Source organism: Mchenga conophoros, linkage group LG18 (assembly GCF_057382185.1).
Source record: "Mchenga conophoros isolate Kocher_MC1m ecotype Shallow Benthic linkage group LG18, M_conophoros_male_GT1.1, whole genome shotgun sequence".
Classification (NCBI taxonomy): Eukaryota; Metazoa; Chordata; class Actinopteri; order Cichliformes; family Cichlidae; genus Mchenga; species Mchenga conophoros.
Window position 1 is genome coordinate 6,594,729 of NC_140543.1, and position 121,896 is coordinate 6,716,624.

The 121,896-nt window shown below is 39.5% G+C and overlaps 8 protein-coding genes, 1 long non-coding RNA gene and 2 pseudogenes across 20 annotated transcripts in view; 3 read left to right on the forward strand and 8 right to left on the reverse strand.

The window, feature by feature from the left end:
- The window catches only part of LOC146553098 (uncharacterized), a 9,589-nt gene extending 7,843 nt beyond the window's left edge, over nucleotides 1-1,746 (reverse strand). For all 3 annotated transcript variants that reach the window (XM_085255720.1, XM_085255718.1, XM_085255719.1), the window contains exon 1: nucleotides 1-1,746. This exon is cut by the window's left edge and continues 2,501 nt beyond it. In XM_085255720.1, the coding sequence (XP_085111846.1) occupies nucleotides 1-1,603 (1,603 nt within the window). In that variant the 5' untranslated portion in view covers nucleotides 1,604-1,746.
- A 3,252-nt stretch (nucleotides 1,747-4,998) lies between these two features.
- Nucleotides 4,999-9,663, reverse strand: LOC146553099 (uncharacterized). Its single transcript, XR_014889612.1, has 4 exons — nucleotides 9,602-9,663; nucleotides 7,580-7,611; nucleotides 6,731-6,756; nucleotides 4,999-5,473 (listed from the first exon to the last, which is right to left on the reverse strand). It is a non-coding gene; the product is annotated as an uncharacterized LOC146553099 (long non-coding RNA).
- Nucleotides 9,664-33,567: 23,904 nt separating this feature from the next.
- On the reverse strand, nucleotides 33,568-40,520 carry LOC146553100 (serine/threonine-protein kinase pim-1-like). 7 transcript variants are annotated; one of them, XM_085255738.1, is made up of 11 exons: nucleotides 40,314-40,520; nucleotides 39,484-39,504; nucleotides 37,999-38,072; nucleotides 36,886-37,011; nucleotides 35,605-35,841; nucleotides 35,354-35,479; nucleotides 35,136-35,230; nucleotides 34,647-34,997; nucleotides 34,377-34,557; nucleotides 34,120-34,290; nucleotides 33,569-34,030 (listed from the first exon to the last, which is right to left on the reverse strand). In XM_085255738.1, the coding sequence occupies exons 4-11, from the start codon at nucleotides 36,902-36,904 to the stop codon at nucleotides 33,939-33,941; spliced, it is 1,272 nt and encodes a 423-aa protein (XP_085111864.1). In that variant the 5' UTR covers nucleotides 36,905-37,011; nucleotides 37,999-38,072; nucleotides 39,484-39,504; nucleotides 40,314-40,520; the 3' UTR covers nucleotides 33,569-33,938. The 7 variants fall into 7 exon arrangements, with proteins under 7 accessions (XP_085111859.1, XP_085111864.1, XP_085111863.1 ...); XM_085255737.1 differs by lacking the exon at nucleotides 39,484-39,504; XM_085255739.1 differs by lacking the exon at nucleotides 39,484-39,504 and having other exon boundaries at nucleotides 36,886-37,065.
- Nucleotides 40,521-43,721: 3,201 nt separating this feature from the next.
- On the reverse strand, nucleotides 43,722-47,976 carry LOC146553101 (tripartite motif-containing protein 16-like). Of its 3 annotated transcripts, none has more exons than XM_085255729.1 (2): nucleotides 47,912-47,976; nucleotides 43,722-46,026 (listed from the first exon to the last, which is right to left on the reverse strand). In XM_085255729.1, the coding sequence occupies exon 2, from the start codon at nucleotides 45,841-45,843 to the stop codon at nucleotides 44,191-44,193; it is 1,653 nt and encodes a 550-aa protein (XP_085111855.1). In that variant the 5' UTR covers nucleotides 45,844-46,026; nucleotides 47,912-47,976; the 3' UTR covers nucleotides 43,722-44,190. The 3 variants fall into 3 exon arrangements, with proteins under 3 accessions (XP_085111855.1, XP_085111857.1, XP_085111856.1); XM_085255731.1 differs by lacking the exon at nucleotides 47,912-47,976 and adding an exon at nucleotides 47,007-47,812; XM_085255730.1 differs by lacking the exon at nucleotides 47,912-47,976 and adding an exon at nucleotides 46,954-47,812.
- A 1,915-nt stretch (nucleotides 47,977-49,891) lies between these two features.
- On the reverse strand, nucleotides 49,892-52,122 carry LOC146553102 (tripartite motif-containing protein 16-like). The gene has a single exon (XM_085255728.1). The coding sequence runs from the start codon at nucleotides 52,017-52,019 to the stop codon at nucleotides 50,361-50,363; it is 1,659 nt and encodes a 552-aa protein (XP_085111854.1). The 5' UTR covers nucleotides 52,020-52,122; the 3' UTR covers nucleotides 49,892-50,360.
- A 17,653-nt stretch (nucleotides 52,123-69,775) lies between these two features.
- LOC146553103 (uncharacterized) lies at nucleotides 69,776-71,476 on the forward strand. The gene has a single exon (XM_085255732.1). It carries the CDS (start codon nucleotides 69,849-69,851, stop codon nucleotides 71,451-71,453), a length of 1,605 nt encoding a protein of 534 aa, XP_085111858.1. The 5' UTR covers nucleotides 69,776-69,848; the 3' UTR covers nucleotides 71,454-71,476.
- Nucleotides 71,477-74,472: 2,996 nt separating this feature from the next.
- Nucleotides 74,473-76,808, reverse strand: LOC146553104 (tripartite motif-containing protein 16-like). Of its 2 annotated transcripts, XM_085255722.1 has the most exons (2): nucleotides 75,830-76,808; nucleotides 74,969-75,122 (listed from the first exon to the last, which is right to left on the reverse strand). In XM_085255722.1, exons 1-2 carry the CDS (start codon nucleotides 76,619-76,621, stop codon nucleotides 75,066-75,068), a joined length of 849 nt encoding a protein of 282 aa, XP_085111848.1. In that variant the 5' UTR covers nucleotides 76,622-76,808; the 3' UTR covers nucleotides 74,969-75,065. The 2 variants fall into 2 exon arrangements, with proteins under 2 accessions (XP_085111847.1, XP_085111848.1); XM_085255721.1 differs by having other exon boundaries at nucleotides 74,473-76,808.
- Nucleotides 76,809-93,499: 16,691 nt separating this feature from the next.
- LOC146553105 (uncharacterized) lies at nucleotides 93,500-94,416 on the forward strand (annotated as a pseudogene).
- A 613-nt stretch (nucleotides 94,417-95,029) lies between these two features.
- On the reverse strand, nucleotides 95,030-97,348 carry LOC146553106 (tripartite motif-containing protein 16-like). The gene has a single exon (XM_085255726.1). The coding sequence runs from the start codon at nucleotides 97,159-97,161 to the stop codon at nucleotides 95,500-95,502; it is 1,662 nt and encodes a 553-aa protein (XP_085111852.1). The 5' UTR covers nucleotides 97,162-97,348; the 3' UTR covers nucleotides 95,030-95,499.
- A 19,987-nt stretch (nucleotides 97,349-117,335) lies between these two features.
- On the forward strand, nucleotides 117,336-118,406 carry LOC146553107 (uncharacterized; annotated as a pseudogene).
- Nucleotides 118,407-119,297: 891 nt separating this feature from the next.
- LOC146553108 (tripartite motif-containing protein 16-like) lies at nucleotides 119,298-121,626 on the reverse strand. Its single transcript, XM_085254881.1, has one exon. It carries the CDS (start codon nucleotides 121,432-121,434, stop codon nucleotides 119,767-119,769), a length of 1,668 nt encoding a protein of 555 aa, XP_085111007.1. The 5' UTR covers nucleotides 121,435-121,626; the 3' UTR covers nucleotides 119,298-119,766.
- Nucleotides 121,627-121,896: the final 270 nt, after the last annotated feature.

Below are 121,896 nucleotides of genomic sequence, written 5' to 3' on the forward strand. Positions count from 1 at the left end.
TCAGAATCAGAGCTGTTTTCTTGTTTATGTTCTGGAGGCATTGTTCATACTCATTCATTGTCAAGTTGCATCGTGACAGAATCTGCTCTATGGTGAGGGAAGCAGCTTCAGGTTCCTTCAGCAGGTTCAACAAAGGTCTGAGTTTGGCTTTTGCAGCTTCAGTGTCTGAATCCTCATCCTGTCTCACAATCATTGTTCTTGTGGATGGTGGTTTTGGAAACCCAAATCTACAACCAGAGTTCACACTCTTAAAGCATGTCTTTGTGTGGTTCTTGCTGTGCTTTTGTAGTTCAGAGACTTTTTTGTGCAGTTCAGGTTGTTTTTCTGGATCAGGGAGTTGAGCTGAGATGTATCTGTCCACAAAGTCACAGACAGTTTGGTCATCATCCACATCTGCTTCTACCTTTTCTCGAATCCACAGCAACATGTGTATATGCGGACTACCTCTGTGCTGGAACTCAACTCTGTAAAAGTAATCAATGATCTCACCAAGGGGCTGTGCAGGAGAAAAAAGCAAATCTCTGAACAAAGCCTCAACACGCTTATCAAACATCCGCATGGTGGTTACTGGATTTGATCTTAGAATTTCACACTTTTCTGACCAGTCCAGGGCTTCAAAATCAACCTCTTCACCTTGCTGTCTCTTTATTGCTTGAATCACTTCAGGCCATCTCATCTCAGCAGCAGAGAAAGTGACAAAGAACTGAGGTGTTCCTATTTGACGAATCATACTGAATAAATCTTTGGTAGTTTTCTGCCAGTAAGCTGGAGTTCCTCTGAGTGGCTGCATAAATCTGATTGCATCTTTATTTCTTACCAGCTTCTCTACTTCTGTCTTACTTTGTAACATTCCCGATGTGATTTTGCGTCCATCTTTGGTCATAGTTTTACCTTTCCTTAGCTGTATTGTCATGCTGGAATTAGCCAAATGTATTTCAGTGACAAACTGTGAGAAAAACAGGTAATTTGTGTCTTTAGCAAATCTTGCATCAATGTTGAAAAGCCTTGACTTGAAGTAAGCACTTGGTGTGAGTTTAAGAAGTCTCTTTTCATCCAGTGTATTCTGACCGGTAGGAAACTGCACAGGAAATGCCATGGCTTCCAAATGAGGAGTTCTGAAGAAGCTAACAGGATTGTTTCTTTCTGCAGGAGCCACACAATATGTGTTATCAGTGAAACAGAGAATCTCTTCTGAAATGTCTACAGGCTGCAGACAACTTTCTAGAGCAAAACCTCCATTGTTCAAATCACTTTCTGGTTCATCTGGATTTTGTTCCTCTGGTTGTTCATCACAGGATTGCATATTAATAGCTTGGTCACTTTCAGACTCACTTTCGCACAAAAGGGCATCTTTTTCATAGTTGTCAATTTCCATTAAATCTGCTTCATCATAATCATCACTTCCCATGCTGGCTTCATCACTGCTGTCATCATCAGGTAACGTTGGATCACAAAGCAATGCATCATCTCTGATAATAATATCTGTGTACTGTGGATGAATTTGTTTGAGTTTACGCAGGGCTTGAATGAGTTTAGACCAGGTGACAGTCTGGAACAGCTGATGGCCTTTGTAGCACAGTCGTCTTTTCAGCTTTATCCTCATGATCTGTGATTGGCTTCTGATCCTCGGTAAACTGTCAACTGTTTGTTGGACTTCAGATGGTACACACACCACATTACCACGTATGAGTCTCTGTCTGCCCTTTGGAAGTGGAATAATCTTAGCAAATGGTATGCATTTGGCAATCAGATGTCTCTCCAGAATGTTGAGATCGCACAGTTCAGCTGGAATATCCTGCAGTTCTAAACCGTTGACAGCAGCAAGTCTTGGCATGCGTCCACTTTTGAGGGAACTGTGACACGTGTGACAGATATACTCCTTTTTTCTCTCAACAGGAAAGCTGCAGTGATCATGACATGCTTCGTCACACACATGAACAAATTTACCAGTTAGACACTGCTGAGCTACAATTTGGTGTTTTGAGTAATTTTCTCTTTTGCAGATTTTCACCTGATTAGGAAAAGAAGCTTTTAGACAAACAGTACAAACATAAGATGGTGCTGACTTAATGTTGGATCTGAAACGAGATATGGCCTCATTCATTAAAGTGTTCTCTGGATGACACTGTAAACTGTCAGCTGGTCGATGCATCTGACGATATTTTCTTTTTATTTTCATTGCACATCTGATATTATGCATCTGTCTAAAAGAAATACTGTTCCAATATTTTACTCTCATTCGTTCTCTCATATTGTCCTTGTGTTGCTGCTGAAATTGTCTCTCTTCTCCATAACGTTTAGTGATGTAACATTTTTTTTTCTGTCTAAATTCTACACTTTCTTTATATAGGTTAGAAACATATGACCTCATGTAAGCTTTATGTTTCTCTCTGAATCCAGCACAAGTTCTGTAATTTCTTCTTATACGTTCCTTCTGCTGTTCTTTGAATATAGGAGATTGTCTATAAGATTCTTTATATGTTTTTCTCATACGTTCCTTCTGCTTTTCTCGAAAAATGGGAGATTCTCTATATATTCTTGTTATACGTTCCTTCTGCTTTTCTCGAAAAATGGGAGATTCTCTATATGTTCTTGTTATACGTTCCTTCTGCTTTTCTCTGAATGAAGAATCTTCTTTATACATCCTTATGACACGTTCTCTTTTTCTCTCTCTAATTTTAGCACTATCTCTATAGATTTTTCTAAAATGTTCTCTCTGTTTCTCTCTATATGTAGCATTGAGTTTACACAGATTATTTTTGTACACACTCTTCTTCTGTCTGTGATCAGGATCATGAGACTTTCTGCTAGAATCTTTTTTCTTTGCCTTAAAGCTTTCATCAAAAGCGTACATCTGTCTTTCTTTCTTTTTCTGATTTTCCCTTCTCTGTGGTAGTTTTTCTTGGACCAACAGTCGTCTCCTAATCTTTCTCCTTTGCTGTTTATTATGCTTCAACAGTTTATGTGAGAGTTCATCTGTTGTCATAGTTAAACAGGAGGCAGTGTTTAAATCATTCAGAGGAACAGAATCTTTTGTTACCTGAGTGTCTCTTACAGAAGATGCAGAGGTTTCTATTTCTAAATAATCAGAATTGTTCAGCTCAGCAGCTGGCTCATTTGAATAATCCACTCTGGATGACATCACTTCAGTAGCTAAAGTGTCGGCCACAGTTTTCTGTGTTTTCTCAGTGGATTTGGGGGTTTCAAATTTAGGTTCATTTAAAGCTGGTGCTGGAACAGTTGTAGCTGTTTGTCTGTTTTCATCAGCATTTCTTTGGTCAGCAACGTTTTCACTGTGGAACTCAACAGGCTGTAGCTCATAGGTACAGGTTGGTGCGATGCTACACATTCGGTACAAACGTTTGATCCTGTCAATCATGTCGTTAAGACGTGTGAATTTTAACATAACTGCAGTTCCACCACTTACACTTAGCGACAATGGCATTCCTGTAGACTTACGTGGGTGAGGATCAAAATATGCGTATTCACCTGAAGTCAGCCTGGAAACTGCAATGGCGGTTCCTCCCATGACTAGCAAAGCATAGCAAATGTCTGAAGCCAAACACTGTAGTCCCTGTTCAAGGCTCGGAAGATGATCTGTACCGTCAAATGTGCCATAAAGAGCAAACTGAGACATGTCGACTTGATACTCGTGTCTGCGGCTGATGATCACAGTGGGAAGTTCATCACAGGCTAGAAACACGCTGTTCACAAACCTCTTTCTGGCATCTGAATACACGGCATGGCCTTTGTCCAACACACGGTTAAGATCTGCTCTGGTAATGAATTCATCCTCGTGTAAGAATGACAGGAAAACCAAACTGTTCGCCATGCATTGCTGATTCCGGTACTTTCCATACTTAGCATTGGCCTGGCTTCGGGATGCACAGATGCTACTCACTCGTGGACGACTTTCACTGTTTGTAACCTGTACATGAGACGGTCCTGGAGCTTCTCCATCATGCTGCGTTTGCACAGTTAGCTGGGGTTCAGTTTGGATTACCTGCTGTACTTTAGCATTTGGCACCAATGATGAGCAAACACCTCTCTTTACCACATCTGCATAAGACACTGCGGCTGTCTGAACGCTGAGCTGCACTTCTGGACTGGGAATACTTGTAACAGACACCTTTACCTGCTCACCGGTCTGAGAAAGATTTACCTGTTCCTTCTGCTTTTGCCATCTAAGCTTCTGGGACTGTGACCTTTGACCTTTCCTTGGCATTTTGTGCAAGTACAAACTGGACCTTATATGTATTTATACACAAATGTATACAAAAATCAACCTGTAAACACTGAAAAACTCCTCAAGTTTCTATTAAATGGATAAATGTAAAACTATACAAATGGTAAAGTGTTCTTATAACTGTTTAATTGATGTAAAAGGCTGACTTAAATACAAACTCAATATAAAAGTTATGGAAAGATCTTTAAAAAGTTTTATTGTAGCTTTTTCAAAAACTGTATATTATACTTTTTTTTTTTTAACCAGACTGGTTAATGAATAGGTCTATACTTCTGTGAAGTAATATGCAGAATAAATCTCAACAATCAATCAACAGGCTATAATAAAACTCTTAGTTTTAAAGTAGACTTTGTGTAAATCTTTCAGATATCTAAAATCTAAAGCAAATATAAGGAGCTGTGGTGGTGTAGTGATCAGATGACAGGCGATGAGGATTCTTCAGCTGGATGTTCTGCAGCAGTCAGGAAACAGGAAGTCTGGGTTCTCAGGGCAGCCTCTAGATGACAATTGTAACTGAATACTTACACTGAGTGACAAAAAAAGGGTTTGTCCTTAAATAATAATAGTTTAAACTTGTAGTCAAATGTTATAGCCAGTGAAACAGACTTGAAAAATGTATTTGAATCTAATTTAATATTTATCTAAATAGAGCAGTCTGAATGTATATATTACAAAATAACCAGATTGTCTTATTACAAATAAACCTTTAAGAGGTGTATATTTTATATAATTTCTCAAAGTAATTGCACCTGTAAGCCAAACAGCCAATCAATGTTTATTCCAAAGTGTAATGCAAAATTAAAATGACAAATTTAGGGCTGTGTAAATAGTTTCTACAGTGACTTCTACTGTACTGTATATTCAACTTCTTACTTGTAATTTCCAGTAAAATGAGTGGATATGAGAGAGTTTAACGACAGGAAAGAAGGAGCAGTGAGAGCAGAGATCTCTCAGATTTCTGAAAACAGATCGTCGAAGTTGCGGTAACTTCAATTTCCAAAAACTTGGTTTGTTGTCAACCTTGGTTTGTTGTCAAACTTGGTTTCTTGTCAAACTAGGGCTTATGCTTGTCAAAATTAGATAGAGTACATGGCGGAGAAATGATAGAAGATAGAATCCCTTGTCAAAAAAGATGGAGCAGGGAGAGGGAGAGTGATAGGACAGACTGAATTTGCTTGTTAATGGCTTGTTAATGATAGAGGGAGAGGGTTTTCTGCAGCAGGTCACCTGTAAGACAGAAAGAAAGTGGAATTAGACACACTTCCAATAAACCTGGCTTTACCCTATTTTTCAGACTATAAGGCACATTTAAAAGCCTTTAATTTTCTCAAAAATAGACAGTGCACCTTATGTATGGTTGTGCTTACTGATTTCAAACCAATTCTATGTGGTACACGGCACTCTGTCAAATGTTTTAGTATGACTTTGGTAAGCTACAAAGCAGCACCACTTGATGTATCGTCGGAGCATGGCTACCATAGTCAGCACCCTCGTAGAGTAATTCGTACTGTGCTTCAACATAATATGGTGTGTGTGTATAAGGGCCTGGCACCTGTTGAGAGCCATGCTTATGTAGCAGATTTCAAACTGATCAATCCACATTCATCAGTCCATAAATCCTGAAAAGTAAGTGTATTGTTCTGTATTTTATGTCTTACAACTGAACAATTTTGAGATTGTTGTTGTTGTTATTGTAAATGAGTTGAATAAAGTTTGACTTATCTGTTTTGTTTGGCTTAATGTGCCTTAGAATTTAGTGCGCCTTACAGTCCGAAAAATACAGAACATATATATCATTACACACTGAAGAGTTGTACAGTACATTATTAGATTCAACTGAATAAAAATGTTTATCATATGGTGGTGGAACATTTCTAAGGACATTTTCGCATTCTATTAACACAATAAAAACAAACAGAGTCTGTAAACCAAGATATGGTGCTATAGTAACTTACTATAAACATTATATGGTCAAGCTAAACCCACACAATGAAGTCAGAGCAGACAGTTTCAGACCACCTGCTTTAAACACTTCACATGCACTCAACTCACATGATCCTAAATGCCCAAAGGTCTCAAATTCCCGTTTCTGTGTGTACTTACCTGGTACAACAGTATATCATAATGTCTGGGGAGCAGTTAACATAAAAGTAAAAAATAATTTACTCAGTATGACTTTTGGCAAAATGAAAAATTTGGAGACAGATGACTCCTAAACAGCAGTTTCTACATTTTTCAGTCAAATTTGGGGCATGTTTAATACACACTCCACTAAATCTACAATAAACTTAGCATGGCCGATATTAGGGCCTAATTAAAAATGTACTATGATGATAAGAGAGATCTGTAAGTCTGGAAATGTTTACATAGACTTTTCTATGATCTGATTATTCCCAAGAGCTGTGCTGACTCACTGCACTAAACTGAATCTCCTATAATGAGAAACATTTCCCAGAACTGCACCTCAGACAAACCTTTACTTACCAGACTGAGACGATCAGATCAGCAGTCTAGAGAAAGGAAACAATTCATCAGATCACTGTTTGATGATTCAGACTGTTGAGCCTCTTCACACACAATCCAATTTACTGTGACATAAATTAACTAGTAAATTTATTTAAGGCTTTATGAGCTTACTGTAGTCTAAAGAGGAGATAAATGAACTGCAGCGTCTCACATGGCTATAGCAAGTGTAATAAAAGCATTCTTTACTACAGAAATACAAAGAATAGCCACCAATATTTGTTGGCACAAGTGCAGGATATACCAAATATTTCCTACACAGAAGCTTTGTGGCTCCAACATTTTCTACAACAGGTCAGTACTAGTAAAGTGTGAAAACCAAAACTTTTAAAAATGTTAGATACAAAGTAATTATATAAATCAGAAGCAACAGAAAACCTCATCATGTCTGATATGAATATGTAAATCTTAAAATAAATATTGACATGTTACAATAGCAGAGGTGCACCATGTTTTGTAATTAAAATTAAATGTCTTAAATTTTTACACTAAAAAGTCCTCTCATTGTACCCGTTGCTAGGAATATTTATGTATTTTGCAGTGTACCTTTTTGGCAACTTTTCTGTTTAATTTTAAAACACATTATATTCACCAAATAAGTGATAAACTAATTAGACACACTGGCTGTAATGTACCTAACAATGTCCACTCACACCTCTGGTTCTCTTAGTTTTTCATTATGACTTTGTGTTTTTGCCAATCAGTAAATGGAAACATATCACAAAAAGTCAGACTACTGTATGTAAGTTGCCAAATGTGCTACGCAATGCCAGGTTCATACTGCTTCAGTTACAATCACTGTTTACTTACCAGCAAAGGCAAAACCAAAGATCTCTTTCACTCTGTGTAACAAAAGACAAAGCACAAAAACACAGAATAAGACAACTCAAATCAGCATCACAGTCAATACTGCATCACTCTGTGTAGTCCAAAAGATTCAGTACATTCTTTGTTTACCACAGCAACAAACAACTCACCTCTTTTTTCTACACCTTATTAAAGATTACATCTTCATTAAGGTAAAATGTGCTTTCATCCATTTGTAATAAGCCACACACGTTTCTCAGTTATGTGATAGCTCTATTAGTTTGGTGCTATTAGATAACACAGTAGATTTAATAAGCAATGATTTACTACACCTAGCTCTGCACACTTTATCAAATTCTGACATCACAATTTCAAAGCATGAACAATCATAAATGAAAGCTTGGATGATATTTTTGTAGGCTTCAACATCTGAGTTCGTCTGCATTCAAATTCTGCTTCCTAAAAATATTATCACCTGCACACAGTATCATTTAATATGCTGTTGTTTTAAATATCTACATATCATATTTATAATATTAATGGTGCACTGCTGCATTTTATTTATTTGAAGGTGGACGTTTTTTATATTTCGTTAGTTTTTCACAAAGTGAGAAGTTAAACAGAACTGCAGGTGTAGGTTTCATTTAAAAAAAAAACAACCTGCACAAACAAGTGTTTGTTAAACAGTTCTTAAAATTTAACTAAAAAACTAAAATTACCTAATTAAAAAAAACTTCTTGTTAAGAGATGTTATTATTCTTATATTATGTGTTTCATCCTCACTCTCTCTCTCCCTTCTGTTAATTAACCCACAGCACAAAAACACACCGGTACAGGCACGTGACTCTTCTTCTCCCGGCTTTCAGTCAGAAGCTGTGTCCCAAAATGTCGGCTGCATCCTCCGGAGGCCGCATTTGAAGGCCGATTATGTCACAGCCAGTCGACGAAGGCTGTCTCAAATGCGGCCGACAAATGAGTCCTTCATTTCATAAACTTTTAACATATTTTTAGGCGAGAAAGTAGCGGTGTAAATTGCAAATATCTGCTTGGTTTATCAAGACATCGCATATTTGCAAAAGTGTGCCGACGTTTTCAGAGACGTCTGTCACCCACTGGCTCGATGGCAAGCCGGGAGGGGGGTTCAGACCCCCGCTCTTTCGCTACTCAGGTTAAACATGATATACAAGTCACTCTGATAACTTAAAAATGTAATTGTTTGCCTTTTTCTGTGTTTTATTTGTTCTGGAGTAAATCGGTTTGGCTGAGATCAAAGTTATTAGATTATTAGATTAAATAAAGCTTTATTAATCCATCTGGTGGGTTCCTCCGGGATTTTCACATAGCTCAATAAACGTTAAACGGTCGAGAATTTACGCCAGTGTCCTGTTATATTTTAAATAGCAAGGAGCAGACGGCCGAGTTTATTAAACTCCAGCGAGACAGCGGTGACGCAAATCTGAAGGCTAGACCGTCCAGTTTCACAGCCTTCTCGGTCCACGTAGACCGCGAAGGCCGGGTCCTCCGAAAGATGCAGCCGACGTTTTGGGACACAGCTAATGGCGGTAAAATGGCTCCTTTGAAGTTGCCGACCCTGCTGCTTCAGCAGCTAATCAGTGGTTCTAAAATGACGGCTCATTACCTTACAACCGAAAGAATGAGGCCGTTTTAACTGACTGATTTGTGAAGAGAACTAACTTCAGCTTCCCTAACAGACTCAGAAACACTAACACACCGAATGAACCAAATACAACACAATAACTGTAATAAACAATCAAATGAACCATATTAATTTCACACTGGGCCTATAGCAGCTAGGCTAGGCGTTAGCACTTAGGGCTAGCATACCAAACAGTCCTTTTAAATAGTAAAATTACAACGTTTCACTAAAAAAGCAGCCATTGTGTTACTTTAACATGACTTATACTTCGACTGGCTTCATAAGTCACTAACAACAACTGGGTAAATCCCTCATACAGCTTATAGACATTTCATTTCAGAAAAGAGAGACAGAGAAGCAGCGCTTACCGGTGGGGATCGAGCTGAGAGTGGACGGAGATTCAGGAGTCAGGCAGAGACGTTAAAAAAAGAGGCATTCAAGGGTAGTGGGAAACTCCGCAATTACACAAAATTGGCATGGAAAACGTGAAAAATATATGTAAATTTAAATATTATTATACTAGATTTTTTTGCAACAAAAAGCAACTAGCAGAAATTTAATTCTATAAGTTTAATAAATGTTTAAAACAGGATTCTTTGAATTTGAAATAATGGTTAAAAGACATAAATAAACACAAGGTCATTATGTTAAAATGTACTTTATTATGATAGATTTATTTAACTGACTGCAGTAATAAGAACAGTCTTCTGCTGAACACCAACACCAAGGAGCTGGTGTTGGTGATCGCCTAAGCATCCTCACAGTAGGAGCTGCAGAGGTTCATCTCACTCCACTGCAGGACTCAAGAGGTTCAGGAGGTCCCTTAACCCCACTGCTATGAGACTTTTTAACAGGGACTCCTGATATGTTCATTGCACATTTGTTTCTTTTATTCTACTACATATTGGTTGTAATCATGAATTCTGAATTGCTTTAAAGCTGAAGCTGTCTGCTAAAACTAGCTGAAAAAGCTGAAAAGTTGCAGAAATTGTAAAAACTTTGCAGAAGCAAAGGAACTTTGCTAAAATGTAATAACTTCGCAGAACTGCAATATCTTAGAGGAAACATAATACTTGGCAGAAATACAATAGCAGAACTTAGCAGAAATATTGTAACTTACCAGAAACATGATAACTTCTCAAAAATACAAGAATTTAGGAGAAATAGTATAAGATAACAGAAGCTGGTAAAATCATAAAAGTTTGCAGAATTGTAATAAATGATGAATATGAATTACTGGTCTGTGACAGTGTATTAATTTGTAGGGAAAAAAAAACATGTTGACCAAGGTGGAATCGAACCCACGACCTTTGGTTTGCAGACCCGTGTCATTACCAACTGCGCCACTTGGAAAGAGAGGAGCCACTTTGAAAAACAGGGTGATGAGGAGTCAGATTTAGATCGCGGTGAGAGGCGGAAAACCCCATTTTTTGCAGTTACAAAACGTTGTGTAACTCAAACACTAGGTGGACTAGAAGCATAATTCTTCTACTGGCTGAATCAGTGGACTTTGGTGTACTTTGACTGCGATTTTCATTGCTCTTTGTACAACCGTCACTGAGATATGACGAGAGAGGAAACGGAAGACCTCAGATATGATTGGCTGACTGGGAAGCCGTGCAGGCCCTGATATGTGATATGTGTCTGAGTCCGCACAGAGGATTGGCTGCCTGGCAGAAATATATAGAAATGAGGTCATCCCATTGAAAGCCTTTCTCTCTCTCTCTCTCTCTGTCACACACACACACACACACACACACACACACACACACACACACACACACACACACACACAGGGAGAGAGAAGTAAGTTTCTAGGTCAGCCTGGGAGCTGCTGAATTTGAATCCACCAATCAGAGAGCCTGTGCACTTTTTCCCGCCAAAACAGGTGCTTCTGTTTACACACGCAGCACAGAGACACACAGGATTTTTGCAGTCTATTTCTCATAGTGACGACTCCCCTCAAACAAATGACCATAATTTCCTAACCGTAGGGGCTAGAAGGGTCATTCTTACACCGTTTTGTTCAGAAGAGATGGGGGAATCTTCAAGTGTTGACAATTTATCATTAAAATATGATTTTTTAGAGATATATGACATGGATGACTTGTTGACTTAGAAGCCACGAATTCCCCAATATGCAAATTTGAATGCCTGGAGCCCACATACATGATTGGCTGGCTGGGAAGCTGTGCAGGCCCTGATTTGTGGATTTGAATTCCTCAGCCCTCAGATATGATTGGCTGGCTTAGAAGCCACGAAGGCCCCAATATGCAAATTTGAATGCCTCAGGACACATATATGATTGGCTGGGAAACCGTGCAGGCCCTGATTTGAAAATTTGAATGTCTAAGTCCTCACAGAGGATTGGCTCCCTGGGGACCTGGCAGAAATATATAGAAATACTATGATTAAGCATAAATACTACATTTAGTAGAAATACTATGTTTTAGCACAAATACTATAAAAAGCAGAAATACTATATTAGGCACAAATCCTATAATTTAGCAGAAATACTATATTAAGCACAAATTCTATAAAAAGCAGAAATACTATATTAAGCACAAATTCTATAAAAAGCAGAAATACTATATTAAGCACAAATCCTATTAAAAGCAGAAATACTATATTAAGCACAAATCTTATGAAATAGCAGAAACAGTATGATTTAGCACAATAGTAATAAGTTAAACAGAAAAATTGGAAAAGCAAAATGGACAGCTGAAAAAATGCTGAACATGCTGAGGGTCCCTCAAATATACTTGTTAAATGAAAAAATCAGCAAAAAAAATGCACAGGGAGAGAGAAGTAAGTTTCTAGGTCAGCCTGGGAGCTGCTGAATTTGAATCCACCAATCAGAGAGCCTGTGTACTTTTTCCCGCCAAAACAGGTGCATCTTTTTACACACGCAGCAGAGAGAGGCACAGGATTATTGCAGCCTATTTCTCATAGTGAGGACTCCCCTCAAACAAATGACCATAATTTCCAAACCGTAGGGGCTAGAGCGGTCATTCTTACACCGTTTTGTTCAGAAGAGATGGGGGAATCTTCCAGTGTTAACAATTTATCATTAAAATGTGAATTTTTAGAGATATATGACATGGATGACTTGTTGACTTAGAAGCCACGAATTCCCCCAATATGCAAATTTGAATGCCTGAGGCCACATATATGATTGGCTGCCTGGGAAGCCGTGCAGGCCCTGATTTGTGGATTTGAATTCCTCAGCCCTCAGATATGATTGGCTGGCTTAGAAGCCATGAAGGCCCCAATATGCAAATTTGAATGCCTCAGGACACATATATGATTGGCTGGGAAACCGTGCAGGCCCTGATTTGAAAATTTGAATGTCTAAGTCCTCACAGAGGATTGGCTGCCTGGGGACCTGGCAGAAATATATAGAAATACTATGATTAAGCATAAATACTACATTTAGTAGAAATACTATGTTTTAGCACAAATACTATAAAAAGCAGAAATACTATAATTTAGCAGAAATACTATATTAAGCACAAATCCTATAATAAGCAGAAATACTATATTAGGCACAAATCCTATAAAAAGCAGAAATAGTATGATTAAGCATAAATACTACATTTAGTAGAAATACTATGTTTTAGCACAAATAGTATAAAAAGCAGAAATATTATAATTTAGCACAAATAGTATAAAAAGCAGAAATATTATAATTTAGCACAAATAGTATAAAAAGCAGAAATACTACATTTAGTAGAAATACTATGTTTTAGCACAAATACTATAAAAAGCAGAAATACTATAATTTAGTAGAAATACTATATTAAGCACAAATCCTATAAAAAGCAGAAATACTATATTAGGCACAAATCCTATAAAAAGCAGAAATACTATATTAGGCACAAATCCTATAAAAAGCAGAAATACTATGTTAGGCACAAATCCTATAAAAAGCAGAAATACTATATTAGGCACAAATCCTATGAAAAGCAGAAATAGTATGATTTAGCAGAATAGTAATAACTTACAAAATTACAAATATGGAGGCATATTGGAACACAAATGCACAGAGGGACACACAAACACAGGCTCTAATCCAGTCAACCAGTCTAACTATATTCAATTTAAATCCTACAATGACATGCTGCCAAATAAGGGCAGGGTCCTCTCTCTCCCACTAAACACACACACACACACACACACACACACACACACACACACACACACACACACACACACACACACACACACAGAGGGAGAGAGCTGCCGAATTTAAATCCACCAATCAGAGTGGCTGTTTACGTTTTCCCGCCAAAACAGGTGCATCTTTTTACACACGCAGGACAGAGAGGCACAGGATTATTGCAGCCTATTTCTCATAGTGAGGACTCCCCTCAAACAAATGACCATAATTTCCTAACCGTAGGGGCTAGAGCGGTCATTCTTACACCGTTTTGTTCAGAAGAGATGGGGGAATCTTCCAGTGTTAACAATTTATCATTAAAATATGAATTATTAAAGATATTAGACTTCTAATGCACCATAACTGAGCAGAGCGAAGCAAAAACTGCCTTGACTTGCCCTCAAACAACGCTTTCTAACTCTAAATCTATTTGGAGTATCGATATCATTCTTTCACCGTAAGAGACAGCAGGCTTTGGTGAACAGTCATAGAAATTTTCAGGTCTCTGTGGAAATCCAACAAAAAGTTATGACGAGAGAAAAAAGTGGTTCATTTCCACAGTTTGAAATCTGAAGAAATCTGAGCGAAGGACAAATTTCCTACCCTCAAACAAGTCCAACTCATTTCAGAACGGTAATAGGTGAGAAAGAAATTCTTGAATTGTGAGCGTCAGGGGTGTCTGAAGATATTCGGGGACAAGCCTCATGTCTTAACTTTGCTTCGTTAAGGAGATATGACGATTCGAATATGCCTCTCATTACAGAAATCCAGCGGTGATTTTGAACAAGCTCTCCATTGACTTTATATGGAGAGTTTTCTGACATTGTGTTGGTCTGAGGAGATTTGCGAAAATTCTATAAATCCCACAACAATGATAGTGACATTTCCTGAAAGCCAGCAAAAATACCTACGTTTTGATGTATAATTTGTGGAAGTTGAGTGAAAATTGAGCAAGTAGCAAACAGTTGTTCGGACATGAAGAGAAGACTGCAAAACCTTCAGTGACACACTGGAAGCCAAGAGCATAGCAACCATAACAACGCATGTATTTTGTGAAAAATCACAATTTTGCAACTCAAAACTTTAAGAGGCATAAAAGTAAAACAGTAAAAGATTTAAAAAAGCTGAATCATACCTGAATAGCCCAATAATTTATGAACATTTTAAAGTTTGAATGGTTGTTCTAGGTGAAAATATGAGGAAGTAGTTAAGTTTCAAAAACAAGCAAATTTTAGCAGAATTGCAGAAGTTTCCCATTCATTTCAATGGGACAAATTAAAGGAAAAAAGTGGAATATTTTAAAAAGTATAATAGTTAAAAATAGCAAAAATCATAGCAAGAAAGAGCAAAAATAGCAGAATAGTTTAAAATTTGAACGGTGAAAATCGGCTGAAAATTGTGGAAGTAGTTAAGTGCCAAAAAGTGTACGGAAGCAACTGGAATAATAATAAAGTATAAAGAATAAAGAGAAACAGGAACTCAATAGTGTGGATGCTTAAAGCATCCACACAACTAGAAAAATTTGCATTTCCTGCGAAAATGCAGTGTGGATGCTTAAAGCTGAAGCTGTATGCAAAAAGTAGCTGAAAAAGCTGAAAAGTTGCAGAAATTGTAAAAACTTTGCAGAAGCAAAAGAAGTTTGCTAAAATGGAATAACTTAGCAGAACTGCAATATCTTAGAGGAAACATAATACTTGGCAGAAATACAATAGCATAGCAGAATTTAGCAGAAATATTGTAACTTACCAGAAACATGATAACTTCTCAAAAATACAAGAATTTAGGAGAAATAGTATAAGATAACAGAAAGAATATATTTAGCCAAAAATACTTAAACATTACAGAAACACTATGATTTAGAAAAATAGTACAACAGAGCAGAAATATTGTGATTTACCAGAGACACTGTGATGAACTATGAATATTGTAATTTTAAATTGAGACTATGTTTTAGCACAAATATTATAATTTGGCAGAAATACTATAATTTAGCAGAAATACTATATTAAGCACAAATCCTATAAAAAGCAGAAATGGTATGATTAAGCACAAATACTACATTTAGTAGAAATACTTTGTTTTAGCACAAATCCCATAAAAAGCAGAAATACTGTACTATGATTTAGTAGAAAAACTATAATTAATCAGAAATACTAAATTTAGCAGAAATACTATATTAAGCACAAATACTATGAAAAGCAGAAATAGTATGATTAAGCATAAATACTACATTTAGCAGAAATACTATATTAAGCACAAATCCTATAAAAGCAGAAATAGTATATTAAGCACAAATCTTATAAAATAGCAGAAACAGTATGATTTAGCACAATAGTAATAAGTTAAACAGAAAAATTGGAAAAGCAAAATGGACAGCTGAAAAAATGCTGAACATGCTGAGGGTCCCTCAAATATACTTGTTAAATGACAAAAATCTGCAAAAAAATTTATTACAGCCACACAATCACAAATATGTACACATGAGGAAACACACATGCACAGAGAGACCCACACACAAGATCCAATTCAGTCAACCAGTCTAAATATATTGAATTTAAATCTTAGAATGAGATCATCCCATTAAAAGCCTTTCTCTCTCTCTCTCTCTCTCTCTCTCTCTGTCACACACACACACACACACACACACACACACACACACACACACACACACACACACACACAGGGAGAGAGAAGTAAGTTTCTAGGTCAGCCTGGGAGCTGCTGAATTTGAATCCACCAATCAGAGAGCCTGTGTACTTTTTCCCGCCAAAACAGGTGCATCTTTTTACACACGCAGCAGAGAGAGGCACAGGATTATTGCAGCCTATTTCTCATAGTTAGGACTCCCCTCAAACAAATGACCGTAATTTCCTAACCGTAGGGGCTAGAACGGTCATTCTTACACCGTTTTGTTCAGAAGAGATGGGGGAATCTTCAAGTGTTGACAATTTAATATTAAAATATGAATTTTTAGAGATATATGACATGGATGACTTGTTGACTTAGAAGCCACGAATTCCCAAATATGCAAATTTGAATGCCTCAGGACACTTATTTGATTGGCTGGGAAACTGTGCAGGCCCTGATTTGAAAATTTGAATGTCTCAGTCCTCACAGAGGATTGGCTGCCTGGGGACCTGGCAGAAATATATAGAAATACTATGATTAAGCATAAATACTACATTTAGTAGAAATACTATGTTTTAGCACAAATACTATAAAAAGCAGAAATACTATAATTTAGCAGAAATACTATATTAAGCACAAATCTTATAAAAAGCAGAAATAGGATGATTAAGCATAAACACTACATTTAGCAGAAATACTATGTTTGAGCAAAAATCCTATAAAAAGCAGAAATACTATATTAGGCACAAATCCCATAAAAAGCAGAAATAGTATGATTAAGCATAAATACTACATTTAGTAGAAATACTATGTTTTAGCACAAATAGTATAAAAAGCAGAAATATTGTAATTTAGCAGAAATACTATATTAGGCACAAATCTTATAAAATAGCAGAAATAGTATTATTTAGCACAATAGTAATAAGTTAAACAGAAAAATTGGAAAAGCAAAATGGACAGCTGAAAAAATGCTGAACATGCTGAGGGTCCCTCAAATATACTTGTTAAATGAAAAAATCAGCAAAAAAATGCACAGGGAGAGAGAAGTAAGTTTCTAGGTCAGCCTGGGAGCTGCTGAATTTGAATCCACCAATCAGAGAGCCTGTGTACTTTTTCCCGCCAAAACATGTGCCTCTTTTTACACACGCAGCACAGAGAGGCACAGGATTATTGCAGCCTATTTCTCATAGTGAGGACTCCCCTCAAACAAATGACCATAATTTCCAAACCGTAGGGGCTAGAGCGGTCATTCTTACACCGTTTTGTTCAGAAGAGATGGGGGAATCTTCCAGTGTTTACAATTTATCATTAAAATATGAATTATTAAAGATATTTGACTTGTAATGCACCATAACTGAGTAGAGCGAAGCAAAAACTGCCTTGACTTGCCCTCAAACAACGCATTCTAACTCAAAATCTATTTGGAGTATCGATATCATTCTTTCACCGTAAGAGACAGCAGGCTTTGGTGAACAATCATGGAAATTTTCAGGTCTCTGTGGAAATCCAACAAAAAGTTATGACGAGAGAAAAAAGTGGTTCATTTCCAGAGTTTTAAATCTGAAGAAATCTGAGCGAAGGACGAATTTCCTACCCTCAAACAAGTCCAACTCATTTCAGAACGGTAATAGGTGAGAAAGAAATTCTTGAATTGTGAGCGTCAGGGGTGTCTGAAGATATTCGGGGACAAGCCTCATGTCTTAACTTTGCTTCGTTAAGGAGATATGACGATTCGAATATGCCTCTCATTACAGAAATCCAGCGGTGATTTTGAACAGGCTCTCCATTCACTTTATATGGAGAGTTTTCTGACATTGTGTTGGTCTGAGGAGATTTGCGAAAATTCTATAAATCCCACAACAATGATAGTGACATTTCCTGAAAGCCAGCAAAAATACCTACGTTTTGATGTATAATTTGTGGAAGTTGAGTGAAAATTGAGCAAGTAGCAAACAGTTGTTCGGACATGAAGAGAAGACTGCAAAACCTTCAGTGACACACTGGAAGCCAAGAGCATAGCAACCATAACAACGCATGTATTTTGTGAAAAATCACAATTTTGCAACTCAAAACTTTAAGAGGCATAAAAGTAAAACAGTAGAAGATTTGAAAAAGCTGAATCATACCTGAATAGCCCAATAATTTGTGAACATTTTAAAATTTGAATGGTTGTTCTAGGTGAAAATATGAGGAAGTAGTTAAGTTTCAAAAACAAGCAAATTTTAGCAGAATTGCAGAAGTTTCCCATTCATTTCAATGGGACAAATTAAAGGAAAAAAGTGGAATATTTTAAAAAGTATAATAGCAAAAAATACCAAAAGTCATAGCGCACATTAGCAGAAATAGCAGAATAGTTTAAAATTTGAACGGTGAAAATAGCACAAAAATTGTGGAAGTAGTTAGCGGACGAAAAACGAGCAACTTGAAGAATAATAATAAAGAACTAGAAAAATTTGCATTTCCTGCGAAAATGCAGTGTGGATGCTTAAAGCTGAAGCTGTATGCAAAAAGTAGCTGAAAAAGCTGAAAAGTTGCAGAAATTGTAAAAACTTTGCAGAAGCAAAAGAAGTTTGCTAAAATGGAATAACTTAGCAGAACTGCAATATCTTAGAGGAAACATAATACTTGGCAGAAATACAATAGCATAGCAGAATTTAGCAGAAATATTGTAACTTACCAGAAACATGATAACTTCTCAAACATACAAGAATTTAGGAGAAATAGTATAAGATAACAGAAAGAATATATTTAGCCAAAAATACTTAAACATTACAGAAACACTATGATTTAGAAAAATAGTACAACAGAGCAGAAATACTGTGATTTACCAGAGACACTGTGATGAACTATGAATATTGTAATTTTAAATTAAGACTATGTTTTAGCACAAATATTATAATTTGGCAGAAATACTATAATTTAGCAGAAATACTATATTAAGCACAAATCCTATGAAAAGCAGAAATAATATGATTAAGCATAAATACTACATTTAGTAGAAATACTTTGTTTTAGCACAAATCCCATAAAAAGCAGAAATACTGTACTATGATTTAGTAGAAAAACTATAATTAATCAGAAATACTAAATTTAGCAGAAATACTATATTAAGCACAAATACTATGAAAAGCAGAAATAGTATATTAAGCACAAATCTTATAAAATAGCAGAAATAGTATGATTTAGCACAATAGTAATAAGTTAAACAGAAAAATTGGAAAAGCAAAATGGACAGCTGAAAAAATGCTGAACATGCTGAGGGTCCCTCAAATATACTTGTTAAATGACAAAAATCTGCAAAAAAATTTATTACAGCCACACAATCACAAATATGTACACATGAGGAAACACACATGCACAGAGAGACCCACACACAAGATCCAATTCAGTCAACCAGTCTAAATATATTGAATTTAAATCTTAGAATGAGATCATCCCATTAAAAGCCTTTCTCTCTCTCTCTCTCTCTCTCTCTCTCTGTCACACACACACACACACACACACACACACACACACACACACACACACACACACACACACACAGGGAGAGAGAAGTAAGTTTCTAGGTCAGCCTGGGAGCTGGTGAATTTGAATCCACCAATCAGAGAGGCTGTGCACTTTTCCCCACCAAAACAGGTGCATCTATTTACACACGCAGCAGCACAGAGAGACACAGGATTTTTGCAGTCTATTTCTCATAGTGACGACTCCCCTCAAACAAATGACCGTAATTTCCTAACCGTAGGGGCTAGAACGGTCATTCTTACACCGTTTTGTTCAGAAGAGATGGGGGAATCTTCAAGTGTTGACAATTTAATATTAAAATATGAATTTTTAGAGATATATGACGTGGATGACTTGTTGACTTAGAAGCCACGAATTCCCCAATATACAAATTTGAATGCCTGAGACCACATATGTGATTGGCTGGCTGGGAAGCCGTGCAGGCCCTGATTTGTGGATTTGAATTCCTCAGCCCTCAGATATGATTGGCTGGCTTAGAAGCCACGAAGGCCCCAATATGCAAATTTGAATGCCTCAGGACACTTATTTGATTGGCTGGGAAACTGTGCAGGCCCTGATTTGAAAATTTGAATGTCTCAGTCCTCACAGAGGATTGGCTGCCTGGGGACCTGGCAGAAATATATAGAAATACTATTATTAAGCATAAATACTACATTTAGTAGAAATACTATGTTTTAGCACAAATACTATAAAAAGAAGAAAAACTATAATTTAGCAGAAATACTATATTAAGCACAAATCCTATAAAAAGCAGAAATACTATAATTTAGAACAAATAGTATAAAAAGCAGAAATACTATAATTTAGCAGAAATACTATGTTAGGCACAAATCCTATAAAATAGCAGAAATACTATAATTTAGCAGAAATACTATATTAGGCATAAATCCTATGAAAAGCAGAAATAGTATGATTTAGCAGAAATACTGTATTTAGCACAAGTACCGAAAAGTACCAGAAATACTATGATTTAGCAGAATAGTAATAACTTATTGAAACACAAATGCACAGAGGGACACACAAACACAGGCTCTAATCCAGTCAACCAGTCTAACTATGTTCAATTTAAATCCTACAATGACATGCTGTCAAATAAGGGCAGGGTCCTCTCTCTCCCACTAAACACACACACACGCACACACACACACACACACACACACACAGGGAGAGAGGACTAAGTTTCTAGGTCAGCCTGGGAGCTGCTGAATTTGAATCCACCAATCAGAGAGGCTGTTTACGTTTTCCCGCCAAAACAGGTGCCTCTTTTTACACACGCAGCACAGAGACATAGACCTGCTTCTTTCAGTTTATTTCACATAGTGAGGATTCCCCTCAAACAAATGACCATAATTTCCTAACCATAGGGGCTAGAGCGGTCATTCTTACACCGTTTTGTTCAGAAGAGATGGGGGAATCTTCAAGTGTTGACAATTTATCATTAAAATATGAATTTTTAGAGATATATGACATGGATGACTTGTTGACTTAGAAGCCACGAATTCCCCAATATGCAAATTTGAATACCTGGAGCCCACATACATGATTGGCTGGCTGGGAAGCTGTGCAGGCCCTGATTTGTGGATTTGAATTCCTCAGCCCTCAGATATGATTGGCTGGCTTAGAAGCCATGAAGGCCCCAATATGCAAATTTGAATGCCTCAGGACACATATATGATTGGCTGGGAAGCCGTGCAGGCCCTGATTTGAAAATTTGAATGTCTCAGTCCTCACAGAGGATTGGCTGCCTGGGGACCTGGCAGAAATATATAGAAATACTATGATTAAGCATAAATACTACATTTAGTAGAAATACTATGTTTTAGCACAAATACTATAAAAAGCAGAAATACTATAATTTAGCAGAAATACTATATTAAGCACAAATCTTATAAAAAGCAGAAATAGGATGATTAAGCATAAACACTACATTTAGCAGAAATACTATGTTTGAGCAAAAATCCTATAAAAAGCAGAAATACTATATTAGGCACAAATCCCATAAAAAGCAGAAATAGTATGATTAAGCATAAATACTACATTTAGTAGAAATACTATGTTTTAGCACAAATAGTATAAAAAGCAGAAATATTGTAATTTAGCAGAAATACTATATTAGGCACAAATCTTATAAAATAGCAGAAATAGTATTATTTAGCACAATAGTAATAAGTTAAACAGAAAAATTGGAAAAGCAAAATGGACAGCTGAAAAAATGCTGAACATGCTGAGGGTCCCTCAAATATACTTGTTAAATGAAAAAATCAGCAAAAAAATGCACAGGGAGAGAGAAGTAAGTTTCTAGGTCAGCCTGGGAGCTGCTGAATTTGAATCCACCAATCAGAGAGCCTGTGTACTTTTTCCCGCCAAAACATGTGCCTCTTTTTACACACGCAGCACAGAGAGGCACAGGATTATTGCAGCCTATTTCTCATAGTGAGGACTCCCCTCAAACAAATGACCATAATTTCCAAACCGTAGGGGCTAGAGCGGTCATTCTTACACCGTTTTGTTCAGAAGAGATGGGGGAATCTTCCAGTGTTCACAATTTATCATTAAAATATGAATTATTAAAGATATTTGACTTGTAATGCACCATAACTGAGTAGAGCGAAGCAAAAACTGCCTTGACTTGCCCTCAAACAACGCTTTCTAACTCGAAATCTATTTGGAGTATCGATATCATTCTTTCACCATAAGAGACAGCAGGCTTTGGTGAACAATCATGGAAATTTTCAGGTCTCTGTGGAAATCCAACAAAAAGTTATGACGAGAGAAAAAAGTGGTTCATTTCCACAGTTTGAAATCTGAAGAAATCTGAGCGAAGGACGAATTTCCTACCCTCAAACAAGTCCAACTCATTTCAGAACGGTAATAGGTGAGAAAGAAATTCTTGAATTGTGAGCGTCAGGGGTGTCTGAAGATATTCGGGGACAAGCCTCATGTCTTAACTTTGCTTCGTTAAGGAGATATGACGATTCGAATATGCCTCTCATTACAGAAATCCAGCGGTGATTTTGAACAAGCTCTCCATTCACTTTATATGGAGAGTTTTCTGACCTTGTGTTAGTCTGAGGAGATTTGCAAAAATTCTATAAATCCCACAACAATGATGGTGACATTTTCTGAAAGCCAGCAAAAATACCTACGTTTTGATGTATAATTTGTGGAAGTTGAGTGAAAATTGAGCAAGTAGCAGGAAGTTGTTCGGACATGAAGTGAAAATTGCAAAACCTTCAGTGGCACACTGGAAGCCAAGAGCATAGCAACCATAACAACACATGTATTTTGTGAAAAATCACAATTTTGCAACTCAAAACTTTAAGAGGCATAAAAGTAAAACAGTAAAAGATTTGAAAAAGCTGAATCATACCTGAATAGCCCAATAATTTGTGAACATTTTAAAGTTTGAATGGTTGTTCTAGGTGAAAATATGAGGAAGTAGTTAAGTTTCAAAAACAAGCAAATTTTAGCAGAATTGCTGAAGTTTCCCATTCATTTCAATGGGACAAATTAAAGGAAAAAAGCTTAATATTTTAAAAAGTATAATAGTTAAAAATAGCAAAAGTCATAGCGCACATTAGCAGAAATAGCAGAATAGTTTAAAATTTGAACGGTGAAAATCGGCTGAAAATTGTGGAAGTAGTTAAGTGCCAAAAAGTGTACGGAAGCAACTAGAATAATAATAAAGAACTAGAAAAATTTGCATTTCCTGCGAAAATGCAGTGTGGATGCTTAAAGCTGAAGCTGTATGCAAAAAGTAGCTGAAAAAGCTGAAAAGTTGCAGAAATTGTAAAAACTTTGCAGAAGCAAAAGAAGTTTGCTAAAATGGAATAACTTAGCAGAACTGCAATATCTTAGAGGAAACATAATACTTGGCAGAAATACAATAGCATAGCAGAATTTAGCAGAAATATTGTAACTTACCAGAAACATGATAACTTCTCAAAAATACAAGAATTTAGGAGAAATAGTATAAGATAACAGAAAGAATATATTTAGCCAAAAATACTTAAACATTACAGAAACACTATGATTTAGAAAAATAGTACAACAGAGCAGAAATATTGTGATTTACCAGAGACACTGTGATGAACTATGAATATTGTAATTTTAAATTGAGACTATGTTTTAGCACAAATATTATAATTTGGCAGAAATACTATAATTTAGCAGAAATACTATATTAAGCACAAATCCTATAAAAAGCAGAAATGGTATGATTAAGCACAAATACTACATTTAGTAGAAATACTTTGTTTTAGCACAAATCCCATAAAAAGCAGAAATACTGTACTATGATTTAGTAGAAAAACTATAATTAATCAGAAATACTAAATTTAGCAGAAATACTATATTAAGCACAAATACTATGAAAAGCAGAAATAGTATGATTAAGCATAAATACTACATTTAGCAGAAATACTATATTAAGCACAAATCCTATAAAAGCAGAAATAGTATATTAAGCACAAATCTTATAAAATAGCAGAAATGCTATGATTTAGCACAATAGTAATAAGTTAAACAGAAAAATTGGAAAAGCAAAATGGACAGCTGAAAAAATGCTGAACATGCTGAGGGTCCCTCAAATATACTTGTTAAATGACAAAAATCTGCAAAAAAATTTATTACAGCCACACAATCACAAATATGTACACATGAGGAAACACACATGCACAGAGAGACCCACACACAAGATCCAATTCAGTCAACCAGTCTAAATATATTGAATTTAAATCTTAGAATGAGATCATCCCATTAAAAGCCTTTCTCTCTCTCTCTCTCTCTCTCTCTCTCTCTCTCTGTCACACACACACACACACACACACACACACACACACACACACACACACACACACAGGGAGAGAGAAGTAAGTTTCTAGGTCAGCCTGGGAGCTGGTGAATTTGAATCCACCAATCAGAGAGGCTGTGCACTTTTCCCCACCAAAACAGGTGCATCTGTTTACACACGCAGCAGCACAGAGAGACACAGGATTTTTGCAGTCTATTTCTCATAGTGACGACTCCCCTCAAACAAATGACCGTAATTTCCTAACCGTAGGGGCTAGAACGGTCATTCTTACACCGTTTTGTTCAGAAGAGATGGGGGAATCTTCAAGTGTTGACAATTTAATATTAAAATATGAATTTTTAGAGATATATGACATGGATGACTTGTTGACTTAGAAGCCACGAATTCCCCAATATGCAAATTTGAATGCCTGAGACCACATATGTGATTGGCTGGCTGGGAAGCCGTGCAGGCCCTGATTTGTGGATTTGAATTCCTCAGCCCTCAGATATGATTGGCTGGCTTAGAAGCCACGAAGGCCCCAATATGCAAATTTGAATGCCTCAGGACACTTATTTGATTGGCTGGGAAACTGTGCAGGCCCTGATTTGAAAATTTGAATGTCTCAGTCCTCACAGAGGATTGGCTGCCTGGGGACCTGGCAGAAATATATAGAAATACTATTATTAAGCATAAATACTACATTTAGTAGAAATACTATGTTTTAGCACAAATACTATAAAAAGAAGAAAAACTATAATTTAGCAGAAATACTATATTAAGCACAAATCCTATAAAAAGCAGAAATACAATAATTTAGAACAAATAGTATAAAAAGCAGAAATACTATAATTTAGCAGAAATACTATGTTAGGCACAAATCCTATAAAAAGCAGAAATACTATAATTTAGCAGAAATACTATATTAGGCATAAATCCTATGAAAAGCAGAAATACTGTATTTAGCACAAGTACCGAAAAGTACCAGAAATACTATGATTTAGCAGAAATACTGTATTTAGCACAAGTACCGAAAAGTACCAGAAACACTATGATTTAGCAGAATAGTAATAACTTATTGAAACACAAATGCACAGAGGGACACACAAACACAGGCTCTAATCCAGTCAACCAGTCTAACTATGTTCAATTTAAATCCTACAATGACATGCTGTCAAATAAGGGCAGGGTCCTCTCTCTCCCACTAAACACACACACACACACACACACACACACACACACACACACACACACACACAGGGAGAGAGGACTAAGTTTCTAGGTCAGCCTGGGAGCTGCTGAATTTGAATCCACCAATCAGAGAGGCTGTTTACGTTTTCCCGCCAAAACAGGTGCATCTGTTTTACACACGCAGCACAGAGACATAGACCTGCTTCTTTCAGTTTATTTCACTTAGTGAGGATTCCCCTCAAACAAATGACCATAATTTCCTAACCATAGGGGCTAGAGCGGTCATTCTTACACCGTTTTGTTCAGAAGAGATGGGGGAATCTTCAAGTGTTGACAATTTATCATTAAAATATGAATTTTTAGAGATATATGACATGGATGACTTGTTGACTTAGAAGCCACGAATTCCCCAATATGCAAATTTGAATACCTGGAGCCCACATACATGATTGGCTGGCTGGGAAGCTGTGCAGGCCCTGATTTGTGGATTTGAATTCCTCAGCCCTCAGATATGATTGGCTGGCTTAGAAGCCATGAAGGCCCCAATATGCAAATTTGAATGCCTCAGGACACATATATGATTGGCTGGGAAGCCGTGCAGGCCCTGATTTGAAAATTTGAATTTCTCAGTCCTCACAGAGGATTGGCTGCCTGGGGACCTGGCAGAAATATATAGAAATACTATGATTAAGCATAAATACTACATTTAGTAGAAATACTATGTTTTAGCACAAATACTATAAAAAGCAGAAATACTATAATTTAGCAGAAATACTATATTAAGCACAAATCCTATAAAAAGCAGAAATAGGATGATTAAGCATAAACACTACATTTAGTAGAAATACTATGTTTGAGCAAAAATCCTATAAAAAGCAGAAATACTATATTAGGCACAAATCCCATAAAAAGCAGAAATAGTATGATTAAGCATAAATACTACATTTAGTAGAAATACTATGTTTTAGCACAAATAGTATAAAAAGCAGAAATATTGTAATATAGCAGAAATACTATATTAGGCACAAATCTTATAAAATAGCAGAAATAGTATTATTTAGCACAATAGTAATAAGTTAAACAGAAAAATTGGAAAAGCAAAATGGACAGCTGAAAAAATGCTGAACATGCTGAGGGTCCCTCAAATATACTTGTTAAATGAAAAAATCAGCAAAAAAATGCACAGGGAGAGAGAAGTAAGTTTCTAGGTCAGCCTGGGAGCTGCTGAATTTGAATCCACCAATCAGAGAGCCTGTGTACTTTTTCCCGCCAAAACAGGTGCCTCTTTTTACACACGCAGCACAGAGAGGCACAGGATTATTGCAGCCTATTTCTCATAGTGAGGACTCCCCTCAAACAAATGACCATAATTTCCAAACCGTAGGGGCTAGAGCGGTCATTCTTACACCGTTTTGTTCAGAAGAGATGGGGGAATCTTCCAGTGTTTACAATTTATCATTAAAATATGAATTATTAAAGATATTTGACTTGTAATGCACCATAACTGAGTAGAGCGAAGCAAAAACTGCCTTGACTTGCCCTCAAACAACGCTTTCTAACTCGAAATCTATTTGGAGTATCGATATCATTCTTTCACCGTAAGAGACAGCAGGCTTTGGTGAACAATCATGGAAATTTTCAGGTCTCTGTGGAAATCCAACAAAAAGTTATGACGAGAGAAAAAAGTGGTTCATTTCCACAGTTTGAAATCTGAAGAAATCTGAGCGAAGGACGAATTTCCTACCCTCAAACAAGTCCAACTCATTTCAGAACGGTAATAGGTGAGAAAGAAATTCTTGAATTGTGAGCGTCAGGGGTGTCTGAAGATATTCGGGGACAAGCCTCATGTCTTAACTTTGCTTCGTTAAGGAGATATGACGATTCGAATATGCCTCTCATTACAGAAATCCAGCGGTGATTTTGAACAAGCTCTCCATTCACTTTATATGGAGAGTTTTCTGACATTGTGTTGGTCTGAGGAGATTTGCGAAAATTCTATAAATCCCACAACAATGATAGTGACATTTCCTGAAAGCCAGCAAAAATACCTACGTTTTGATGTATAATTTGTGGAAGTTGAGTGAAAATTGAGCAAGTAGCAAACAGTTGTTCGGACATGAAGAGAAGACTGCAAAACCTTCAGTGACACACTGGAAGCCAAGAGCATAGCAACCATAACAGCGCATGTATTTTGTGAAAAATCACAATTTTGCAACTCAAAACTTTAAGAGGCATAAAAGTAAAACAGTAGAAGATTTGAAAAAGCTGAATCATACCTGAATAGCCCAATAATTTGTGAACATTTTAAAATTTGAATGGTTGTTCTAGGTGAAAATATGAGGAAGTAGTTAAGTTTCAAAAACAAGCAAATTTTAGCAGAATTGCAGAAGTTTCCCATTCATTTCAATGGGACAAATTAAAGGAAAAAAGCTTAATATTTTAAAAAGTATAATAGCAAAAAATACCAAAAGTCATAGCGCACATTAGCAGAAATAGCAGAATAGTTTAAAATTTGAACGGTGAAAATCGGCTGAAAATTGTGGAAGTAGTTAAGTGCCAAAAAGTGTACGGAAGCAACTAGAATAATAAAGAATAAAGAGAAACAGGAACTCAATAGTGTGGATGCTTAAAGCATCCACACAATAAAGAGAAACAGGAACTCAATAGTGTGGATGCTTAAGCATCCACACAATAAAGAGAAACAGGAACTCAATAGTGTGGATGCTTAAAGCATCCACACAATAATAATAAAGAATAAAGAGAAACAGGAACTCAATAGTGTGGATGCTTAAAGCATCCACACAATAAAGAATAAAGAGAAACAGGAACTCAATAGTGTGGATGCTTAAAGCATCCACACAATAAAGAGAAACAGGAACTCAATAGTGTGGATGCTTAAAGCATCCACACAATAATAAAGATTACAACAACAATACTGTGAATGCTTTTCAAGCATTCACACTAATAAACTAATATGGCTTTTCAATCCTCTCTTCAATCACTTGGTACCACCAGGAACCTTTAAATGGGCACTCAAGCTGCCTGGAGACTGTTTTGTCGTGCACATCAGAGAAACCACAGGTAAGACAATCTTATCCAAAAGGTCAGTGTAACAGTATTGTTTTCCACCAGCTTAACCAAACTTCCCACACTAACTGAAATTTCTTTTCCCAGGCAAACATTAAACAGCAGCAGCTGGAAAACTGGAAAACCTAAAGCCAAATAATCAATAAAACATAACAAACTTTTGTATGAGTGAGTATTGATAAACTGAGCAGAATTAAACCTCAGTGAAACCACATATAAGTTCTGGTAACTGGCACATATTTATGTTTAATATGTTGTTTTATATTTTGATCAGTTTCAGGTGTTTGTGCGACTGTGTTAACCATCAGTAAAACCACATATAAATCACACTTCTGTGTTTAACAATTACAACACTTGATGCTGTTTTTCTGATTCAGGATTATGTGTGTGATGAGTTGGCCACACAGTTCTTATCTTTCTGCTTCAGACACACACAAAACTGCCGAGGTTGAAGCTTCAGTCTCTTTCTACCCCAGGTCTCACCACATTTCCAAAATGTAAACTCTGAGTCTCATAAGAAATGTGGTTCAAAAAGATGTGCTGATCTATGAATGCATCCTTACTGAAAGCTAAAGATGTCCAGCAGACAAAAACAGCAGCTGAATGAACAGTTATCATGAGCGAGTGTACAAACACTATCACAGGAAATAACAGAAATAAACTGTAGTTTCCATTTATACCTGTAGTATTTTTTCAGCTCCATGTCATCTTCCAATATGTCAAAATATGATTTCATTGTATCTTAAACAAATACAAACTTCTTTCTTTTCCCAGAATTTAGACAAATGAACAAAAAATAAATGATTATTTATTTAGGTATTAAAATAGGAAAAATCAGTTTAAATTAGAGCACCATTAAAACAAGAAATTAGCACAGAAATGCCAAAAGACAAAAACAGAACAATAAAGTGTCTTTAAAACTGATTCAAAAACAGTTGTAGGAGCAGTTTTATGAACCATGTTCTGTTAATACAGGGAGTGCAGAATTATTAGGCAAATGAGTATTTTGTCCACATCATCCTCTTCATGCATGTTGTCTTACTCCAAGCTGTATAGGCTCGAAAGCCTACTACCAATTAAGCATATTAGGTGATGTGCATCTCTGTAATGAGAAGGGGTGTGGTCTAATGACATCAACACCCTATATCAGGTGTGCATAATTATTAGGCAACGTCCTTTCCTTTGGCAAAATGGGTCAAAAGAAGGACTTGACAGGCTCAGAAAAGTCAAAAATAGTGAGATATCTTGCAGAGGGATGCAGCAGTCTCAAAATTGCAAAGCTTCTGAAGCGTGATCATCGAACAATCAAGCGTTTCATTCAAAATAGTCAACAGGGTCGCAAGAAGCGTGTGGAAAAACCAAGGCGCAAAATAACTGCCCAAGAAGAAGATTCAAAATTCAAGAAGCTTCTTCAGTTCTCTGAAGAAATTCTGAACTGAAGAAGCTTCTCAGATGAGAGGTGAAACATCTTCAAGAAACTTAAAGAAGTCCAGATGCTTTTCTTTCCAAGCTCCTTAGACTGTAGTTAAACTTCACACACTGGACTTGTCAGTCACACATCCTTCGCCAGTAGGCATTCCCAGAATGATCTTTCCCCTTCTGACGCTTAGAATGACCAAATATGTGCAAAATGGACAATTCAACATGCCACCATGTCAGTCTTTTATTAAATATGACATGAAACAAATGACTGAGCCATTAAATTTGTCACAAAGGTGTTCACCTAATTCCAGGCAAATGGAATAGACTTCTATGGGACCATAAGTCTTTTTGCACTTTGACATTTGTTTTACTTTTCAGATCTGTAACCTATAACTTTTATACTGTATGTGTTTTGATCATAGGAGTCTACAGGGACTTACTTACTTTTAGCACGTTTAGCAGTTGATGTTGGCTTCTTTTTCAGTACTGGAGCTTCCTGCTCATTGAAGACTTTTCTAAAAGGAAATGCTTAATCCAAAATGGCATTTTAAGGGCTTGGATTAATGTCAATTTCAGCAAATATTCTTTCTTATGTTAAAAGAACATGGATCTCTGTCAGTGATAACTTCTGACTTTATAACTCAAATTTTAAGAGAGAGCTTCACTGCTAAGCTCTCATCTGTGTGGGTGTCACGGTTCGCTTGAGGACTCACACGCAGGACTCAGAGGCACAGTCAGTATTTATTACAGTTCCACCAGGTGTATATACAAACAGTGCAGGGGATAGTGCTATATACAAAGCGGTGACAGGGAAAAGGCTCCGGGGAAATCCAGGTAGGGAAAAGACACTTGCTCCTCTCCAAACACTCACACAAAAAGGGAATCCGCTCGGGGAATGCAGAGTCGGGTCCAGGGGATCTATGTACAGAAGGAAACACACGTTAGAGGTTTTGCACAGGGAAGCAAAAGAGAACTTGCTCAGAGCCGGGCTGCACTGACGCGAGTCACACACAACGATCCAGCGATGAGTAGAAGCCACTCCCTGGCTTAAATGCTGGCTGCACTGATGAGGCCCAGGTGTTTCCTCTTCAGAGGGGCGTGGGCCGAGGGCGTGAACCCACCATGAGTTCCGCCCTGGCGAGAGAGCGAGAGAGAGAGCACTACTAGTCAGCGGCCTGCTGATCCCCTGGCCGTGACAGTGGGGTTCAAATCCCTTATTCAGATTAAGATTTTATGTGACATTACATTGGCAAAAATTAAATTTACTTGAATAATGTGAGTATTGGAGTAAGTACTTGAGTAATTTTTGAATAACTTTAATTTTGTAATGTGCATATTTTATGAATAATGATGTTTCAATACTTTAATCTACTGAATAAGTAAGAATTAGACTTAATAATCTTTTTACTTTAAAAAGGGAAATTGTGTAAAATCTTTTATTCTCCAGAATGCACATAATAAAAATGTTTTGGGGAATGTATATGCTTTTTAAAAACCAATTGCTTCTTACCTGATGCATGCTATAACTTTCAGCAAAACTGAACTAAAATGTGTTAACAAGCTTACCAAATAAGAAATGTTTTGTGAATTTTCTTTGCAGAGCGACTGGAAAGCCGGCTGTTATCAAAGCCCACATGCCCTAAAAAGGAGGGCGCGCTGGCCAGTAATGAGTTCATCACTCAGTTTAAGATAAGAGTTGATCAGAATAGAGGCGATGATGAAAGTCTGGAGCATCAGTTGGAGGCTGCCAACCTGTCTGATGAATCGTTCGAGGCCCAGACAGAAGTCAACGGACAAATATGATCACAGACATTTTAAACACGCGAGTTGAGAGTTAAGGGGGAAAAATATTGTAATAATTGCACACTAAGATATAAAGTGATGGCAGCGAGCACAGTGTTGCAGGATTTAATTAAAAACACATCTGACTAAGACCAACTGAAATTTAGAGTTGTGTATAATAAAGTTTATTCATGATTAATAAAACAAATCTGTAATATTTTTCTTTCTCTTTTGTCCATTTGAATCTCGCTACAGCTTAAATAAAAGAAAAGAATGTGTTTGGAATAAATTAAACTCTATTCTCTCTTTTTCTTTCTTTTTTTCTTGGTGGGTTTTCATTTGCAATCAAACGCAACATTATACAATTATATAGTATAGTAAGAAATATCCTTTAACTTCATTTAGTATTTTAATTTTTGTTTTTATTGTTTCCCCTTCAGTTTGTGCTTATAACATGTTCTAATCTGACATATTATGCAGTAAATTATTTTTGCAATAACTTAACAGGCCATTGTGGGAGCCAACATTCACTTATCAAAGACATATTTGTATATTCTGTGGGCTGCTTTATGGTTGTGTCATTTAGAAACATAAGCCACAACAGACTTCCACCGGAGAGTACTTAAAAATGTATTTTTATGTAAAGATATTTTAATTAACTACTATATTAAGAGAGAACCTATTGTTACATGGATTAATTGTACAAACTGTAGAGAAATAAGTTTAAGCGTGCAACTTTTTATTCATTTTTAACTGTGTTAATGTTTTTATGTTGATACAGCCGCCTCATATCTGTTTCCTCAGTGTTTTTTAAACCATGTACTCCATCTATGAGTAAGAACATGAATAAATTCCTTTCCAAATTTGTAGTTCTTTTTTCCAACTGTTTTGAGTATATATGTAACATTTCTTTACACACAAATGCAGGTATTCTTTTGCACCAAGACGTTAAAGAAATGCTAAGAAAAAATGAAAATACTACGTTGCAACCTGTGTCTATCTATCTATCTATCTATCTATCTATCTATCTATCTATCTATCTATCTATCTATCTATCTATCTATCTATCTATCTATCTATCTATATGTGTATTCGTACCCTTTTTTCATCATCTAGTTTCCTGTGCCAGATCTTCTACTGATCCACTGAGGCAGACATGTAAAAAAACATGAACTAAAGCATATTTCTGTATATAAACAGGACTTTAAATCTTTATCAACAGCTACTTTAGAGGAAATTCTTCAATAAACAGCAACCAAAGGCTCAACTCAGAGGACAAAATCCAACCTGTTATAAATAGTGTGACAGCAAACTTTCTCTTGTGTAAAGTTACAAATAGGAGTAATTATCCACAGGAGCTTTTATACATAACGAAGTTATAATTCGTCCTGTAAAAATTGTACACTTAAGCTATATAGTTCCCGCTGTGATAACTCTGCTATGAATGCCTCTTATTAACTTTTATGCTTTTACAACCCACTATGAGCAAACACTCAGCAACAGTGGGAAGGAAGAACTCCCTTGTTGAAGGAAAAAACCTCTGGTAGAACCAGGAAATCTGTCTAAACTAGTTGGGGGTTAGAGCAACAGATGCAAGTCTTCAGATCATTTGCAGTGTGACTGTCTTTGTGCACACTTTAACCTCATTCAGTTTTCTTATTTGTCAAAATGCACCATGGGTAAAAACAAAACAAAACAAAAAAACAAAACAAAATAGTAATGAAGGAGAATCCTCAGCAAAGATGAATTAAACAAGTTTTATTTTGATCAAATTTTACTTTAAGTAAAACACATCTTTATTTGATGACTTTAATGTCATCAAATAAAGACAGTTTTGATGGAGCTCCTGACCCAGCCCAAGCTCTCTATGAAGACGAGGAAAAACTCCCCAGGGGGCCAGATCGATGGGAAGAAACCTCGGGAAAGCCCATTCAAAGAGAGATCCCCTTTCCTGGGATGGCTGGGGGGGTTACAGGAACTCCAAAAAAGCTAAACTTTTATTTATTTATTTTTTAAGATTGACCCATTCTATCTACTCCTGTCCAACAGAAAAAAGGAAGGAAGTTACTACAGCGTATCACACTTATATGATAAGGTGTGAATTGTGTGTTTGTGTGTGTTATCTTAGCCAGGGGTGAAGCTGGAGCTCCTCCAGTGTTGGGCGCTTCTCCGGGACTAAAGCTAAACATGCGTCCAAGAAATCCCGGCATTCTTGAAAGAAAGAAAAGATCAAAAAGATGAAGATGATAGTTCTAGTGATCCAAGGCATCAGTGAATCTGGAAGTGTGAAGTTTTCTTACCTGTGGACAGACGCTTTTTGATGCTCAGTTGCTTTGTGAGGAACCTCGCGGTACTAAAGTATTGTGCATGAAGCGCTTCATACAACACCACTCCCATTTGCCACACCGTGGTGGGTCCACACCTGTAGCAGCTCCTAATGTACCACTCGGGAGGGATGTGAAGAGGAGTGCCTAACAAACAGACACAATTGCAATTTCTTCTAAAACAAAAGACACAAATTGTTACATCTGTGAAAAGCAGGAGCAGAATATGTTACCATAGAAGATGCGATACAGAGATCGCTGCTTAACAAAGCAGCTCAGTCCAAAGTCAATGATGCGAACTCGAGGCACATCTGAGCCGGTCTCAATCAGAATGTTTGGTCCCTTGATGTCCCGATGAAAGATGTGTTTATCCTCAAGTTCCTTTACAGCATCAACTAGTTGCTTCAGAATGACCTGGAAAAGATGAAAAACACAATAATGAGTTAATGCTTTTCTGCCTTGATTGAATGCTGTACAGTCTAAGGCTCTCCCAGTCAACCTACCTTGGCCTTGTCCTCTGTTAAAGTTCTTCCATGTTCTGCTTTGTATTTTTGCAGGTCCACAGCGGGGACAGGTCTCTCCAGCACCAGGATCAGCTCTTTGCCAAGGTCGAACCACTCCAGCAAGGACACAGGTGCAGATATTCCCACTGACCCTTCTGCTTCACCTGCAAGTTTAACCATAATGGCCACTTCCACTGAGAGCTTCTTCCCGCTTTCATCCTGAAATGTTACAACAAAGTGGATGATGAGGAACGCCGCATTCAATCCAGTAATGTAAAACTGATTCAAGTGTTGGACGCTTACCGCCACTTTGCAGTAGACTTTATTTTTGGGAATGTGTTTGATGGCAACCTAGAAGACACAGAGCATTGGTGAGCATTTCCTCAGTATGACATAATGAAAGGTGGAAACACAGCAGACGTCTCAGTTTACGATATTATCCATTATCTGCGTTACTGCCTGTCTTACTACCATCATCTGAACACTTACTGGAAAACGATCTTCTATCCGGTAGCCAGCAAACACTGCTCCGCAGCCTCCTTCTCCGAGCTGGTGCTCCTCCACATATCTGGCTTGGAATTCACCTGAACAGACAAAACAACAAATCTTGTTTTATTACAGCTGTGACACAAATTACTCTCCTCTGTAGCATAAATGTTCCTTTTGCCCTTCCCCTGAATATAAAACCCAAGCTGCTTGCTACTTACGTTTTTGGTCTGCCACTGATTTTTTGTCCTGGTCCACATTCCTTTTTTTTTTCTTGGGTGGCTCTCTGTTGTCTCCCGTGGCCTTTCTTTTGCCATGTTTTGCGCACACCTGTTTGTTGTTCAAGTCTGGAGATGTGGAAAACACCAAAAGCACATCAGCTCACTGGATGATAGACACAAACACTAAACACTAATATCTTAAACCTAGCAACCACACTTAATCTACCCCCTTATTCAACTAATTAGCCTACCTTTACCAGAGTCCAACAAGGAGGATGCTTGCTCCTTGTCACCGCTCATATGGTGGAGAAGTTTAGCCTTCTTTGCTTTCTTTGTTGTGCCCTCTTCATCTTGCACAACCTTGCGCTTCACTCCTTTGACCACATCTGAGCTGGTGGAAGGACCAGCCTGCTCAGCGACCCTCCTCCTTTTTATTGGGGTCTTCTTTTCAGGACTGGCCTTTCTTTTAGCAGTCCTGCTCTTACAATCTATAAACGACAACAACACAGTGGTGAAAAAGAGTCCCCGACATCAGGACTGGAAGCAGTTTGATGGCAAAGAATTTGAAATTGCTTTTGCTTAAATTATCACAAGTTTATTCTTGGGATAAAAAAACTGACCAGTGCGAATTGATACTAGGTTTACTAAGTCTTACATCTTGATGACACTTGTTGCTCTGTTTTTACTGTTGAGTCCAAGAATAAACCTGTCACATTATTTTACCAAAAGACAAAGTGCCCCAGTAACCTTTCTTTGATTAGACATCTTGTATTAAAGCTATTTTCAATCAAACATATGATTCAATTGCTCTAAAAACGATTCACACAGTGTCAACGTTTCTAGGATTTGGATTTTACCAGGATTTTATTTTATTTTTTTACTTACTTTGATCTCCTGGATCTTTCTTATCTGCCTCAGTCGTAACTTTTCTTGTTTCCTTTTTCATTTTAATTTTTTGAGAACTTTTAAAATAGAAAATGTCACCTTAATGAGTGAATAGTCCTTCAAATGTCTGGATGCTTGACTTTTCTAACTAAGCTGTATAAGTCAGTTCTGTAAGTGAGCTTTAAAAGTAAACTCCGGAGACTATGGCAACACAACATAAGAAGCTTGCCTTTTAGTGACATCACTGACTGCCAGTAAAAGTGTTCCAAGTAGTTTAAAGAAAAACACTCTGGCAGACAAAGCCATAATATTTCATATAATTCAGTAATTTCACATTAAACTTTCTTTCATTATCCTTTCATTATTTGTTTAAAGACTTGATGTGTGGATGCTACTATGAAGACTTCTAGTTGAGCAAACACTAATAAACACTGACTAGTTTATCTGAGATAAAATATAACTGACTGCAGCCTTTATTCCATGTGTTTTGTCTGTGAATGCCCCCATGTACACATGTAACCTCCACCCACTGCAACACCAATAATGTCCCGGGGCAAAGCGGGGTTTGGTGAACCAGGAGCTGTGCGCAGCCCGTGTCCACCAAAGCCTGGTGTATACCCCCTTGACACCTTATTAGGATGCTGTACCTCCATGACTGCCTGGCATGCTCTGCTCCTTCTGCCCTGGCAATCAGATGATCCTCAGCCAGGGTGGCTTGCTGGTCAATGGCAGGGAACCCCTCGGGTGGGCCACTTTGTCCAGCAAACCAATGACTGTAGAAAACATGGATGATCTAACAGTTCTCCAAAAGTACATAAAGTACTTACCTAAAAAGCAGTTAATGTCATGTTGCATTTATTTATTGTTATTACATTGTTTTACAGCAGCTAATTAAAAACCATCATCTTAATTACATGTTTTGTTTTTTTGTTCTTTGTTGTTGTTGTTTTGCAGTTGTCCTGTAGGTGATGGTGTAGCACAGAGACTGAACTAGTGGCTAGCTAACATAAGAAGGATGTACTTGAAATGTACTGTACTTGAAACTTGCATCTCATCTTTGCAGCGTTCACTTTGAAGAGAATGTCTTTACCAAGGACTCACAGGTTAAGTAACTTTACAATTGTCATATTACAATATATAATTTTAGAGCATGATTACAGCTCTGCCATCTTGATTGAAAATTAAATACATCTGGAATACGAACAGCTGATCGGATCGGCAAAGCGTGTTTCTGGAATATTATGTTTTTGTTACTGCAAGCGCTTTTTATGCAATTTTTGCAAAGCTATATGTGGAAGGAAACCGTGACCTAGGACAAGCTGATGGCATAAGATGTAAGTACAACTCCTCTGGTTTCATATGCAAAAAAATTATTGCGCTAGCTTACGCGGTTCCCGGTTCTACAGGGATTTAAAAATAGTTACGCAAAACAGAGCGTGCCCGCTCCGACCGGCTTTAAAGAGTTAAACATGTAACAATCGAATTGCATCTTTCCATTGCCAGCCATCTCATTTTGTACAAATCCAGTCAACTCTTCCAAGTTTGTGTATTTTTTAAACCCTTACAAGAATTGAAATGTGTCCCAAATATCTGGATCCCATCAGAGGCAAGTTTCTTAAAGAAGAGGTAGTAGCTGCTCCACCATAGGACCAGTAGGACCTCCAGCACACAATGAACACTTAATTAACATTAACACATTTATTAAAACACAATTTTAAACAATAACCCTTTTCTTTTAGTGTGTTTCAATTTGTTCCTACCGCTCCATTGGAACAGTGTACTATCCAGTAACAGCATCCAGCTGGCAGAAGCATACACCTGCAGCAAGGAGAATCTACCAGGCAGGATAGCGCAGCGGAGTCATCAGATGAGGATGATCATGAAGTGGTTCATCCAGCAGGAACAGGATACCAAAAGGGGAGGGAAAAAACACAGAAAGCATAGTCATGACTAACTCAGTGTCACTAACAGCTCATCTAGCAGTCTTAACATCATAAAGGTACAGGCTGCTCCATATAAAAAATATTAACAGAAAAAATAAATGCTGTTAACCAAATTTTCTTAGGCAAAAGCACATAATCTTGATATTTGACCTTGTATCAGCCGCCATATTGGAAAGGTAGCCAGGTTTCCTTAGCTGCTAGCTTGCTAACAGTCTGCTATCCAGCCCGGTAATAACTTCAGTCACATATTTTAGAACATTTAGCTTTCTTCCTTAACAAAAACATCGCAGTTGTGGATTTGAATCTCGCTGCAGCATAATAAGACCCAGAACATTCAATTTGAACATGTGCTGCAAGCTAACTCCCCAGAGGAGTTCATGCAATGGCCAATGCCTGTCGGATTCGGCTCATGACTTCTCTGTCTAACAACACATTAAAACATCAGTTTCAAGTACAAATGTTTCATAAACTTATCTACAGCGGCTCATATTAAATGTACCCAAGTTTCCAGCTGGCAGTGGGCACAAGAACAACACTCCTCATCAGATCAAGGGAGGAAAAGAAAATTCTAGAGCTGGGCTGGGTGGCTGCTATGTAGGGTTGCCAACTCCCTGAAAAATAAATAAGAGACACCTCGTGGCCAGGGCCGGGCAACCCAGTTCACCCTTCCCAGTGTGGTGAATTTTGTAGCTCTTTTTTTGTGTGTGAAATTATTTTTTAACCATTTGACTTGAATTTGATTTAAGCAGATGCATATTCTTTGTGATATGACCATATGGGAAACAAATGATCATTTAGCCATTTATTTTTAGCTCAAAATGACAACATTAACACAGTAAAACAGGTCTCTTTCTTAAACAGAAGCCTGTCATGCTTAACTTTTGAGAATATAAGTAAATCTTTCTTTAAAAGAACTCTGTCCTGCTTAACTTAAAATTATATAAATTAATAGAAAACAATAGAACGAAAAATATTCTTGTAACAGTGCACATATAGTGCATTTAGTACAATTGGCTTCAGTTGAGGTATTATTTCAGCTTTTCTAATGCTAATCAGCTGCTCCTGTTTGTAAACCCACTTGTTCCCATGATTACGCATCATAACTCATCATCATCATTAATCTATGTATTACTTTTATGTATTAGTCATCTATTTGTTGTAATCATCTATCCTTGCAGTTGTTTATTACACAAAATAAATTATATTATCACACTTCTGGCCACATAGCGCTGATATTCACTGCACATGCCCATATTAACCTTAACCAGAGGGTTTGAAAAAAACAAACCAGTGTTTACATACCATATCTGCTTCTGCCGTGGCCTGGTGGACAAAAAATTGGTTAAGGGTTCTCCGAGCTTTCACGCCCCTAATGTTCTTCATGTGCCCACCACTAGAAGCATGCCTATGGAAAAAGTGCGCCGGCACACAGTGCAGTGCGCTTTATAGGTGTTATCGTGCATTTTCCCAGCCAGGTGTTTTCCTTTTCCCATTCCTCCCAGTACTTTTGCAGCCTTTTTTTTCTTTGTCTGAACAAACAAACATTGCTGCTCTAATGCTGGGCTTACACTGTGCGATTTTTGGCCCATTTTGAGCCGATTTTTGAGTCGTGCGACCGATTTGGTGATCGGCCCGATTTGGGCCTTCATCGTGCATCGTGTAGTATACGTGGGGTAACGAGAAGCGATTAACACCTCACGACCAGCTCCCGATATCAATCGCTCGGCTAACACTGCTCACGCGCAAACACGTAAACGTCGGTGAAAAAGATGGAGCAGCACGGCTGTGCAGCGTGTGAACTGGACACAAGCGATGGAGGCACAACTTGTAGAACTTTGGAAAGCTCATCCGAGCCTTTTCGATGTGGCATCACAAAATTATCACGACCACAACAACCGTGAATATAGTTGGATTTACATTGCTGCTCAATCACAGCTGCCTGATCATGTTTTTCATTAGCAATTTAGCAAAGTTGATGTTGGTGGTGGTGTGCGTGTCTGTGTGAGTGAAAGACAGAGAGAGAGAGCGACAGATTTTCTGTTATAACCTTCATTTTATGGACGCACAGTGTGAGCGCTCAGGTCGCATCAGAGCATCGGGCGGTATAGTGTGAGACCTGCATCGTGACCTACCAACTTCTAACCCCTGCGCGTCAATCGTGCAGTTTGAGCAGGAGCTGAATAACGTGACTGAAAAAATCGCACAGTGTCTGCCCAGCTTTACTGCCCAGGTGTACTGTCGTCCGAGACTTGCACCGCAGTGTCGGCGTTTGTTTCCCTGTTGGCCATGCTTGTTGTTGTGGTCATCTGTTGTCTTCCGGTATTTTCTCCGTAAGCGACCTTTCCTCGACCAATGAGATGAGCGGTAATCTGAATTGTCATACTCGAATTGTCATAAGTTTGCTGTCAGCTCATTGGTCACAAAGCAGGAGAGGGGCTGGGAATTATGTTTTCAAACAAAGCGTTAATTCCATTAACATTTATAGACTACTTTTGATTCTCACTGTATTGCGGGACAAAGTGCGTCCCTTATTAGCTCAATACGGGACGTGTACTTTTGTTTCTAAATACGGGACCATTCCGTTTTTTAAGGGACGGTTGGCAACCCTACCTGCATCACAGGTGACTCCACTCATCCGTCCAACACCTTCTTCAGTTTGCTGCCATCAGGAAGGAGACTGAACAGCCTTCGGGCCAGAACCAGCAGACTGAGCGACAGCTTCATCCATCAGGCTGTCAGGATGCTGAATTCACTCCCTGCTCTCACACACGAACTCCAGACCTGCATTAACCTCTTTCCTCTGAACCCCCCACCCCCCAAACATATGAACTCTGACCCAACACTATTACTTTTTCACTGACCGCCCCACCCCCACTTGCACACAAACTTGTCCACAATCACTATGATTGTGTTGCACACTGCTGTTTAAATAATTGTATAGTATTGTATTGTGTTGTGCATAAAACTTTTATTTTATTTTTATCCTTTTATCTTTATATTGTTTTAGTGTACACTGGGGGCCATGGGAGGATTGCAATTTCAAATTCTTGTGTATGACTGTATGTATATGGTCCTTGACAATAAAGCTGACTTTGACTTTGATATAAATCACACTTCTGTGTTTAACAATTACAACACTTGATGCTGTTTTTCTGATTCAGGATTATGTGTGTGATGAGTTGGCCACACAGTTCTTATCTTTCTGCTTCAGACACACACAAAACTGCCGAGGTTGAAGCTGGCTTCAGTCTCTTTCTACCCCAGGTCTCACCACATTTCCAAAATGTAAACTCTGAGTCTCATAAGAAATGTGGTTCAAAAAGATGTGCTGATCTATGAATGCATCCTTACTGAAAGCTAAAGATGTCCAGCAGACAAAAACAGCAGCTGAATGAACAGTTATCATGAGCGAGTGTACAAACACTATCACAGGAAATAACAGAAATAAACTGTAGTTTCCATTTATACCTGTAGTATTTTTTCAGCTCCATGTCATCTTCCAATATGTCAAAATATGATTTCATTGTATCTTAAACAAATACAAACTTCTTTCTTCCCCCCAGAGAGCCAACGGTTTACTATCAGAACTGAGGCTGATCATTAACAGGGAGCAGCAGGTAACAAGGTCATCAGCAGTGGAGGAAAGTATGGAAGTAATACTCAGCTTCATATTTGAAGATACTCGAGTATCTTAGCTGCAGGTCTGGAACAATGGTTTTATTTCCTTTCCCATTAAACGTCTCACACAGCCCCTCATCTGTGACCCTTAGCAAACCCACTGGATATCTACCTGCACATAAAGGAGATCAGATCAGTTCCATCTAGACCAGCTGTAACAGGAAAATGCTGCTTACACTTTGATGCATCACTTTCAGTTTGTCATATAAGACAATATATCAGATTGAGGCATTATTTTCCTGCAGTGAGTAAATCTACTTTGTACTTTACTCTTTTCTTTTAGGTAAAGGCTCTAAACAGTACTTGTACACTGTGGAAATCCCATAAGAACGTCTCCTGAACTCTGAAAAATAACAAAACAAAGACTAAAAGGAGGTCATGGGTGCTGATGATGATGATGATGAGGAGGAGTAGCATGCATTTAAAAAGTGACTGATGTCCTAGAATACAACAGAACAGTGTCTCTACAAACTTATGAAAACATGACAGTCTTGCATTAGTTTGTATTCTTATGATTTCAAAAAACGAGGGAAAAATCTCCTTGAAATACACAATTCCTTTTTGTTATTTCTTAGTGTGTGACGTATTTTATTGGCTTTATGATTGGTGCAAACAGTTTCCTGATTCATAATGGAAATAGATTTTAGACACAGGAGGAACACGCAGTGATCAGCAGGAGCAGCTTGGAGTCCAGTCTTCTTCACACTGAGGAGGGACATATATGCAGGAACAGTTGTCATAACTGTTACAACCACCAGATGGCGAAAGAGTCCCACTGCAACTTTAAGCCATGAAAGATGTGTCTTGATGTTTGCTTGTGATAAATCTGCTTTATGTGAGTCTTTTTCAGAGAGTAACAGTAACATGTCTGATTATATGTCTTTAATCAGTAAAGTCTCGCTTTGCTAGAAATAAATAAATAAATAAATAATAAAATTGTAAACATGCAGCTGTATGTTAGAAGTCAAAGGGTCCTTAAGTCTTCTGTAAATTGACGGGGATCAAATGAAGGACACAAGTATCTGTTCTTACTCTAATAAATGCTGCTTTAATATCCAACAGACTATTTTCCTTCCTCATCAGCAGTAAACAGCTCGACTGCGTCTGTGCATTTGTGTCCTCCATACTTGTTTCCACAGACATCTCAGGCTTGATGCCACGATGCAGTGTAGAAACCTGACAACCCTCTGACTCATGTTCAAATGTTCAAGGACATTTCTCAGGATCATGTATGACCCCTTTTTGACATTTGGACTTTCATTAATAATATTTGTGTTTCTGAGTCATTTTTGTGGAGACTTCTGTCCAACGTAGTGTCCAAATGAAGCCTGAAGCTTTTCTTCACCCTCTTGTCAGATGGTCAGCAACAAAACTCTGTTCCAACCAATGTCTGATAAGAGATGAGACACAGCAGCTGAGCAAATGATCATTTCATGCTGAAGACATCCTCAGACAGAATTAAATACATACATAAACACAGCCTGGTGCCAATAACACAGCTAATGACACTGCTGTATCACTGGCTTTACTGATTAAAGACCATATCTGAAGGAAATCTTTGAACACAACAGAAAGTGACCTTTTAAACCTGCAACACTGATGCTGCATTCAAGGACCATTAAAAACATTTGAAAGGACTTAAGAACATGAAGAAAATGTGACTTGTTTCTCTGTAATGAAGCTGTTTTAGTGAAGAAAGTTGAAAGGTCACAGAGCGACTGCTGAATCTTCTGCTCTAAACATGAACTCTGAACTTTGTGATGCTTCAGGAGGAAAACTGCTTCAGTTATTCTCTCAGATTAGTTTCATATTTTCTGCATCAGATTTGAGTGAGATCCTGGAATGAAGACAGAAGAAAAGACTTTGTTCAAAGTTTGATTTATAGTCAAACCTTCCAGTTTATTCACACAATAAAACATCAACACAATATATGAATTCATTCATTAGAATCACAGTTTTTCCTCATTTGTTTGATGATTTTGACAAAAACAAACACAAACACACACACATGGTCTGCCATACTCATAAAGAGAAATGTCGACATTTTTCAATACAAATATTCCAGAAACATTTAGAGGATAGAGAAGTTTACATTTTCATGTGGAGAAATATTTTAGTAAATCAAAATGATGATGAGCAGTGATAGCCTCCATAAACAGTCACAGGAAAGATCTCCTTTAAAAACTCAGAAACATCAAGAGAACAACTAGAAGATGTGGAGGTACCACCCATAATGTTTGACTGACAGCTGATCTCTGTGCAGAAATGATGGAGAGAAAATAAAATGAAACTAAAACACAGACTTAAACCCACAATATGAAAGACTTCAGTCTATTTCACTTTAATCAACTCAGCTGTGGCTCCATAGTAAAACGTCAGTCCAGCATAGAGCGGCTGAGTGAATGTGGTCTGGACTCTGTGGAGGAGAGTCATGGTTTCAGAGACGCTGTAGAAGGACAAAATACCTGCTCTGTGATCCAGGTACACTCCTACTCTGGAGGAACAAGGACCTGAGACAGGAGTTTGGATGTTGTTGTACCGAAATGTAAAACTGTTGTTGTAACAATCTAATGACCAAGATTTGTCATTACGTCCAAAAACACATTCACCTCCTTTTCTGCTGATATTCTTGTATGCGACTGCTACATAACCTCCTTCCCCTCTCCACTCCACCTCCCAGTAACAACGTCCAGTCAGACTCTCTCTACTCAGGACCTGACGCCTGTTAGTGAATCTGTCTGGATGATCAGAATAAGACTGTTGTTGATTCATTAATGTTACTTTTCTGTTCCCCTCTGACAATAACAGACATTTGTTTGCTGTGTTTGGATCCAGTGTGATTTCACATGAATATTTTAAGAATCCAGCTCTGGTCTTTGGCTCTGGTTGTGACAGTAAAACATCCACTTCAGTGACTGTCAGTGAGATGTTTGTCCATTCCTCTCTCAGAATGTCCTGTAGTTTATCTCTGACCTCTGACACAGCTGCTGTCACATCCTCAAAGTAGCTCAGAGGACGGATATTGATGCTGGATGAGTCTGTAGACTCACTGAGTGCTGACAGTGAGGGGTAGTTGTGTAGAAACTGGATGTGATCCTCTGTGTGTGAGAGCTGCTTCAGCTCAGCATCTTTCCTCTTCAGCTCAGTGATCTCCTGCTCCAGCTTCTCCTGAAGCTCTTTGACTCGACTCACTTCAGTTTCCTGCTGGGATCTGATCTGCTGCTTCACATCAGAGCTTCTTTTCTGGATGAGATGGATCAGCTCAGTGAAGATCTTCTCACTGTGCTCCACTGTTTGATCAGCAGACTGATTGATGGCCTCCACATCATGTTGAAGCAGCTTCACATCTTTCTCTCTGTCCTGGATTCTCTGCTGGATGTTTTGTCGACTCACCTCCAGCTCTCCCTGCCTCTCAGTCCTTTCTGCTGCAGCTGAGACTGTGTCGTGGCCTTTATGTTCATCCACAGAGCAGAGATAACAGATACTCTGCTGATCAGTACGGCAGAACATCTTCATCACCTCATCATGACGAGAGCAGATGTTCTCTTGGAGCTTCTTGGAGGGCTCCACCAGCTTGTGTTTCTTTAATGGAGCTACTTCATAATGTGGCTGAAGGTGTTTCTCACAGTAAGATGCCAGACAGAATAAACAGGACCTGAAGGCTTTCATTTTTCTTCCAGTGCAGACATCACAGGCCACATCTTCAGGTTCAGCATAGCAGTGATCAGCAGGAGCAGCTTGGAGTCCAGTCTTCTTCAGCTCCTCCACTAAATCTGCTAACATGGTGTTTTTCATCAGGACAGGCCTCGGTGTGAAAGTCCTCCGGCACTGAGGGCAGCTGTAGATTTTCCTGTTTTCCTCTCCATCCCAGAAGCTTTTAATACAGTTCATGCAGTAGCTGTGTCCACAGGGAATAGTCACCGGATCCTTCAGTAGATCCAAACAGACTGAACAGCAGAATTTTGTTTGATCCATTTGATTCATGTGCTGTGCCGTTTCACCGTCTCTCAGTGACTGTCCGACAGTTTGACTTTCTCTGAACAGAAACAACCTCTGTGCTCTGAAGGGAAACAGATCTCTGCTCTTGTTCACCTCCTACAGGAAATGAGGCTCACCAGCAACTGCATTTACACCATGTTGTTTAGACCCATCCTGATACAGACACATCTGTGAAGGGAGGCAACAACAAGTCATAAATGCTTATTTCATCAGTGCCAGGGTTTGTTATGTTTGATTTACAATATGCAGTTAAAACTGTGACCTAGCTAACCTTGTTAACTAGTAACTTAGCCTATACGAAATGCCTTGTGGCGATGATTTAAGTAAGGTAAAACTTTATTGGTATAGTACCTTTTGAGATAATAATAAAGCGCTCCATGATAACGCTGGTTACACCCTTGTGCACAGGTGTCAAAACTCCAGTCCTTGAGGTCCTGAAACTTTTACATGTGTCGCTGCTCCAACACACCTCAATAAAATTAGATTAATTAGCAAGAGCCCTGACTGCATACTGAGGTGACAATTCAGCCATTAGATTCATGTTATAGCAGCTCATGAATGAACGTGGCACAATATAAGCATTTTTATTGTTGAAGTACATTTTTTCCCAACACTTTCATTTATTTCAAACTAGAAAATGCATTTTCTGAAGAAACTGCAGTGTGAATGCTGATAACTGAACGTTTTGAGTTGAAATAATTGCTGAATGTTAAGTTAAAAATGTTGAGGTTTAGGGGTTCCCACCTCAGCATGTAGTCAAGACTCTTGCTAATGACCTACTCATTTTATTCAGGTGTGTTGCAGCAGGGACACATGTAAAAGTTTCAGGACTTTGACACCCCTGCCCTTGTGGATTAAACAGGATGAATTTGTTACACTCTTAACTCATCTAAACAAGGCATTTTGTAGAGGGTACAGCAGCCATGGCAGTTTTTCTTGAAACAACTAATCTCACGTGTTGACTTTTTCTCAAAATAAGCATGGGAACAACTGTCTACAATAAATCAAACATATGTTTTACTCATTATGTAAGAATTATTATACAAATGACCAGTGCCAAGTAGGGCTTGATCATTTTGATCGTCGACTAGTCACCGATTATTTTTGCGATTAGTTGACTGATCAGACCATGCATCCATTGGACGCACAGCTTACTGCACTAGCATGACCCATCCTCCAAATCCAGGGAAAAGGACGACGCATTTGTCGGAGCCTTCGTCGCGTCGCTGTAACGCAATCGGCCTACAAATGCGGCCTCCGAAGGATGCCGCTCCTGAATTTGGACAGAGCTACGATGCCGGAGACTGCTTCTTCTTCTTTTGCCTTTAACGGCAGCTGGCATGCTTGAACATGCATTGCTGCCATCTTCTGTTTCAGTCCGTTATTACACTCTTAAATCCTACTGCTTATTCCTGTCTTTCAGGATCTTACAAAGCTTCAAACGACGCGTCGACTATTAAATTAGTGGTTTACGATTTTGATAAACGACGTAATAATGACTAGTCGACTAATCTTGGCAGCCCTAATGCCAAGTGTACTGTGGTGTAAAAAAGTCATTAACTGCATGCTTGCTTCACCTACTTAGCTTTAGTATTTTAATTTCTTAACTGGACATCCAAAGCTTTGCTCACTGCAGCTGTATTGCGCAGTTATGTTACACCCCTGAAAGCAGAGGGGAAATTACGAGTGATTTTCAAGTGATTCTCTCATGCAGTAGTTTAATGCAATGAAAAATGAACATAAGTAATTCACATTGCGTACTGCTCAATGTCACACAGTGGAAGAAAGAGCTAATTAATAACCAAAAAATAACAATTGAGTGCTTACTATTTGTATCTGAACATGTTTCTGTACAAAATAGATAACAATAGAAACGTTTGTAGCTTCTGCCGTTAGCTTAATGGCCATTGTGCAACTGAGGCTCAAAACCGCGGTCTACCCACTAAAAATCTATAATAAAATGTTTCTGAAGCTCACAAAATAACGAAAGACTACCTATAAAATATCTCAACAACGTACAGAGTATAAAATATCCTGTTTTGACCACCATTACCTTAAAACACGGAGGAAAGAATGACGAGGGTGATTTTGAGATGCTTCTCTTCTGCATTAGTTTTGTAATGAGGAGAGAGAGCACGAAAGCCCCCTGGTAGAGAAAGAAGCCATTACCAATCGATCCCAGAAAAGACTTACTAGCCGATTACTGATGTACAGATCGCAGTTCTCTTGAATCAAATGACAACCATTAATGCAACATGAAAAATAACCAATTTAAAACAATTTCGCAGTGTATTTACATTGTTTTCTGGGTAGCTCCCCAACTGGGTCTAGACTGGGTCTAGAGAGTATTTTAAATTCAGGGAATTTAAAATAGAAAGTAGCTCGTCCACAGAAGGACTGGTAGCTCCCCTTACGATAAGGGTTCGGATCGCGCGAACAGGTGTGAAATGTGTGTGTTTAGTTAGTTTGTTTGTTTGCTTGTTTTAATCAATTTTAAATCATGCTTTTTATTTGTTTTTGTTTCTAATGTCTCTGTAAAGCACTTTGAATCACCTTGTTGTTGAATTGTGCTATACAAATAAATTTGCCTTGCCTTGCCTTTTCATGCTTATGAATTTGTATTAATATCCAACAGACTATTTTCCTTCCTCATCAGCAGTAAACAGCTCGACTCCGTCTGTGCATTTGTGTCCAAATGATCATTTCATGCTGAAGACATCCTCAGACAGAATTAAACACATACATAAACACAACATGGTGCCAATAACACAGCTAATGACACTGCTGTATCACTGGCTTTACTGATTAAAGACCATATCTGAAGGAAATCTTTGAACACAACAGAAAGTGACCTTTTAAACACTGAGTGTCATCCTCACCTCAGTTAAGTCTTCAGCTGTTCTGTGGTCACATGACTGTTTCACTGTACACATCAACTAGTTGTTAAACTGTAATAGACTTCATTTGAAATGATTTGTTGTTAACAAGTGTAAGGAGATGATTGTCGACTTCAGGAAGACTCCACTCACACATCACTCAGCATCCGTGGTTCCACAGTAGAGACTGTTACCAGCATCACGTTCCTGGGAGTTCACATCTCAGACAACCTCACCTGGACCACCAACACCACCCCCATCACCAAAAAAAGGCCCAGCAGCGCTTCCACTTCCTGAGACGCCTGAAGCGGGCCAACCTCACTCCTCCCATCCTCACCACGTTCTACAGAGCACCATTGAGAGTGTTCTGACCAGCTGCATCTCCGTGTGGTTTGGCAACTGCAATACTGGTGATCTTAGCAAACTACAATGCATTGTTAAAGCAGCTGCCAAGATCATCGGAACATCTCTCCCTCTGCTACAAAACCGCTGCATCAGTAAAGCCTCCAGCATCGTGCTTGACCCCTCTCACCCCTCACATATACTCTTTTCTCTCCTTCCATCCTGCAGACACTACTGCAGCATCGGGGCCCGATCCCCCAGACTGCAGAATAGCTTTTTCCCACAAGCCCTCAGACTCGTGAACTCCCTCTCTCCCCCACACAAACTGCTAACCGACTCTTTTGCACTTTACACACCACTGCCTCTGTAAGACATGCTGCTCTATGGACATTTATTTACTCCAGGTTTACAAGCTGCTACACTGGTCACTTTAAACTCCAAACTGTAAATTCTAATTGAGAAGTTTCTTGATCACCTTAGACTTAAGCTTTTATTTATTTTCTTCTCCTTTCTTTATCTATTTATTGCCTTTTTTGCACTGATCTAACCAGAGCCCCATAGTCTTGTCTCCCTGTATGCTGCACCAGATATAGTAGAGATTACAATAAAGTTTCTTTTGACTTGACATTGACTAATACTGTAGTGAAGATAGTTGAAAGGTCACAGAGCGACTGCTGAATCTTCTGCTCTAAACATGAACTCTGAACTTTGTGATGCTTCAGGAGGAAAACTGCTTCAGTTATTCTCTCAGATTAGTTTCATATTTTCTGCATCAGATTTGAGTGAGATCCTGGAATGAAGACAGAAGAAAAGACTTTGTTCAAAGTTTGATTTATAGTCAAACCTTCCAGTTTATTCACACAATAAAACATCAACACAATATATGAATTCATTCATTAAAATCACAGTTTTTCCTCATTTCTTTGATGATTTTGACAAAAACAAACACAAACACACACACATGGTCTGCCATACTCATAAAGAGAAATGTCGACATTTTTCAAGACAAATATTCCAGAAACATTTAGAGGATAGAGAAGTTTACATTTTCATGTGGAGAAATATTTTAGTAAATCAAAATGATGATGAGCAGTGATAGCCTCCATAAACAGTCACAGGAAAGATCTCCTTTAAAAACTCAGAAACATCAAGAGAACAACTAGAAGATGTGGAGGTACCACCCATAATGTTTGACTGACAGCTGATCTCTGTGCAGAAATGATGGAGAGAAAATAAAATGAAACTAAAATACAGATTTAAACACACAATATGAAAGACTTCAGTCTATTTGAGCTTAATCAACTCAGCAGTGGCTCCATAATCATAAAACAACAGTCCAGCATAGAGCGGCTGAGTGAATGTGGTCTGGACTCTGTGGAGGAGAGTCATGGTTTCAGAGACGCTGTAGAAGGACAAAAAACCTGCTCTGTGATCCAGGTACACTCCTACTCTGGAGGAACGAGGACCTGAGACAGGAGTTTGGATGTTGTTGTACAAAAATGTATAACTGTAGTTGCTACAATCTAATGCCCAAGATTTGTCATTACGTCCAAGTACACATTCATTACCCCCTCCTTTTCTGTTGATATTCTTGTATGCGACTGCTACTCGAACTCCTCCCCCTCTCCACTCCACCTCCCAGTAACAACGTCCAGTCAGACTCTCTCTGCTCAGGACCTGCTGCCAAGTAAATCTGTCTGGATGATCAGAATAAGACTGTTGTTCTTCCATTACTGTTGTTTTTCTGTTCTCCTCTGATAATAACAGCTGTTTGTGTGCTGTGTTTGGATCCAGTGTGATTTCACATGAATATTTTAAGAATCCAGCTCTGGTCTTTGGCTCTGGTTGTGACAGTAAAACATCCACTTCAGTGACTGTCAGTGAGATGTTTGTCCATTGTTCTCTCAGAACGTCCTGTAGTTTATCTCTGACCTCTGACACAGCTGCTGTCACATCCTCAAAGTAGCTCAGAGGACGGATATTGATGCTGGATGAGTCTGTAGACTCACTGAGTGCTGACAGTAAGGGGTAGTTGTGTAGAAACTGGATGTGATCCTCTGTGTGTGAGAGCTGCTTCAGCTCAGCATCTTTCCTCTTCAGCTCAGTGATCTCCTGCTCCAGCTTCTCCTCAAGCTCTTTGACTCGACTCACTTCAGTTTCCTGCTGGGATCTGATCTGCTGCTTCACATCAGAGCTTCTTTTCTGGATGAGATGGATCAGCTCAGTGAAGATCTTCTCACTGTGCTCCACTGTTTGATCAGCAGACTGATTGATGGCCTCCACCTCCTGTTGAAGCAGCTTCACATCTTTCTCTCTGTCCTGGATTCTCTGCTGGATGTTTTGTCGACTCACCTCCAGCTCTCTCTGCCTCTCAGTCCTTTCTGCTGCAGCTGAGACTGTGTCGTGGCCTTTATGTTCATCCACAGAGCAGAGATAACAGATACTCTGCTGATCAGTACGGCAGAACATCTTCATCACCTCATCATGACGAGAGCAGATGTCCTCCTGGAGTTTCTTGGAGGGCTCCACCAGCTTGTGTTTGTCAAATGCAGGACATTCATAATGAAGCTTAACATGTTTCTCACAGTAAGAGACCAAACACATCAGACAGGACTTGAAGGCTTTCATTTTTCTTCCAGTGCAGACATCACAGGCCACATCTTCAGGTCCAGCATAGCAGTGATCAGCAGGAGCAGCTTGGAGTCCAGTCTTCTTCAGCTCCTCCACTAAATCTTCCACTAATATGTTTTTCACCAGGACAGGCCTTGCTGTGAAAGTCTGTCTGCACTGAGGGCAGCTGTAGATTTTCTTCTTTTCCTCTTCATCCCAGAAGCTTTTAATACAGTTCATGCAGTAGCTGTGTCCACAGGGAATAGTCACCGGATCCTTCAGTAGATCCAAACAGACTGAACAGCAGAATTTTGTTTGGTCCATTTGATTCATGTGCTGTGCCGTTTCACCGTCTCTCAGTGACTGTCAGACAGTTTCACTTCCTCTGAACAGAAACAACCTCTGTGCTCTGAAGGGAAACAGATCTCTGCTCTTGTTCACCTTTAGACCCATCCTGATACAGACACATCTGTGAAGGGAGATATATTCTTACAGAGCAACCAAGAGCCAATCACATGATGCAGTGTGTGTTATGTGTGATTACATCATGCAGTAACAAGTCTGACCCAGTTAAAGTTTAATAGTTTATCTTTACTTGGATGTTTGAAATGTGACAGTCAACACTCAGCGAGTTTATTTTATATTTCAAAAAGTTCAGCAAAGTTTAGGATGCTGTGATGAATAAAAATAAATCAAACTTTATATTTTGACATTTTCTAATCTTAGTTCATTCTCACACTTACAGAATGATGCATGGGAACAACTGACTCCACTAAATCAAACCTATGTTCAAATGAGATTATGATCATTAAATAGTAACAAATATTTAAATTTAGCAACAACAAATGCAGATCGGTCCACAGTGTTTACAAAAACAAACAAACAAACAAACATTATTTTGTAGTCTTTCCTGTGTACACAGTCACAGTGGATTTAAAAAACCTGAACTGTTTAGTAATTTTTCACAAAGTATCCATGTCAGTAATTCATTCAAATGTATTTTGGTCTTAAACTGATCCAGTAAATGTAACTTTTTCTCACCTACTTAATCGAGTATTTTAGTTGTTTAACTGTCATTATAACTAAACTGAACATCCAAAGCTTTTCTCACTGCAGTTTTGTTGTGCAGTTATAGCAGCACTTTGAATCATCCACAGGTTTATAGAACTGTCTGTTGAATTGTTGTTTTGTTTGGTGCAATGCTTGCTTTTATTTAAATATTGATGATAATTTGATATATTTGATTATTTATTACTGGTGCAAACAATTCATTTCTTCATGGTGCAAATATATAGTAGACTCAGGAGTTTAACTCAGTTTTCTTGGCCTTTGTTTATCGTTTCATTTAAAATCTTAATGGGTAAATCAGAATCAGAATACTTCATTAATCCCAAAGGAAATTAGGGTTACAGCAGGCAGCACGCTAATGGCGCATGCACACTTACAAAGAAACCTTCTGACCAACTTTACACAAACATCACATTGGGGAGACATGTCAGAAAGGTAGGCTGATAGGAAAAAAACAACAAAAATACATAACATGAGGTAAGAGGAGGAGAAAAAAAACTCCACTCAGACTGAGCTCCTAGTGGGAGAACAGTTTGATAACAGAAAAAACACCTCAGCACAAAAAACACATGACTACCAATACACCATAGAAACACAAGACAAGCAACAGGGGCGGGTAAAGGGTAAGAGAGAGCCGGTGTAGACAGCGCATCCGGTCCTGCAGCATGTCTGCGCTGGTCCAGTCGACTGCCATCTGCCCCGGTAGGGCACAAGCATCGAAGGCGTTTGGAAACGGAGGGGGGATCAGTGTGTGCATATCAGTGTAAGTGTGTGTGTGTGTGTGTGTGTCCAGAGTTCAGCTGAGACAGTGTCCTTCGCCCTTCTAGGCTAAGTAAACAGTCTTCCAGCCAACCCAGGTGGCCTTGCATGGAATGGGGGGAAAAGTCTTTTTTTGTTTCACACAGCAGTAATGCATTCCCATACACAACCTTCCTTTCAATTAAAGAAACACTGTTTCCATGCATGAAAAGGAGCAGGAAGAAGAATCAATTCTTATTGATACCTGCCCCCTATCTGTGGTAATACAAGTAGGCAACCAAAATTACACTATGACAATTTTCTGCACAAAACAAAACAAAGCAAACAGAACAATATACTCAACAATGAGCAATACCACTAAATATCAAACTAAAAGATCATTTTTCTGCAATTAAATTCTATTCTTTTCAACTTCTTCATATTGGTTTATCATTTTATTCTTATAGCAGATTTTAAATTGAGAAACATTTATACAACACTTAAGATGATCACTGAGAGAATTCCAGTTTCTTATGCCGATGACTGTTTTACACATTTGCCTTTGTGTGGTTCGAGCAAACCGGTGCTTAGGACAGAACCACCACTCACAACCACTAGCACTTTATATAGCCTCTGTAGAAACTATCTACACCCTCACTTATCTTAACTGCACTACTGTATAGCTCTGTGTAAATAATCATTCTGTACATTCAATAATCTTTAATCCTACAACTGTTTACAACTTGCATAGTTCCCATTTCTGTATAGCTGTATATCTCAGATTTCTGTAAAGCTATTTATTTCATATTCTGTATAGTTTTTCATATTTATATCCTGTTCATAGCCTGTACATAGCTTGTACTCACTACAGCCTGTACATACTTAGTTATAGAATATTCACAACATACTTCATACGTGTACATTATAACATACCATAATAGACCCATTTCTGTAATATACTTACATATCTATACTATTGCTAATATATATTGTAATATATCTATATCACTAAAGCACTTCTGGATGGATGCAAACTGCATTTCGTTGCCCTGTACCTGTGCATGTGCAATGACAATAAAGTTGAATTCTATTCTATTCTATTCTAAAATAAAACTTCCTTTTGCCGTCCCCATTTTCTGAACACAATACAAATAAACTTTGTAACTTAAGAGGTAGTGTTTTATTTTTTGCCCTAAACATAATAGTTAAAGTCTGTAATTTCACTATGTCTTCTAGTTTTAACAATTTCGATTTTATAAACAAATTATTAGTGTGTTCTCTATATTTAACATTATGCATAATTCGAAGCGCTCTCTTTTGTAATAAATATAATGGTTTCATATTAGTCACGTATGTATTCCCCCATACTTCAACACAATAGCTCAGATAGGGTAGAAACAATGAAAAATATAATATTCTCATTACCACCAGCCGGCCAGGCTTCTACCTTTCTACCCTAGGTTTTAAAGGTAGAAAAGCCAACTGGCTGCTCTCGGGGGCTCTAAGTGGTAATCTAATATATATCTAACATTACCCAGGATATAAATACTTTTAGCCAACTTTTTTTTAACATGTTCAATATGTGATTTCCATGTTAACTTGTCATCCACTATTACACCCAGAAAACGGAATTATGTCACTCTTTCAATTAATACCCCTTCTATAGATAATACTATCTCTTCCTCCTTTACACGGTTTCCGAATATCATAAACTTCGTTTGTTCCAAATTCAGTGATAACTCATTTACATCAAACCATTTTTTCATTTTTTTCATTTCAATAACCATAATTTTAGCCAATTCTTTCAAGTTCTCTCCGGAACAATAAAAATTTGTATCGTCTGCAAACAAAACAAAATTCAACATTTTTGACACATCACAAATGTCATTTATATATAAATTAAAAAGTTTTGGTCCTAAAACAGAACCTTGAGGGACCCCACATTCTATTTTCATTCTATCAGATGAATTGCCTAAACACTGCACATACTGAAACCTATTATGTAAATAGCTGCTTAACCAGTTCAATACTATTCCTCTCACACCATAAGTTCTTAACTTAGAAATCAAGATGGAGTGTTGCAGAGTGTCAAAAGCTTTTCTTAAATCAATGAATAGTATATTTATTATGATGTGTTGCTGATGAAATGTCTTCAATAGTATTCATTAATGCTATTGCTGTTGATCTGTTCCGTTGAAATCCGTACTGACTTTCGCTTAACAGTTGATGTTTTTCAATGAAACTATCAAATCTTTGTGCAAAGAGATTTTTCAAGCACTTTAGAAAACTGTGATAGCAATGATACTGGTCTATAATTATTAAAACTATGTCTGTCTCCCGATTTATAAAGAGGGATAACTTTTGCCACTTTCATTCGGTCAGGAAATACACCCGAATCTCTTGTCTCTTGTGTTCTGGGGGCCTCTGGATGTCTGGAGTTTTGATCTCCTCCATACCTGCTTCATACCATAGAGGACAGGGCTGTGGCTCCCCACACTCCCTAGCAGATCATTACATGGAGAAACCTTTGGAATGCAAGCATGCTGATCTACACAGGTATGCACACAGGTGTACACACGGGTATTCACAGACGCGGACTACAGCTTTCTTGGCTGCTGCCTCAAAGCACATTGTGCGCTGTCTATCTTGCGTGCTGCACAATATCGTTTATTATTTAGTAACTATTGATATCTACTGCTAGCTAGTTTATTGTGATGGAGCTTTTTTTTTTTCTTATTATGTTGCTCTTTGTTGTTTGCTTTCTCTTCTGTTTGTTTGTTTATTCTCCATACAGGTGACCCAGGTGTTTTGTTTTTTTTGTTTGTTTGTTTTTCTTTCTCTCTCTCCCCCCCTGCCCTTCTCACCGTCTCTTCTCCCCTTTGGTTTTCTTTCTCTCCCTCTCTTTCTTTCATTCTTTCCCCCTGTCCTATCCCACAGTCATGTCTGTCCCGTTTGTAACAACTGAAAATAAAATAAATTCAATAAAGGTCAATCAAATGGACCAATATGGCAAGGCCATGATGATCCACTTGGTAAAATAAATCCGGTTGGCATCTTTCTTGGCCTTAAGACAACAATTCTGAGGGCTATAGATCCAAAGGGGAAAAAAAAAAAAAAAAAAAAAAAAAAAAGGAAATACACCCGAATAAAATGAGAGATTAAAAATATAACAGAGAGGTTTGATTATACAATCCAAGGTCTTTTTTACGATGACCATGTCTAACCCATCAGTCAGTGGATGTCTTGTTTTTAGATTCTGCTACAATGATTTCTTTTTCAGTGATTTCCCCTAAAAACATAGACTTTACCACTCCATCTCAAAATCATCTCAAATCATCTCAAACTGGTTTCTTGAACATGAAGATGAGTTCACTGTACTCCAATAGAGCATCTTTGGGATGAGGTGGAACGGCAGATTCAAGTCAACAATTAATGAACATGACTTCATGACGCAGTTCTGTCAGCAACAAGGTGTACCTAACAAAGTGACCAGTAATTGCATATATGCTGTTATGATGGATGTTTATAATAAATATTAACTGAGAGAGAAAAGATACACCAAAGCTACTCTAGGGTAATAACAAAACGAGGGAAATTAACAAACTACATCTAACTGTTTTGGATTCAGAACAAATATTTTCAGCCTTTTATGAGGATTAAAATTTAATTCTGGATTAATTTTGGCAGCTTGAACTAGTTAAAGAAGATGCTGCCTATCCTGACATTTATATGAAAAGTCAAAACTACTATTTAAGCACAATGACGACAGACTCCAGGCAGACAATCCTGTAAAACATGCAAATATGAAGCATCTCTGATGGCTCAACACAGTAAGAAGAAGGGATGGAAATGATGTATAACTAGTTGAATACTGGAATCAGTGTTTTAAGCTGTGATGTAATAAACTAGTGCTGGGAAAATGAAAAAGAAAGAAGACAAATGTTTCCCTTTTGTGTTTTCCTGGTGATGGAGGTTAAAGGTTAATTATCAACCTTCTGTGGAGGAAATAAGGTGCTTGTTGTGCACTACGTTCAACATTTTCCTAATGTACCTTCAAACAGCTAATACCGCTTGAGCATTCCTGTCTGTGCCTAATGTCAAGTCATAGTCATGTAGTTTCTCTTTTCAAGTTCTTCTTGATGAAAATCACACTTTAACCTTTGACTTTCATAAATGATGTGACAGACTTAACACCATGTTAAGTCTATTTGGCAAATTCTGATCAATTATGAAGGATTATCCAGAATATTCTGACCGGCTACCTTTGATAACGCAGAAACAGAACTCTTGAGTTGTGGTATCAGGGTGCTCAGCCCACAGATATTGAACTTCACATACCCCATCTGCCTCCATTTGGGACTGCAATGGCCTTAAAAACCCTACACATATCTTCCCTACTTAAGTGCAGCCTTTTTTCTAATGGAATTACAATATCGGCATCTGGTCTCTGACTTCTCATCAATTGTGTGGGCGTCCTTTAGAGGACATTTCATCGGAATAAAGGCAAATACGGTGGTGCCTTTATCTGCAGAAATATGTGGCCTGTAGCCAGTGGGTGGGGCACCACATGCTCGCTCTCACTGTTAGATTGGATAGAAAAGTCTGCAGCAGGACAAGCGAATATTAATGACGTTTCTGAGTGTTTCGATTCCATCAAGAACAAAAACAAATCTTAGCTAACCAACACTCACTGGGTTTTAGTGGATTACTATATTTCACAGAAATATTACAGAAACAGTTTCTTTGGTACAATAATCCAGCTGTGCAGAAATCAGGGAGTCGGGAAGAAGCAGCTCATTAAATTCTGTGCTTGTTTAAGACTGAAGCACATATTATATCATCATAATACCAGAGCTGAACTGGATGACTCATTCCTCATTAAATTACTTCAGATGTTATTTAAAAAATATATATATTTTATGGAAGTAAAGCTGCTTGTGCTGCCACCTAAACCAATCATAACGTGGCCTCAAATGTTAAAGTAACCTTATGAGCAGAAACTGATATAAGAGACTATCAGTTATGGAGACAAAGATAAAGACAAAAAAAACAAAAAAACAACTGTATTAAATTAAATAAGCAAACTGATATGAATGAACCTTACATTTAGATAATACAAATCATCAGCAAGAATAATAAAAAACAAGCAAAAACAAATAATAAAACAAACCTCAGCTAACGTGGAAGCTACACTGCAAGGTGGTCTGTTTAATAAATAAAATGTGACAGGTCACATACAGGACCATTAACATCTCTGTAAACAGAACTCAGCTCCCACAAAGCTCCAAATGAAGAAAAACTGCATCTGCATGCAGAGAACTGTTTGTGGAGACATCCAGCATATCGACGCACAGTGAGTGAATGATGAAGAACAAACCATAGCGAGGGGCAGGGCTACTACACTGCATTGTGTCCATCAGGTAAAAAAAGAAAAGAAATCTGTTGGCTAATCTACACCATATCAATAACAGCTTCCTTAAGGTTTTAAAATGCACTGCAGCTGCATTTTAAAACATATCTACAAGCAATGCCAAAGAAACACACAGGTATGAGTACAGAGGTACTATGAAGGTAGCTCACTTCTTACTGGAGTATATCACCATAGTGACTTAAACTGTAGAGCAAACCTGCTTCAGAGCAGGTTGTGTTTGAGATTACGGATCAACAAGTATGAAATCACCACTTAGCTACCAATCAGTTCTCTGGAAAACTGCTTTACAACAAGTACCTGAAAGATCCCTTTGGACTGCTGTGCCATGGATAGTGGGAGGATCTTTCCATTGATGAGCATCAGTAGTCTAATCAGTTTAGATTCTTAAATTCGACTTCATTCTTTGACTTTTCCCATTTGTCTGCAGAACAATTTCACAACATTTTCAATTCCTCTATAAACATTAATCTCGTTTTTTCTTTTGTCTGCAACGCTTGTCCCTAGCATGTCCTCGTCCATGACAGCATTTAATCTTATCTGAGCAATTCCTCTTGGTCTCCTGTATCACTGCTCATCATTCGACATGCTTTTCCCAGTATATCCACGGCCATTTTTGTATTTATGCTTGTATTTTCTCCCAGACTGGTAAACATCAACAGAGCTCAGCAAAAGAACTTTTAGTTCCTATTTGAACTTTATTAATACAAGTGTTTAACCTTTTCATGTTTATAGTTTTATCTTTCTTTGTAAAGTCAGCTGTTCTGCTGCTCTGTATGTGATTGGTCAGATGCCCCCAACGCCACCCCTTTCATGTAAACAGGCTAGTAGCTAAAATGGGAAACCCTGGTTTACCTCATAGATTGATAACTAGCGTCATGTGATCACTTAGTCTGATTGACAATGTTGGGATAAGTTAATCAAGATAACAGAAAGATATCTTGAGTATGATGAACAATGAATTTAACTCCTAAATGTGACTTCCTAACACAGAATGTGATGACGTCATTGAAGGAAAAAATGTCCATCCCGGTTTTCCCTCCAAGGCACGAGCGATAAGCAGAGTTCTGTCCTTTCCTTCTAAGATTCCTAATTATTTAAAGTAACACTCAGGTATGCCATTCAGCGTGTTAGTACGAGCTCGGGAGCAGCTTGGGAGAACAAGAAAACAGAGACTGCTTTAGGTTGCCTTCCCAATCGACTCAAAGGTTTATTTAGTACATAACAGCTTATATAGAGGAAAAAAAGGTTCGTGTGTCAGCAAGTTCTCAGTTCAAACCGGTACAGACCAAATAAGGAAACGTCTTCCTGCCTTCTGAGCAAAGTATCCCTTGTGTAGTTTATCAGTTCAGCTATAATTTATGATCATCCCAGCAAAATACACTGCTAGACATAGAATACAGAGTTCTTTCATTAGTGAATTCTGAAACAAACCACCTGGCCTTTAACGAGCCTTTTTCTAAGAGATAAAGAAAAAGGGAGGATGGGAGTAAGGAAGTGGTCTCGTCTCTGTGGTGTTTTCGACCTTGGGGTACCAGCCTGTGAGTCTTACACATCAATTCTTGGGTCAGAGAGAAAGAGGAAAACAACTATTAAATGGGCCTTATTGAGTAACTCTTTTCTGTCCTGTAAATGCTAACCGTGGTATCAAAATATCACAACAGTTCTCTCCTTTTATCATGAAATGATAACATAGTATAAAGACAGAATGTAATAACATAATATAAAGACAAATCATAACTGTAACTGGTCCTTCGAGCAAGCTTAATATCAAAAATTCCGAGAGCGTATACATGGTATCACACAACAGACAATAATCATCGAAAACATGCTGCAACGGTTACAAAGGCTACAATTAGTTCCCTCCATTTTCCAAACGTGTCCTGTAGCCACTTATGTAGCCACTGACCGTGACCTGCATTGGCAATTAGTTCTATCTTCAATGCTTCAAGTCTATTCATAGCTTGTGTGAATGAACCGTTAGGAGCGGTATTATTGGGAATGAAAGTACAGCATACATCAACGGTTACTAGACCACAGGTACCGGTCCAATTAACAGGTAAAGCTAATCTAAGGGTATTATTGCACAACCAATAAGCATGTGGGATTGCTCTAGTTAGGCGCGTGACCATGTGTGATTTAACTAACTCCCCCCAGTCAGTATCATTTAATACACCCTCTGGGGGAACAATGATCGAGTCTCTGCTCGAACTTGAACTGTGTGTGTGTTCCTCCAGATAGGATAAAACTTCAGCCATAGAGACAGCTAGCCATGTCTCATTACAGCGTGCACCTGGGGAGTCAGAGAAAAATGTGTAGTTATCCTTTGTATAATCTATGTGTGTGTCTGGGCCAGTTAACTTTAGTCTGCGCAGACATATCATACTAGTATTAAAATGGAGAGGGATCTGTCCTAAGGGCAGTGAGGGCTTTAACCTATTCTTAGGGCGTTTCATTGGGGCGCAGGTCCCTGCGGTGTCAGTAGATAACTTCAATAATTCGCCTAATGGAGTCTCAGGGTTAGTTGGTGTGTGTGTGTGTCTAAGTAGGCAGTCGAGAGGGCTCAGAGTCAACTGTAAAGTGTCTTTAAGGAGAGCATTATCTCCGCCGATTTTCTCTAGTCCCTCAGTGAGGGGGAAACCGGATATGGGGTATCCTACTATTACCTGTTCTGGATTAGCCTTTGAACAGACATAACAGTTACTGTTTCCTAAATCACGAGCGGCTGTTCTGGCATTTTCATACCAGGCGTTAGCTCCTGCTCTAGAGGGTGCATAAAATCGTTTATTAGTGGCGTCTATGTTGTCATTTACTGATTTTAGGGAGCGTGAGGAGTGCATTAAGTAGGTGTCTTGCAAAATAGAGCATGAGGTATAGTCAGCAAAATATGACCTGCAGAAATATGAACATGGTTGCAGTTTACAATACAAAATAGCAAAGAAAAATCCTAAGGTTAATGCGATAGATATGATAAATAACCTAAATATATAAGAAAAACAGTTCTTCAGTCGTCTCCTGGCCTGGTCCCAGGTTCGAGAGACACAGAATAAGCGTCGTGTGATGACAATGGGCATTTCATTTTCTCCATTATCAGGATGAAATGAGTCTGGCTTTATCAGGTTAGACATCATGTGGTACTTTTGGCTTTCTGTTCCTGCTGGATGTTTGAGTACCTTGTTGTTGTTCTTTCAGGCGTTGTGTGTTAATCAGTGATTGCGTGTGTGTATGTACATTGGATCCGGGCGCTGGCTCGCCTGAGATGTCATCTACCCGTGTGTTTATTTGCTCTGGTTCCGGGCGTTGGCCCGCCGGAGATGTCATCTGCTTGATCCGACGCCTGAGATGGTCCGATTGGGCTGGTCTTAACCCTGCTGGCATGAATCCACTGAGGTTGTCCGTCTGTGAGGATGCTGGTTCTTCGTCACTGCCAGTACAGTCTGGGGCTGGAACACGCGCGGCCTCCCAGAGTGTCCTTGGTTTTAGTGGCTTCTCCAACACGCATCTCCTTGTCTCCACTGGTGGAACTGTGGAGGGGAGAGGCTGAGAGAGACAAACTTTCTGATAGTTATTATTCAGTGTTTCTACCAGGTTGTGAACATCAGTGGACAATGCAATATACATCACCTTCTACTAGCGGTGCCCCTCTGGAAGCTGACCATGGTGTTGGAAATGGTCTTATTTCAAATGGAGATAATTTGGTTACTGCAGATTGAGTCCTTCTAATCTCACACAGGACTTAAGTAAGTAATTTGACCCAGGTCATTAAAGTTTTAGCACACTTTTGAATTACTTCTAATGTGAATGAAGATCCTCTATCACTGTTAATCTGGTGAGGTATTCCGAATCTGGGTATTATTTCATTGCTCAACTTTTGACAGACTACTTCTGCAGTTTCTTTTGAGGTTGGATAAGCTTCTACCCATTTACTAAATTGATCCACTATTACCAGTAAGTACTTGATGCTTCCTTGTGCTGGCATATGTGTGAAATCAATTTGTAATGTATTAAATGGAAAATCTGGTTGTGGTAAATGCTGATGTTTTGCTTTTAATTTTCCTACATTAGTTCGTGCACATGTTAGACAGGTTGCTAATATGCTTTTTACTGCATGTGATGTTTTCTCAATTACAAATCTTGATTTTATTGCCCCTATTACCCCTCTTTGTCCGACATGACTCACACAGTGAAAATGTCGGGCAAGGACTGGCATCAGGGAATATGGGAGGGCAATCAAACCCTTAAGATTTTGTATAAGCCATCTCTGTCATCTAAGGTACAGTCATTATTCTCCCAATAGGTGTAATCACATGCAGAGGCTTGCTCTTGTATAAATTTTAAATCAACATTTGTTTCTAAATAGTCTGGGAGTGTAACAAGTGGCAGCTGTAGGGGCACAGATAATACTTCCTGTGGAGGTGGGAGCTGTGATGCAGCTGCAGCCTTGGCTGTCACGTCTGCTAAGGCATTACCTGTTGCTTCGTCTGTGTCAGCTGTACTGTGTCCTTTCGTTTTTACAACTGCAACGGCCGATGGTAGCTGTATAGCCTGAAAAAGTCTTTGAACAAAATCAGAATTTAGCAATTTATTTTCCATCAGCAGATCTAAATCCTCTCTGTCTCCACAATGTGCCAAAGTCATGCACAACGCCAAATGCATAGCGGCTGTCTGCGCAAATCGTCACATGCTTATCCAAATGTAGCTCACAGGCGCGTATTAAAGCCATGAGCTCTGCTTTTTGTGCTGAGTGAAATGGTAATGAGTGAGCCTCTAGTATGATGTCAGGCACTGTTACCACTGAATAGCCACAAAGAAATGAGTTGTCTCTCGGCCTTGAACAGGACCCGTCCACATAAACCGTGGCTGAGTCTGGGATAGGTGTTTGCTCTAAATCTGGACGTGGTGCTGTGGATTCCTGTATACGTGTCATGCAGTCATGATCATCAAGCCTGTCTGAGCCATCCTGTCGGTCAGAAGAACACAGCATAGGATCAATAAATGTGCTGGCGAATCAGGTGTGCTGCTCGCTTTTATAGTGAGATTTGCATATGTTGTGTAGTTATGTTTGCTAGAATGGTCGTGACCTGGTGATTGGTGTGTAGAATAGTGTCATGTGAGAGTGTGAGCTTCTCGCAGTCCCTTATCATGATAGAGCAAGCTGCTACTGCCCTCAGGCAGGCCGGCATTCCTGAACAACCACGGACAGCACCTTTGAGTGGCGGAGATCAGCACTCCCTTTAATGCATTGAAAGAGGCAGTCATTTCTGTGGACCACAGTATTCGAGGAGGCTTCTCTTTTTTACAACAGTCACGCAGAATGTGGTCATGAAAAGAACAGTCTGGTATCCACTGTCTGCAATAGTTCACCATGCCCAGGAAGGACAACATTTCCTACTGTGTAGTGGGACGAGGGACGGAGGTCACAGCTTTGACCCTGTCTGTAGTCATGGAACGTTTTCCGTGAGACAGTGTGAATCCCAAATATTGAACAGAAGTCTGACAGTACTGCATTTTCTTTGCTGATGCTTTGTGGCCAGTCTTTTGGAGGTGCTGGAGAAGCATGTGTGTAGCAGTTTGACATAGTTTTTCACTTTCAGCACAGAGGAGGAGGTCATCCACATGTGGATCAGGGTGCAGCCCTGGAGGAGTGAAGCACCATTGAGAAAGCAGCAGAGCTGTCCATCATGCCTTGGGGCAAACGAGTCCAAGTGTACTGCTTATTTCTATGTGTGAATGCAAATAACGGCTGTGTGTCTTCATGCACAGGTACTGAGAAAAAGGAGCGGAGCATAAATCCACCACGGTAAAATGTGTATGCAATGCATGTCAATATGCTGTGAACATCTGAAACGAGAGGTGGCAGAGGAATGTTGACTGCATTAATTTGCTTTAAGTCTTGTATGAAACGCCATACGCCAGGTTTGTTAGGCTCTGGCACAGGATTGACAGGAGTGTGGGCTTTATTACTCCTGTAGTCAATAAATCTCCTATCATGACATCTAGGGCTGCGGCTTTTTCGGCAGAAATGGGATGTTGCTTGACATATACTGGCTTGTTGTGTTTTAATAGGTGTACGTGATAAAGTGTACAGTCAATAAATCCTATATCATTCTCACTTTTTGACCATAATGTCATATTCTGGTATTCAGCTGGCAACGTAACTGCAGAAATAGTGCAGTGGATAGGGTAGGTTAGATCTATGTGACGACATGGTGTAGTTATGTCATAAACTATGTCTGAGTTATGTGACAAAATCACTGTTTGACCTTAGAGAAACAAAAGTGTGGCTCCCAGTCATGGGATTACCTGGTAGTGGCGTCTGTACACGTTTTTTTGGCACAGTGTGTGACATAGAGTACCGGACAAAAAGGATGTTGAGTTCATTCTCTGCTGAGGGTCCAGCTGACACAGAGGATGTTCCTTCTCCATCATGTCGGTACATAGGGCAGAGAAAACATAAGCTGTTATCAGTGTCAGCAAACATTTCACCCTTTATGTTAAATGAAATACACAAATTCATTTTTGCTCTGGGTGTCTGCGGCTGCTGGAAAACTGAGCTAAATTTGCACCTCTAGCTTGTCCAACAGTGCATAAAGCGTTTTATGAATACTAGGATAGATTCATCAGGCTTCTGTTTACACATAGTTACTGCATTTAAGTCAATTTTGTCTCTGGACATTGTTAGCAGGAATTTCTTTAGATTCTTAAAGAAATCGGCGACTTTGTCATTATTTACCCACAAAAACTCTGCAGTTGTGGATGTTTTATCATGCTTTGGGTCTAATTCACCTCTCTCTCTTATGAGTTGTGACTCGGTTACTCCAGGAATGCATTGACACAATATGTACCTGTAATCCGGACCACCCAAATGGTGATATCTGGTACTTCTCTGTAGTGCAGAGACAAAGGCTGTAGGATTTTTAAGAGGATCGGGAAGCTCTTTAATAGTTGTCACTAATTCTGAGATTTTAGGGGGCTGAATACGACACTGATCTCCTATTATCATAAAGGGGTAAGTGTCATTGACGTCACTAGATTTTGGTTCTGTTTGTTTACTACCGCGAGTGTTGGCGTGAGGACCTTTGTCATTCCGGCTTTGTTTTTCCTTTTTTCCTTTTAGATAAGTCTTTATTAAAGTTCGGGTAACAGGTATTTCTTTAGCTACCTCTAAACCTCTAGCTACGATATCGTGGCGTTTCATGTGGGTGTCTATTGTGGACACTGCCTGATGCAAAAGTTTTTCTTCATAGTCGTCTAAATTGTTTCTCATAAGTTCCTCACATTCTTCTTTCAAAAGTTTTTCTCTTTTTTTATGTTCTGCTAATTCTTCCTTGCGGCATATATATTGTTTTTCCTGATCCTGTTTAAAGAGATGGCTAAGATCCGTTGCATGTGATTCAGATTTTTCGTCGCTTTCTTTTGAGCTGGTTGGATCAGAATGCTGACATTGTTTGCGTGCAGCTGCTACAGCGACTATTAATTCGGTCTCATCGTAAGGGTGTGGGGCTGTAGGCTGAACGGCTGAACGGCTGAACATGCAAGACTAGCTTTTCCTGCGGTAGGTTTATGTTCTTTGCTAGAGCCTGCACTAGTTTTATTTGATGTTAAAGCATCTACACCTGGTTCCGGTCCCTTTTTCCATAGTGGTAACATTTGATGTATCACGTCGCGGCATTCTATCATGTATTTTCTACAGGACTTTTTAAGCAGACTACTTTTCTTATCACAAATGATATTCAACATTTCTACTGACCTGTTTTCTGGCGATAATCGTTCGGGATAGGGCTCCGAAAAGAAATTAGAATGCATTGTACTTACAGTCCGTAAGTTGTAAACAAAGTCAGTCACATAAGCACTTCCACACGTTCTGGATACGTGATCATGGACGTCTTCACCGATTCGCGGACGTAGGTTACACGTAACCGGAAATGGGAGTTATACTGAGCCGTTATTTGAGACTTTATTTTGTATTTTATTAATTTTTGGTTTTACAGGTACTTTAGATTTTTTATCGGACCTGTCTGTGGTCTTTGAATAATTCTGACCCATGTTCAGTGATTTCCAGAGGGGTTTACACGCTAGGAGGATTTAGGTTAGTATTTTCGCTGCGGCACAGCTGAGGTCACTTTAAATTTATTGCTAGCAATTTTTGTTTGGGTGAGCAACTCTCACTTAGCGAGCAACTTCTCGCTTAACGAGCAACTTCTCGTAAAACAACAGGCAACTTCCTGTGTCTTTCTGCTTTTAATTTACTGCTTTTAACCCTTGAGACCCGTTTTTTTTTTTTTTTTTTTTTTTTTTTTTTCAAAAGAAAAATTAAACAATTATTATTATTATTATTTTTTTAACAAAATTTAAATATTCAAGACAACAGGCAACTTCCTGTGTCACTTTTTGGTGAGCAACTTCTCACTTAACTCTGAGTGAGCAACTTCTCACTTTTTAACGTACGTTTCAAGACAACAGGCAACTTCCTGTGTCCACCAACACCACACAAGGGTTAATTTACTTTATTCGGGGACTGAGGAAGTCGTCAGTGTATCTCTCTGGATCACTAAGTGAAACTTCGTCAGCATATCCCGTTTTTTTTTATGGATCGATCACTGAGAGAGGTATAATACGGTCTTTATATAAATATGAAAGACGCATATTTACCTTCTGTCAGTCCATCCCACTTCTGACGCCAAATTGAAGGAAAAAATGTCCATCCCGGTTTTCCCTCCAAGGCACGAGCGATAAGCAGAGTTCTGTCCTTTCCTTCTAAGATTCCTAATTATTTAAAGTAACACTCAGGTATGCCATTCAGCGTGTTAGTACGAGCTCGGGAGCAGCTTGGGAGAACAAGAAAACAGAGACTGCTTTAGGTTGCCTTCCCAATCGACTCAAAGGTTTATTTAGTACATAACAGCTTATATAGAGGAAAAAAAGGTTCGTGTGTCAGCAAGTTCTCAGTTCAAACCGGTACAGACCAAATAAGGAAACGTCTTCCTGCCTTCTGAGCAAAGTATCCCTTGTGTAGTTTATCAGTTCAGCTATAATTTATGATCATCCCAGCAAAATACACTCCTAGACATAGAATACAGAGTTCTTTCATTAGTGAATTCTGAAACAAACCACCTGGCCTTTAACGAGCCTTTTTCTAAGAGATAAAGAAAAAGGGAGGATGAGAGTAAGGAAGTGGTCTCGTCTCTGTGGTGTTTTCGACCTTGGGGTACCAGCCTGTGAGTCTTACACATCAATTCTTGGGTCAGAGAGAAAGAGGAAAACAACTATTAAATGGGCCTTATTGAGTAACTCTTTTCTGTCCTGTAAATGCTAACCGTGGTATCAAAATATCACAACAGTCATACGCTTTGTACTTTGATGTGTGGTGATTGGAAGTGTCTGTGTGGTGCAGCCTGGACAGACCAGACCAGCTGCACCACACAGACACTTCAAACCTCACCCGAGGACAAAAAGCACAAGAACAACAAGAAAAAAAGAAAGAAAACAAACCTTAGAAACATGCAGGGTTACAGGAGAAGCCAGCCGTGCAGAGTCTGAATTTAACTCCTATTTATGACTTCCTACCAAAGAATGATGATGGGAGAATTTCGATTTATTTATTACGCATTAGTTTTATGGGTCTGTTCCACTTAAGGTCAGATTGGTGTCTATGAACCAAAATGAGTTTCACACCAAGACTAAACTCGTGTCATGGTTTGCATTATGCAGTGGTTACAGTGGTGACACTTATTAGACTCTGAAGTCTGTGCACCAGTTTTTCAGGGTCCTATAGGTGCAATTGTTGCGACCACTGTAAATGTGACACCATCACAGAAAAATGGTATAAAATCAGAAGAAGAAAGAGAACTCTAATATGATGGCTGCACACCAGCTGGATCATTATAACAACATCACATCACATGAGTAACTTCAACATGACGAGACTTCAAGGACTCCAACAATGTTCATACAGTGAGGATAAATAATTTTTTTTTTATTATTTATTATAAAAAGGACACAATATAGATATATAAAATGCAGCCAGAACTCCAATAACTAACATGTCCATTAATTTGACACGTTGATTTATATATAATTTCTTTTTCTCTCTTAGCTTTTCAGCTCCACATTTTTGCCATTTCTTCCACACTCAACTCTTTTCTACAAGCTGAGCACACAGTGAAGGTAGGGGAGGGCTGGTGGCATTAAGAGATTTGATTGGGCAATCTAGGGGCCAGTTAGTTCTTTCCTTTGGTGAAAGTTGGGCTCTTCAATTCAGCATGGTACAACTCCAAAGATTCTGCAACATCAAACCCTCTGTCTGCTAATATTACATCCAGTTACAAGATGAGCTTCCCGACCCCCTGAACTACAGATGCCCTACATGACTGTTAGGACAACTTATGTATTGCAAGTATGCAGTACTAAGAATAACTTGATGTTTCTGACTTTGCATTATGAATTGTTTACCCACTGACAAACATTTCAAGTTCTACTAAATTAAAAGACAATTTGTGGTAACCTGATTAGGATTCAAAAAGAATAATTAACAACACTTCTTGTAATGGTGTTAAAATCAGCCCAGCTTTTATTTTCATATGCAAAAAGTAAAAGCAAATCAGCCAACATACTGGACACATAATTGTCAATTATACTGTCACCATTGTTACTGGTATTGAAAGCTTATTGATAATTTGTCCAAGTAAGGAATGCCCTCTCACAAATGTCATGTGACAACCTCATTGGCTTACAGAACTGTGATGTCACACACATTTAGAATCTTACCACCACTGTGATCCTTCGATCCTAAAACCTATAAATAGGGGTGAGACGCAAGAACTTTTAGTCCGTTATTCGCAGCATTTATGTTTGCAGCATTCAAATGAACGTTCGCCAGAGAAGCCCTTTTTGGATCCTTTTCAGAGTCACTGTTAACAGATTCCAACATGTCTCCAAGAAAGCAGAAAAAAAGAGAAAACGTAAAGCCCAGCGCTCCTCTTTGCAATCGAGAAGACGATACGCAACTGCAGAAGATGTGCTTGGAAGAAATGCATGAGGAAAATCTCATGAACAATCACAATACGCGACACCCGCCCCAGCCAGAGTACACCAATTACATCTGGGAAAGTTTTTTTAAACAACGAACGGAGATTATCTTACTGAGAGAGCACTGTGAGAGAAGGACCGCTGAAGCAGATAAACTGTTCAGACAGCTTCTCGATAAGGAAGATATTATAAAGGAGAAAGAAATGGAACTCCTAGACATGCGGGGAAGGATCTTTGAGCTCCAAGCAAAGCTTAATAAAGTACAAGAAAAACCAACAGAAGAAATCCTCCAACAGAAGAAAAACGAGAAAGAGAGGGAAAAAAAGATTCAGGAGCTGCAAGTAAAGCTGGATGAAGCTCTGCAAAAAAATCAAGAACTCCTCCAAGAGAAGAAACAACTGGTCATAAAACTCCAAGGCACTGAGATAAATGAAAAAGTGCTGAAAGGAAGGGTTGAGTTTCTTCGAAAGAAAGCGCAACAGTCCATGAAAAAGGAAGATATGGATTGCAAGCTTCAGGACAGCGAGAAACACAAGGAAGCCTTGCAAATAAAGCTTGATGAAGCTCTGCAAAAAAATCAAGAACTCCTCCAAGAAAAAGAACAAATGGACATAAAGCAGCGCAAACTGCAAGGCATGGAGGGAAAGTACAAAGCACTGCAGGCGAAGCTTGATAAAACACTGAACAAAAATAAAGAGTTGCTTCAAGAAAAAAAGCAACTAGAAATTAAACAGAAAGAAACGGACTCCAAGCTTGAAGGCGTGGAGGAAAAATTCACCGCGCTGAAAATAAAGCTTGATAAAACAGTGCAAAGAAATAAGGATTTCCTACAAGACAAAGAACAATGGGAAATAAAGCAGAAAGAAGATAAACAAATTCTCCAGGACTTTGAGAGGAAAAACCAACAACTGCAAGACCGTTATAACCAACTGAACTCCAAAACAACTGAGCTGGGGGGGGAAAAGAAAAAAGTGCAAAAACAATGCTCAGAGATGCAGAGTAAGCTCAGTGACATGCTGAGAAAAAACACAGAACTGGAGAAACTTTCCAACAATTTGAAGTGCAAAAACACTGAGGTGCAGATGTTAAAGCAGCAAGTAGAGAAAACAAACAAAGACCTGCAGTGTACACTTCAAGAACTCGAGAGAAGTCAGCAGCTACAAGACGCACACAACAAATTACAACACAGTTATACAGAGATGCACGAGGCAAAGCTTATGCAGGAGGCCAAATGTAAAGAACTGAAAGAAAGGCTGGAAGAAAAACAAGCCAAATTAGAAGAAGTGGAGACAACATGCAGGAAACTTGAGAAGGAAAACACACAAACAATTGATGAGTTACGAACCCTCATCCTAGAGAAAAGAGTGCTCGTGGAAAAGATCACGGAAAAGAAGAAAAAACGCTTCCGCTTCTTCTGGAGAAAGAGCACTCCTGCTTTTTCTACTTTTTCTACTTTTCCTTCTGCTGATGTCACCCCGTCTTCCTCCTCCACCGTTGCATCGTAATTTTCACCTTAACTCCTAACACCTGCCCCCCCCATCTTCCCCCCCCCCTCTCTCTTTCACCCTCACCCCCCAACCAGTCCCGACAGTTGACTGGCCCCTCTAGAGCCTGGTTCTGTCATAGGTTTCTTCCTTTAAAGGGAGTTGTTCCTATCCACTGTCGCACCCAGTGCTTGCTCAGAGGGCATAGTTGGGGTTCTCTCTCCTCTCTTTCCTCCTTTCTATCCCTTTCCTTTACCCTCTTCTTTAACCCCCACCCCTCCCCCTTTTCTATCCCCCCGCTTTTCTATTTCCTTAATAATTAAATAATAAACACAATTGGCTACATTTTAAATGTGTCTGATCAACGTCTTCATTCAAGAATGAATTGTCTTTCTCACGGAGTCATGTGTATTTTGTGTTTTCCTCGGGCTGGTGATCCCCGCGGTCGTTCAGCCCCGGAGTCCAGAGTTTTAGTGTTTTAATCACATTTAGTGTTACATTTTAGATCACCACAATAGGATATCCATAATTTAGGATTCAGGCATTTGTTTTATTTCAATATCGTAATCATTCTATGACTGAGTAGTTTACAGAAGCTTCAGTCTGCACCAATAACTTCTGTTGGAGCTATTTGTTCTTATTTTTTATTATTTTGAAATTAGTTAAAGTTTGTTGTTAGTTTACTTATATTTTGGGGTTTATTTACAAGTTTATTTGTAGGTTAATATTTGTTTCAATGTTTTGTTTCTTTGATGTTACCTTGTTAAATTAGTCAGTAAAAGCTGTAGGGCCATTTTGTTTCTATAAATAAAGAGACTGGTATAGGACCAGCATGCACTGGGGTGAGCCTATGGTTTTTTACTAGAGCAGGAGAAGCAGCAGGACGTAACTAAAAATGGATCTTGTTATTGCTTGCCAAACTGGATAAAATAAACCATAAGAACGCAACTTTAAAGTTTGGACAGTGGACTTCTTTTGCCTGCGTACGAAATATTATCTCAGTGCAGCAGTGGCTTGTGGACTTTTAATTGTGGGATGTTTGGTTTGTCAAACAAAAGGAATTGCCACTACAAAAAGTAAAAAACCTGCCCGTGGACAAAGGAATAATCCTTCATTAATGGATATGTTGGATATATGGATTTCAAGGATCACCGTCGAACTCGAATAAAAGTTACTGGATCGTCTGTAAGTACTCCAGACGGATTTGATGTTGAAGCCTGGATCAACATGTCACTCGTTCATCAAAGCTGGTGAGTGACAATATTGTTTAAGCCGTAAAGGAAAACGGTGAAGCTATTGGAGTTTAAAGACATTATTTCACTACAAAGACTGATGAACTGAGTTTTGATGTACTAAATTTGTGCATAATAGCATCACTAATTGAAACATGCCAACGCCCTCCGTGGAAATGTTTGTTCGGTGCAATCATGTTTGCGCTTTATGCTATGGATTCTCAGTGTGCTGTGCATCTTTATAATGTTTGAAATAATCCAAGAGGACAATAAAAATGTCGGATATTAAGAGTAAACAAGAGAGTAAACAAGAGGATGACACTCAGATGCAAGCAGAGAAAAGAAGCATCAAATTTACGCCAAAAGGTTTGGATTTGTATATAAAGACATGCCAAGAAAAGCGGAGTTCAATGTGTAAGCAAGCATCTAAGTACATGGGGAAAATTTCTGCTTTAATGACCTCACATGAGAGCGTTAAGGAAGTGTCTTCTGAATTTGGGAAGTTTATTAAATGCTATCAAGATGCAAACGCTTTGCAAGAATCCTTTTTAAGTTTGCCACTGCCAGAAGATGAAGTGAAAAGGCAAAGCGCACATTTTCAGTCTAAGGTGACAGCATTCTCTGTTTTTATGGACAAAGTAAAGGTTTGTTTGCAGGAAGCAGGCGAGCCGTATACTGAACAAAGCAATACTGCTCTTAATGATCAAGCTGTTGAAAGTTTGGATGAAATAAATCCTGAAGACAGTGTCTCTAATATCTCAAGTGTAAAGCCACCTTCGAAAACATTGTCACAGCAAAGTCGAATTTCATCAACATCTTCCGCACGCATTAAAGCTGCGGCTGACAAGGCAGCGCTCATGGAGCGACTCGCTGCATTAAAGAAAAACATTCTATTGAAGCGCAAGAGGAAAAACTGAGAAAAGAAAAGGAGAAATTATCCTTGGAAACAGAGTTGGCAGCAACTAAGGCAAAGCTTCGTGTCTTAAAAATAAACTCAGTTTGTAGCTCTGAGCGTTCTGATGGAATGAACTCTTATTTTGAAAGAGGGCACGTACAAGAAGCGCCTTGTGCTGATACATTTGTTCCGGCAGAAAGAGATTACTCTGGTACAAATTCTACATCTGAATCACAAGTAATCGTACCTCAAAACTCAATCAACTGGAAGCAGAACAAATTCCACTGTTCTGCATAGTTGTTTGTTTTGTTCACACAGCAATCATTTACTAGAGAATTGTAAGCAGTTTAAAGCTAAAATTCATCGGGATAAGCTGACTTTTATCAAGGAAAGGGGAATTTATTTTGGTTGTTTAAAAGTTGGTCACATAAGCAAAGACTGTAGGAGTCATTTGAGACACAGCAGCTGAGCAAATGATCATTTCATGCTGAAGACATCCTCAGACAGAATTAAACACATACATAAACACAGCCTGGTGCCAATAACACAGCTAATGACACTGCTGTATCACTGGCTTTACTGATTAAAGACCATATCTGAAGGAAATCTTTGAACACAACAGAAAGTGACCTTTTAAACCTGCGACACTGATGCTGCATTCAAGGACCATTACAAACATTTTAAAGGACTTAAGAACATGAAGAAAATGTGACTTGTTTCTCTGTAATGAAGCTGTTTTAGTGAAGAAAGTTGAAAGGTCACAGAGCGACTGCTGAATCTTCTGCTCTAAACATGAACTCTGAACTTTGTGATGCTTCAGGAGGAAAACTGCTTCAGTTATTCTCTCAGATTAGTTTCATATTTTCTGCATCAGATTTGAGTGAGATCCTGCAATGAAGACAGAAGAAAAGACTTTGTTCAAAGTTTGATTTATAGTCAAACCTTCCAGTTTATTCACACAATAAAACATCAACACAATATGTGAATTCATTCATTAAAATCACAGTGTTTCCTCATTTGTTTGATGATTTTGACAAAAACAAACACAAACACACACACATGGTCTGCCATACTCATAAAGAGAAATGTCGACATTGTTCAATACAAATATTCCAGAAACATTTAGAGGATAGAGAAGTTTACATTTTCATGTGGAGAAATATTTTAGTAAATCAAAATGATGATGAGCAGTGATAGCCTCCATAAACAGTCACAGGAAAGATCTCCTTTAAAAACTGAGAAACATCAAGAGAACAACTAGAAGATCTGGAGGTACCACCCATAATGTTTGACTGACAGCTGATCTCTGTGCAGAAATGATGGAGAGAAAATAAAATGAAACTAAAACACAGATTTAAACACACAATATGAAAGACTTCAGTCTATTTCACTTTAATCAACTCAGCTGTGGCTCCACAATCATCATCATAATCGTAGTAAAACGTCAGTCCAGCATAGAGCGGCTGAGTGAATGTGGTCTGGACTCTGTGGAGGAGAGTCATGGTTTCAGAGACGCTGTAGAAGGACAAAATACCTGCTCTGTGATCCAGGTACACTCCTACTCTGGAGGAACGAGGACCTGAGACAGGAGTTTGGATGTAGTTGTACCAAAATGTATAACTGTTGTTGTCACAATCTAATGACCAAGATTTGTCATTATGTCCAAATCTACATTCATTACTATTCCCTGCTCTGCTGATATTCTTGTATGCGACTGCTACATAACCTCCTGCCCCTCTCCACTCCACCTCCCAGTAACAACGTCCAGTCAGACTCTCTCTACTCAGGACCTGTTTATACAAAGTGAATCTGTCTGGATGATCAGAATAAGACTGTTGTTGATTCATAAATGTTACTTTTCTGTTCCCCTCTGATAATAACAGCTGTTTGTTTGCTGTGTTTGGATCCAGTGTGATTTCACATGAATATTTTAAGAATCCAGCTCTGGTCTTTGGCTCTGGTGGATCTGACAGTAAAACATCCACTTCAGTGACTGTCAGTGAGATGTTTGTCCATTCCTCTCTCAGAATGTCCTGTAGTTTATCTCTGACCTCTGACACAGCTGCTGTCACATCCTCAAAGTAGCTCAGAGGACGGATATTGATGCTGGATGAGTCTGTAGACTCACTGAGTGCTGACAGTGAGGGGTAGTTGTGTAGAAACTGGATGTGATCCTCTGTGTGTGAGAGCTGCTTCAGCTCAGCATCTTTCCTCTTCAGCTCAGTGATCTCCTGCTCCAGCTTCTCCTGAAGCTCTTTGACTCGACTCACTTCAGTTTCCTGCTGGGATCTGATCTGCTGCTTCACATCAGAGCTTCTTTTCTGGATGAGATGGATCAGCTCAGTGAAGATCTTCTCACTGTGCTCCACTGTTTGATCAGCAGACTGATTGATGGCCTCCACCTCCTGTTGAAGCAGCTTCACATCTTTCTCTCTGTCCTGGATTCTCTGCTGGATGTTTTGTCGACTCACCTCCAGCTCTCTCTGCCTCTCAGTCCTTTCTGCTGCAGCTGAGACTGTGTCGTGGCCTTTATGTTCATCCACAGGGCAGAGATAACAGATACTCTGCTGATCAGTACGGCAGAACATCTTCATCACCTCATCATGACGAGAGCAGATGTTCTCCTGGAGCTTCTTGGAGGGCTCCACCAGCTTGTGTTTCTTTAATGGAGCTACTTCATAATGTGGCTGAAGGTGTTTCTCACAGTAAGAGACCAAACACACCAGACAGGATTTCACAGCCTTTAGCTTCATGCCAGAGCACAGATCACAGGCCACATCTTCAGGTCCAGCATAGCAGTGATCAGCAGGAGCAGCTTGGAGTCCAGTCTTCTTCAGCTCCTCCACTAAATCTGCTAACATGGTGTTTTTCACCAGGACAGGCCTCGCTGTGAAAGTCTGTCTGCACTGAGGGCAGCTGTAGATTTTCTTCTTTTCCTCTTCATCCCAGAAGCTTTTAATACAGTTCATGCAGTAGCTGTGTCCACAGGGAATAGCCACCGGATCCTTTAGTAGATCCAAACAGACTGAACAGCAGAATTTTGTTTGATCCATTTGATTCATGTGCTGTGCCGTTTCACCGTCTCTCAGTGACTGTCAGACAGTTTCACTTCCTCTGAACAGAAACAACCTCTGTGCTCTGAAGGGAAACAGATCTCTGCTCTTGTTCACCTCCTACAGGAAATGAGGCTCACCAGCAACTGCATTTACACCATGTTGTTTAGACCCATCCTGATACAGACACATCTGTGAAGGGAGGCACTAAAGAAATATTCTTACAGAGCGACCAAGAGCCAATCACATGATGCAGGGTGTGGTATGTTTGGTTACAGCATGCAGTAACAAGTCTGACCCAGTTAAAGTTTAATAGTTTATCTTTACTTGGTGCTTTGAAATGTGACAGTCAACACTCAGTGAGTTCATTTTATATTTCAAAAAGTTCAGCAAAGTTTAGGATGCTGTGATGAATAAAAATAAATCAAACTTTATATTTTGACATTTTCTAATCTTAGTTCATTCTCACACTTACAGAATGATGCATGGGAACAACTGACTCCACTAAATCAAACCTATGTTCAAATTAAATTACTGTACAAGACAGTCAGCAAGCTTGATTATTATTATTATTATTATTATTTATTTATTTTTAAATAGTAAAATATATGTAAAACTATTTAAAAAACAAATACAGATAGTGTTCTAATTCTACATTCTTTAGTAATGTTTCCTGTGTACCACCATGGATTTCGAAACAATACATTAGTATGTGCTTTAAATGCAAACACTCAAATTTAACTCAACATTCACACTGAAGATACACAGTAGACATAAGAATCAGTTTTCATGCCCTTTATTTTTTCTTTCATTTAAAATCTTTTTGGTAAAGATCATCATAATTACCTATTAACTTTCATGTGCAGCTTGAATGTTTCACTATACTGTTGGCAGCAAACGACTCTTCAGTCCAAGGGCGTAGATTTGGCATTAACGGAAGAGACATGTCCCCACCAATATCCAGCGATTATTGAATTGTCCCCACCAATAATTTGAAAGAAAAACAAACCCGATAGAAAGAAAAAAACGATCTGTCAACGTCTCATTCGCCCAGCGGTGCAGAAAGAGTTAAATTACGTTCTCTACTGGAGTCCTACGTCATGTGACAAATATGGCCAATGTGATTGGAGCTCTGTTTAGTTTTAGCAGCGGCAAGCCTGCGCTGCGAACCACTGGATGAGAGACTCACTGAAAAGGCAGCTGGTTTTATTACTCAATGATTTGTTGTTACAAAGATAAAAATTGTGAACAGGAAGAAGTAATGGTATTACTTCTTCCTTGTCACAAGAAGTCACCACAGCAGGTAGATGCCTTTCCTGAACCAAACCCAATGGGATAAGCGTCTCCTTCTGGGATCTTTCACCTGGTAGGCGAACCACTGTAAACCACGATACCAACTAAACCACTTGATAGTTTAGTTAAGAAAAAGTCTGTACAGATAAGGAACATGCATTCTTCACCAGCTTTAAACCTTTGTTCACATGTAATGCTATATTCCACACTTTGCTATCAGTTGTGTACAAATCGGTGGCTACTCATGAGTTCCTCTGAACTTTCATACAACTGAGCTCAACAAACAATAACTGTCAGTCAGCAGAGGAAACTCATTTTTCCTCCAAAGTGATTTAGTGCATCAGAAATCTACGGTGTGTTTATTTTTGTTATTCAGTTCAGTTGTGCGTCAAGCTGACTGCTGTTAATCGTACCGATCAGGCACAAAAGTAAAAGCAGATAGGAATGATACTGTCAATCCGAAAGTCCACCACAAGCTGAAAGAAACAACTCTAAATGCTGTAAAAGAACAATAAATGTTTTTCCACAAAAAAGCAAAACCAAAGGCTCTGAGCCTGGCCTTTTAACGGCTTCACCTACTTTGGAGTTTTTTAAAAACTTCAATACTAGCGTTTTATCTTTCCTGACTTTGTTTAACTTTACTTTTAAATAACCCTTTAATCTCTGGGAAATAATAAAATCATCTTCACTTTTAGTTTTTTCTTGAGCAAAATACATAGAAGACAGCAGATGCATCCAATAAATTTCTCCCGAGTAGGCTGACCCAGTCAAAAAGGCTCACTGTCTGGTGATACATCTTAATCTCGTGTGGTTTTACATTGCTGTAAAAACTTTATTACTACAGATATCTAATAAAAAAACAAAACTGCTGTCACAGCCACTACAAACACAGACTTACATTGAGTTCTATGATCCAGAGCATGGTGACGAACAAGAGGTCAAAGGTGACAAAGAGGCAGAAAGTCCTCCTCACATCCGAGATGCATTTCTTCTCTCCGTTGTCGTACGCCTCCAATCTCACAGAAACGGCCGGGGAGTTGACAGACCCCATGCCTGTTCTGACAGGGATCTGTGAGTAGCTACCTCTGCTGCTGCCTCCACCACGTCGGCCTTCCATCGCTGGCCACCCCACCTGGGCAGGGCTGGCCCCACCTACTGGTCAATTTTAGGAAAGAGTCAGAGGTGGAAGATCATTGGAGCTGGAAGCGAGGCTGGTGTTGGTGATGTGGAGTCACTGTGTGGAGGTTAAAGGCATCACTGCATCTGTAGAAAAGAAGATGAAGAAGGTAAAGAAATGGCAATCTCCTCTCAGGGAGTAAACCTCAGCGATTTTCTAAAGCATCTAAGTCTTTGTAGACATAATAAAAATTCTGACAATCTTCTGCTTTTTTTTTTTTGAACAACATAGTAAAGCAGAATAAGCTCCATCAGGCTGTGGATTTACATTGTTGAGTTAGATTTTATAACGATTTGTTCATAATACAAAGCTTTTAGAGATCTTTGGACTTTGCAGTGCTAAGAGTGTTTATGTTTCTGGCGGACTACAGCTTTCTTGGCTGCTGCCTCAAAGCACACTGTGCGCTGTCTATCTTGCGTGCTGCACAATATCGTTTATTATTTAGTAACTATTGATATCTATGGCTAGCTAGTTTATTGTGATGGTGCTTTTTTTTTTTCTATTATTATGTTGCTCTTTGTTGTTTGCTGTCTCCTCTGTTTTTTTTTTCTCCATACAGGTGACCCAGGAGTTTTTTCTGTTGTTTGTTTTTTTTTCTCTCTTCCCCCCCTTCTCACCGTCTCTTCTCCCCTTTGGTTTTCTTTCTTTCTCTCCCCCTCTTTCTTTCATTCTTTCCCCCTGTCCTATCCCACAGTTATGTCTGTCCCGTTTGCAACTGAAAATAAAATAAATTCATAATTATAATAAAGGTCAACCAAATGGACCAATATGGCAAGGCCATGATGATCCACTTGGTAAAATAAATCCGCTTGGCATCTTTCTTGGCCTCAAGACAACAATTCTGATGGCTAAAGATCCAAACGGGACAAAAAAAAAAAAAAAAAGAATGTTTATGTTTCTGGTTTCTGAGAGCAGAGCTAAAAACAAAACAAAACAAAACACAAAACAAATAAAATAAACAAGCACAACACAACCCCCCCCAAAATCTAATTCAAACCACTAGTCATGCACAAAACCAACCATATATATGCAAAGTTGTTGATGCTCTCTGTATGGTTGCCACTCAAACTCTTCACTGTATCTCAAAGACTGAACCCTTCAGGAGAAACTCATTTCTGCTGCTTGCGTCTGTGATTTCTTCACTACTCAACGTTTCTGAGATCTGGAACGCAGATCGACTAGTACCGTATTTTCACGACCATAAGGCGCACTTAAAAGTCTTAGATTTTCTTCAAAAAGTGCGGCGCGCCCTATAGCGCAGTGCGCCCTATGTGTTGTAAGGAGGACGTAGTAGAGAACACCATGAGAACGTTAAAGGGTGAAGTGTGGGCGTTGATTGTATATACCAGGACAATCGCACATACCTGTATAAAAGAACAGGTATGTGCATTATGCAGGACATCGTTGTTTTAACAACCCTGAAAATGGCAAAGAGACACGCTTACAAAGCACAGTTTAAACTGAAGGCCATCAGCTACGCGGAGGAACATGGAAATCGAGCAGCGGCGAGAGAATTTAAGGTTAATGAATCGATGGTTCGCAAGTAGAGGAAGCTGGAAAACAAGCTCCGACAGGTCAAGAATACGCAGCTGAGTTTCCGCGGACATAAGGCGATCATCGAGCAAAGAACGAGCGGGAGAAGCGTTTCGACGGTCACCATTCGGCTAAAAGCAGTTTCACTTTCACTTTTTATGAAACTGTGCCATTTTTCCATCCGGACCAGGACTACGGTAGCGCAGCAACTTCCAGCGGATTATAAGGAAAAGCTGGCCATCTTCCGCTCCTACTGCAGCAAACACATCGGCGACAAACACATCCAGCGATGGATGACCGATGGAGACCACAGTTTCACCAAGAGTGGAAGGCAGCGCCGGGCGAGTTACGCCACAATTTGCCAATGGATTGTAGATGCTTGGGCTAACATGTCTGCTGGCACTGTTGTTCGAGCTTTCGCAAAAGCCGGCATCATTTCTGAGGAGCCGCACGGCACGGAAAGTGACTCTGACAGTGAAGAAAGTGAACCTGGCATGTTTGATGGAGATTTAGCGCAGCTGTTCAATTCAGACACAGAGGATGAGGACTTCGATGGGTTTGATTGATGATAAAAATGTGAGTACCAAACTTTGTTTTGCTCCTGCTTTATTTTTAAATACGCACACTTGTATGCTTGTGTGTTGTTGATGATGACGATTACCGGCAATAGAAATGTGAGTAAGGTACCGAATTCAGGTTTGCTCCCGCTTTATTTTTAAATAGGCATATGGTACTTGTATGCGCCCTATGGTCCAGTGCGCCTTATGTGTGTGTTAAATACAGTAAGGGCACACATAACTGAGACTGCGCCTTTTAGCACAGTGCGCCTTATGGTCGTGAAAATACGGTAAATCAAAACGTTCACCTTCTGGCTCAGTTCTCCCGTCACCACCACAGTCTAGTGCAACACCTGAGGTGTCGGATGTCATCCCAGCCTGTTCACATCCAGCAGTAAACTCTACTACATGGTGATTGTTCGGATGAAGTCAACAGAAACACAATGTCTGAAAAAAACATTGTATTACATCTTTTTCTTCATGTTGTCACCACCCAGCTCATAGGAAGTGACAAATAAATGGGAGACCACACACAGGCTTTTAAAGACTGTAAGACATATTTAATGAAAATAAGGTAAAACAACTTAAAGACAATGTAAATGATATAACAGCCATAACTGAAACTTCCAAAAGAACATGATGAGTGGCAGACAGAGAGAGCCAGAGCCAGCCTCTCTAGCTGGTTCAGTCAAGGTGCCTTTGGATACACTGGGACTGGCCTCTCAGGTGTGCTGCATCAATAATTGCGTCAGCTCCACCTGTGTGGTGAAACCCATGCCTTGAACAAGCACACACTCACCAGTATCAGTAACCTGTGAAAATGGCAACACGGAGGCTAAGATAAAAGAATCCTTCGCTCCTGTGTCACGCAAAATCTTTACAGGAACTTTATGAACATCACCCGGGAGTGATACAAACCCATCGGACACAAAATCCTCAAACCCCGCATAGCTCTCTGAGTCAGACTTAGTCGAAACTGGCGTTTCCCGAGAGACTACTGAAATTTCCCGTGCAGGAATGGTAAGAGCCACAGGCTTAACCTGTTTGCCTGTACGCGCCAACTTGCTTTTCAACAAGGGACATTCTGCTTTCCAGTGTCCATCGCCATGGCAGTAGTTGCATGCTTGACCAAACTTACTGGGCTTCACACCACCAATGGCCTTCGCAGGGTCCGATGACATAACCTTAGTTTGACCAAAAGCTGTAGCGGGAGCACCAACTGAAAAACAGTTTCTACCAACCTGCCCCTTATGTGCCAAGACATATTCATCTGCCAATTTAGCAGCGTCAGAAACGGTTGTCACTTCCCGTTCGGCAATATAAGTGGCAAGCACAGGAGGAACACACTCTTTAAACTGCTCCAATACCATCAACTCACATAAATCCTGAAAAGTTGTCACTCCCAGTGCCGAACACCATCTGTTGAAGTGTTTAGTTAACTCCCTCGCAAACTCTATATGCGACTGCTTATCAGACTTCCTCCATGATCTGAAACGTTGATGGTAAGCTTCTGGTACCAACTCATACGCCTTCAGAACTGCATCTTTCACAGTAGCAAAACTCCAACAATCAACTGCACTGAGTGCTGAATAATCTTCCTGAGCCTTTCCAGTCAAAACAGACTGTAACATAATCACACAGTCAGCTTCTGGCCATCCTCTCAATTCGGCAATGCGTTCAAAAAGGGAGAAAAAGGCATCTGGCTCTCTTTCATCAAATTTCGGCACCAAGCGCAAATTACGCAGGACATCAAAAGTTTCAACTCCTTGTGGAGAAGACTCTTTAGCCTCAACACCACCTGATAACTTGCCCGCCTTGATTAGGTCTAGCCGATACTGCTCTAGCTCCAACTTTTCCTTTTCTAAAGAATGCCTTACACGTTCTTTCTCCATGCTCAGCTTGTCTCTTTCCATTTGTAAGAGTAACAACTCCTTTTGCTGCTCAAAAGACAAAGCAACGGCAGTTGAGACCACAGACTGATCAACCTCAGCCACTAAGGTCTGCATTTTACGTGGCAACACGCCTTTCTTTACTAATGCAGCCTTCAACACTCCTTTAATCTCATCTTTCAACCGTTTATCTCCAATGTCGACATCGTAATGTTCAGCAAGTTTCAAGAGTTGTTTTTTAGTACAACTATTCAAGAGTTCCTCCGATGGAGACTGAACAAAAGCATCAACAGTAGCCATAACAGCAAAGTATTGATTCTCGACATGCAATTGAAAACAGCACTTTCCCACTAACTGCCTAACCAAAATCTACTTAACTAAAGCCTAGTCTTCATGCAGTTACTTACGGTGGGTACTTATGCACTAAAAACCACCAGGAAGAGAAAGGGGACGTGCTCCCGAGACAACTGCTCTAACCGTGTTCACCGCAACAGAAATTTCAGTGAATGATTCTCGAGAGAAACACTCCTTCAACCTAACAGGGAAAGCACTGATTTTAACTTTGCGTATTCAATAATCAACACAGCTCATACGCGCCAAAGTTGACACAAGACAGCACATCAACACTAGCTCAAGTCTACAGCAAACAACAGTATTAACATGACTGCCTCCACTCAATCTGCCTAACCCAAATGGCCTCCCAAACACAATACACAGCAGACCCAGAATATCAAAGCACCACAAATAACCAAAGTGATCAGCAATCAACTCAACAATTGCCTACCAGGCAAGTCCTAGCCAAGACACAACTAGACAAGCAGCTGCAAACAAACCAGCTCTCAATCAAATGTTAGAAAGCTTACCAAACCAGGATAATTGCAGACGAGCCCCCATTTGTCACAACCCGGCTCATAGGAAGTGACAAACAAATGGGAGACCACACTTCAGCTTCCCTTGGAAGTCTAATGCGTCAGACCGGAGCTTAATTACTCAGGAACAACAACAACAAAAAAAGATAAATCCACATATATATTAGCGTCTGAGTTGCAAGGGCCAGCAGTCAAAGCAACTTTAAATTACATTTTATTTAAACATATGGGATCCCAGCACCACCCTCTCCCCAGCCACCTACTCCACCTCTTCCAAAGTGAAGGTGTGGTATCAGGGTGCTCAGCCCCGCCGTGAGAGGTAATGTCTCCAGCACATCCTGGGTCTGCACCAGCTTACAAAACAAAGAAACAGATTAGAGCTGGGGACCTGTCGCTGTTCTAAATGTCTTTGAGTGGTTACAATTTCCACTGCTTCAAATCTGTTAACTAACAAGTTTTCATTTAAAAATGTGTATGAGACTCCAACGTATTTACAAGTAGTAACCTCCAGGTCTGAAAAATTAATCCAGAATGGAAGTGCAAACAACTAACAGGAGCAGTTCCTCTGAAAGACACCAAGGCTGGTGCCAATTCCCGCAGTTAGAGCAACAAATACTGAGGCAGCAGTTTGAACAGGCTTGCCAAAGCTGGACACAGTGGAAGATTGAAAAGATGTTGCTGGTCTGATGACTGCTGTGACATTCAAATGGTAGGGTTAGAATTTGGTGTAAACGACATAAAAGAATGAACATCTTGCCTTGTATTAACATTTCAAGTTGCTGATAGCGGTGTGAGAGTGTGGAGAATATTTTCTAGGCATACTTTGAGCCAATTAGTACCAGCTTAGCATTGTTTAACCACCACAGCCCAGCTAATGCCGACCATGTCTATCACTTTATAACCACACTGTACCCATCTTTTGATGGCTGCTTCCAGCTCAAATCATCTCAAACTGGTTTCTTGAACATGAAGATGAGTTCACTGTACTCCAATAGAGCATCTTTGGGATGAGGTGGAACGGCAGATTCAAGTCAACAATTAATGAACATGACTTCATGACGCAGTTCTGTCAGCAACAGGGGTCATACCTGCTATAAACAAGGTGTACCTAACAAAGTGACCAGTAATTGCATATATGCTGTTATGATGGATGTTTATAATAAATATTAACAGAGAGAAAAGATACACCAAAGCTACTCTAGGGTAATAACAAAACGAGGGAAATTAACAAACTACATCTAACTGTTTTGGATTCAGAACAAATATTTTCAGCCTTTTATGAGGATTAAAATTTAATTATGGATTTATTTTGGCAGCTTGTGAGGAGAAAACTATTAGGAGGTAAAGAAACACAGACTCAAAGATTTTACATGTACATGGGCACTGTGTGTGTGTCACAGAGGAATTGCTCCGGGGCTCCCAGTACATTCTTTGTTTATACTCAAACAAGCTTTCACAGCAATAGGTGTGGCATGTATGGAACTGATAACAACTCCTTAAAAGGAGGGACCGTTAGCTTATCTGTTGAAACAGAAAAAAGGCGTTTAACGGTCATAGCACATATTTTCTGCACACAATGTCTCACTTCCCTTTCCTGCAGTTGTACAACTCATAAGCTCTTCTTCCTTTAAATGAAGCTACAAAATAAACATAACACAAAACTCAAAATCTCCCAACACAGCTTGAACTAGTTAAAGAAGATGCTGCCTATCCTGACATTTACATGAAAAGTCAAAACTACTATTTAAGCACAATGACGACAGACTCTAGGAAGACAATCCTGTAAAACATGGAAATATGAAGCATCTCTGATGGCTCAACACAGTAAGAAGAAGGGATGGAAATGATGTATAACTAGTTGAATACTGGAATCAGTGTTTTAGGCTGTGATGTAATAAACTAGTGCTGGGAAAATGAAAAAGAAAGAAGACAAATGTTTCCCTTTTGTGTTTTCCTGATTATGTGTCAGATATTTAAAAAAAACAACAACTATCTATCATGTACAAACTCTTAACAGGAATAAACCTGAAACCAATTGTTCTGCTGGGGAAGTTTTGTAAGTGGTACGAAGTTTAAAAAAACAACATTCACCTGAGGGAGGCTCCCAGGAGCTCAGGTCTGACTGGTTTCAGTGACCAGAAACTGGAATGTACGGTGAGCAAACTGTGTTAAAATGCAGTGACTGATAAAAGACGGATGAGCACCATCACCATCACAATTAGTTGATCAGTATTCTCAATAATATAACAAAAGGCTTTCTTACAGACTGTATTATAATACAAATACAAACCACACATGGATTATTGCATGGTCCTGAAGCCAGCAGCGCCCTTGGTCATGAGATTGGTTTTAAATGTTTGCTGTATTATTGTTTTTAAATCATTGGAGTATACAGATTTTAAAAGTGTTTTATGATTACAATAGTTCGTAAAGTAGCAGAAGTATTCACACATCACAGTGACGGAGGTTAAAGGTTAATTATCAACCTTCTGTGGAGGAAATAAGGTGCTTGTTGTGCATTACGTTCAACATTTTCCTAATGTACCTTCAAACAGCTAATACCGCTTGAGCATTCCTGTCTGTGCCTAATGTCGAGTCATAGTCATGTAGTTTCTCTTTTCAAGTTCTTCATGATGAAAATCACACTTTAACCTTTGACTTTCATAAATGATGTGACAGACTTAACACCATGTTAAGTCTATTTGGCAAATTCTGATCAATTATGAAGGATTATCCAGAATATTCTGACCGGCTACCTTTGATAACGCAGAAACAGAACTCTTGAGTTGTGGTATCAGGGTGCTCAGCCCACAGATATTGAACTTCACATACCCCATCTGCCTCCATTTGGGACTGCAATGGCCTTAAAAGCCCTACACATATCTTCCCTACTTAAGTGCAGCCTTTTTTCTAATGGAATTACAATATCGGCATCTGGTCTCTGACTTCTCATCAATTGTGTGGGCGTCCTTTAGAGGACATTTCATCGGAATAAAGGCAAATACGGTGGTGCCTTTATCTGCAGAAATATGTGGCCTGTAGCCAGTGGGTGGGGCACCACATGCTCGCTCTCACTGTTAGATTGGATAGAAAAGTCTGCAGCAGGACAAGCGAATATTAATGACGTTTCTGAGTGTTTCGATTCCATCAAGAACAAAAACAAATCTTAGCTAACCAACACTCACTGGGTTTTAGTGGATTACTATATTTCACAGAAATATTACAGAAACAGTTTCTTTGGTACAATAATCCAGCTGTGCAGAAATCAGGGAGTCGGGAAGAAGCAGCTCATTAAATTCTGTGCTTGTTTAAGACTGAAGCACATATTATATTATCATAATACCAGAGCTGAACTGGATGACTCATTCCTCATTAAATTACTTCAGATGTTATTTAAAAAATATATATATTTTATGGAAGTAAAGCTGCTTGTGCTGCCACCTAAACCAATCATAACGTGGCCTCAAATGTTAAAGTAACCTTATGAGCAGGAACTGATATAAGAGACTATCAGTTATGGAGACAAAGATAAAGACAAAAAAAACCTGTATTAAATTAAATAAGCAAACTGATATGAATGAACCTTACATTTAGATAATACAAATAAAACAAACATCAGCTAACGTGGAAGCTACACTGCAAGGTGGTCTGTTTAATAAATAAAATGTGACAGGTCACATACAGGACCATTAACATCTCTGTAAACAGAACTCAGCTCCCACAAAGCTCCAAATGAAGAAAAACTGCATCTGCATGCAGAGAACTGTTTGTGGAGACATCCAGCATATCGACGCACAGTGAGTGAATGATGAAGAACAAACCATAACGAGGGGCAGGGCTACTACACTGCATTGTGTCCATCAGGTAAAAAAAGAAAAGAAATCTGTTGGCTAATCTACACCATATCAATAACAGCTTCCTTAAGGTTTTAAAATGCACTGCAGCTGCATTTTAAAACATATCTACAAGCAATGCCAAAGAAACACACAGGTATGAGTACAGAGGTACTATGAAGGTAGCTCACTTCTTACTGGAGTATATCACCATAGTGACTTAAACTGTAGAGCAAACCTGCTTCAGAGCAGGTTGTGTTTGAGATTACGGATCAACAAGTATGAAATCACCACTTAGCTACCAATCAGTTCTCTGGAAAACTGCTTTACAACAAGTACCTGAAAGATCCCTTTGGACTGCTGTGCCATGGATAGTGGGAGGATCTTTCCATTGATGAGCATCAGTAGTCTAATCAGTTTAGATTCTTAAATTCGACTTCATTCTTTGACTTTTCCCATTTGTCTGCAGAACAATTTCACAACATTTTGAATTCCTCTATAAACATTAATCTCGTTTTTTCTTTTGTCTGCAACGCTTGTCCCTAGCATGTCCTCGTCCATGACAGCATTTAATCTTATCTGAGCAATTCCTCTTGGTCTCCTGTATCACTGCTCATCATTCGACATGCTTTTCCCAGTATATCCACGGCCATTTTTGTATTTATGCTTGTATTTTCTCCCAGACTGGTAAACATCAACAGAGCTCAGCAAAAGAACTTTTAGTTCCTATTTGAACTTTATTAATACAAGTGTTTAACCTTTTCATGTTTATAGTTTTATCTTTCTTTGTAAAGTCAGCTGTTCTGCTGCTCTGTATGTGATTGGTCAGATGCCCCCAACGCCACCCCTTTCATGTAAACAGGCTAGTAGCTAAAATGGGAAACCCTGGTTTACCTTATAGAGTTGATAACTAGCGTCATGTGATCACTTAGTCTGATTGACAATGTTGGGATAAGTTAATCAAGATAACAGAAAGATTTCTTGAGTATGATGAACAATGAATTTAACTCCTAAATGTGACTTCCTAACACAGAATGTGATGACGTCATACGCTTTGTACTTTGATGTGTGGTGATTGGAAGTGTCTGTGTGGTGCAGCCTGGACAGACCAGACCAGCTGCACCACACAGACACTTCAAACCTCACCCGAGGACAAAAAGCACAAGAACAACAACAAAAAAAGAAAGAAAACAAACCTTAGAAACATGCAGGGTTACAGGAGAAGCCAGCCGTGCAGAGTCTGAATTTAACTCCTATTTATGACTTCCTACCAAAGAATGATGATGGGAGAATTTCGATTTATTTATTACGCATTAGTTTTATGGGTCTGTTCCACTTAAGGTCAGATTGGTGTCTATGAACCAAAATGAGTTTCACACCAAGACTAAACTCGTGTCATGGTTTGCATTATGCAGTGGGTACAGTGGTGACACTTATTAGACTCTGAAGTCTGTGCACCAGTTTTTCAGGGTCCTATAGGTGCAATTGTTGCGACCACTGTAAATGTGACACCATCACAGAAAAATTGTATAAAATCAGAAGAAGAAAGAGAACTCTAATATGATGGCTGCACACCAGCTGGATCATTATAACAACATCACATCACATGAGTAACTTCAACATGACGAGACTTCAAGGACTCCAACAATGTTCATACAGTGAGGATAAATAATGTTTTTTTTATTATTTATTATAAAAAGGACACAATATAGATATATAAAATGCAGCCAGAACTCCAATAACTAACATGTCCATTAATTTGACACGTTGATTTATATATAATTTCTTTTTCTCTCTTAGCTTTTCAGCTCCACATTTTTGCCATTTCTTCCACACTCAACTCTTTTCTACAAGCTGAGCACACAGTGAAGGTAGGGGAGGGCTGGTGGCATTAAGAGATTTGATTGGGCAATCTAGGGGCCAGTTAGTTCTTTCCTTTGGTGAAAGTTGGGCTCTTCAATTCAGCATGGTACAACTCCAAAGATTCTGCAACATCAAACCCTCTGTCTGCTAATATTACATCCAGTTACAAGATGAGCTTCCCGACCCCCTGAACTACAGATGCCCTACATGACTGTTAGGACAACTTATGTATTGCAAGTATGCAGTACTAAGAATAACTTGATGTTTCTGACTTTGCATTATGAATTGTTTATCCACTGACAAACATTTCAAGTTCTACTAAATTAAAAGACAATTTGTGGTAACCTGATTAGGATTCAAAAAGAATAATTAACAACACTTCTTGTAATGGTGTTAAAATCAGCCCAGCTTTTATTTTCATATGCAAAAAGTAAAAGCAAATCAGCCAACATACTGGACACATAATTGTCAATTATACTGTCACCATTGTTACTGGTATTGAAAGCTTATTGATAATTTGTCCAAGTAAGGAATGCCCTCTCACAAATGTCATGTGACAACCTCATTGGCTTACGGAACTGTGATGTCACACACATTTAGAATCTTACCACCACTGTGATCCTTCGATCCTTTGATCCTAAAACCTATAAATAGGGGTGAGACGCAAGAACTTTTAGTCCGTTATTCGCAGCATTTATGTTTGCAGCATTCAAACGAACGTTCGCCAGAGAAGCCCTTTTTGGATCCTTTTCAGAGTCACTGTTAACAGATTCCAACATGTCTCCAAGAAAGCAGAAAAAAAGAGAAAACGTAAAGCCCAGCGCTCCTCCTTGCAATCGAGAAGACGATACGCAACTGCAGAAGATGTGCTTGGAAGAAATGCATGAGGAAAATCTCATGAACAATCACAATACGCGACACCCGCCCCAGCCAGAGTACACCAATTACATCTGGGAAAGTTTTTTTAAACAACGAACGGAGATTATCTTACTGAGAGAGCACTGTGAGAGAAGGACCGCTGAAGCAGATAAACTGTTCAGACAGCTTCTCGATAAGGAAGATATTATAAAGGAGAAAGAAATGGAACTCCTAGACATGCGGGGAAGGATCTTTGAGCTCCAAGCAAAGCTTAATAAAGTACAAGAAAAACCAACAGAAGAAATCCTCCAACAGAAGAAAAACGAGAAAGAGAGGGAAAAAAAGATTCAGGAGCTGCAAGTAAAGCTGGATGAAGCTCTGCAAAAAAATCAAGAACTCCTCCAAGAGAAGAAACAACTGGTCATAAAACTCCAAGGCACTGAGATAAATGAAAAAGTGCTGAAAGGAAGGGTTGAGTTTCTTCGAAAGAAAGCGCAACAGACCATGAAAAAGGAAGATATGGATTGCAAGCTTCAGGACAGCGAGAAACACAAGGAAGCCTTGCAAATAAAGCTTGAAGAAGCTCTGCAAAAAAATCAAGAACTCCTCCAAGAAAAAGAACAAATGGACATAAAGCAGCGCAAACTGCAAGGCATGGAGGGAAAGTACAAAGCACTGCAGGCGAAGCTTGATAAAACACTGAACAAAAATAAAGAGTTGCTTCAAGAAAAAAAGCAACTAGAAATTAAACAGAAAGAAACGGACTCCAAGCTTGAAGGCGTGGAGGAAAAATACACCGCGCTGAAAATAAAGCTTGATAAAACAGTGCAAAGAAATAAGGATTTCCTACAAGACAAAGAACAATGGGAAATAAAGCAGAAAGAAGATAAACAAATTCTCCAGGACTTTGAGAGGAAAAACCAACAACTGCAAGACCGTTATAACCAACTGAACTCCAAAACAACTGAGCTGGAGGGGGAAAAGAAAAAAGTGCAAAAACAATGCTCAGAGATGCAGAGTAAGCTCAGTGACATGCTGAGAAAAAACACAGAACTGGAGAAACTTTCCAACAATTTGAAGTGCAAAAACACTGAGGTGCAGATGTTAAAGCAGCAAGTAGAGAAAACAAACAAAGACCTGCAGTGTACACTTCAAGAACTCGAGAGAAGTCAGCAGCTACAAGACGCACACAACAAATTACAACACAGTTATACAGAGATGCACGAGGCAAAGCTTATGCAGGAGGCCAAATGTAAAGAACTGAAAGAAAGGCTCGAAGAAAAACAAGCCAAATTAGAAGAAGTGGAGACAACATGCAGGAAACTTGAGAAGGAAAACACACAAACAATTGATGAGTTACGAACCCTCATCCTAGAGAAAAGAGTGCTCGTGGAAAAGATCACGGAAAAGAAGAAAAAACGCTTCCGCTTCTTCTGGAGAAAGAGCACTCCTGCTTTTTCTACTTTTTCTACTTTTCCTTCTGCTGATGTCACCCCGTCTTCCTCCTCCACCGTTGCATCGTAATTTTCACCTTAACTCCTAACACCTGCCCCATCTCCCCCCCCCCCCCCCCCCCTCTCTCTTTCACCCTCACCCCCCAACCAGTCCCGACAGTTGACTGGCCCCTCTAGAGCCTGGTTCTGTCATAGGTTTCTTCCTTTAAAGGGAGTTGTTCCTATCCACTGTCGCACCCAGTGCTTGCTCAGAGGGCATAGTTGGGGTTCTCTCTCCTCTCTTTCCTCCTTTCTATCCCTTTCCTTTACCCTCTTCTTTAACCCCCACCCCTCCCCCTTTTCTATTCCCCCGCTTTTCTATTTCCTTAATAATTAAATAATAAACACAATTGGCTACATTTTAAATGTGTCTGATCAACGTCTTCATTCAAGAATGAATTGTCTTTCTCACGGAGTCATGTGTATTTTGTGTTTTCCTCGGGCTGGTGATCCCCGCGGTCGTTCAGCCCCGGAGTCCAGAGTTTTAGTGTTTTAATCACATTTAGTGTTACATTTTAGATCACCACAATAGGATATCCATAATTTAGGATTCAGGCATTTGTTTTAGTTCAATATCGTAATCATTCTATGACTGAGTAGTTTACAGAACCTTCAGTCTGCACCAATAACTTCTGTTGGAGCTATTTGTTCTTATTTTTTTATTATTTTGAAATTAGTTAAAGTTTGTTGTTAGTTTACTTATATTTTGGGGTTTATTTACAAGTTTATTTGTAGGTTAATATTTGTTTCAATGTTTTGTTTGTTTGATGTTACCTTGTTAAATTAGTCAGTAAAAGCTGTAGGGCCATTTTGTTTCTATAAATAAAGAGACTGGTATAGGACCAGCATGCACTAGGGTGAGCCTATGGTTTTTTACTAGAGCAGGAGAAGCAGCAGGACGTAACTAAAAATGGATCTTGTTATTGCTTGCCAAACTGGATAAAATAAACCATAAGAAAGCAACTTTAAAGTTTGGACAGTGGACTTCTTTTGCCTGCGTACGAAATATTATCTCAGTGCAGCAGTGGCTTGTGGACTTTTAATTGTGGGATGTTTGGTTTGTCAAACAAAAGGAATTGCCACTACAAAAAGTAAAAAACCTGCCCGTGGACAAAGGAATAATCCTTCATTAATGGATATGTTGGATATATGGATTTCAAGGATCACCGTCGAACTCGAATAAAAGTTACTGGATCGTCTGTAAGTACTCCAGACGGATTTGATGTTGAAGCCTGGATCAACATGTCACTCGTTCATCAAAGCTGGTGAGTGACAATATTGTTTAAGCCGTAAAGGAAAACGGTGAAGCTATTGGAGTTTAAAGACATTATTTCACTACAAAGACTGATGAACTGAGTTTTGATGTACTAAATTTGTGCATAATAGGATCACTAATTGAAACATGCCAACGCCCTCCGTGGAAATGTTTGTTCGGTGCAATCATGTTTGCGCTTTATGCTATGGATTCTCAGTGTGCTGTGCATCTTTATAATGTTTGAAATAATCCAAGAGGACAATAAAAATGTCGGATATTAAGAGTAAACAAGAGAGTAAACAAGAGGATGACACTCAGATGCAAGCAGAGAAAAGAAGCATCAAATTTACGCCAAAAGGTTTGGATTTGTATATAAAGACATGCCAAGAAAAGCGGAGTTCAATGTGTAAGCAAGCATCTAAGTACATGGGGAAAATTTCTGCTTTAATGACCTCACATGAGAGCGTTAAGGAAGTGTCTTCTGAATTTGGGAAGTTTATTAAATGCTATCAAGATGCAAACGCTTTGCAAGAATCCTTTTTAAGTTTGCCACTGCCAGAAGATGAAGTGAAAAGGCAAAGCGCACATTTTCAGTCTAAGGTGACAGCATTCTCTGTTTTTATGGACAAAGTAAAGGTTTGGTTGCAGGAAGCAGGCGAGCCGTATACTGAACAAAGCAATACTGCTCTTAATGATCAAGCTGTTGAAAGTTTGGATGAAATAAATCCTGAAGACAGTGTCTCTAATATCTCAAGTGTAAAGCCACCTTCGAAAACATTGTCACAGCAAAGTCGAATTTCATCAACATCTTCCGCACGCATTAAAGCTGCGGCTGACAAGGCAGCGCTCATGGAGCGACTCGCTGCATTAAAGAAAAACATTCTATTGAAGCGCAAGAGGAAAAACTGAGAAAAGAAAAGGAGAAATTATCCTTGGAAACAGAGTTGGCAGCAACTAAGGCAAAGCTTCGTGTCTTAAAAATAAACTCAGTTTGTAGCTCTGAGCGTTCTGATGGAATGAACTCTTATTTTGAAAGAGGGCACGTACAAGAAGCGCCTTGTGCTGATACATTTGTTCCGGCAGAAAGAGATTACTCTGGTACAAATTCTACATCTGAATCACAAGTAATCGTACCTCAAAACTCAATCAACTGGAAGCAGAGCAAATTCCACTGTTCTGCATAGTTGTTTGTTTTGTTCACACAGCAATCATTTACTAGAGAATTGTAAGCAGTTTAAAGCTAAAATTCATCGGGATAAGTTGACTTTTATCAAGGAAAGGGGAATTTGTTTTGGTTGTTTAAAAGTTGGTCACATAAGCAAAGACTGTAGGAGTCATTTGAGACACAGCAGCTGAGCAAATGATCATTTCATGCTGAAGACATCCTCAGACAGATTTAAACACATACATAAACACAGCCTGGTGCCAATAACACAGCTAATGACACTGCTGTATCACTGGCTTTACTGATTAAAGACCATATCTGAAGGAAATCTTTGAACACAACAGAAAGTGACCTTTTAAACCTGCGACACTGATGCTGCATTCAAGGACCATTAAACACATTTTAAAGGACTTAAGAACATGAAGAAAATGTGACTTGTTTCTCTGTAATGAAGCTGTTTTAGTGAAGAAAGTTGAAAGGTCACAGAGCGACTGCTGAATCTTCTGCTCTAAACATGAACTCTGAACTTTGTGATGCTTCAGGAGGAAAACTGCTTCAGTTATTCTCTCAGATTAGTTTCATATTTTCTGCATCAGATTTGAGTGAGATCCTGCAATGAAGACAGAAGAAAAGACTTTGTTGAAAGTTTGATTTATAGTCAAACCTTCCAGTTTATTCACACAATAAAACATCAACACAATATATGAATTCATTCATTAAAATCACAGTTTTTCCTCATTTCTTTGATGATTTTGACAAAAACAAACACAAACACACACATGGTCTGCCATACTCATAAAGAGAAATGTCGACATTTTTCAATACAAATATTCCAGAAACATTTAGAGGATAGAGAAGTTTACATTTTCATGTGGAGAAATATTTTAGTAAATGAAAATGATGATGAGCAGTGATAGCCTCCATAAACAGTCACAGGAAAGATCTCCTTTAAAAACTCAGAAACATCAAGAGAACAACTAGAAGATGTGGAGGTACCACCCATAATGTTTGACTGACAGCTGATCTCTGTGCAGAAATGATGGAGAGAAAATAAAATGAAACTAAAACACAGATTTAAACCCACAATATGAAAGACTTCAGTCTATTTGAGCTTAATCAACTCAGCAGTGTCTCCATAATAATAAGGCATCAGTCCAGCATAGAGCGGCTGAGTGAATGTGGTCTGGACTCTGTGGAGGAGAGTCATGGTTTCAGAGACGCTGTAGAAGGACAAAATACCTGCTCTGTGATCCAGGTACACTCCTACTCTGGAGGAACGAGGACCTGAGACACGAGTTTGGATGTTGTTGTACAAAAATGTAAAACTGTTGTTGTAACACTCTAATGACCAAGATTTGTCATTACGTCCAAATCCACATTCATTACCACATCCTTCTCTGCTGATATTCTTGTATGCGACTGCTACATAAACTCCCCCTCTCCACTCCACCTCCCAGTAACAATGTCCAGTCAGACTCTCTCTACTCAGGACCTGAGACCAGTTAGTGAATCTGTCTGGATGATCAGAATAAGACTGTTGTTGATTCATTAATGTTGCTTTTCTGTTCCCCTCTGATAATAACAGCTTTTTGTTTGCTGTGTTTGGATCCAGTGTGATTTCACATGAATATTTTAAGAATCCAGCTCTGGTCTTTGGCTCTGGTGGATCTGACAGTAAAACATCCACTTCAGTGACTGTCAGTGAGATGTTTGTCCATTCCTCTCTCAGAATGTCCTGTAGTTTATCTCTGACCTCTGACACAGCTGCTGTCACATCCTCAAAGTAGCTCAGAGGACGGATATTGATGCTGGATGAGTCTGTAGACTCACTGAGTGCTGACAGTGAGGGGTAGTTGTGTAGAAACTGGATGTGATCCTCTGTGTGTGAGAGCTGCTTCAGCTCAGCATCTTTCCTCTTCAGCTCAGTGATCTCCTGCTCCAGCTTCTCCTGAAGCTCTTTGACTCGACTCACTTCAGTTTCCTGCTGGGATCTGATCTGCTGCTTCACATCAGAGCTTCTTTTCTGGATGAGATGGATCAGCTCAGTGAAGATCTTCTCACTGTGCTCCACTGTTTGATCAGCAGACTGATTGATGGCCTCCACCTCCTGTTGAAGCAGCTTCACATCTTTCTCTCTGTCCTGGATTCTCTGCTGGATGTTTTGTCGACTCACCTCCAGCTCTCTCTGCCTCTCAGTCCTTTCTGCTGCAGCTGAGACTGTGTCGTGGCCTTTATGTTCATCCACAGAGCAGAGATAACAGATACTCTGCTGATCAGTACGGCAGAACATCTTCATCACCTCATCATGACGAGAGCAGATGTTCTCCTGGAGCTTCTTGGAGGGCTCCACCAGCTTGTGTTTCTTTAATGGAGCTACTTCATAATGTGGCTGAAGGTGTTTCTCACAGTAAGAGACCAAACACACCAGACAGGATTTCACAGCCTTTAGCTTCATGCCAGAGCACAGATCACAGGCCACATCTTCAGGTCCAGCATAGCAGTGATCAGCAGGAGCAGCTTGGAGTCCAGTCTTCTTCAGCTCCTCCACTAAATCTGCTAACATGGTGTTTTTCTCCAGGACAGGCCTCGCTGTGAAAGTCTGTCTGCACTGAGGGCAGCTGTAGATTTTCTTCTTTTCCTCTTCATCCCAGAAGCTTTTAATACAGTTCATGCAGTAGCTGTGTCCACAGGGAATAGTCACCGGATCCTTCAGTAGATCCAAACAGACTGAACAGCAGAATTTTGTTTGATCCATTTGATTCATGTGCTGTGCCGTTTCACCGTCTCTCAGTGACTGTCAGACAGTTTCACTTCCTCTGAACAGAAACAACCTCTGTGCTCTGAAGGGAAACAGATCTCTGCTCTTGTTCACCTCCTACAGGAAATGAGGCTCACCAGCAACTGCATTTACACCATGTTGTTTAGACCCATCCTGATACAGACACATCTGTGAAGGGAGGCACTAAAGAAATATTCTTACAGAGCGACCAAGAGCCAATCACATGATGCTGGGTGTGGTATGTTTGGTTACAGCATGCAGTAACAAGTCTGACCCAGTTAAAGTTTAATAGTTTATCTTTACTTGGTGCTTTGAAATGTGACATCAACACTCAGTGAGTTCATTTTATATTTCAAAAAGTTCAGCAAAGTTTAGGATGCTGTGATGAATAAAAATAAATGACACTTAATATTTTGACATTTTCTAATCTTAGTTCATTCTCACACTTACAGAATGATGCATGGGAACAACTGACTCCACTAAATCAAACCTATGTTCAAATTAAATTACTGTACAAGACAGTCAGCAAGCTTGATTATTATTATTATTATTATTATTTATTTATTTTTAAATAGTAAAATATATGTAAAACTATTTAAAAAACAAATACAGATAGTGTTCTAATTCAACATTCTTTAGTAATGTTTCCTGTGTACCACCATGGATTTCGAAACAATACATTAATATGTGCTTTAAATGCAAACACTCAAATTTAACTCAACATTCACACTGAAGATACACAGTAGACATAAGAATCAGTTTTCATGCCCTTTATTTTTTCTTTCATTTAAAATCTTTTTGGTAAAGATCATCATAATTACCCATTAACTTTCATGTACAGCTTAAATGTTTCACTATACTGTTGGCAGCAAACGACTCTTCAGTCCAAGGGCGTAGATTTGGCATTAACGGAAGAGACATGTCCCCACCAATATCCAGCGATTATTGAATTGTCCCCACCAATAATTTGAAAGAAAAACAAACCCGATAGAAAGAAAAAAACGATCTGTCAACGTCTCATTCGCCCAGCGGTGCAGAAAGAGTTAAATTACGTTCTCTACTGGAGTCCTACGTCATGTGACAAATATGGCCAATGTGATTGGAGCTCTGTTTAGTTTTAGCAGCGGCAAGCCTGCGCTGCAACTGGATGAGAGACTCACTGAAAAGGCAGCTGGTTTTATTACTCAATGATTTGTTGTTACAAAGATAAAAATTGTGAACAGGAAGAAGTAATGGTATTACTTCTTCCTTGTCACAAGAAGTCACCACAGCAGGTAGATGCCTTTCCTGAACCAAACCCAATGGGATAAGCGTCTCCTTCTGGGATCTTTCACCTGGTAGGCGAACCACTGTAAACCACGATACCAACTAAACCACTTGATAGTTTAGTTAAGAAAAAGTCTGTACAGATAAGGAACGTGCATTCTTCACCAGCTTTAAACCTTTGTTCACATGTAATGCCATATTCCACACTTTGCTATCAGTTGTGTACAAATCGGTGGCTACTCATGAGTTCCTCTGAACTTTCATACAACTGAGCTCAACAAACAATAACTGTCAGTCAGCAGAGGAAACTCATTTTTCCTCCAAAGTGATTTAGTGCATCAGAAATCTACGGTGTGTTTATTTTTGTTATTCAGTTCAGTTGTGCGTCAAGCTGACTGCTGTTAATCGTACCGATCAGGCACAAAAGTAAAAGCAGATAGGAATGATACTGTCAATCCGAAAGTCCACCACAAGCTGAAAGAAACAACTCTAAATGCTGTAAAAGAACAATAAATGTTTTTCCACAAAAAAGCAAAACCAAAGGCTCTGAGCCTGGCCTTTTAACGGCTTCACTTACTTTGGAGTTTTTTTAAAAACTTCAATACTAGCGTTTTATCTTTCCTGACTTTGTTTAACTTTACTTTTAAATAACCCTTTAATCTCTGGGAAATAATAAAATCATCTTCACTTTTAGTTTTTTCTTGAGCAAAATACATAGAAGACAGCAGATGCATCCAATAAATTTCTCCCGAGTAGGCTGACCCAGTCAAAAAGGCTCACTGTCTGGTGATACATCTTAATCTCGTGTGGTTTTACATTGCTGTAAAAACTTTATTACTACAGATATCTAATAAAAAAACAAAACTGCTGTCACAGCCACTACAAACACAGACTTACATTGAGTTCTATGATCCAGAGCATGGTGATGAACAAGAGGTCAAAGGTGACAAAGAGGCAGAAAGTCCTCCTCACATCCAAGATGCATTTCTTCTCTCCGTTGTCGTACGCCTCCAATCTCACAGAAACGGCCGGGGAGTTGACAGACCCCATGCCTGTTCTGACAGGGATCTGTGAGTAGCTACCGCTGCTGCTGCCTCCACCACGTCGGCCTTCCATCGCTGGCCACCCCACCTGGGCAGGGCTGGCCCCACCTACTGGTCAATTTTAGGAAAGAGTCAGAGGTGGAAGATCATTGGAGCTGGAAGCGAGGCTGGTGTTGGTGATGTGGAGTCACTGTGTGGAGGTTAAAAGCATCACTGCATCTGTAGAAAAGAAGATGAAGAAGGTAAAGAAATGGCAATCTCCTCTCAGGGAGTAAACCTCAGCGATTTTCTAAAGCATCTAAGTCTTTGTAGACATAATAAAAATTCTGACAATCTTCTGCTTTTTTTTTTTTGAACAACATAGTAAAGCAGAATAAGCTCCATCAGGCTGTGGATTTACATTGTTGAGTTAGATTTTATAACGATTTGTTCATAATACAAAGCTTTTAGAGATCTTTGGACTTTGCAGTGCTAAGAGTGTTTATGTTTCTGGCGGACTACAGCTTTCTTGGCTGCTGCCTCAAAGCACACTGTGCGCTGTCTATCTTGCGTGCTGCACAATATCGTCTATTATTTAGTAACTATTGATATCTATGACTAGCTAGTTTATTGTGATGGTGCTTTTTTTTTTTTTCTATTATTATGTTGCTCTTTGTTGTTTGCTGTCTCCTCTGTTTTTTTTTTCTCCATACAGGTGACCCAGGAGTTTTTTCTGTTGTTTGTTTTTTTTTCTCTCTTCCCCCCCTTCTCACCGTCTCTTCTCCCCTTTGGTTTTCTTTCTTTCTCTCCCCCTCTTTCTTTCATTCTTTCCCCCTGTCCTATCCCACAGTTATGTCTGTCCCGTTTGCAACTGAAAATAAAATAAATTCATAATTATAATAAAGGTCAACCAAATGGACCAATATGGCAAGGCCATGATGATCCACTTGGTAAAATAAATCCGCTTGGCATCTTTCTTGGCCTCAAGACAACAATTCTGATGGCTATAGATCCAAACGGGACAAAAAAAAAGGGTGAAGTGTGGGCGTTGATTGTATATACCAGGACAATCGCACATACCTGTATAAAAGAACAGGTATGTGCATTATGCAGGACATCGTTGTTTTAACAACCCTGAAAATGGCAAAGAGACACGCTTACGAAGCACAGTTTAAACTGAAGGCCATCAGCTACGCGGAGGAACATGGAAATCGAGCAGCGGCGAGAGAATTTAAGGTTAATGAATCGATGGTTCGCAAGTAGAGGAAGCTGGAAAACAAGCTCCGACAGGTCAAGAATACGCAGCTGAGTTTCCGCGGACATAAGGCGATCATCGAGCAAAGAACGAGCGGGAGAAGCGTTTCGACGGTCACCATTCGGCTAAAAGCAGTTTCACTTTCACTTTTTATGAAACTGTGCCATTTTTCCATCCGGACCAGGACTACGGTAGCGCAGCAACTTCCAGCGGATTATAAGGAAAAGCTGGCCATCTTCCGCTCCTACTGCAGCAAACACATCGGCGACAAACACATCCAGCGATGGATGACCGATGGAGACCACAGTTTCACCAAGAGTGGAAGGCAGCGCCGGGCGAGTTACGCCACAATTTGCCAATGGATTGTAGATGCTTGGGCTAACATGTCTGCTGGCACTGTTGTTCGAGCTTTCGCAAAAGCCGGCATCATTTCCGAGGAGCCGCACGGCACGGAAAGTGACTCTGACAGTGAAGAAAGTGAACCTGGCATGTTTGATGGAGATTTAGCGCAGCTGTTCAATTCAGACACAGAGGATGAGGACTTCGATGGGTTTGATTGATGATAAAAATGTGAGTACCAAACTTTGTTTTGCTCCTGCTTTATTTTTAAATATGCACACTTGTATGCTTGTGTGTTGTTGATGATGACGATTACCGGCAATAGAAATGTGAGTAAGGTACCGAATTCAGGTTTGCTCCCGCTTTATTTTTAAATACGCATACGGTACTTGTATGCGCCCTATGGTCCAGTGCGCCTTATGTGTGTGTTAAATACAGTAAGGGCACACATAACTGAGACTGCGCCTTTTAGCACAGTGCGCCTTATGGTCGTGAAAATACGGTAAATCAAAACGTTCACCTTCTGGCTCAGTTCTCCCGTCACCACCACAGTCTAGTGCAACACCTGAGGTGTCGGATGTCATCCCAGCCTGTTCACATCCAGCAGTAAACTCTACTACATGGTGATTGTTCGGATGAAGTCAACAGAAACACAATGTCTGAAAAAAACGTTGTATTACATCTTTTTCTTCATGTTGTCACCACCCAGCTCATAGGAAGTGACAAATAAATGGGAGACCACACACAGGCTTTTAAAGACTGTAAGACATATTTAATGAAAATAAGGTAAAACAACTTAAAGACAATGTAAATGATATAACAGCCATAACTGAAACTTCCAAAAGAACATGATGAGTGGCAGACAGAGAGAGCCAGAGCCAGCCTCTCTAGCTGGTTCAGTCAAGGTGCCTTTGGATACACTGGGACTGGCCTCTCAGGTGTGCTGCATCAATAATTGCGTCAGCTCCACCTGTGTGGTGAAACCCATGCCTTGAACAAGCACACACTCACCAGTATCAGTAACCTGTGAAAATGGCAACACGGAGGCTAAGATAAAAGAATCCTTCGCTCCTGTGTCACGCAAAATCTTTACAGGAACTTTATGAACATCACCCGGGAGTGATACAAACCCATCGGACACAAAATCCTCAAACCCCGCATAGCTCTCTGAGTCAGACTTAGTCGAAACTGGCGTTTCCCGAGAGACTACTGAAATTTCCCGTGCAGGAATGGTAAGAGCCGCAGGCTTAACCTGTTTGCCTGTACGCGCCAACTTGCTTTTCAACAAGGGACATTCTGCTTTCCAGTGTCCATCGCCATGGCAGTAGTTGCATGCTTGACCAAACTTACTGGGCTTCACACCACCAATGGCCTTCGCAGGGTCCGATGACATAACCTTAGTTTGACCAAAAGCTGTAGCGGGAGCACCAACTGAAAAACAGTTTCTACCAACCTGCCCCTTATGTGCCAAGACATATTCATCTGCCAATTTAGCAGCGTCAGAAACGGTTGTCACTTCCCGTTCGGCAATATAAGTGGCAAGCACAGGAGGAACACACTCTTTAAACTGCTCCAATACCATCAACTCACATAAATCCTGAAAAGTTGTCACTCCCAGTGCCGAACACCATCTGTTGAAGTGTTTAGTTAACTCCCTCGCAAACTCTATATGCGACTGCTTATCAGACTTCCTCCATGATCTGAAACGTTGATGGTAAGCTTCTGGTACCAACTCATACGCCTTCAGAACTGCATCTTTCACAGTAGCAAAACTCCAACAATCAACTGCACTGAGTGCTGAATAATCTTCCTGAGCCTTTCCAGTCAAAACAGACTGTAACATAATCACACAGTCAGCTTCTGGCCATCCTCTCAATTCGGCAATGCGTTCAAAAAGGGAGAAAAAGGCATCTGGCTCTCTTTCATCAAATTTCGGCACCAAGCGCAAATTACGCAGGACATCAAAAGTTTCAACTCCTTGTGGAGAAGACTCTTTAGCCTCAACACCACCTGATAACTTGCCCGCCTTGATTAGGTCTAGTCGATACTGCTCTAGCTCCAACTTTTCCTTTTCTAAAGAATGCCTTACACGTTCTTTCTCCATGCTCAGCTTGTCTCTTTCCATTTGTAAGAGTAACAACTCCTTTTGCTGCTCAAAAGACAAAGCAACGGCAGTTGAGACCACAGACTGATCAACCTCAGCCACTAAGGTCTGCATTTTACGTGGCAACACGCCTTTCTTTACTAATGCAGCCTTCAACACTCCTTTAATCTCATCTTTCAACCGTTTATCTCCAATGTCGACATCGTAATGTTCAGCAAGTTTCAAGAGTTGTTCTTTAGTACAACTATTCAAGAGTTCCTCCGATGGAGACTGAACAAAAGCATCAACAGTAGCCATAACAGCAAAGTATTGATTCTCGACATGCAATTGAAAACAGCACTTTCCCACTAACTGCCTAACCAAAATCTACTTAACTAAAGCCTAGTCTTCATGCAGTTACTTACGGTGGGTACTTATGCACTAAAAACCACCAGGAAGAGAAAGGGGACGTGCTCCCGAGACAACTGCTCTAACCGTGTTCACCGCAACAGAAATTTCAGTGAATGATTCTCGAGAGAAACACTCCTTCAACCTAACAGGGAAAGCACTGATTTTAACTTTGCATATTCAATAATCAACACAGCTCATACGCGCCAAAGTTGACACAAGACAGCACATCAACACTAGCTCAAGTCTACAGCAAACAACAGTATTAACATGACTGCCTCCACTCAATCTGCCTAACCCAAATGGCCTCCCAAACACAATACACAGCAGACCCAGAATATCAAAGCACCACAAATAACCAAAGTGATCAGCAATCAACTCAACAATTGCCTACCAGGCAAGTCCTAGCCAAGACACAACTAGACAAGCAGCTGCAAACAAACCAGCTCTCAATCAAATGTTAGAAAGCTTACCAAACCAGGATAATTGCAGACGAGCCCCCATTTGTCACAACCCGGCTCATAGGAAGTGACAAACAAATGGGAGACCACACTTCAGCTTCCCTTGGAAGTCTAATGCGTCAGACCGGAGCTTAATTACTCAGGAACAACAACAACAAAAAAAGATAAATCCACATATATATTAGCGTCTGAGTTGCAAGGGCCAGCAGTCAAAGCAACTTTAAATTACATTTTATTTAAACATATGGGATCCCAGCACCACCCTCTCCCCAGCCACCTACTCCACCTCTTCCAAAGTGAAGGTGTGGTATCAGGGTGCTCAGCCCCGCCGTGAGATGTAATGTCTCCAGCACGTCCTGGGTCTGCACCAGCTTACAAAACAAAGAAACAGATTAGAGCTGGGGACCTATCGCTGTTCTAAATGTCTTTGAGTGGTTACAATTTCCACTGCTTCAAATCTGTTAACTAACAAGTTTTCATTTAAAAATGTGTATGAGACTCCAACGTATTTACAAGTAGTAACCTCCAGGTCTGAAAAATTAATCCAGAATGGAAGTGCAAACAACTAACAGGAGCAGTTCCTCTGAAAGACACCAAGGCTGGTGCCAATTCCCGCAGTTAGAGCAACAAATACTGAGGCAGCAGTTTGAACAGGCTTGCCAAAGCTGGACACAGCGGAAGATTGAAAAGATGTTGCTGGTCTGATGACTGCTGTGACATTCAAATGGTAGGGTTAGAATTTGGTGTAAACGACATAAAAGAATGAACATCTTGCCTTGTATTAACATTTCAAGTTGTGAATAGCGGTGTGAGAGTGTGGAGAATATTTTCTAGGCATACTTTGAGCCAATTAGTACCAGCTTAGCATTGTTTAACCACCACAGCCCAGCTAATGCCGACCATGTCTATCACTTTATAACCACACTGTACCCATTTTTTGATGGCTGCTTCCAGCTCAAATCATCTCAAACTGGTTTCTTGAACATGAAGATGAGTTCACTGTACTCCACTAGAGCATCTTTGGGATGAGGTGGAACGGCAGATTCAAGTCAACAATTAATGAACATGACTTCATGACGCAGTTCTGTCAGCAACAGGGGTCATACCTGCTATAAACAAGGTGTACCTAACAAAGTGACCAGTAATTGCATATATGCTGTTATGATGGATGTTTATAATAAATATTAACTGAGAGAGAAAAGATACACCAAAGCTACTCTAGGGTAATAACAAAACGAGGGAAATTAACAAACTACATCTAACTGTTTTGGATTCAGAACAAATATTTTCAGCCTTTTATGAGGATTAAAATTTAATTCTGGATTTATTTTGGCAGCTTGAACTAGTTAAAGAAGATGCTGCCTATCCTGACATTTACATGAAAAGTCAAAACTACTATTTAAGCACAATGACGACAGACTCCAGGCAGACAATCCTGTAAAACATGGAAATATGAAGCATCTCTGATGGCTCAACACAGTAAGAAGAAGGGATGGAAATGATGTATAACTAGGGTGAGTTATAACAATGACAAACCCTGGTTTACTCCTAAACTCAAAAAGCTGTGGCTGGAAAAGAGAAAGGCGTTCAGAAGCGGAGACAGGGACTGCTACAGAGAGGCCAAGTACAGGTTCACTAAAGAAGTGGACATTGCTAAACATCAGCACTCTGAGAAGATGCAGCAGCAGATCTCAGAGAATGACTCGGCCTCTGTGTGGAAAGGTTTTAGGAATATCACCAACTACAAGCCTAAAACCCCCCACTCCACTGATGACTTGCTCTTGGCCAACACCCTTAACGACTTCTACTGCCGTTTTGACGAGCCATCAGGCAGCCTTCACACCTACAACGGCCCCAACAATAGAGACACTTTGGACACTCATTCCCCCACCTCTCCCCCCTCCATAGAGCCATCACCACCTTCAAACTGTTCACCTACAACACCCCCCTCCTCACCCCACACAAAAGAGGATTTCACACCACCTCCTCCCACCACAACTCTTCATATTCATGAAGCAGATGTGAGGAAGCAGTTTAAGAGTCTGAATGCTCGAAAAGCTCCCGGCCCAGACGGTGTGTCTCCTGCCACCCTCAGACACTGTGCAAACGAGCTGGCCCCAGTGTTTTCTGGCATTTTCAACTCCTCACTGCAGGCATGTCATGTGCCTGCCTGCTTCAAGTCCTCCACCATAATCCCTGTCCCCAAGAAACCTAGGATCACTGGACTAAATGACTACAGACCCGTGGCTCTGACATCTGTGGTCATGAAGTCATTTGAGCGCCTAGTTCTCTCCCATCTCAAGACCCTCACGGCCCCCCTCCTGGACCCCCTGCAGTTTGCATACAGAGCCAACAGGTCTGTAGATGACGCCATCAACATGGCCCTACACTTCATCCTGCAGCATCTGGACTCCCCAGGAACCTACGCCAGGATCCTGTTTGTGGACTTCAGCTCTGCCTTCAACACCATCCTTCCAGACCATCTCCGAGGCAAGCTTTCCCAGATGAATGTGCCTGATCCCATCTGCCGGTGGATCACTGACTTCCTGACGGACAGGAAGCAGCATGTGAGGCTGGGAAAGAATGTCTCGGACTCCCGGACCATCAGCACCGGCTCCCCTCAGGGCTGTGTTCTTTCTCCTCTGCTCTTCTCCCTGTACACCAACTGCTGCACCTCCACCCACCAGTCTGTCAAGCTAATCAAGTTTGCAGATGACACCACCGTTATCGGACTCATCTCGGACGGGGATGAGTCTGCCTACAGGAGGGAGGTTGAACGTCTGGTGTCCTGGTGCAGCCACAACAACCTGGTGCTGAATGCCCAGAAGACAGTGGAGATTATTGTGGACTTCAGGAAGCACACAGCTCCACTCCCCCCCATCATCCTGACTGACACCCCCATCACCTCTGTGGACTCGTTCCGCTTCCTGGGTACCACCATCACCCAGGACCTGAAGTGGGAGCCCACCATCACTTCCGTCATTAAGAAAGCCCAGCAGAGGATGTACTTCCTGAGGCAGCTGAAGAAATTCAACCTGCCAACACGGACGATGATGCAATTCTACACTGCAATCATCGAGTCCATCCTCACCTCCTCCATCACCGTGTGGTACGCTGGAGCCACTATCAGGGACAAACAGAGACTGCAGCGTGTTGTGCGCTCTGCTGAGAAGGTGATTGGCTGCAGACTCCCATCTCTGCAGGACCTGTACACCTCCAGGACACTGCGGCGTGCAGCTCGGATCTCAGCTGACCCTTCTCACCCTGGACACAGTCTGTTTGACCTGCTCCCCTCAGGCAGGAGGCTCCGGTCCATTCGCACCAGAACCTCTCGCCATAAGAACAGTTTCTTCCCCTCTGCTGTCGGACACATGAACAATAACCGTATGACTGTTCCCACCACTAACACATGACCCTACGCTGTGTTCACTGCATCATTCCATGATTGGCACTGATCACCACCTGCACTCATGTATATATCATGTATATATCTATCCACTTAGCACTTTTAATTCTTATTCTTATTTTTATATTTTTATGACAGTATGTTTGCACTGAAGCACCGCAGCAATTTCCTAATGTTGTAAACCTGCTCAACATTTGGCAATAAAACCCTTTCTGATTCTGATTCTGATTCTGATTGAATACTCAGGGGCGGAGCGTGGGGGTGGCTTACTGGGCTTAAGCCCGGGTTGTTTTGTCAGAAGCCCGGGGTCTTTTGGAGTGTAATTTTTTTCATAGTTAGATGCCTGGCTGACAACTGTATAAAACAAAAAGTACACACAATATTCGAAGCACATAGTGCACACTGTGGGAATTTACGACTGTGCGTGAATCCCCCCTGATATTGGTATGATCCGAGCTCAGGCACTAAACGACTGAGCGAGAGGGCGGGGCAGCTGCTGCCTGTGTGCGCTGTTGGAGAAACGGAACCAGCCATACTAAGGAGAGCTTAAGTTTGACCAGGTACCAAAGCAAATCATTCGTACCGTACAAATAATGTAAATATGACGGTGAATCACGAAAGATTGATATCAAACTGATCACTTGACCAATATTACGTTACTTGCTCTTCAAGTGAATCAACAAATGGCGAAATGAAAAGCCGAACAAATGCTATTTTTTAGAGTCTTAGCTTACGTGTGTTTATTTCATATTTTCAGTTCTTACCCTCCCCGACTAAATCGGTTTCAGTTATGTACTGAAATATAAGAATGGACATTAGAGGCTTCTTTCAAAGAAAAAACTCAGGTAAATGTTATTTTATATATTATGCTTTGTATGTTGTTCAGTATATTTCTATACAAAACAAGAGGGATTTCAATACACAGCATTATATCCACAGTTTAAACCAGATATTTACATACACTTTATGGAAAATACAAGAACATTTTTTTACTGTACAACATCAATTTAGAGTAAACTTGTTTGGGATAAATATTGAAACATCTTTTGAATTAGTTAAATGTCAGAATAAAGAGAGACAGAGCTGTCTATTTTTATCACTTTCATCAAATGTAGGAGTACATGTACACTAAGTTTATTGTTAATTAATAAGAAAACTCCAGACGATTCCATTCTGAGCTGAAGAAGCTTCTGATAGGTTCGTAGAGTCCATGTGAGTAAATTGGTGGCACAGCTGTGGATGCATATAAGGCAAAACACAGAGCCTGTTTCTTTGAAATGGGAAAATCAAGAGATGTCAACCAAAACACCAGGAACAGAACTGTGGAGCTCCATAAGTGTGGCTCAAGTTTGAATACAATTTGGTGCCATTTAAAATTAAGAAATACAGATAGTTTCTCACTTTACTCTTAAAGTTAACAAATATGTTTTTATATTTATCAATCTAAAAAAATAAACATTTAGTCTGATTTGATGTTACAATTTAAAAAAGTGTTTTTATCTGAAGAGTACATAAATATCTGGTTTCAACTGTATATTTGATGATTGTCAGCACAGAGAGGGAGAGAGAGGTGAATGAGGACAGAACAGAGATGAACAAGAGCAGGTGAGACACATGTGTTAGTCAAATGGTTGTTTACCAAAAGTATCACCGTATCACAGGTCCTCATGTATCTTGTACCTAGTGTTTCTTTTTAGGTTTGTTATTTTTCAAATTCTATATTAAGTTATGCAGGCTTGTTTGCACAACAAGGCTAAATAGTGGACTTTGGTAGAATTAAAAAATAAGTGTAGTGCAGGTCTATGATGATTTTTAGTGCTACTATCATCTAGTTCTGATTCTGGTTCTGTCTTGGTTAAGTCCTCAGTAGTCCTGATTTTGAACTGTTGTAGTCCTGTTTTAATTCTGGATCAGTTCTGGGTCTGGTTGAATTGGGGTTTAGTCCCTGTGTCTTGATACAGCCCCGACTTTGTTCTGCCTTGCTGCTTAATTTAAAAAAAACTAGTTTAAGGTGTCCTGTATATGTGATATATTTTTTTCCTATATGAAGTCATTCTTTTTTGAACAAAACTCAAAACAGAGCCTATTAATCTTTCAGTCATTTCTAAAATAATAATCCCACATGCATACTACCCTTTAGGGCTAAGCCCCGGGTGTTTCAAATATCTGGCTCCGCCTCTGACTGGAATCAGTGTTTTAAGCTGTGATGTAATAAACTAGTGCTGGGAAAATGAAAAAGAAAGAAGACAAATGTTTCCCTTTTGTGTTTTCCCGATTATGTGTCCGATATTTAAAAAAACAAAAACTATCTATCATGTACAAACTCTTAACAGGAATAAACCTGAAACCAATTGTTCTGCTGGGGAAGTTTCGTAAGTGGTACGAAGTTTAAAAAAACAACATTCACCTGAGGGAGGCTCCCAGGAGCTCAGGTCTGACTGGTTTCAGTGACCAGAAACTGGAATGTACGGTGAGCAAACTGTGTTAAAATGCAGTGACTGATAAAAGACGGATGAGCACCATCACCATCACAATTAGTTGATCAATATTCTCAATAATATAACAAAAGGCTTTCTTACAGACTGTATTATAATACAAATACAAACCACACATGGATTATTGCATGGTCCTGAAGCCAGCAGCGCCCTTGGTCATGAGATTGGTTTTAAATGTTTGCTGTATTATTGTTTTTAAATCATTGGAGTATACAGATTTTAAAAGTGTTTTATGATTACAATAGTTCGTAAAGTAGCTGAAGTATTCACACATCACAGTGATGGAGGTTAAAGGTTAATTATCAACCTTCTGTGGAGGAAATAAGGTGCTTGTTGTGCACTACGTTCAACATTTTCCTAATGTACCTTCAAACAGCTAATACCGCTTGAGCATTCCTGTCTGTGCCTAATGTCGAGTCATAGTCATGTAGTTTCTCTTTTCAAGTTCTTCTTGATGAAAATCACACTTTAACCTTTGACTTTCATAAATGATGTGACAGACTTAACACCATGTTAAGTCTATTTGGCAAATTCTGATCAATTATGAAGGATTATCCAGAATATTCTGACCGGCTACCTTTGATAACGCAGAAACAGAACTCTTGAGTTGTGGTATCAGGGTGCTCAGCCCACAGATATTGAACTTCACATACCCCATCTGCCTCCATTTGGGACTGCAATGGCCTTAAAAGCCCTACACATATCTTCCCTACTTAAGTGCAGCCTTTTTTCTAATGGAATTACAATATCGGCATCTGGCCTCTGACTTCTCATCAATTGTGTGGGCGTCCTTTAGAGGACATTTCATCGGAATAAAGGCAAATACGGTGGTGCCTTTGTCTGCAGAAATATGTGGCCTGTAGCCAGTGGGTGGGGCACCACATGCTCGCTCTCACTGTTAGATTGGATAGAAAAGTCTGCAGCAGGACAAGCGAATATTAATGACGTTTCTGAGTGTTTCGATTCCATCAAGAACAAAAACAAATCTTAGCTAACCAACACTCACTGGGTTTTAGTGGATTACTATATTTCACAGAAATATTACAGAAACAGTTTCTTTGGTACAATAATCCAGCTGTGCAGAAATCAGGGAGTCGGGAAGAAGCAGCTCATTAAATTCTGTGCTTGTTTAAGACTGAAGCACATATTATATCATCATAATACCAGAGCTGAACTGGATGACTCATTCCTCATTAAATTACTTCAGATGTTATTTAAAAAATATATATATTTTATGCAAGTGAAGCTGCTTGTGCTGCCACCTAAACCAATCATAACGTGGCCTCAAATGTTAAAGTAACCTTATGAGCAGGAACTGATATAAGAGACTATCAGTTATGGAGACAAAGATAAAGGCAAAAAAAACCTGTATTAAATTAAATAAGCAAACTGATATGAATGAACCTTACATTTAGATAATACAAATCATCAGCAAGAATAATAAAAAACAAGCAAAAACAAATAATAAAACAAATCTCAGCTAACGTGGAAGCTACACTGCAAGGTGGTCTGTTTAATAAATAAAATGTGACAGGTCACATACAGGACCATTAACATCTCTGTAAACAGAACTCAGCTCCCACAAAGCTCCAAATGAAGAAAAACTGCATCTGCATGCAGAGAACTGTTTGTGGAGACATCCAGCATATCGACGCACAGTGAGTGAATGATGAAGAACAAACCATAGCGAGGGGCAGGGCTACTACACTGCATTGTGTCCATCAGGTAAAAAAAGAAAAGAAATCTGTTGGCTAATCTACACCATATCAATAACAGCTTCCTTAAGGTTTTAAAATGCACTGCAGCTGCATTTTAAAACATATCTACAAGCAATGCCAAAGAAACACACAGGTATGAGTACAGAGGTACTATGAAGGTAGCTCACTTCTTACTGGAGTATATCACCATAGTGACTTAAACTGTAGAGCAAACCTGCTTCAGAGCAGGTTGTGTTTGAGATTACGGATCAACAAGTATGAAATCACCACTTAGCTACCAATCAGTTCTCTGGAAAACTGCTTTACAACAAGTACCTGAAAGATCCCTTTGGACTGCTGTGCCATGGATAGTGGGAGGATCTTTCCATTGATGAGCATCAGTAGTCTAATCAGTTTAGATTCTTAAATTCAACTTCATTCTTTGACTTTTCCCATTTGTCTGCAGAACAATTTCACAACATTTTCAATTCCTCTATAAACATTAATCTCGTTTTTTCTTTTGTCTGCAACGCTTGTCCCTAGCATGTCCTCGTCCATGAAAGCATTTAATCTTATCTGAGCAATTCCTCTTGGTCTCCTGTATCACTGCTCATCATTCGACATGCTTTTCCCAGTATATCCACGGCCATTTTTGTATTTATGCTTGTATTTTCTCCCAGACTGGTAAACATCAACAGAGCTCAGCAAAAGAACTTTTAGTTCCTATTTGAACTTTATTAATACAAGTGTTTAACCTTTTCATGTTTATAGTTTTATCTTTCTTTGTAAAGTCAGCTGTTCTGCTGCTCTCTATGTGATTGGTCAAATGCCCCCAACGCCACCCCTTTCATGTAAACAGGCTAGTAGCTAAAATGGGAAACCCTGGTTTACCTCATAGATTGATAACTAGCGTCATGTGATCACTTAGTCTGATTGACAATGTTGGGATAAGTTAATCAAGATAACAGAAAGATTTCTTGAGTATGATGAACAATGAATTTAACTCCTAAATGTGACTTCCTAACACAGAATGTGATGACGTCATACGCTTTGTACTTTGATGTGTGGTGATTGGAAGTGTCTGTGTGGTGCAGCCTGGACAGACCAGACCAGCTGCACCACACAGACACTTCAAACCTCACCCGAGGACAAAAAGCACAAGAACAACAAGAAAAAAAGAAAGAAAACAAACCTTAGAAACATGCAGGGTTACAGGAGAAGCCAGCCGTGCAGAGTCTGAATTTAACTCCTATTTATGACTTCCTACCAAAGAATGATGATGGGAGAATTTCGATTTATTTATTACGCATTAGTTTTATGGGTCTGTTCCACTTAAGGTCAGATTGGTGTCTATGAACCAAAATGAGTTTCACACCAAGACTAAACTCGTGTCATGGTTTGCATTATGCAGTGGGTACAGTGGTGACACTTATTAGACTCTGAAGTCTGTGCACCAGTTTTTCAGGGTCCTATAGGTGCAATTGTTGCGACCACTGTAAATGTGACACCATCACAGAAAAATTGTATCAAATCAGAAGAAGAAAGAGAACTCTAATATGATGGCTGCACACCAGCTGGATCATTATAACAACATCACATCACATGAGTAACTTCAACATGACGAGACTTCAAAGACTCCAACAATGTTCATACAGTGAGGATAAATAATGTTTTTTTTTATTATTTATTATAAAAAGGACACAATATAGATATATAAAATGCAGCCAGAACTCCAATAACTAACATGTCCATTAATTTGACACGTTGATTTATATATAATTTCTTTTTCTCTCTTAGCTTTTCAGCTCCACATTTTTACCATTTCTTCCACACTCAACTCTTTTCTACAAGCTGAGCACACAGTGAAGGTAGGGGAGGGCTGGTGGCATTAAGAGATTTGATTGGGCAATCTAGGGGCCAGTTAGTTCTTTCCTTTGGTGAAAGTTGGGCTCTTCAATTCAGCATGGTACAACTCCAAAGATTCTGCAACATCAAACCCTCTGTCTGCTAATATTACATCCAGTTACAAGATGAGCTTCCCGACCCCCTGAACTACAGATGCCCTACATGACTGTTAGGACAACTTATGTATTGCAAGTATGCAGTACTAAGAATAACTTGATGTTTCTGACTTTGCATTATGAATTGTTTATCCACTGACAAACATTTCAAGTTCTACTAAATTAAAAGACAATTTGTGGTAACCTGATTAGGATTCAAAAAGAATAATTAACAACACTTCTTGTAATGGTGTTAAAATCAGCCCAGCTTTTATTTTCATATGCAAAAAGTAAAAGCAAATCAGCCAACATACTGGACACATAATTGTCAATTATACTGTCACCATTGTTACTGGTATTGAAAGCTTATTGATAATTTGTCCAAGTAAGGAATGCCCTCTCACAAATGTCATGTGACAACCTCATTGGCTTACGGAACTGTGATGTCACACACATTTAGAATCTTACCACCACTGTGATCCTTCGATCCTTTGATCCTAAAACCTATAAATAGGGGTGAGACGCAAGAACTTTTAGTCCGTTATTCGCAGCATTTATGTTTGCAGCATTCAAACGAACGTTCGCCAGAGAAGCCCTTTTTGGATCCTTTTCAGAGTCACTGTTAACAGATTCCAACATGTCTCCAAGAAAGCAGAAAAAAAGAGAAAACGTAAAGCCCAGCGCTCCTCTTTGCAATCGAGAAGACGATACGCAACTGCAGAAGATGTGCTTGGAAGAAATGCATGAGGAAAATCTCATGAACAATCACAATACGCGACACCCGCCCCAGCCAGAGTACACCAATTACATCTGGGAAAGTTTTTTTAAACAACGAACGGAGATTATCTCCGTATTACTGAGAGAGCACTGTGAGAGAAGGACCGCTGAAGCAGATAAACTGTTCAGACAGCTTCTCGATAAGGAAGATATTATAAAGGAGAAAGAAATGGAACTCCTAGACATGCGGGGAAGGATCTTTGAGCTCCAAGCAAAGCTTAATAAAGTACAAGAAAAACCAACAGAAGAAATCCTCCAACAGAAGAAAAACGAGAAAGAGAGGGAAAAAAAGATTCAGGAGCTGCAAGTAAAGCTGGATGAAGCTCTGCAAAAAAATCAAGAACTCCTCCAAGAGAAGAAACAACTGGTCATAAAACTCCAAGGCACTGAGATAAATGAAAAAGTGCTGAAAGGAAGGGTTGAGTTTCTTCGAAAGAAAGCGCAACAGACCATGAAAAAGGAAGATATGGATTGCAAGCTTCAGGACAGCGAGAAACACAAGGAAGCCTTGCAAATAAAGCTTGATGAAGCTCTGCAAAAAAATCAAGAACTCCTCCAAGAAAAAGAACAAATGGACATAAAGCAGCGCAAACTGCAAGGCATGGAGGGAAAGTACAAAGCACTGCAGGCGAAGCTTGATAAAACACTGAACAAAAATAAAGAGTTGCTTCAAGAAAAAAAGCAACTAGAAATTAAACAGAAAGAAACGGACTCCAAGCTTGAAGGCGTGGAGGAAAAATACACCGCGCTGAAAATAAAGCTTGATAAAACAGTGCAAAGAAATAAGGATTTCCTACAAGACAAAGAACAATGGGAAATAAAGCAGAAAGAAGATAAACAAATTCTCCAGGACTTTGAGAGGAAAAACCAACAACTGCAAGACTGTTATAACCAACTGAACTCCAAAACAACTGAGCTGGAGGGGGAAAAGAAAAAAGTGCAAAAACAATGCTCAGAGATGCAGAGTAAGCTCAGTGACATGCTGAGAAAAAACACAGAACTGGAGAAACTTTCCAACAATTTGAAGTGCAAAAACACTGAGGTGCAGATGTTAAAGCAGCAAGTAGAGAAAAGAAACAAAGACCTGCAGTGTACACTTCAAGAACTCGAGAGAAGTCAGCAGCTACAAGACGCACACAACAAATTACAACACAGTTATACAGAGATGCACGAGGCAAAGCTTATGCAGGAGGCCAAATGTAAAGAACTGAAAGAAAGGCTGGAAGAAAAACAAGCCAAATTAGAAGAAGTGGAGACAACATGCAGGAAACTTGAGAAGGAAAACACACAAACAATTGATGAGTTACGAACCCTCATCCTAGAGAAAAGAGTGCTCGTGGAAAAGATCACGGAAAAGAAGAAAAAACGCTTCCGCTTCTTCTGGAGAAAGAGCACTCCTGCTTTTTCTACTTTTTCTACTTTTCCTTCTGCTGATGTCACCCCGTCTTCCTCCTCCACCGTTGCATCGTAATTTTCACCTTAACTCCTAACACCTGCCCCATCTCCCCCCCCTCTCTCTTTCACCCTCACCCCCCAACCAGTCCCGACAGTTGACTGGCCCCTCTAGAGCCTGGTTCTGTCATAGGTTTCTTCCTTTAAAGGGAGTTGTTCCTATCCACTGTCGCACCCAGTGCTTGCTCAGAGGGCATAGTTGGGGTTCTCTCTCCTCTCTTTCCTCCTTTCTATCCCTTTCCTTTACCCTCTTCTTTAACCCCCACCCCTCCCCCTTTTCTATTCCCCCGCTTTTCTATTTCCTTAATAATTTAATAATAAACACAATTGGCTACATTTTAAATGTGTCTGATCAACGTCTTCATTCAAGAATGAATTGTCTTTCTCACGGAGTCATGTGTATTTTGTGTTTTCCTCGGGCTGGTGATCCCCGCGGTCGTTCAGCCCCGGAGTCCAGAGTTTTAGTGTTTTAATCACATTTAGTGTTACATTTTAGATCACCACAATAGGATATCCATAATTTAGGATTCAGGCATTTGTTTTAGTTCAATATCGTAATCATTCTATGACTGAGTAGTTTACAGAACCTTCAGTCTGCACCAATAACTTCTGTTGGAGCTATTTGTTCTTATTTTTTATTATTTTGAAATTAGTTAAAGTTTGTTGTTAGTTTACTTATATTTTGGGGTTTATTTACAAGTTTATTTGTAGGTTAATATTTGTTTCAATGTTTTGTTTGTTTGATGTTACCTTGTTAAATTAGTCAGTAAAAGCTGTAGGGCCATTTTGTTTCTATAAATAAAGAGACTGGTATAGGACCAGCATGCACTGGGGTGAGCCTATGGTTTTTTACTAGAGCAGGAGAAGCAGCAGGACGTAACTAAAAATGGATCTTGTTATTGCTTGCCAAACTGGATAAAATAAACCATAAGAACGCAACTTTAAAGTTTGGACAGTGGACTTCTTTTGCCTGCGTACGAAATATTATCTCAGTGCAGCAGTGGCTTGTGGACTTTTAATTGTGGGATGTTTGGTTTGTCAAACAAAAGGAATTGCCACTACAAAAAGTAAAAAACCTGCCCGTGGACAAAGGAATAATCCTTCATTAATGGATATGTTGGATATATGGATTTCAAGGATCACCGTCGAACTCGAATAAAAGTTACTGGATCGTCTGTAAGTACTCCAGACGGATTTGATGTTGAAGCCTGGATCAACATGTCACTCGTTCATCAAAGCTGGTGAGTGACAATATTGTTTAAGCCGTAAAGGAAAACGGTGAAGCTATTGGAGTTTAAAGACATTATTTCACTACAAAGACTGATGAACTGAGTTTTGATGTACTAAATTTGTGCATAATAGGATCACTAATTGAAACATGCCAACGCCCTCCGTGGAAATGTTTGTTCGGTGCAATCATGTTTGCGCTTTATGCTATGGATTCTCAGTGTGCTGTGCATCTTTATAATGTTTGAAATAATCCAAGAGGACAATAAAAATGTCGGATATTAAGAGTAAACAAGAGAGTAAACAAGAGGATGACACTCAGATGCAAGCAGAGAAAAGAAGCATCAAATTTACGCCAAAAGGTTTGGATTTGTATATAAAGACATGCCAAGAAAAGCGGAGTTCAATGTGTAAGCAAGCATCTAAGTACATGGGGAAAACTTCTGCTTTAATGACCTCACATGAGAACGTTAAGGAAGTGTCTTCTGAATTTGGGAAGTTTATTAAATGCTATCAAGATGCAAACGCTTTGCAAGAATCCTTTTTAAGTTTGCCACTGCCAGAAGATGAAGTGAAAAGGCAAAGCGCACATTTTCAGTCTAAGGTGACAGCATTCTCTGTTTTTATGGACAAAGTAAAGGTTTGTTTGCAGGAAGCAGGCGAGCCGTATACTGAACAAAGCAATACTGCTCTTAATGATCAAGCTGTTGAAAGTTTGGATGAAAATAAATCCTGAAGACAGTGTCTCTAATATCTCAAGTGTAAAGCCACCTTCGAAAACATTGTCACAGCAAAGTCGAATTTCATCAACATCTTCCGCACGCATTAAAGCTGCGGCTGACAAGGCAGCGTGTCAGGGTTCCTGGGTCGTTGACCCAGTGATTTCAGTTTGTTCATGTTCAGTTCGGTTCGCCACATTAATGTTCTCACTTCCTGTCTTTTCCCGTGTCAGCTTGTCTCCCGTGTCATTAGTCAGATTATGTTCAGCCCTGTACTCACCTGTTTCCAATCATTGTCATCATCCACCTGTGTATTTAAGTTCCTCGGTTTCACCAGTTCTCTGTCGTGTCATTGATGTTAATGATGTATGTCCGATGTCGTCTGTATGTCCAGTCAGTCAGTCAGTCCTTAGTTCATTCATTCAGTCAGCCAGCCATTTCCTCCCTCTGTACTGTTTGCTCACTCCTTCGGCAATAAACATCCACCTTCACCTACCTGCCTGTGAGTCCAGCGTTTGGGTCCTCCTCCTCTCATCCACGACACTACCCTTGACACAGCGCTCATGGAGCGACTCGCTGCAATAAAGAAAAACATTCTATTGAAGCGCAAGAGGAAAAACTGAGAAAAGAAAAGGAGAAATTATCCTTGGAAACAGAGTTGGCAGCAACTAAGGCAAAGCTTCGTGTCTTAAAAATAAACTCAGTTTGTAGCTCTGAGCGTTCTGATGGAATGAACTCTTATTTTGAAAGAGGGCACGTACAAGAAGCGCCTTGTGCTGATACATTTGTTCCGGCAGAAAGAGATTACTCTGGTACAAATTCTACATCTGAAACACAAGTAATCATACCTCAAAACTCAATCAACTGGAAGCAGAACAAATTCCACTGTTCTGCATAGTTGTTTGTTTTGTTCACACAGCAATCATTTACTAGAGAATTGTAAGCAGTTTAAAGCTAAAATTCATCGGGATAAGCTGACTTTTATCAAGGAAAGGGGAATTTGTTTTGGTTGTTTAAAAGTTGGTCACATAAGCAAAGACTGTAGGAGTCATTTGAGACACAGCAGCTGAGCAAATGATCATTTCATGCTGAAGACATCCTCAGACAGATTTAAACACATACATAAACACAGCCTGGTGCCAATAACACAGCTAATGACACTGCTGTATCACTGGCTTTACTGATTAAAGACCATATCTGAAGGAAATCTTTGAACACAACAGAAAGTGACCTTTTAAACCTGCGACACTGATGCTGCATTCAAGGACCATTAAAAACATTTGAAAGGACTTAAGAACATGAAGAAAATGTGACTTGTTTCTCTGTAATGAAGCTGTTTTAGTGAAGAAAGTTGAAAGGTCACAGAGCGACTGCTGAATCTTCTGCTCTAAACATGAACTCTGAACTTTGTGATGCTTCAGGAGGAAAACTGCTTCAGTTATTCTCTCAGATTAGTTTCATATTTTCTGCATCAGATTTGAGTGAGATCCTGGAATGAAGACAGAAGAAAAGACTTTGTTCAAAGTTTGATTTATAGTCAAACCTTCCAGTTTATTCACACAATAAAACATCAACACAATATATGAATTCATTCATTAAAATCACAGTTTTTCCTCATTTGTTTGATGATTTTGACAAAAACAAACACAAACACACACACATGGTCTGCCATACTCATAAAGAGAAATGTCGACATTGTTCAAGACAAATATTCCAGAAACATTTAGAGGATAGAGAAGTTTACATTTTCATGTGGAGAAATATTTTAGTAAATCAAAATGATGATGAGCAGTGATAGCCTCCATAAACAGTCACAGGAAAGATCTCCTTTAAAAACTCAGAAACATCAAGAGAACAACTAGAAGATGTGGAGGTACCACCCATAATGTTTGACTGACAGCTGATCTCTGTGCAGAAATGATGGAGAGAAAATAAAATGAAACTAAAATACAGATTTAAACACACAATATGAAAGACTTCAGTCTATTTGAGCTTAATTAACTCAGCAGTGGCTCCATAATTACAGTAAACCAACAGTCCAGCATAGAGCGGCTGAGTGAATGTGGTCTGGACTCTGTGGAGGAGAGTCATGGTTTCAGAGACACTGTAGAAGGACAAAATACCTGCTCTGTGATCCAGGTACACTCCTACTCTGGAGGAACAAGGACCTGAGAAAGGAGTTTGGATGTTGTTGTACCAAAATGTATAACTGTTGTTGTTACAATCTAATGACCAAGATTTGTCATTACGTCCAAATCCACATTCATTACCACATCCTTCTCTGCTGATATTCTTGTATGCGACTGCTACATAAACTCTTCCCTCTCTCCACTCCACCTCCCAGTAACAACGTCCAGTCAGACTCTCTCTACTCAGGACCTGAGACCAGTTAGTGAATCTGTCTGGATGATCAGAATAAGACTGTTGTTGATTCATCCGTGTTGCTTTTCTGTTCCCCTCTGATAATAACAGCAGTTTGTGTGCTGTGTTTGGATCCAGTGTGATTTCACATGAATATTTTAAGAATCCAGCTCTGGTCTTTGGCTCTGGTGGATCTGACAGTAAAACATCCACTTCAGTGACTGTCAGTGAGATGTTTGTCCATTCCTCTCTCAGAATGTCCTGTAGTTTATCTCTGACCTCTGACACAGCTGCTGTCACATCCTCAAAGTAGCTCAGAGGACGGATATTGATGCTGGATGAGTCTGTAGACTCACTGAGTGCTGACAGTGAGGGGTAGTTGTGTAGAAACTGGATGTGATCCTCTGTGTGTGAGAGCTGCTTCAGCTCAGCATCTTTCCTCTTCAGCTCAGTGATCTCCTGCTCCAGCTTCTCCTCAAGCTCTTTGACTCGACTCACTTCAGTTTCCTGCTGGGATCTGATCTGCTGCTTCACATCAGAGCTTCTTTTCTGGATGAGATGGATCAGCTCAGTGAAGATCTTCTCACTGTGCTCCACTGTTTGATCAGCAGACTGATTGATGGCCTCCACCTCCTGTTGAAGCAGCTTCACATCTTTCTCTCTGTCCTGGATTCTCTGCTGGATGTTTTGTCGACTCACCTCCAGCTCTCTCTGCCTCTCAGTCCTTTCTGCTGCAGCTGAGACTGTGTCGTGGCCTTTATGTTCATCCACAGAGCAGAGATAACAGATACTCTGCTGATCAGTACGGCAGAACATCTTCATCACCTCATCATGACGAGAGCAGATGTTCTCCTGGAGCTTCTTGGAGGGCTCCACCAGCTTGTGTTTCTTTAATGGAGCCACATCATAATGAGTCTGAAGGTGTTTCTCACAGTAAGATGCCAGACAGACTAAACAGGACTTGAAGGCTTTCATTTTTCTTCCAGTGCAGACATCACAGGCCACATCTTCAGGTCCAGCATAGCAGTGATCAGCAGGAGCAGCTTGGAGTCCAGTCTTCTTCAGCTCCTCCACTAAATCTGCTAACATGGTGTTTTTCTCCAGGACAGGCCTCGCTGTGAAAGTCCTCCGGCACTGAGGGCAGCTGTAGATTTTCTTCTTTTCCTCTTCATCCCAGAAGCTTTTAATACAGTTCATGCAGTAGCTGTGTCCACAGGGAATAGTCACCGGATCCTTCAGTAGATCCAAACAGACTGAACAGCAGATTTTTATTTGATCCATTTGATTCATGTGCTGTGCCGTTTCACCGTCTCTCAGTGACTGTCAGACAGTTTCACTTCCTCTGAACAGAAACAACCTTTGTGCTCTGAAGGGAAACAGATCTCTGCTCTTGTTCACCTCCTACAGGAAATGAGGCTCACCAGCAACTGCATTTACACCATGTTGTTTAGACCCATCCTGATACAGACACATCTGTGAAGGGAGGCACTAAAGAAATATTCTTACAGAGCGACCAAGAGCCAATCACATGATGCAGGGTGTGGTATGTTTGGTTACAACATGCAGTAACAAGTCTGACCCAGGCAAACTGGGCCCTGTTTCAGGAAGCCGGTTTAGAAAACTCAGAGTGAAAAACGATACGCAGGGTTGAGTAACCCCGAACTGTCCAACTCGGAATATTCGGTTTCAGAAAGGCTGATAACAATTAGTTCAGTCAACGCGGAGTTGCTTTAACCCCAAGTGAAGCGCGCG

Coding starts and splice junctions, on each gene's coding strand:
- LOC146553102 (XM_085255728.1), bottom strand. CDS start 52,019: ATGAATCAAATGGACCAAACAAAATTCTGCTGTTCAGTCTGTTTGGAT.
- LOC146553104 (XM_085255721.1), bottom strand. CDS start 76,621: ATGAATCAAATGGATCAAACAAAATTCTGCTGTTCAGTCTGTTTGGAT.
- LOC146553103 (XM_085255732.1), top strand. CDS start 69,849: ATGTCTCCAAGAAAGCAGAAAAAAAGAGAAAACGTAAAGCCCAGCGCT.
- LOC146553100 (XM_085255733.1), bottom strand. CDS start 36,299: ATGAAAAAGGAAACAAGAAAAGTTACGACTGAGGCAGATAAGAAAGAT. Junction 34,291..34,376: donor TCTGTATCGCATCTTCTATG/GTAACATATTCT, acceptor TCTGTTTGTTAG/GCACTCCTCTTCACATCCCT. Junction 34,031..34,119: donor CAAAAAGCGTCTGTCCACAG/GTAAGAAAACTT, acceptor CTTTCTTTCAAG/AATGCCGGGATTTCTTGGAC.
- LOC146553101 (XM_085255729.1), bottom strand. CDS start 45,843: ATGAATCAAATGGATCAAACAAAATTCTGCTGTTCAGTCTGTTTGGAT.
- LOC146553108 (XM_085254881.1), bottom strand. CDS start 121,434: ATGAATCAAATGGATCAAATAAAAATCTGCTGTTCAGTCTGTTTGGAT.
- LOC146553106 (XM_085255726.1), bottom strand. CDS start 97,161: ATGAATCAAATGGATCAAACAAAATTCTGCTGTTCAGTCTGTTTGGAT.